The following is a 144,179-nucleotide window of genomic DNA, read 5'->3' as shown; positions in this document are numbered from 1 at the left end:
CTATTAAGTTATTGTTTGGAGGGAGGGAAATAGGTTTATTTTTTAAATGGGAATACTATTACCTTAATGTTGGGGTTGGTTGAAGCGAAATAGATCTATTTATCAAATGGGAGTACTATTTTTTTTTATGTTGGGGCTGTAGGGAGGCCTAATTATTAAATATGGGTGCTGTTTTGATTTAATGCCAGGGCTGGTTGGAGTTTTCTAAATTTCATGCACCCATTTTCTTTTCCAAATAGGACCCCTAACATTCCAGGATCCAAACAAGCAGCAACCAGTCTAAAGATACCAGCAGCTACAGGTGGTGAAAGTGACAAGAACAGGTAGGAGAGAGCAGGACAGTCTGCCAACTGTCCGGAATCTTGTGGGGCAGCCCTGAATTTGGTCGTCTGTCTTGCTTAGTCAGGATTTGGTCCAACAACAAGGACAGTTGGGAGGTATGTCCTGCTTCACACTGTACTGCTCGTGACGGCAGAGCTGTGTGTACCTAACAGTAGTGTACACAGTTTTGCCTGTGCATTTTTCTAAAATGTATCTAAAATAACCCACTGTCTTAAGTGCCCCAGGCCCCCAGAGCCTTATTCCAGCTCTGGTGATACTTTAGTGGTTCTTGCATTGAATCCATTACCTGCCTTCTACCATTGCACTGACTATATCATTAATCCTTCCTCCTTTGCACTTACTATATTACCAGCAAGGCCTTGGAATAGCTCTGCCCTTCACTTATACCATTGTCTGCCTTCCCTCCCTGCGCTATTATTAATTCAAACCACCACCAATCCCTGGGCACATTTAGGGTTCATACACAATTGTTAAAAAAAAAAGTGTTGCAGATGCTTGAAGCATTTCACCTTTCTGGTGATCACACTGGATAGCCATTTATTATAAGGTTTATTTTTAATGCACTTTTTAAAACACACAGTACACACATTATTATATATTAAAGAGAGAAGTTTGGCTGGTAGTTTGCCTCTCATGACATCAGGGGAAGATACAACAGTGCGGTGAGGTGCTCATATGCTGCTCTATATTTTGCAATAGTTAAACTTATTAAACAAAGTCAGATATGTTTCTATGAAGGGAATATTGGAAGGTTGTGTTAGTAGGCAACTAAACAAGTTTGAGCACAAACTGTCGCAGATAATGTAAAAGGATTCATGTATTTTTATAACACAGGACTAGCAGCATTTTCCCTGCATTGCTTTCGAAATGACCCACTGTGTCTTAAGTCATCACATCTAGGTTTTCCTGAATGTTACTACAACCAAATACTAGTAGTTCTAAACCCTGTCTACTTTTGTGCTGGCCCCACCTACGGTTGATTTGGTCCCGCCCACATGAGGCCACTTCAAGTATTTTTTCCAGGGCCACTTTAAGTTCCCAATCCGCCCCTGCCTGCCACCTTCACTTCTCCTCATCCTTTTATCTCTCCACAGTGATGGGATGAGCAGTAGAATCATCTCTCCTTTCTGAGGACAAGTAAAGGAGAGATGATTTTCCTGATCACTACTTCCTGCTAAATCAGTGAAGGAGAAAGAGAAGGGTTTTGCTGCATCTCTTCATTAATTTTCTGGGAAGTAGTGCTGCAGATTCCGAAGCTGCTGTTCTTGTACCCTCCTCCATGTGATATGATTGGAGTAGCAATAAGGACTTGTCAACAGTCGCCACTGCTCTGGGCATTTGTTTGCAGTTGCATGGGCTAGCAAGTAGAGCTCCCCTCCTCATTATAGTTTCTTATGGTGGAAGAGGAGGCAGCCACAGCTTTGCTTTCCAGGAGGTCTCAATAGTGTAGAGCAGAACAGTTTATATTTGCCTTCCATCCTATGGATCAAATGTTTTACATGGCTGTGCTAGGGGATAGTTTTATCTGGCCATACATGAGTGTTGTTGAGTGTTGTATTTCAAATAAAGAGCCTAAAAATAGGACTCATACATTTTGGGAGCCAAATGGCAAGAAAGCACACAGTTAAGAGAGTACAGCAGGTAGTCAAAGCTGCAAGAACCACTAAGAGAGAACTGTATAGTTTGTCACTTGTATTCTATTGATATTTTTGACGTTGTACAGTGCTGATACACTGTTGTCACTGTCTACCACTGTGTTGCATTTGCCTTGACTACCATCAATGTGGCTATGGACAATGGCGTGCCTACTTTTGTGCTGGCTCAACCCACAATTCATTTGGTCCTGCCCATGTGAGATCACTTCCCAAATTTTTCCAGGGCCACTTTTGCTTCCCACCCCTGGTCAAAAGTAACCCAAGAGTAATAAGACTAAATATCCTAATAACCTGAGAATGTCAACGTGTATAGGTCACTCATCCTAAACTAGGCCATGCATCAGAGAAACAAAACTAAATCAATAAATGTACTAAGTAGTCATGTAAATATCTTTGCATTGGTACTCTTTAAAAGAACACAATACCTAGTGAGCTATAAACTTTCCTTAGTGCCAGGGCTCACCAGGGCATAAATGTGCACCCTTACAAGCTGTGTGTCTACTTACCAGGGCTTCTTAAGTTCTGGTTTAACTAAAAGCTGCTGGTTTTCTCTGTGTAATGACCAGAAGTCATAACAGGTGGCTCCCAGCCATTAGACTGTCACAGCAGAGCATTAAATATATCCTCTACCTTTCCTGGAAGTCAATTAATCACTGGGGTTTCCAGTTTCCATAGGGTGAGAGTATTCTCTCTATATTTAGTATTTATTGCGGGCACGGGGGAAGATGGGGTGGGGGGAGCAGACTATTTTAAAAAAAAAACCTACATACTCACATGATCGTGGCGCCGGCATCCCTCCTCCTTCCTCTCTGCTCTGTTCACACTGAATGTCAGTCGTGATGTCATCACGTGATGAAGGAGAGGGGGGGAATAGCATGGCACAGTGATGAAGGAGAGGGGGGAGCTGCATGGCACAGTGATGAAGGAGGGGGGGAAGCATAATGACACAGTGATGAAGAGGGGGGAGCTGCATGGCACAGTGATGAAGGAGAGGGGGGAATAGCATGGCACAGTGATGAAGGAGAGGGGGGAGCTGCATGGCACGGTGATGAAGGAGGGGGGGAAGCATAATGACACAGTGATGAAGAGGGGGGAGCAGCAGGGCACAGTAATGGAGAGAGGGGCAGCATGGCACAGTGTGGGATGGCACAGGGGGCTTGTGGTAGTGTGTGTGTGTGATGACACAGGGGACTTGTGGTAGTGTGTATAAGGTAGGTGGTTGCTAATTAAGGGGTGCAATTTTGTTTGTGGGGTGATGGTGGAGCAATTTAATAGTGGGGACTATTATTTTAAGATGGGGTGGTTTGGGGGCTATTGAATGTGGGAGTGAGTTTGTCTCTTTATTAAATGTGACTATAAATTATTTAATGGCAGTGATGGTTGCGGGAAATAGGTATATTTATGAAATGTAAATACTATTAATTTATTGTTGGAGCAGTTTGCAGGGAGGGAAATAGGTTTATTTATTAAATGGGAATACTATTATTTTTTAATGTTGGGGATGGAGAAAGGCCTAATTATTACACGTGGGTGCTATTGATATAATGCTGGTTGAAATTTTCAAATTTAATTTTTTTTTGACAATAGAACCCCCAGCATTCCAGGATCCAGACAAGCCGCAACTAAAGAAACCAGCAGCCACAGGTAGTGAAAGTGACAAGAACAGGTAGAAGAGAGCAGGAGAGTCTGTGAAATGTTGTGTTTCTAGTGGGATAATCCCAATTTTTGGTAAGTGTGCTGCCCAGTGTAAGGGGTAGGCCAAGACTGTGAACTCTTTATGTACATACTGCGTTGTTTATATACTACACTATGGTGCTAGATGTCCTGAAAGTCTGGAGTGCACAACAATGCAGGGTTTTATTCTATAGGAGGGTGGCCAAGCGCTTTTCACCTGCAAGCCACGCCCCAATTATGCATAGCCACACCCCCAATCATATGAACACACACTTCCAGTTGTGCGTCACCGCTGCAAATTTTTTTACCATGCTCAACTATAAGGAGGCCCAATGAAGTTGTTGTAACGGGCCCTGAATTCCTCTTGGCAGCCCTGGTAAACACACAATGTTTGTGTTAAAAGTAAAGAAGAAAAGTCTTCTATGAGGGGGGTTAAAAAATAAATCATGTTAAAAAATGGAAAACAGTAAACACACACCTAATTTGATTTAAACACACAGGGATTCAGTTAGAGTTGGACGCATGTTTTTTTTTTCTTTTTTATAAGAATTAGTAAGAATTTGTTCACGTAACTGCGACTAAATAAAATGTGGATGCACACCAGTCTGGAAGCGGATCTCTTGCAGGGGCTGGAGAGCTTACACAATGATGATGACTGCACTATCTAGCCACTTCTGATTTCTGTCTGTGGGCTGACCTCCAGCGGACGCTTCATTTATTAGTATTGCGACAATATTAGATCAATTGACTAAATTAATTAATGGGAATCTATTTGCATTACTCATTGTCATTTTCATATTTTCATATGGACTGATGCACTTCTGATTCCTGTCTGCAGATTGACCTCTAGCTGATAGTGCTTCATTCATTAGTATCGCGAACATATTAGATCTATTGATTAAATTAATTAGTGACCATCTATTTGTGGTAATCAATTGTCATTTTCATATGCATTGCTGCAGGAAAGATAATTCCATTTTTTAAATGGTTAATCAACAGATGTGGTAGTGTCATATTTAACTATTTTTACTATTGTAAATATAACTTTGCTTTTAATATTAAAACATTATTCTCTCTTGTGTATCTGATTTCATTACACTATTTGTACACATCAAAATAATGCAATAAAATGTGTTTTTATTACAATATTAGGTTGTATATTGTTTTTATTACAATATTAGGTTGTATATAAACAGGCTAATGTCCTCCTGCATCTTAAGATAAGTACTACTCTACTTGCAGATTCAAGCATGCTATTATGCGTGCTTCGTTTCCTATGAGCACCAAAGGCATATATGCATCCACATCTTATAATATCTATATTAAACCAGCAGTCATCAGTAAGATTGTTGTTCAGATTTTTATTGTTTTTGAAGTTAGCAGATAATAGTAAAAATCACTATATAATAATAAACACATCTGTTGCCCTATTTTAAATTTTGGAGGTTAGCTTGGTGGCTGTTACTAAGTTATATCTTTATGCCATTTATAGGTGTTTAATTACTAATTGTTTTCATGTATTCACATATCGTCATGCATTTTACACTGTTAATTTTGGACAAATGTTCATTACATTTGGTAGGTTCAAAATCATCTTAGATTTCTAGTTAGTTAAAATGTGTGGATATTTAATATTTGCAAAAACATTTTAAATAAGACAGTAATTTAGAATTATTTCCTTATTTACAGAATCTTTGCTTGGCTGCACAAAACGTACAGGTAGACTGTGTGCACAAACATATACTGTCAAACAGACACTGTTAAGTTATTCCAACATTTGAATACAATATCCAGGAACACTTCATTTTTGGCCAGATGCATCTAAGCATAAAACTTCAAATACATAAGAGGTCCTCAGTAACTTAATTCAGATAGTGAGTATAACTCATAGCAATTATGTTTTTTTCCCTTAATTTTAAGTAATACATATACTCAGATATCAAGTGCATATTAAAGGACAACGTCTGACAACTGTGACCTATGTCGGTAAAGAGAACAGGGCAGTGGCTAATTGTGAATGCAGTAAAGTGTTATGGCCTAATTTAGAGCTGAATGTATGTCCATTTGTAGCATGAAAAATATGTTTTGCTGCACTCAAAATTCAAATGTGGTTATATTTAGAGTCTTACAATTCAAATGTGGTTATATTTAGAGTCTTACAATTCAAATGTGGTTATATTTAGAGTCTTACAATTCAAATGTGGTTATATTTAGAGTCTTACATACTTTATTATTAGGACCCTTTATTTATTTAGCACCTACATATTAAGCAGTGCTTAACAGAGAATGTTTCATCACTCCCTTCAATCCCTGCCCCAGTGATGCTTGCAGTCAAAATTCTCTAAAGTAGAAACACATACTATGGTCACTTCTGTACAAAGCCAATTAACTGACCAGTATAATTTTGGGCTGTGGGAGGAAAATGGAGCAGCTGGTGAAAACTAAGGCAAACACAAGGAGAACATGTAAACTCCACAAATATTTGCCCTGGGTGGAAATGAACACATGGCCCCAGTGCCGTGAGTCAGCAATGCTAACCACTGTGGTACGATGCCCATGTGTAAGTTCAGTGCAGTAAGTGTATGTACCCATAAGTGTGGCATGCTCCCTGGACATGCATCAAACTCTCTCCCTCTTTGCAGAAACTTAGAAACTATATTTGGCATATAACAGCTATGGAGAAAAAAACATACTGGGCCTAATTCATTACGCCACGCAAAACGAACAAATTGTGCATTTTTATGGAAACGCACATACATCCAGCATACACATGTACATTTTCAAGAGGGAGCGGATGTAAAGATACGTCTGTTGATGTCTAGGTCCGCTCTGATCTTACAGACGATACTCTGCAGGATATGTCCAATACATATGTGGAATATAAAGTCCGATGAAGAATGCACAGAAAAAAAAACACTTTTTGATTAATGCTACCTGTTAATAATATATACATTAATGACAAAATATTAAGAAAGAAAAAAAAGCATTTTTCTCCATAAAATACATTTAATAGGATGTTATGAAGGTCAACTGTACATAAAATGGGAATATGTTGTGTATCAATGTTTACATGTTTTAATGAATCAGGCCCACTATCTCCTAAAAGTATATTACATACATTAGAAATGTCTACTTTCTCCTGGCCTCTTTTGTTCTTTCCCGCAACCTATTTCTATTTTGTCTTGCTCTCCCATAGTTATAAAAACTAAGTCAGTTGGAATTGTCAATTGTCAAGTGATTTTTGATTGCTCTGCCAATGACTATTTAAAATAAGCTCTTTCTGGTTGTGTTATCAGGTTTGTCTAGTTATATGTTGTTTTGACCAATTAAAATAAAGAATTTTAAAAAAATTATACAATCTATATTTAAATCATCTCATAGTTTCTTTTTATGTACTTTATAAGAGTCACAAGTAAAATAAGTGCACCATATAAAAACATTACTGCATTATGATGGGTGTAACATTAAATATATTTGGAGTTAAATATAACATATTATAATATTATAAGTAGTTAATTCCATAATATCTGAAATTGTACATCAAATTATTTGGTTGTATTTTTTTTCTGCTGAACCCCTCTTAAGATATAAGAGCCAATGTAAATAAATAGGGCGCTTAAATCAAAATTGTGTAAATAATAGTTCAATGTTCATTCACACCAAAATACCTCCTTCAGGCAATGTGGCAGCCTCCCTTCAAAATTCGGGTGGTAGAGCCATACTTGCCTACTCTCCCGGAAATTCCGGGAGGCTCCTGAATTTTGGGGAGTCCTCCTGGACTCCCGGAAGAGTAGACACAACTCCCGGATCCTAAAAAAAAACGACATTGAATATCAGGGGCGGAGCTTAATAGTGTCACTAGTGTGAGCAGGGCCAAAATGACGCGTTTTTCAAGTCCCGCCCCCACACCCCCACCTCTTTCCCCCCCAGCTCCCGGAAGCCAGCTTCAAAAGGTTGGCATGTAAGGGTAAAACCGATATTAAAATCTACAAAACAAAACGGAGGGGAAAGGCACCTATGGTGTAGTATATTAAGGGAGTGTGGACCCAGAAACCAAGGTGTTCACATATGCGTACCAAATATATATTTCAAAGCGTGCTCATCAATACAAGAAGCCAGGGTTACTTAATTTCTACCATGTAAATCCACTCCAGTCTTATATGCTCATAGAAAGAAAAGAAAACCAACTAGTGCAGTATTGTCAAACAAGTAGATCCAGTAAGAACCCAGCCACCTATAATTGTGCGTACTAAAAGATAAGATAATGGACGCTTATCTGTATAGATGCTTTCATGCAGCCGGAGCTCTCCCTTGCTCGATTCACTCCATCAACAGGTTTAGGACAGGCAAACAAAAATAAAAGGTCCCATATAGTGTAGTATGTTCAAATACAGTCCAAATTTATTAAGAAAGTAAAACACAAACTCACAATAGAAATATAAAACATAACTTATCTGTAATCCAAGTGCAATCCTTATCAGGCATGATTTTAATAACACACTGTTAATTAAGATGAAGGTTCTGAAAGGGGACAGAATCATAATTTGATCTTAGATGGTTGAAATTAAGTTAACATTAAAAGAGAGTTATATAATGCCTGAAAGTGATAGTGTTACGAGCCGCGGCGATGCTCATAGCCGCCCCGCTCTCTGTGCTGCACAGCGTCCCGACCGTCTCCTTGACTACGGGCATGTCACTTTCGGGTCCGGCCCGACCATTGCTAAGGCAACGGTTGGACGCCAATCCTTACTGCGCCGCGACCCGGCAATGCAGTGAAACCGGGCGTGTGCGCAACATCTCCTCTAGCCTGTGGGCTAAATAATGTCCTTTTATTTATTAGGCAGAAGCTGTGGGTATTTGCAAAGCTAGGCTCTTATTGGTTGCATTTAGTACTTAAGGCTTAGCCTCCCTGCCGGTTATAGCGTTCCAGTTCTGTACTGTTGCTGACCTGCTCTGGATTCTTAGATTGCTGTATTACCTGTTGTGACCCTCTGCCTGTTACTTGGATTTTGCCTGCTCACCTGTGACCCTGATATTTTGGCCTGTACCTTGGATTCTGCTGTTCTGCCCGTGACCCTTACCTTTGGCATGTTTTCTGACTATGCAAGTGACCTCTGACCTCGGCTTTCGACTGACCATCCATTGCCTTCTCTGCTGTCTCCTGGCCTGCAGCTGCGGTTTAGTATAACGAACCTACACTACATTAGACTTAAGTCCAGTGGGCAGGGCCTGATTAAGGGTTCTGGCCGCCCTAGGCTAATACGGCCGCAGCGCCCCCCCCTCCTCCGAATATATAGGTGTATAGGAACACTCCTGAATATGAATGTTCAGGTGTATTCTCCAGCATTCAAATTTAGACAGATTGTGCCATTGTCTCTTACCTGTCCTTGCTCTTCTCTCTTGCAACTTTGTTATCCTCTCGCTGGCTTCTGGAAAGTTGGCGTCCTTTTTTTAAAATGCAAAAATGTATTATAATGCAAACCCTGAATGATTAGGCCCTTTAGTTAAAACAAAACACTCCATTATGGCCAGCTAAAAGTACCCCATTGGACAGGCATATATAAGCAATATCTGAATATTTGTTGTCAATCAAATACAAACCTCTACCAGCACCATCTCACTAATATTTAGTATTCTAGTGATTGCTGAGACCACCCATGTGACCACCACACAATCATGAGATTCTGCCCCCCAAAGCTGCTCTATTTTTTAAATACCCCCTGCAGCCATTTTCCTTAACCACAACCCCCCCCGCACAGCCATTTTCCTTAACCCCTGCTGCAGCCATTTTCTTTACCTCCCACCCTGCATCCATCCCCCTTGCAGCTATTTTCCTTACCTCCACTCTGCTAGCTAGCTATCCCCCCCGTCACATCAAAACTCCCCCAGTCACATATATCAGCCCCCCTCCTCTGCCCTCCTTCATACATATCAACCTCTCTACCTCCCTATATATTTTCATGGCAGCCCCCCTCTCCCACCCTATAGATTTGTATGACAGTCCCCCTCTCCCTCCCTATACATATGCATGACAGTCCCCCCTCTCCCTCCCTATAGATATGCAGGGTAGTCCCCCCCCCTCCCTATAGATATGCAGGGTAGTTCCCCCCCTCCCTATAGATATGCAGGGTAGTCCCCCCCCTTCCTATAGATATGCAGGGCAGTTCCCCCTCCCTATAGATATGCAGGGCAGTTCTCCCACTCCCTATAGATATGCAGGGCAGTTCCCCCCTCCTTATAGATATGCAGGGCAGTTCCCCCCCCTCCCTATAGATATTCAGGGCAGTTCCCCCCCCTCCCTATAGATATGCAGGGCAGTTCCCCCCCTCCCTATAGATATGCAGGGCAGTTCCCCCCCCCCTCCCTATAGATATGCAGGGTAGTCCCCCCCCTTCCTATAGATATTCAGGGCAGTTCCCCCTCCCTATAGATATGCAGGGCAGTTCTCCCCCTCCCTATAGATATGCAGGGCAGTTCCCCCCCCTCCCTATAGATATGCAGGGCAGTTCCCCCCCTCCCTATAGATATGCAGGGCAGTTCCCCCCCTCCCTTTAGATATTCAGGGCAGTTCCCCCCCCTCCCTATAGATATGCAGGGCAGTCCCCCCCTCCCTATAGATATGCAGGGCAGTTCCCCCCCTCCCTATATATATGCAGGGCAGTTCCCCCCCCCTCCCTATAGATATGCAGGGCAGTTCCCCCCCCTCCCTATAGATATGCAGGGCAGTTCCCCCCCCTCCCTATAGATATGCAGGGCAGTTCCCCCCCTCCCTATAGATATGCAGGGCAGTTCCCCCCCCTCCCTATAGATATGCAGGGCAGTTCCCCCCCTCCCTATAGATATGCAGGGCAGTTCCCCCCCCTCCCTATAGATATGCAGGGCAGTTCCCCCCCTCCCTATAGATATGCAGGGCAGTTCCCCCCCCTATAGATATGCAGGGCAGTTCCCCCCCCTCCCTATAGATATGCAGGACAGTTCCCCCCTCCCTATAGATATGCAGGGCAGTTCCCCTCCTCCCTATAGATATGCAGGGCAGTTCCCCCCCTCCCTATAGATGAGCAGGGCAGTTCCCCCCTTCACTTACCTGTAGTTGTGCCAGCGTCGCTCCTCTCCTCAGATCAGCAGATAGGAAGTGAAGACGTCCTGCTTCCTGTCTGCTGCACAGCAACAGGCAGCCTGGCGATTGGCTGTGTGTTGCTAACCACTGACCACCAATGCTTTTGATCGTCGAGCCCTCCACCCCCCCGCGGCGATCCCCAGCAGCGACCCCCCCTCCCACACCCCGAAAAAAAAAATGAATGAAGAAAAAAACAAACAATTTTTTAAAAATAAATAAATAATTTTTAAAAAAAAAAAAATTAAAAAAAAAAAAAAATACCCACAGTGCAGCGCCCCCCGGGACCCAGCGCCCCAGGCTGCAGCCTGGTCAGCCTAGTGGTTGATCAGGCCCTGCCAGTGGGCATCCGAGTACATGTGAGCGCATCTAACTCTACGGGAAAGGCGACTGCTACAGGTGAAGACCTCCGTCTATCAGTTCTGCAGGTTCGTTATCTGACCAGGCAGCCTAACAGATAGATACAAAAATGTAAAATATAGGTCTTTTATTTTAATAGGAAACATCATTATTAAAAAATGTGCACTAAAAGTTTTTAAATATAAATACAAGCATATTTAAATGTTGCAAACCTAGATAAGTGTACCCAAAAAAACTTTTATTATATTTTTAATTAAAGATTTAACAAAAATATATAAAATAATAAAAAAATGTTTCTCATCCATATTTAAAAATTCATCCATGTTAAAGAAATGGGGGGATATTGCAGCCCTCATTCCGATTTGTTAGAATAAAAGTGTCAAACATAAAAATTCAATAAGGCAACCTCCACCAAACTTATTATTTGTTACTTATACAATTGCTTTATTTGTTACATTAGAAGCTTGATATTTAGGAAAATGTCCCAGTGTACTATGTTTATTCACCTTATGTAAAATATGTGTGTCTGTACACTTAATTTATATGTTATTTTTTATGAAAAAAGTTTACCATCTTTTCATCAGCTTTTTAATTACCAAATTATTATTTCACATTCATTTATTAAGTGACTATATATTTTTTTTCTTAAATACATTTGGTGTAAAGTTAAGTTTGAGGGTGTTGAAGACATCTATCTTCCATAGTTCATAAAATATTCCTATATAACTCCCTTTCATTCCAGTGGCGGAGAACATTTAGATTTATAGTTTTAAATTAGAGGCAAATTTCTGTTGACATATTTCTTTTATAGAGAATATTACTATTAATTATTTATAAGGCACCACAGATTCTGCAACGCCGGATACAGAAGCAAGTAACAAATAGATGATGTAATACATGTCAGTAGCACAGATGAGTGTGAGTAATGCTATAGGGACTCACACAGAGTGCAGCAAAAGACGCGACAGGACATTTGAGGGACAGTAGACAGACGTGGGACAAAAGGTAGAGAGGACCCTTCCCATGAGGGCTTACATTCTAAAGGGAGGGGCGGTGAGAGACAGTAGGACCAACTGGGAGAAAAATTTAGATGGCAGACAAAGAAGAGAAGGTGAAGGATAAAAGGGTTAGGAGGTGGTAGGATAGGCGAGCTTAAAAAGAGTTTTGAGCGAGCATTTGAAGAACTGACGGTTGGGGGAGAGTCGAGTGAGACGGGGTAGGGAGTTCAAAGATTAGGGCCAACAGGGCAGAAGTGTAGGAGGCGAGCATCGGAGGAGGTAATGAGAGGTGAAGTGAATTGAAGCAGAGGTCCGAGGCGGAGCAGAGTGGCCGGGTAAGTATGTACCTCAAGACAAGATCATAGATGTAAGGGGAGAATTGTTGGTAAGGGCTTTGTAAGTGAGGGTAAGGTGTTTGAACTGAATTCTGAAACAGATAGGGAGCCAATTAAGGGATTTACGCAGAGGAGAAGGGGATGAGGTGCAGTTGGAGAGCATGATGAGCCTAGTCGCAGCATTCTGTATGGATTGAAGGTCAGAAATGCAATAACGAGGAAGGTCAATGAGAAAGAGGTTGCAATAGTTTACTGTATTCTATAACTATATATACTAAATGAAATACTTTTTTAAGAGTAATCAATTTTTACAATTACCTTTCCTATATTAATGTTCATATATTAAGTGTTCCACTATATAACTGTCTTCTTTCAGATACTTTCTTTTCTTCTTTACGCTTCCTCTAAACACCTTCTTTTTATTTACAATTGGGACGCTATCCTAATATTCTCTGCATGCTACTTTTTTGTGGAAATATAATGCCTAATTTTCCTGAAATCATAAAATTCTTAGAGGAAGTCCTTATTTTCGTAGTCCTTTGTAGCTTATTATTCTGTGTTCAGGTATGATTATGTATATAATTATTCTCACATCTGTGAAATTTACGTATTTTCATATCAATTACCTTTTCTTCAATTTTTTTCTAACATTTCTTCAAGATTTTTTACATGCTTCTTGATTTTTACTGAGCCTTAACCTTGAGTCTATAAAAGTAGGTTCTTTCTTTTAAAATAATTTTTTAAACTATGATGAGCCTTATGAATTCAAATGAACATTTATTCAAGATTCTATACCATTCTTTAAAATATTTTTGCTCCATGGCCCTAAAGTAAGAGAACTAATAATTCTAAGGTCGCGATGGATCCTAAAAGCCTTTAGGTAATTTTCAAGAATCACAAGTGGCTACCAAGATTTTGGATTATAGAATTAAGATTGAACAATTGCCTCTGTCTCTTGCCACCAGAAGATCAATAAGCACACATACTAGGACTGTTTCAGCACTATGTCGTCTCCTGACTGAAATGGAACTATAGGGGGATTATGCTGTTACTCACCTACTTAGTTCTCTCGAATATACTTATTAAATTAATACAAGTTATAAAAATAAATTTAATTTATGTGGAATTATCTTAGACTTTGATTTTTGGTCACCTATATTAAAATTAGCTATATTATTAGCTATAAGAATATATTTATCAATCAATGCGATTTTAACTTAAATAGGACAATATCAAGCGACAAACACAAACAAAAGTAATATTAGCTATAATATAATTAATAGTTTAACAGAACTATGTATGTTTAATTTTAATCTTAGTTTATATTAATAATAATTTCTTATGAATTGACATTTACCCCAACTTGTTAATACTTTGTGCACCTAATACTGTGAATACACTTCCTATCTGAGTAATGTATTGTGGTGCTGTCTCACATCTCCTTGGAACACTCAAACAGCACTCCGAGGAGTCTATGAAATAAGTTTAACCGCATGCATTTAAAAATGTATGAGGCAGGCTACTGTCTTCAGAAGTAAGAGCTGGGGGATACCAGAGAGAGGAGCATCAGGACAAGTGTCCCCTGTGCTCCTCCCCTTAATCCGGCTCTGGGTCTGTGTGCCCAATCATTTCATCTGTCAGTTATTTGTCTTTCTCTGAGCTCTGCTGTAACAATGTGGGTTTTCACCCTTTCTCTTCTATATTTCCTCATTGACACATTTCTGTGTCTTATTGCTTGTTTTGTCTCTCAGACTATTTCAGCAATTCCTTTTTCTCTATCTCTTTCTCTCTCAGTTTTTCTACTCTTACTAACTTAATGTCTCTGTGATAACTAGAGCAAAAGCAATGATTCAAACTAACAGAACTTTATCAATATATACTTTCTTTTAACTCGGGGGGGGGGGGGGGGGGGGCTGTGTGCATGATGTGGCTAGTGGGGCATGATGCTCTCTGTATTCACACAAGGATGTTCTCTCTATTGTGTGGCATTCACAAATATGCTGTACGTATTGTGTATTGGTGATTAGAATTCTCTCTTTATTATATAGGGGTCATTAGGATGCTGAAAACTTGTCAGATGAGTATATCTTGTACTCGTTTAAAGTTCATTGACATTTTTTAATATATTTTATTGGCTCTATATAACCACAACTAGATTTGAGAAACCGAATTTGCACAGATTTTTGTCACACGCATTTTTCTGTTGCGAAGCATTGGTAGAAGAGCCAGGGCCACTTTATTTTTTCCCCAGGCCTAAAGTTGCCAGCCCTACCCTGTCAGCAATCCAGCAACCACATATCATCACTGTGAGCTTATACAGACTGTGTGTAATATATGGTATATTAAGAATAGCATCAAAATAGTACAGTAAAAAACAAAATATACTGTACTGTATATTGTATACTTTATATTTTATATTTTGTTTTGTTTTTTATTAGTATGTCTTTTATATGTATGTATTGATTGTTGTGTATTTTATTCATCAATTTATGTACATCGAGTCACCCAATTCATTGTTTGTGACTACATATCCCACAATTCACAGTGCTGTTCATTTTTGATGCTACTCTTGTTTATAGGGTTTACAATAGACCCTGAATCAGCTGCAGTGGCAGGTGGGAAAAGAATTTCATAACATTATTTAGTGTCTTCAATAATTCCCATTTGTGTTAATTATATAGATGCCCCCTCTCTTTTTGTATTAATGTAGTAATTTTCCCTGTTGTGAGCACCGGGGTATATTTCCCTTTTGAGGGAAACAGGTTGTTATTTATATGTTATATTAAAATGTATTTGTGGATGTGTCCCCCTCACCCCCCACATGGTCATGATGACTGCTGCAGCATCAAATGGGTTAATACATGATATTACTGTGCCTAATTGGTTAAATTTCAGTACTAAGGGATTCAAATTGTATTAAAGAATATATTTATTAATTTAAATGTAACTATTTAATGTATGGACACAGTAACTCCGATTATCAAGTGGCGTGCAGCGCTAGAAAGGACTAAGTCCCGGCGCTGGAAGTGTAAATGTATTTATTTTCATACTGTTCATGTATTGATTCATGAGGTAATATGCCATGTTGGAGGAAGCTTGCTTTTGTAAGAAAAGAAAGAAGGAACTCCCATGCAAATTAAGTCTGTGAGTGACCAACATATCTTTTTAGTCTTCATGCACAGCAAGGGGTCGTTACCTTTGCATCCTGTGTAGTTTTTTATCCTGTGTCTTAGAACCTGTCTGAATGAAGGAACAGCAAGTGATTTTTAAAAACTCACAGATTGATGTAAATTTTGTTACATTTCCTGAGGGTAAACATCATATGTAACATCTTAGACGTTGTGGTGCCAGCTAGGTTTAACTGTATAAAAAGAGCCCTGTTTGACCATGTTATGTATCATTCCATCTGTACTTCTGGATGATCACTAGTACCTCAAACTAGTATGAAACGGTCCTGCTTTTGATGCCTACTTACCTGCTGTAATTCCTGTGACCTACAGATTAGACAACTCTAATCTGTTACCCAACTCTTCTGAGGTTGGGATCCAGCGTCTAATAACAACGTTCTTCCCCCTGCCCTGCAGCTCTGGCCAGTGTGTTAGGCCAGGGGGAACCATCCACAGCCAGGGCTGCCATCAGGAAGGTACGGGGGGTACTAATGTATGGGGCCCGGGCTCACCAGTGGAACGGCTGCACTGCAGACCACATTTTTTTTTTTGTTATAAATTACTCCTGGTGGTCTAGTGGGAATGCAATGCAGACAGCCTGCCCATGCACGGGCTGTCTCATCACATAATAACATAATACTCACTACAGCCACCTCATCAATTCATAGAATATTGTACTAATGGCTGTAGTACAATAATCTAGAATGAATTATGCCCCCGCAGTGAGTACAATGCAATGTGACAACCCCTGCTGGGACCGGCTGTCTACATCACATCTCCAGGTAGCGGTTAGATCCTGGTCAGAGTGTGACATCACAGGTCATGTGACTGCAGCAGTCACATGGTACACCGTGCTGAAGATTTTCATGTTCCTGTGTTTTTTTTGAGCGAAATATAAGAAACAGGGGGTAATATGGTGGGGAGGGTGGGTGTGTGTGTACCGAGGGGAGACCCTATAGGTGTGTATGTGGTGTGTCCAGAGGGGGAGCCTTATATGTGTGTATGTGGTGTGTCCAGAGGGGGAGCCTTATATGTGCGCAAAGCATGTGTGGGACATGAATGGCTATTTGTGTTCGTACAGTGCACATCATAGTAGCACAGGATAATTTTACACATGGTTTAAATCCAACACGGACATAACTGTTAAATGGACTCTTCATCTGAAATACATTTTAATTTAGATAAATACATATCTGTGCATATTATTAGTAGAAGTGTGTCAGGTGTGTACCAGACCAGAAGATATTTTGGATAGTTGTGATAGTAAGGGGGAATGCTTTTCATAGACAAATTTCCTATCAATAATCTGACTGAAGGACTCTGCAGTCATCCTATTTTTCTCTGAAATGGCTGATAACAGATAACAAAAGCTTGTACTGTGCTGCATAGAAAATGTAAATGCAAAATGTAAAAAATTTTGGGGGGTGAAAAATTGTGACAGGGAGAGGTATAAACTGAAATTTATTTTAAAGCCTAATATACGATCATGTATCCAGTAAAGTAAGAAGATGGTCAACTAATCTATAAAATAATCTTAAACCTCTTTCTCTTTTGTCCTATGAGGGACACTGGATATGCTATAGCGTGAGTTGACAGGAGTTTGGGTTCTTTTACATATTCCACCAAAAGCATACAGCTATCCATCGGGGTGGGGGTCGGCGGGGGAGTGGGTGGTGCCTGTTTCATTTGTACTGGGCCCCACAATTTATGATGGCAGCCCTGTCCACAGCAACCCTCTGATCTGAAGGAAGAGGTCAGAGATACCAGTCCAGGAGCCCAGCAAGGGGGTAGAGTAGCAGTGAGAGTTACACAGAAGGAGGCGGTTCTAGGTGCCAGTGAAGAAACCTAGTGGTGACAGCCAAGGCCCTCATACTGCATTTTGGGGGGCGCAATTGCGATAAAGAATGAGGACTGTGGCAAGGCAAGCTAAGTCTGTCCCCAGCAACACGACCTGGTGGCATAGGAGGTCCATCCTCTCACAGTATTATATACTGCATGATCTGTTTTATGTACCATGTTCACTTATTGCTTGACTTTTCATATTTAATGTACCTATATATTTTATATTCAAGACCCAACATTCCAGGATCCAGGCATGAAACCAGCAAGTTGTTAAAGGTACAGTATCAATCAGAAGAGAGAGCAACTGTTCTGTCCTCACTATAACTTCCCTTTGGCCTGAATATCATCAGACAGACAGCATAACCACTACTTTAATGTTTTTTATTCAAATAGTTAAGAACGTGATAATACAGGAATAATGGAATACATTTACAACATGAACAGATGCAATGTAATGCAAACATGAAAAACATATCAAAAGTACATAACTAGGGAGCAATTTTACCATTGATGCTGTGCTAAGGGGAGAGATATACTGCACCTCTTACTTCTTAGCATGTAATATCTAAAATGGCGACCTCCTGTAATTCCCATGATGAACAGAGAACTAAACTACAGAATCCCTAAGAGTTCAATTTTAAGCTAATACCAGACTGGTCACTAGGTGAAGTTTACAAAGAATACATGCATATGTAAATATAAAAATGCTGAAGGCCTCGTCCTTTAGCCATCTTTATTTTGTTTCCTTTCCTCTCTTGCTCTCTCTCTTTTCCTCTTTTTATCCCTGTACCCTTTGCTGGCCTTTGTCTATCACCTTTTTCAATGTTCAGTTGATTCCTTTGCTATGTTTCCACCTTCCATCATACTCACCTCCACCCTGCCACCTTCACTCCTCCTCATCCTCTTTAATATTACCCATTCTCACAGTGGATGGATGTTGAGTGCAGGAGAATCACCTCTCCTCTCTAGGGTGCTGCAAATTTCTAGTGCCTATACCCTCCTACAACATGTAATGTGATTGGAGGAGGAATTAGGCTTGCAGACAGTGGCCACTGCTGTTTGCAGCCACATGGGCTGACAAGTAGTGCTTCCTTTCTAATTTCATGTTGCACAATGGAAAATGGGGCACCCAAAATCCTACTCTTGGCTCACCTCTGGTGGATGGCTGTGCAAAGCAGCTGAGAGGAGGCAAACATGGAGGAAAAAGTGGAAATGTGCTACTCTTTCTTCCATATTTCCCTAATATTTAGACCCCAATAGTTTGGATAAGTTTAGGCTGTATTATTAAACTGTTTCTGCTATTGTGCAAAGATAACAAATTAAAGCATAAACATACCATAAGCACTATGTAAACATCACCTGGAGGAAGCTGGTGAGAGGAAATTTATTTAGCAGGAATTAAACTTACATTGTATTAAAAGGAACAGGAAATGTTCTGTCTGTAAAGTCATATTCAGAGTAATTTGGATACCTTTTAGTTGATATTTGTTGTGAAAACTAGATATTTCCGTGCCCTGGGCGAGAGAGAACACTTGGGTCCCAAGATTCTACTGGTGGGAGTAGATACTACTTTCAAGTAGCGGCGCCCCTTCAGAGGATGCATGGTCAGCATACTGGGCACTCCATACCTGTGCAGCTCTCTCTTACCTGTGCAGCTCTCTCTTACCTGTTCTTGCAAGTTTAAATACCCGGAGCTGGTGTCTTATGCTCAGTTGGTGCCTTACCAGTTCCTGTAATATTAGGGTCCCTCTTGAAAAACCGAGCAATGAGGCTTCTCTGCCCCTGACCAGCCCAACAGTAAATCAATAGTACCCACATTTAATAATTATACCTCATTCCCTTCCAACCAGCCCAACATTAAATGAATGGCATATTATTGTTTAATACTTAGGCCTCCTTCCCCCGAACCAGCCCCAAAATTAAATTAATAATATATGCATTTAATAAATATGCCAATTTCTCCTTAGCCAGCGTCAACATTAAAATAATACCACCCACATTTAATAAGAAGGCGTCTTCCCCATTTACTTTTTATTTTAGTGCCCTGGGTCGAGAGAACACTTGTGTCCCAAGATTCAATTGGTGGGAGTAGATAATACCTTCAAGTAGCAACAGCCTCTCCTTAGAATGGATGGTCAGCCTACTGCTCGAGACCTGTATAAGCGCTAGGTGGCACTCTATACCTCTGCAGTTCTCTCTTACCTGTTCTTGCAGCTTTAACTACTTGGTGCTGCTGTCTTATGTTCAGTTGGTGCTTGGCCAGAACCTAGAATGTAAGAGTCCCTTCTGGCTGAGCAATGAGAATTCTCTCCCCCTGAACAGACCAATATTAAAGCAATAGCGCCAACATTTAATAATTACACCTCATTCCCTCCCAACCAGCCCAACATTAAATTGATGGAATTTTATTATTTAATAATTAGGCCTCCTTCTCCCGAACCAGCTCCCCAAATTAAATTAATAACATACATATTTAGTAAATATGCCTATTTCTCCTCAACCAGCTCCAACTTTTAAACGCAAAATATGTTTTTCTGTACTGTGCATGAGCAGTAAAGTGCATCCAAACTTAGATATATCTGTCCATTGAGGTAAGGAAGGAGCGGGCTAGTGTATAGGTGGAAGCAGGTGCAAATACACCTCTTAAGAGGCATATCTGTTGTGCTTGCTTCCACCCTGGTGAAAATTAAGTGCTAAAGGTTATCATCAGCATGAACTTTGCAGCGACATGAAAAAAATGTAATATAAAAAAAATTTAAAAATGTGCCCCCTCCTCCAAAAGTATAACAACACTAATGCTGCTAGCCTAGGCTTGAAGTGACAAAATTGGGGACAAATAGCATGGGGTCACACGGAAATGCCAATATCAACACTAGGCTATGCCACCTAGGGCCAGTGGCACTAAAGCAGGGAAACCCATTATGTGTATGCTATGCTGGCGCTTGTAGTACATCAGGGACATACAGGGAACCTGTAGTGCATCTTGAAAAACATCTAAAAAAACAACACAGACACAGTGATAAATTGATTTTATTATTTTATTATAAATCACCACGCTCACACAATCCTATTTAACTATTTTATTGCTCACCTGAATTCTGGGATGCAGGTGATCCTCTTCCTGGGGTCTGCCAGGTGTTCCAAAACTTATTCATAATACAACAAATAAGTTACTCGCTCGCAAGCCATGCTGAAATGACCTCTAAAATGCACTTGATTCATATTTATAGACTATGAATTTTCACTGCTCTGAGATGAGGGCGCGGGAAAATCCCAGGCTAGGCTGGTTTTTCCTAAGGATGGGAGGTAAGTAAAAGAGAGATAGAGATAATATTGATAGGTAGATAGAAGATAGATTAATACAAGACAGATAAATACCAACAGTATATAGTTTTCCAGTATCTTATTTGGTAGTATAAATCTATATTATCAAAGCACAGAATAAGTGTACCGCCATTTAGTGTTTCCTGTATTCCAACAATGTGGGTGGTAGCACATACGGCTCCACCATAGTTATAGTGCTGAGAGGGTCTATAAAAAACAACAATGCCTATGCTAAGCTAGGCATGAAATGACTTGGTTTTCCAGGTCAACTATTTGAAATTACGTTAATAATGCCTACTGTACATAACATGCATTTTTAAAGTTGCTCTTAATAGCAAACACATGATCTGGCATGCATACGTGTTCTTCATCACTATCAATAGGCATTTGCACCTGCCCTGGAGCTGGTGCAAGTGAAAACAGCAAAAAAACGTACCTCAGAGATACCCAGAGCTTAAATCAGTCGAATGTCCGTGTGCTCATCCTTGGCACACCCCTACTATACATTGCCTATGTGCAATTGAACTTTCCCCTGTCCCGTAGGCAGTTGTAAGTGTCCTTTGCATTCAAAGATGAATTACATGCACTTGCGCTCACTTTCATATAGTCCGTTTCTGAGCAAGCGCAGAGCAATTTAATACCACATGCAATGGGACTTGTGTTCCTTAATGAACCAGGCCTGATTTTTCACAAATGAATACCTATAAATCAAATATATATTTATTTGGCTACATAGCACCTCACAGGGTAGACCTATATCACACTGAATTTTATATAGCTGATTGTGGATACTGGGGTCACTTATTGGAGCCCTTTTTGATAATATATGAAGTAAACTAAAGACCGGATCATAAGGGGAGAGTGAGCCTCCCGCTGGTCCCTCACAACAGCTACTCAGCTGACTCGAGCTGCAATTGATTATACCTCCCAAAATGTGAAAATTCAAACTCTGGCCATGCCCAAGCATCCTCCAAAAACAGCATGGGTGTGCCAATTTAGGGGTGTATCCTTATTACAGTGGGCATGGTAAATCCCCACGGGATGTGCCTAGCAATTATGAAGTGATAGATCACCCCTAACTCCCTGCTCTCCTATAAAAACAGTCTTGGTGAACAAGGTCATTCCTCTCAACTTTCCAATAGTCAGGTTAAATGCCGACGGCGCATCAGTTGGCAGCTATGACACACAAGAGAAAATAGGGAAGTCAGTGCTGGGATAATCTAATGGGGATATTATGAGATAAACACTTGGGCTAAAGGTGGCATAGAGATGTAGGAGAATTTAGATAGAGATAAAGCAGACTAGGTATATAATCAAAAAGAAGATTATTTCAGCTACCTAGCTAGAGGAAGATAGATACTTTTTAATTGTTACTTATGATGATTGGTAATTAATTGAATAATTATTTGACTATTTTTACTCACTGAAAGCACTACAGAAAAGCACTATATAAATAAAATTATTTTTACTACTGTTTTTAGGAGCAGTAGTAATAGTCCCATCTCCTTCACCATTACTTTGCCTTACCCTGTCTACCCAAAAAAAAATTCTGCTCCTTGGGGTTTATTGCTGCTGCGGAGCATCATCTATATCTGTGTTGGGGTTGGAAACACTTTCCTACTCTAACTCAGGAAATCAGAACTGGCTATCACATTGAGCATGGCAAGACTAACAAAACTATGGTACCAAAAGAAAGCTTTGAAAAATGCAACAAAATGTAGTTGTGTAAAGCAAAAAATATGAAGATCACACGCTCTTCTCGTGGTGAAAACGTTAAAAAAGTTCCAGTGGAAATCCAGGGTTAGGTTTTCATTTCTGCCTACAAGCAATGTTGTTTGACAAACACTTTATTTGATGGAATGTTTATCTCAATTGCTATGAACACATTTGATAAATGTGCCAATAATATCTCTCAAACTCACAATAAAAGTATAAAAAGCGTGATATATAAAGGAGGTAAATAAAATCCTTCTGTTTCATAGTTTTACCTCACCACATTATTTCAGCCCACTCACATATAAGTAGAGATGCTCAGGCTATGTTTCCCAAGGGAGTAGCACAGTTCTTGGCAGTCTCTAGTGCAGTTGGGCAGCATCATAGGTAGAATAGAAAGAGGAAGGGGTAGCAGTGTTCTTCAAAGCCTCCAGTGACATTCAGGAGAGCTCCATTGCTCCATTGCTAATTGTCATTGCTGAAATAGAAATAATAGGTCTGACAGGCTTGTTCTTCTAAATCTGCAGTCACATTGCACTGTGTTATATAGGTAACATACAAAGAGGAGAGCTCCATTGCTAAGTGTCATTGCTGAAATACAAATAATAGGTCTGACAGACTTAATATTCTAAATCTGCAGTCTTTCTTTGAAAGTGTATGAAAATAATATTGTGACCTGTGAGGTGGTCTAAAGTGACTGCAAATGACTTGAAATTAGTGTTGTTGAGGTTAATAATAATGCAGGGGGGAAAAAAAAAAAAAAAGAAAAAAGAAAAAATATGTTATTTTAGCAAAAAAAAAGAAGAAAAAAATCTGTATCCAAAACCAAAACATGCAAGGGCAGTTTTGCCAAAACCAAAACCAGAACACGGGGGTCAGTGAACATCTCTACATATAAGTATACTGTATGTGAATACAGCCCATGAAAAGCAGAGAGTTAGTGGTGCAGAAGAAAGGTTTAATTAAAAAAAATATGCATGCAGTGTCTCCAGAACTGTCGTGAAGACACCTTGTGCATATTTTTTAAGTGAAATATCCACAAATTTTTGCTCTCGCCTCATAGAGCTGCAAGCAAAAATCAGTGAGTGAGCTACTGTTAGTAGTTACTGCACTAACAGCAAAAATGCGCAGCCGCAATGTTCTCAGAAACATGACAGCTAATTGAATCTATCCGTAATGGTGGGGTATTTTTTTTTAACACTAATGCCAACAAAAGTTAGAGCATCATGACAATTCCGATTACTATGAAACCGACAAGAAATAAATATAGACTTACTATATAATAGACATACCACATTCTCCACAGGCTTTATGGGCTGCACATGTATATTCCGCCTGTGGAAAATATCTCCAATGGATATCACCCCCACGTTACAGCAACCAGCATCACCCTCCACATTACAGCATCCAGCATGACCCCCCACATTACAGCATCCAGCATCACCCCCACATTACAGCATCCGGCATCACCCCCACATTACAGCAACCAGCATCACCCCCACATTACAGCAACCAGCATCACCCCCACATTACAGCAACCAGCATCACCTCCCACATTACAGCATCCAGCATTATCCCCCACATTCCAGCAACCAGCATCAACCCCATATTACAGCAATACCCTCTCCTACTTATTAACAATACTAAGCCCCAAACACACTGCAACATTGCCACCAGCACGCCACCCCATACTACAGCAATACTACCAATTATACAGGCGCCACTGTAGGAAACCAATGTTTTGCTTTTTTCAAATCTCCCACAAAATAGCAACAACAGAGTGCTTACACACATATAGGTAACAGGTACCCTTTTCCCTCAATTAAATAGTAATGGCAGAATTTTCATGAATCATTCCACATGAAATAAAACTAACAAATATCTAAAAAAAAACATAACTATTGATTTATCATTTGAACCCATGCGGCCGTATTAAAAGTATTTCCATCTACAGCAAAATGTCGAAGAAATATTTTTTTTTTTACTACAGTAACTGGATATGCGTCTTTTCTATTCATTTTAAATAACACAATATATAAATTAAGGGGGATAGAGGAGGTGGGTGAGAGATAATTGGATGTGATCCATCAGTTTGATTAGATAGAAAATATTTAGATTAGTTACCTGGAGATGTCTACCACCTTGACTCACAGGCAGGGCCAACAAGAGGAATTTTGGGCCCCGATACAGCAACTTCTTTGGGCTCCCATCATATTCAACAATGAAAGACTTGCCTTTGGCAGAATTTCCTATGATGCCACATCGTAGTGCCCTCAATTCATATTATGCCACATCGTAATGCCCCAAGGTCATATTATGCCACATAGCATTACCCTCAATTCATATTTCGCCATGCAGTAGTGCCCACAAATCATATTATGGCATAGTAGTGCCCCCAAATAATATTATGTCACAATAGTGCCCCCAAATCATATTATACCACAATAGTGCCCCCAAATCATATTACACCACAATAGTGCCCCCAAATCATATACTACAATAGTGCTCCCAAATCATATTATACCACAATAGTGCCCCCAAATCATATTAATCCACGATAGTGCCTCCAAATCATATTATGCCACAATAGTGCCCCCAAATCATTAGTAGTGCCCAGACAAAAACTCATTCACAAATAAAAATTGGTACAGCATATCAGATACTGAGAGTGTGAGTCCCAGGAGCAGCTTAATACACCATTTACAATGCAAACAAAAATAGATATATTGACACAATCACAGATAAAATTTATGATAAGCAGCGTTTTTTCCTCTTAATTAAAAATCTCTGTACAGATAAATATGCAAGAAACATTACAGCGCAATAATGAGCAACCTCCTACCTCCCTGGCTCTCTCACCTCTCTCCCTGCACCCCCTTCCCCATGGCTCACTCACCCCCTCTCCCAGCGCCCTCTACCCCCTGGATATCTCACCCCTCTCCCAGCACCCCCTTCCCCCTGGCTCTCTCACCCTTCTCCCAGCACCCCGCTGGCTCTCTCACCTCTCTCCCAGTACCCCCTACCCCCCTGGGTCTCTCACCCCTATCTCTGCACCCCCTACCCTGCTGGCTCTTTCACCCCTCTCTCTGCACCCCCTACCCCGCTGGCTCTCTCACCCCTCTTCCTGCACCCCCTTCCTCCGCTGGCTCTCTCACCCCTCTTCCAGCACCCCCTTCCCCCTTTGGCTCCCTCACCCCCTCTCCCAGCACCCCCTGGCTCTCTCACCCCCTCTCCCAGCACCCCTTGCCTCTTTCACCCACTCTCCCAGCACCCCCTGGCTCTCTCACCTCTCTCCCAGCACCCGTACCCCACTTCTCTCTCACCTCTCTCCCAGCACCCCTTACCCCACTGGGTCTCTGCCCGCTCTCTCTGCACTCCCTACCCCGCTGGCTCTCTCACCTCTCTCCCAGAACCCCCTACCCTGCTGGCTCTCTCACCTCTCTCCCAGCACCCCCTACCCCATAGGTCTCTCACCTCTCTCCCAGCACCCCCTACCCCCCAGGGTCTCTCACCCCTCTCTCTGCACCCCCTTCCCCCGCTGGCTCTCTCACCCCTCTCCCAGCACCCCATTCCCCTTTGGCTCTCTCACCCTCTCTCCCAGCACCCCCTGGCTCTCTCAACCCCTCTCCCAGCACCCCCTGTCTCTCTCACCCCCTTTCCGCGCATCCCATTCCCCCTGGCTCTCTCACCTCTCTCCCAGCACCCCATACCCCGCTGGCTCTCTCACCTCTCTCCCAGCAACCCCTACACCCTTGGGGCTCTCACCCCTCTCTCTGCAGTACCCCGCTGGCTCTCTCACCTCTTTACCAGCACCCCCTACCCTGCTGGCTCTCTCACCTCTGTCCTAGCACCCTCTACCCCCCTGGGTCTCTCACCCCTCTCCCTGCTTCCTCTACATCCTGGCTCTCTCACACTAGTGAACTCCCCGCGAAAATCGACACCTCGCGACCCCCCCGTGTGAAAATCACGGCACCCCGCTAACCCCCCACCACCGTAAAAATCGTGGCACCCTGCGACTCCCACCCCCACCGCAAAAATCGCAGCAATCTGCACCCCCCCCATGAAAATCACCCCCTTTCCCCGCACCCCATTCCCCCATGCTTTCTCACCTCTCTCCCAGCACCCCGTACCCCGCTGGCTCTCTCACCTCTCTCTCTGCAGCCCCTACTCCGCTGGCTCTCTCACCTCTCTCCCAGCACCCCTTACCATGCTGGCTCTCTCACCACTCTCTCTGCACCCCCTGGCTCTCTTACTCCCTCTCCCAGCACCCCCTGGCTCTCTCACTCCCTCTCCCAGCACTCCCTGGCTCTCTCACCCCCTCTCCCCGCACCCCATTCCCCCTGGCTCTCTCACCCCTCTCTCTGCATCCCCTTCCCCCGCTGGCTTTCTCACCCCTCTCCCAGCACCCCCTTCCCTTTGGCTCTCTCCCCCCTCTCCCAGCACCCCCTGGCTCTCTTACCCCCTCTCCCCGCACCCCATTCCCCCTGGCTCTCTCACCTCTCTCCCAGCACCCCGTACCCCGCTGCTCTCTCACCTCTCTCCCAGCACCCCTTACCCCGCTGGGTCTCTCCCTGCTCTCTCTGCACTCCCTACCCCGGTGGCTCTCTCACCTCTCTCCCAGCACCCCCTACCCTGCTGGCTCTCTCACCTCTCTCCCAGCACCCCCTACCCCATAGGTCTCTCACCTCTCTCCCAGCACCCCCTACCCCCCAGGGTCTCTCACTCCTATCTCTGCACCCCCTACCCCGCTGGCTCTCTCACCCCTCTCTCTCTGCACCCCCTACCCTGCTGACTCTCTCACCCCTCTCTCTGCACCCCCTTCCCCCGCTGGCTCTCTCACCCCTCTCCCAGCACCCCATTCCCCTTTGGCTCTCTCACCCTCTCTCCCAGCACCCCCTGGCTCTCTCAACCCCTCTCCCAGCACCCCCTGTCTCTCTCACCCCCTTTCCCGGCATCCCATTCCCCCTGGCTCTCTCACCTCTCTCCCAGCACCCCGTACCCCGCCGGCTCTCTCACCTCTCTCCCAGCACCCGCTACACCCCTGGGTCTCTCACCCCTCTCTCTGCAGTACCCCGCTGGCTCTCTCACCTCTCTACCAGCACCCCCTACCCTGCTGGCTCTCTCACCTCTGTCCTAGCACCCTCTACCCCCCTGGGTCTCTCACCCCTCTCCCTGCTTCCTCTACATCCTAGCTCTCTCACACTAGTGTACTCCCCGCGAAAATCGACACCTCGCGACCCCCCATGTGAAAATCACGGCACCCCGCTAACCCCCCACCACCGTAAAAATCGTGGCACCCCGCGACTCCCACCCCCCACCGCAAAAATCGCAGCAATCTGCGCCCCCCCCATGAAAATCACCCCCTTTCCCTGCACCCCATTCCCCCTGGCTTTCTGACCTCTCTCCCAGCACCCTGTACCCCACTGACTCTCTCACCTCTCTCTCTGCAGCCCCTACCATGCTGGCTCTCTCACCACTCTCTCTGCACCCCCTGGCTCTCTTACTCCCTCTCCCAGCACCCCCTGGCTCTCTCACCCCCTCTCCCAGCACTCCCTGGCTCTCTCACCCCCTCTCCCTGCACCCCATTCCCCCTGGCTCTCTCACCCCTCTCTCTGCATCCCCTTCCCCCGCTGGCTTTCTCACCCCTCTCCCAGCACCCCCTTCCCTTTGGCTCCCTCACCCCCTCCCTCAGCACCCCCTGGCTCTCTCACTCCCTCTCCCAGCACCCCCTGGCTCTCTCACCCCCTCTCCCAGCACCCCCTGGCTCTCTGACCCCTTCTCCCCGCACCCCATTCCCCCTGGCTCTCTCACCTCTCTCCCAGCACCCTGTACCCTGCTGGCTCTCTCACCTATCCCCCAGCACCCCCTACTCCCCTGGGTCTCTCACCGCTCTCTCTGCACCCCCTACCCCACTGGCTCTCTCACCTCTCTCCCAGCACCCCCTACCCTGCTGGCTCTCTCACCTCTCTCCCAGCACCCCCTACCCCCTGGGTCTCTCATCTCTCTCCCAGCACCCCCTACCCCCCTGGGTCTCTCACTCCTATCATTGCACCCCCTACCCCGCTGGCTCTCTCACCCCTCTCTCTGCACCCCCTACCCCGCTGGCTCTCTCACCCCTCTCTCTGCACCCCCTTCCCCGCTGGCTCTCTCACCCCTCTCCCAGCAACCCATTCCCCTTTGGCTCTCTCACCCCCTCTCCCAGCACCCCCTGGATCTCTCACCCCCTCTCCCAGCACCCCCTAGCTATCTCACCCCCTTTCCCTGCACCCCATTCCCCCTGGCTCTCTCACCTCTCTTCCAGCACCCCCAACCCTGCTGGCTCTCTCACCTCTCTCACCCCCTCTCCCAGCACCCCCCGGCTCTCTCACCCCCTTTCCCTGCACCCCATTCCCCCTGGCTCTCTCACCTCTCTCCCAGCACCCCCTACCCCCTGGGTCTCTCACCTCTCTCCCAGCACCCCCTACCCCCCTGGGTCTCTCACTCCTATCACTGCACCCCCTACCCCGCTGGCTCTCTCATCCCTCTCTCTGCACCCCCTACTCCGCTGGCTCTCTCACCCCTCTCTCTGCACCCCCTTCCCCCGCTGGCTCTCTCACCCTTGTCCCAGCACCCCATTCCCCTTTGGCTCTCTCACCCCCTCTCCCAGCACCCCCTGGCTCTCTTACTCCCTTTCCCCGCACACCATTCCCCCTGGCTCTCTCACCTCTCTCCCAGCACCCCCTACCCCCCTGGGTCTCTCACCCCTCTCTCTGCAGCCCCTACCCCGCTGGCTCTCTCACCTCTCAACCAGCACCCCCTACCCTGCTAGCTCTCTCACCTCTCTCCCAGCACCCTCTACCCCCCTGGGTCTCTCACCTCTCTCCCTGCATCCTCTACATCTTGGCCCTCTCACACTAGTGAACCCCCCACGAAAATCACGGCACACCGCCACCCCTACCCCTCCCGCCCCGCACGAAAATCACAGCACCCCTCTAAGCCCTCACCACCGTGAGAATCGGGCACCCCGCAGCCCCCACCCTCCACCACAAAAGTCACGTCACCCCACGCCCCCCCCCCCATGAAAATTGCGGCACCCCGCATCAACCCCCCCCCCCCCGCCACCAGGAAGCAAAGTACAGTTGGGCCGGCCCATCTAGCCATCGGCCCTTCTGGAGCTTGCCAGAATTGCCAGATGGCCAGTCCGGCCCTGTCCGCAGCATACATCCTATACCAGGGGAGAAACAGGTGCAACAGATAGAGGTGTATCTGCTTCTGCTTCCACCACTACATACAATGTAAGGTGCATGGAGTGCCCTTAGTGTACACAAAGGACAGATACATCCAAGTCTGCATGCACAGTACAGAAAAGCGCCCAACTCTCCATGAGCCCACTATGCCATTTAAATGAAATCCCTTAAAAGGAAAGATTAACAGATCAAGGGAGCTTAAAATGTCCACTATGTTACATCTTAATTTGATTTATCATTGATATGGTCCTTATTCCGAAAAAGTGACTTTATATTCAAACATTCCAGTAATTGGTGTTTAGTGCACCAAGTAGTGTCACAGTTGGAGGCCACTAGATCCCAGTGCAAAATCTGATCAGTATAAATATGTCAAGATTATTATACAACTATTGTTATCCAGCAAGTATTACAGCTTAAATTCTACAGTATAAAGCAAAGCCATCCCCTCTGCTCAGTAGAACAGTTGGTAGTCACATTTCCGACGCTGATAATTCCAATGTTACAAATACAGATGCGATATTACTGAATACTATAATTGTGACTAGAAATAAATTTCTACAACCGAAAAGTAAAAAGAGTAGAACAGCCCTATGCCCACCACATACATGCTTGTGGTAACAGACCCAAAATATAACATTGTGCAAGTCTCTTTCCCTTGCACAGTGGGTATGTGGGAACTGCATTGTTCAGCATGTCAATGGCTAGAGGAAGGTGGCTAGTGGGCTGCCAGTTGGTCACCACTAATTATTATTACATTGCATTTACAATTTGCCAACATATTCTGATGTGATTTAAAATGAGGGGACAAAAAAATCATAAATCAATTATCCTGCTAGTTAACTAAATAATTATATAACTCATAAGTTAGAATTAGTAAATGTTTTGTCCAACTCATGCTAATAACTATTGACAATAAGTACTACATCCTTGTAATTAATTGTTGGTATGATGACAATGTCTTATTCCATGCCAATCAACAAATAAGGAAAATGACAAGATCACCCTCAAGCATTATCCTAGATGTATTTAAGGGGAAAACTGAATGCTTCATTTATCAGAAGACACTAACTTTTTGCTGTAGTTAAACAATTGGCAAATCTCACCATGAAGGTTGCAGTTATCTTCATCCTTTGTCTGGGCCTCACCAATTTCATCGGTAAGTTTGATTATTGATCAGGATTTCATTTGAAAATGTAATGTATTATAAAACCCATTTGTTTCCAAAAATGTTCTGCTTTACATAGAAAGTGGTCTTTCAAAATTACATTTCATTCAAAAAGAAAATTAGTGTACAACTATATACAGATGGAGTATGAAGTGTATTGTATTGAATTGTGGCTTAATGATTAAGTGGGACATTTGTGCTACTTTATGACACATTTCTGGGATAAAACATTATGGGGTATATTTACTACACTGCGGGTTTGAAAAAGTGGAGATGTTGCCTATAGCAACCAATCACATTCTAGCTGTCATTTTGTAAAATGTACTAAATAAATGATAACTTGAATCTGATGGTTGCTATAGGCAACATCTCCATATGTTGTAAAACCAAATGCTTTAGTTTTATAATATAAATGAAAGAAAGAGACATCTGACAATATTGTTTTGGTGTAGAATAGACAGTATTATTACAAGGCAGTAGCACAGTAGCCAACAATCCATAGTTTCCAAAGACAGACCAAAGTTTCAAGGACGTGCACTGTAAATGTACATGTTTAGCATACTGACCGATTGCAGAGTACAATCTCTTATTCTGCATACACAATGTAATTATCTATTCTTATTCTCTGGGGTTATGCAATAATATCTGTTATATATTAGTACATTAAATATAAAACAATACATCATACTATTTAGAGGACATGATAGTAATTGTAGTGTATTAGGTCCACCAAGACAGTACTGCATATGATGTGCTTAAATGCGCCAACCTTGAAATATTCCTATAAATCATTTTACAATATTGACAGTTATACAGTAGACTGACACACACCATTCCTGGAATTAGATGATTTGTTTTGCATATAGTAATATGTAAACACGGCTTCATAAGAGCAACTAAGCTATTAGAGATGAACAGGCACTAAATTGTTAAATGCACCATCCATACTTATCTAACTCTATAACACCTGTATGGTTTAGATGGGTAAATGACACAGACTATCCAGCTAAGAAAATAAATAATAAGCTTGAAAAACAAAGAAAATGAACATTAAGCCATTTACTTTTCTCCCATATACAGTGTTATCCTATGCATGTGCAGCGCAGATTTTAAACCCTTGTCCACCTATGGTCTAGTAACTGTATTTTTTATACAGTTACTTGACCATAGGTGGACAATAATCATTAAATAACATATTTTTAGTTGAGATGGTGCTACAGTGCAGTGTTCATAGCAGATATCTTTGCAAGTATTTTTTTTTAATTGCAATGGCTATCATTATTTTTCATGACAATCCATTGCAGTGAACTACTGTGTTTAAACTCTAGCATGAGTATATACTGCATTAGGACATATTCAGTGTAAGTCTTTCAAATCTGTGAATCCAGAATAAATGAGTCAGATAACCAAATGTTCCAGTTTTGCACTCCCATAGCTATACAGTAGAATGGGCTGGTCTAGTGTAGTGGGAGCCAGCATATCGGAAACATATGTAAGCATCAGATCATGTTATTTATGTAAAATAAATTTGCTCCATCTGTAAGCAGAATGAAAATAGCTTAAATAATACTTAAAACTACTTTTTAAATACATTATGTTGTTAATTATGTTATTTACCTTTTTTTGCAGAAACCAGCACAGGACAGCAACTACCCCTATCACTTTTGAGTGTAAGAAATAGCCATTTTTTTCTGTTTAGTACCATATTTCAAATCATTACTACTTCCATACTTTTTGCAGTATATTTGAATTACTTATATATAATTACATAATTGATTGAATGACTTACATAGTTATATATACAATGTGATTCTCAAAAAAAATCTCAATCCTTACTATGAGTAATTTAGTTAAAAATAAAATTCCAGGTACAGGTTGTGTTGAAAAAAGACTGTCCCGTTTCCCACATTCCTGGATGTGGCGTGAGGAAAAATAAAATGCCTATATGCCTTATGAATTGACTGCATAAGAACAAATAGCTAAACAAAATCGGTTAGTGTGAGGTCCTAGAATATGTTAGTATACTGTAAGGTAGTAAATAAAATACACCCAGGTTTAGTAACATGAGACCTGTAGAAGGCAAATTTAGAATGCCAGGAGGGGCTTACAAGCATTAATAGGCATTTGAATGTGAATCCATGTATAGACACACGTGAAAAAGCATGTACAAGATAGTATGATTAGTAGTGAGGCTATTCATGTAACACACAGTATATGCACAATGCGTATCTAAGAATAGAAGCAATACAAAGCATTTCTAAGAATAAAAGCAATAAAGGGTGTTTCTAAGAAGATATCACAAAAGTAAAGACCTGATAACCTGGGGCCCGATTCATTAAGGATCTTAAATGAAGAGGTATCTTATTCCAGTCTCCTGGACAAAACCATGTTACATTGCAAGGGGTGCAAACTAGTGTTCTGTTTTGCACATAAGTTAAATACTGACTGTTTTTTCATATAGCACACAAATATCAACTTTAAATTTCAGTGTACAAATAAGCTATCAAGTATTTGTGTGCTACATGAAAAAACAGTCAGTATTTAACTTATGTACAAAACAGAACATAGTTTGCACCCCTTGCAATGTAACATGGTTTTGTCCAGGAGACTGAAATAAGATACCTCTTCATTTAAGATCCTTAATGAATCAGGCCCCTGGATTGTAATAATGTTTTATAAAGAAGAATTTAGTTACTTTATCCATTGTTTTATTATGCATAAACAATGCAAACTGTTAAACTTAGTACATTTTATGGATAATGCTATTTCAGGGCTACTATTTGAACATGGGGATTTTATGCCCTCTTCTACCACATAATTAACAATTTTATGTTAAAGAAAGATGTGACCAAGACACTTTCCAGTAATGTACTTTTGAAGTGAACTTAAAACTCACACATCACAAATCGAGACCTGGTAGTTACTGTAGTAATTTCAAAATGAAAATATTAATAAATCACAATGTGCTCCACTGATTTAATCAAAACCAAATGAACCATCAAAATTTGCATAAAATCTGAATCCACTTAATTTATCTATATCAATAATGCCCATAAATGCACTTTCACATAATTATTTAGTCCTAATAACAAAATGATACTCAGAATTTTTTTGAATCTTGAAACGTGTTCAAATTTCCTAACAGTACTTTTGGTTGGCAGGGAATATGATTAGTCCCTATTGTCCCTTTTCATTGCATGAAGCAGACAGTTTGGACTTGAAACTAAGATTGTTAACTATTTTAAACATAGGATCCAAGATTAAAAGTTTGCACCGTATTTACAGTGGCCAATGAGAGAGGTTTTTAATGGGGAGCATTCAGAAACTATTTGAATGTCCACCCCTCATTCAAATTTCTTCATTAATCAAGGTTTTAGAACAACCCATTTTAGCATTGGTGCAATTATATTACAATAGATTTGGTAGAAATTGCATGTACAGTAGGAAATTGATCCTATTAGATGATGTATTGATTAAATATTTAGATTTATGTTTTTATTGTCCATTTGGTACCTTGGATGCTTTGACTATATAATATATGATTCTATTATTTTACTTTGTTTCAGAAAGACAAAGCTGACTATCATGTCCGCTGCATACAGAGTATCGCAGAAAAATTGGAAATTTTGAAGGTAATTATCAACATAATACATAATATTACGAAGTGTTCAGATATCTAGTAGGATATAAAACATCTTAAATACAGATGATAATATGCTTCGATGTTATTATTATAAATTATTACTAGTACTGTAATTATTATAAAATGTACCTAATAAATTATTTTATACATCATGGGCTCACAACTGACATTAATTAGTTTTTGTTACTATTGCATAAAGGTACAAAATAAATACAATATCTCTATCCATCAAGAGCTTAACGTATACATTTGAAAAATCCAAACGCTAATTTAAAGAAAAAATCTTGGTCAATTTTTGATTCTACTTCGGAGAAATCTGCTTTCAAGGGAAAGTGACTATAATTAATAGCTTTAGTGAGCAACAAGGAACCCAGAAGCAACTCATTGTTCTTTTAGACACAGGATCACTTCTGGAAAATACAAGCACAACAGTTTCTAGTAGATCACACTGTAGAGGGGATTTCTAAGGTTATGTAAACCCAGGTAATGGCCATGACATCATCACTGGGTTTTCTATGCTTAAGGGAACGATTGTGTTATCATGCTCTAATGTAGGCTACAACATGTGCTCTCCAACAGCATCTCTATTAATAAAGCCTTTCTTTTAAATTTTATGCACAAAAATGAAAAGATATTAGGAGGTCACTGACATTCAAGCCTAAGTGAGGATATGCCATCAAACACATGTTATAACTAAAAATAAATATATTGTTCCCCACTTACCAAAAAAAAAATTGTTCACGAATTTACACACACACTCACATATAACTAACCTCTACTAACGTATACATATCTAGTATTCCTATTATCATTACAAGTTACAGAATAAAATTTAGGGTATATTTTGCTGGTTAAGGTTTTTTTACACCTATATGTAAGTATACCTCATAACATAAATTACAGACTTGACTGTGGTACCAAAAAAGCCTTATCTGAATAAAACAATATAAATCTACTTAGGTAGAGTTAATAAAGAAAAGGCATATTCCCAACAAAACAATTTCAGTACAGAAATGTGAAAAAATCATCTGGTCAGCTAACTATCATGTAGCTGCGGGAAAGGAACAAAGTAGTTCTCGTTTTGAAAACACATCAAAACTTTTACACATCCTTTGTCCCTGGAGCGCAATTAAATTCATATACCCCAGTCCAATGAAATAGTCTTTCTACTGAGATGTTCTAGCATTCTCATTGCACCTTGTTCTCTTCTCTTCCAATGCAATGAATGCCAAGGCAAAAACATTAATTTGAAGTATAGTATATGTAGTATAATTGGAAAATCATTTGTTATGTATGGTAAAATAGGTAACACATATTTTGTGTCAAATCAAGACTTTTTGACAGGTGTCACTATGCAAAGCAGAAAATGTCTTCAACATTGCACATTTGTCACAAACTGTACTTCTATGAATAATCTCACATACTTAAGAACAAGATATCATTTCTCCCTTTTCAATAGGCAAATAATTGAGAGTAGATTGATATGCATATGGAATTATTTTACCCTGCCAAGCAAACAGTTGCCCCTTTGCAAAAAACTCCAAGCCATATACAGTGACATAATATGAGGCTTAGTAGGTGAAAACAGTTGCAATATATCAAAATTGGTTAAGCTCTGAAAAGAGCTTAAGTATCCTGATGTAAATGATCCCTGTAGTCTTTAGTTGTATTGTTTATACCTAAGCGCTATAGTGGATTTAGAGATGACCTAAAAATATGAAACTTTTAGAAGTAGCACTTTGTAACCTTTAAGTAGAATGTAGTGATAACATACTTCCATGTTTAATTTTGCCTTCACAGGGGAATGTAATTGTTACACATATTTTCATGTTATCCATTGGTGCAGCCTATTAGTAAACTTTAAAGTTTGTGCCCGTCTCCTTCATACAATATGAGATAGAAGGACGTATATATTTCATATATTTTAAATCTTCCCATACCTCAATTAAGTCATACATCTTTCCCTATGATGTTACACATAGCCCATATCACTATAGGATTGTACATTATTAAGATTGGACAAGAGAGCTCTGGAAGAGATAATGAGGAAGAGAAACAATGTGAATTGTGGGTTCTGTAAGTAGACTTACTTGTACTATCATAGAAACAAGCACAGTCACATTACTCACATACCAACATACAAAGAGGGTAGAGGGATATCATAGACCCAATGGCTTATAAATACAGGTGGAGTCAAGTGGGAGCAAAGAGAAAGGGGAGAGCTTGGATTGCCATAGAATCAAAAGAATAGATCTACTCTCCCATCCTTTTCCCCCTACAAAAGGGGGGAAAATTGCACAGGAGGAAAGAGTTTCATAAAAGGCAGGGGCAGGCTAAACTGGGTTACAATTGGAATGCTATGTACAAGGAACAACAGAGGAGGGGGAAATAGGATGGCTAACTTTATAGCTGGATTTTAGAATTCACACTCAACCACGCCCAATTTGTAGGATAGTTTAGAAATGTTATGACTTGTTAACATGTGTTTTGCTGCAGACGGATCAGAGTTGAGGTGGAAACCACTGCAGCCAGCAGCCATGATTTTCACAAATGGTGGCCAAAGGGACACTCTCCATCACAAGGCAGCTGACGTTCACAAGACCACCCTTGTGGGCTGTCTATTTGAAACCAGGGAAAGAGTGTATGGAATCCCCAGGGGCACACGGGGCAGAAGGGCACTCCCAATGTTTCTGAATATGGCTGGGGCTGGCATCCGGCAGTGCTGTTCCTTGCCACCATTTCAAAATTCTAATACAAATTTAAGAAGAGCTTTTCCTGCTACGTATAAGTCTATCTTTATTTATTACTGCTTAATTCTGTGTTATTTCTGGTGGAAGTGGTTATAACATGAATGTAGAGGGCATCACACAGGTGGTTTATGAAAACATTGGGGTTAGAGTCAATTTAATGTGGTTTATATGTGTATGGTGTTTGACAGATACAAAATAAGAAGGCCGATATTACTGTTTAAAATTCAATAAGTAGATATTTACCAAAAACAAATATGGTATACAATACAAAAAAATAATTTTTTTATTACTTTTACAGAAATGCCCTGAAAGTGAAAAAAGGACAAGAAAGATATGTCTACTTGAGGATCTGATCCATCAAATGGTATTTGTATACTTTATGTTTCTGCAATAGGAAAGAAAAATACAGAATACAGACATTTAATGATATTAACTTAAAACATTACATACATTTATAACAGTTTTGTAGAAAATGCCATTGGAAAGTTAATAGTAAATGTAAATTTGAAGAAAATAGAACAACATTTCATAGACAGTATAATCTGTATTGTATTATAACCTTTGTGTTGCCTTTCTTTTCAGAAATTTTTATCCATTGACTTGAAGTGTACCTTTAAAGAACTTGGACCATTGCTGGTAAGGATATTTCTGCTAATATTATGTTAAAATAATTGTACTGACAGATTTTAACCTGCATTGTTTCTGTCTTTTATATTTTATATTCGTCTTAATATACTTAGTTATTTTTCTTGCAGTTAGCCTTTATTTGGCACAAACATATTATGAAGTGTTGTACAATCACAGAATGTTCATTCATTCACATAATTTAATAACCTTTACACACATTGTCTAATTTACATAATATACACATTAAGTTCAACAATTGATTGATAAAATAGTTTCCACAGGATGCAGTATTAGAATTTCTATCTCAGTAAGAAATGTAGTGGTCCTATCATCTCAATATAACCGTTTCTATTATCATTCATATTACCCGTGAAATAGATTGTGAGTCTTCACACAAATGGCTAACATGGCCTGTAAAGAAGGAAGATCTACTTCGATTATAAGTATTGTAACTTTCCTAGTCTAGCAGTACAAGTCCCATCATGTCCTTAGGTGTTCGTAGTTTAGTTTAGCTGAGTTTAAGACTTCCAGGGACCAATGCAAATAAGCTTATACAGCTATCAATTTACATGAAGAAATTTCTCTTACCTATTGAGTTATAGAGAACATCAGGCGCGGGCTGGCAGATATCAGCCCCTCATAATGACGCGGCCTATGCGCTGACGCGGCCGCATCGCGTGATACGCGATGCGGCCGCTGGCAATATTCATTTTTTTTTCTGCATCCACAAGGCAGGGGAGGCGGTCGGCCCGAACAGCCATTAGACTGAGTGTCCCGGGTGCTCGCTGCCCCCCTGCCCCCCAGTCCAGCCCGCCCCTGGAGAACATATTAAAGTTTCAAGAGGAAGATTTTAATTAAATAAATCCTTCTCACCACGAATACTTCCCCTTATGTGAAATTTATTTTAAACAATGGTTAGTCGTAAACCATTAGGGCAGGTTTGGCCAACTAGACAGAGACAAAGAGCCAAAAAATATCTATAGTGTCACGGGCACTAGGAGTCTTTACCCAGGGATCACCAGGTGATAGGCTTACCAGAGCAGTATAGGTGGTAATATGGTACTCTGGTAGCAGGGTGATCACGGAACAGGAAATAGCAGATGATGAGATGCTCAGGAAAGTCTATGACTAGCAGCACTGGTAATATGGAAGTAGTAATACAGAGGAACTGTATGGACAAAGTACACGTGAAGGTAGTCAGTGGTCTGCGGTAGCAAGTTGTACCACTGCTATAGTGAGGAGGAATGTCCAACAGAAACGAGGAGGTGATGAGAGTCAGCGGTCTGCGGATAGCAAGTTGTACCGCTGTCTGAGTGAAGGAATGGAATCCAAGTGGAGGTATCCGGGGAGTCAGTGGTCTGCGTTAGCAAGTTGTACCACTGCTATGTGAGAGGATACTGGAACAGGTGAAACTGTAAACAGGAGTCAGTGGTCTGCCACTAGCAAGTTGTACCACTGAATATATATGTGAGGAGGTGCACGGGGAGAGACTGCAACACAATATATACACGGGCACCGTGACTTTGATCCACAGTAATATGCACAATATATACACGGGCACCTTGACTTTGATCCACAGTAATATGCACAATATAAATGTATAAATGACTGAACAACACTGCCAATATAGAAAGTCTCTTGAAGTAATCCAGCATGAGATAACACAGTCAATGATGGCAATAGAGTCAGCAGATAGTACACTCCAGAGGAGAACCAACACAGTCAATGATGGCAATAGACTCAGCGGATAGTACACTCCAGAGGAGAACCAACACAGTCCAGCAAGGTATGCAATACACAGCACAGTCAATGGGAAGTATGCATACCGTGGTTCAGGAGAAGGCAGTCAGACAGGAGTGCAGAGATACCTGAAGGGCAGGAGGCCGGCAGGATCCAAAGTCCCTGGATGGGTGAAGCGGTGGTCTAGCAGGTGCAGCGCACCGGTAGGTAGACCAGCAGGGAACACAGGAAGGCGTGGAGAGCGGATCAGCAGTAGATGGATGAGTAGCGCTGAGAAGTAACAGCAGCGGGTCTCTGCGGGAACACGGAGGTAGCCAATAGCAACCAGCAGGTGCAGTAACGATGGGACACCGGAGCAGAGTTGAACTGGAACAGTTGGTCACGGAGAGCAGCGGGTAGCAATAGTGGCAGCAGACTCAAGGAAACACGGGAGAGTTGACAAGGGCTGAAGACTGAAGCGCACAGAGGCAGCGGATAGGAATCAGCTAAACAGTCACGATGAAACACAGACGGGTTGCAGGTTGAAGACTGTAGTGCACGGAGGCAGCGGATAGGAATCAGCTAGCAGTCACGATGATGAAACACAGACGAGTTGCAGGTTGAAGACTGTAGTGCACGGAGGCAGCGGATAGGAATCAGCCAAACAGTCACGATGATGAAACACAGACGAGTTGCAGGTTGAAGCCTGTAGTGCACGGAGGCAGCGGATAGGAATCAGCTGGCAGTCACAATCATGAACAGGTGAGTGGATGTGAATGAAAGACTGTAGTGCACGGAGGCAGCGGATAGGCATCAGCTAACAGTCCCAATGATACATGGTAGAGTTGAAGTGATTAGAAGACTGTAGTGCACGGAGGCAGCGGATAGGAATCAGCTCACAGTCACGATGATACGGTAGATGGTAGAAGTGGTATGGGAACCACAGTAGTAGAAGTGGTTTGGAAACCACAGAGGTAGAAGTGGTTTGGAAACCACAGGAATCAGCTGGGCTGAATAAACGAGGAAACACAGGAACACCTTCAGAGACTCATGGGGAATGAGACTCCAAGATCAGGCAACGTGGTGTTGACCACAGGTGCTTAATATAGGGAGGTTGCCTGATCTGCCAATTTAGTTAAAGGAACATACACAGGAGGTATGGAAAGGGCTGCGCATGCGCAGTCCCTCAGGATGGAGGACGGCCACGGTTCCTAAATGTCCGGGAAGAAGCACTCACAGTCCGGTGAGTGACATATAGGTTCTGCAAAGAGTCAACTTTACCTTTTTTTATGTGTGTGTGTGTATACATATACCCAGTATAAACATGTGCATACATACCATACAAACATACATTGAAAATATAACATAATTTACAAAAACTTGCTAAGCAAAAAAATTAAATATCTAACACAATGCCAAAATGTTCAGAATAATCATAAAATCCTTCCCACGTGCCCCTAGATCTCACCACATGCCCCTTAAATACCATCAGACTCCACCACGTGCCATCAGATCTACCCAAATTCCTCATACATGCCATCAGACGTCCACACATGTCCCTTAAATACTCATCAATCTCCCCAGTTGCCATCAGATCTACCCAAATTCTCCATGCATGTCTTCAGACCTCCCCACATGCCCATTAATTTCCCCACATGCCATCAGATATACCCAAATTCCTCATATATGCCATCAGACCTTCCCATATGCTCCATTCATGTCAATCAACCCCCCCCCCCACATGCCTACAGACCTACGTACATTCCATCATATCTCCCCCAAATGCCTTCACATCTCCTTACATGTCCATCAGCCTCTTCACATGCCATCAGATCTCACATGCACTTTACTTGCCTGCAAAGACGAAGGAGGAAGAGTACACTACACTTATCCTTCCTCCTTCCCTAATTGGATTGTCTGTGACACTGTGGCCTCTCTGCATTGTTCAGAGGAAGTCACAAGACGAGGCTGCTCTCGGTCAGTCTAGCAGCTGTATATATTCCAATCTACCCCTGTCGGCACCTGGACAACTATACTTCACTGATGCTCCTGGCCAGGAGCCACATTTCATAGCTTAAAGGGCACATGTGGCTCCAGAGCCACAGGTTGGCCAACGCTGCATTAGGGCATCCTTAGCTAAACGTGAGAAGAGCTATCCATAATGCTAATATTGCAGCAGACAATAAAATTGGATATTACTGTATATAGATTGCAAATGTTGATACTGCAATACCTTTGATGTGTAGCAGCCAAGGCATCAATAGACAATACAAGCAAGATGGGTGACAATGAGCACTAATTCAAAATAGTAGAAAAGTATTCAATTAGCCATATATTGAAACACAGAAGCTTAAACCACCAAGTAAAAGCAAGCCAAATGTAAACTTACATTTCCAGTTTCACAGAGTGGAATCAAACATCTTAATAGCATCAAGTCAAATGAACAACCTTTCTCCCGCAATGTTATTCTGATATCAGGTCAAACTCAATCTTTAAAAAAACTGAGCTAATTATATTCCCATCAGTCAAGAGAAGTACCTACCTGACATCTTTATATCTGTTAACAAAATGAATATAAACCCCATACCTCAAAATCAATAACTATTTGTAATCCTTGACTCAGCACTGTTCTTTACTCCCACACCCAATCTATATTCAAATTCTGTCACATAGCTAAGAAACATTTCCAGTATACACTCCTATTTCCCAAACTCATTATCTCCCACATTGATTATTCCTGATTATTGCAACTCCCTCCTCACTGGTCTTACCCTAACCAAAATGTTGCCCCCTCCCCTAATCCATTTTTAATCCAGTGGCTAGACTAACTTTCCTTGCCAAATGTTCTTCTCCTGCTGCTCCACTCAATCAGTCCCTACATTGGTTGCCTTTGTTGTACTAAAGCCTATATAAAATAAATCTACTAACATACACAGCCATAAACAAAACTGCACTAAAATACATCTCCTCACTTGTTACATAATATCTCCCAATTCAACCCCTCCACTCTTCTAAGATCTGCGTCTCTCATCCACACTCATTACCTATATTCAACCACAGTTACAGGACTTTTCGGGCTGAAACCACTCTGTGGAATTTCCTCCTCGACACGACAAGACTTTCCTCTAACCTCTAGAACTTCAAGAGTTCCCTGATAGTTCTTTTAAAAGCTTTGAAAGAAACAAAATGTGTGAGCACTTTAAGAAGTTAGCTATGACTGTCTATGTATGAATTAAAATGGAGAAGCATAACCCTAAGAAAGGTCAAATGGCCACTGAAGGGTAAACTTAACTGGTTATTTAAATAACATTACTCATGGTCTTGTGGATATACCATTACTGATCTGCTGTTATGTTGTGTTGATATATGAGACTCACATAATATGGGAACTATTACAAAACTGAGAGATACAAAGGATCTAATAATAGTTGAGTTCCTGAAAGGTTTTACACAGCGCTGCTGTTGTTGTATTATATGGATCATTGCAAGCAGATATTTTGCTTATTAAATTCATTATACACAAAGAAAGAAAATAAACAATATCTTTCTAGAGCGGCACTCTGGGAGATATAATGTTGATAAAAATTTATTTTTTTAATTGATAACTTGTTAAACTTATTCACTTCTCCCAATTACTAGGACAGTGACAAAATAGTAAAAATATCTAAAACCAGTTCAAATGTGTAATGGTGCAATAAAGTGCAAAGGTCGGTAAAAATTGCAGTAAAAACTGCAGACCTCTATTATCTGTATTAATCTTGTTCTCAAATGAAAATTCACTATAGCTTTCAATAATAAGGCTCCGTATATTCCATCATGTGTTGATTGAATTAGATTTTCAAAAAGATAAAATTTGCCTCTCCAGTCTAGAGTCAGATTAAGAGATATTTCTGTTTGATTACCTTGAGAGGGTAGTAATTATAATAGAATATGCTTTTTTATCACTGGGATCATTTACCCAATAGAACCAATGTTATAAGTCATATGTATAAGGTGTGCCTTCCATAGATAGTATATTTTCTCTTCTCTGTTCATACTAGATTATTGTACTACTGGAAGTAGCACCCTTATCTGGCAATAATAATTATTGATACTGTATTTTGGGTTAAAAAAAAAATATACTGGAAAAATGGGTAAAATTATAATTTAAATTTAAAATATAAGTTATATCAGAAATTTTCTATTGTGGAGGGCAAAACAATTTCTTATAGTCATCACTGGGATATAATAAGGAGTATTGAGTATTTTGTGGTTCAATGACTGTTTCCTGCAGACCACAAATGTGTTTTGGAATTCGCTTAGTAATTAAATATTATAATTCCATTCATACTGTGGTACTTACAATAGTCTCAAGCTAGTTCTCCAGCCTGTGTGTGGCAAATTATATTTTCAACCTAGGATGTCATTCATTCAATCTTTAGTATTATATAATTGTGAGTCAACAGACAGAAGAGCAAAACGATGAGGCGTGTTTGGCTACAATAACTTTGTTAAAGCAAACAGAGAGAGACTAGGTGACAGAGAGAGCGAGAGACAGTGCAAGTCAAACCACAGAGGGTCAAGGTGAGTGAGTGTCACTTCTGTTGTACACCTCTGTATCACTGCCAATGTCACTTATCCTGTGCAACTAAGTGACTTGCTGGAGGAAAAAAAAAGAGTGTGCTTTTATTGTGAGATGGTCTGAAGCCCATTCTTCTAACACTTGTGTTTGCACTGCACCACTAAACTTGTATCCCCTCAAGTAATAAACTAGTTACTAAATTTGAATGTACAAGGGCTCATTTATTCTTAAATCCCAAAGAGTCGTAATTGGTAGAGAGAACTGAACCTGCTGAAGAAACCACAGGGCCAGAGGTACGTGTCTGTTTAAAAAAAGCACCCATGTCATTCCACACCTCTGTAGAAGGGGCTACATGTACATATTTTATCCTCTCATATAAGGATTTTTTATATTAAAGTACTATACTAAAGTAATATACTATGTATGATAATTTGATAACTCTTTTTTTTTTGCTTTATTTAGAATTTACCAAATACTGTTTTAGCATTAATATTGGTAAGTATTTTATATTCAATTTATAACAGTCATTTTAATCATTTAAAGCTTATGAACATCAAAAAGCAACTCAGCCTCACAAATAAAGAAAAACATTGACACAGGAAAAAAAATGTACCTGGGGGTCTATAAAATTCTCCTAGGCCTGGCTATAATTCCCAAATAATTTTAGGGTTTCTACACAGTGGTGTAGTTGTTAAAAAATGAATTTAAACAGTGCTATACAGGTAACAAACATGAGGAGTCATGAAATATAGTGAACCTGATTATGCTAAATAGTGAGTGTGGTTTACCAGAGTCTAGTGTCATACTTAATATGCAGAATATATATATCATTTAAAGAACAAATAATAAATGGGAATTGTGTGTGTTGTTACATACTACTGCATAGAGAATAGAAGAAACGCTATGCAATTATCAATACATAAAAAAACGACTAATTTTGCTCAGCAAAATGCTGGTCTGCCTTTATCTATGCTTATTAAAACTTTCATGTGCAGTTGTTGTCAAAACGAACAGTTAAGTCCACGTAGGTGTCCAACTCCTTTAAGCCCAGGTTAAGCTTAGGTTCACCATTTCCTCATTAAGCCCCCTAAGGGGCCTTATGGCTCTGGGGGTCAGGAACATAATGTCCCCCCCAGCTTTGGTGAAAGGGGGAGTCAGAAGACCCTTATCTCCCTAAGGGGCCTTTTGGCTCTGTGGGATGGGAAGTAACTGGGCCCTTTACCTTTAGAAAAGTGTCCAAATGCCCAAGCTTCCAGCACTGTTTTTTCAAGACACTGGGTGTTATAAAGCACCACACTTCGGGCTTCAATAAAAAAAAAAGTTTCTCATTAAACATATGGTCAATTGCAGGCCCACTAGCAAAATTTGGCTAGGAACCTGGCAATGCCATTCTCACCATCCAGGGCAGCACGGTGGCGTAGTGGTTAGCACATCTGCCTTGCAGCACTGGGGTCATGAGTTCAATTCCCGACCATGGCCTTATCTGTGAGGAGTTTGTATGTTCTCCCCGTGCTTGCGTGGGTTTCCTCCGGGTGCTCCGGTTTCCTCCCACACTCCAAAAAACATACTGGTAGATTAATTGGCTGCTAACAAATTGACCCTAGTCTGTGTCTGTCTGTGTGTGTGTGTGTGTGTGTGTCTTAGGGATTTTAGACTGTAAGCTCCAATGGGGCAGGGACTGATGTGAATGAGTTCTCTGTACAGCGCTGCGGAATTAGTGGCGCTATATAAATAAATTGTGGTGATGATGATGATGATGATAATACATTGCTTACAAAAGGCCTCATCTGAGCATGCACGTTCCAGTGAAAGCACCGCTCAGAAGAGGTTTCAGCTCTGCATCAAAGCATTGACTGCCCACTGCCCCTCAACTCTGGAAACCATTACCAACGGACTCCTTATGGTTACACTGTATTACACCTTCTATCCATTAAATTATTGTAGTTTGTTTCTTTATGCATTGCACTCCTTGGATGTGATTTAGCTGAAATCAAATGTGCTTGTGATTTGCAAATAACTTTCACAAGGTATTCACTAATACTAGATTATTTTTGTTATGTATGGCTACATCATTATAATATTAAGAGTTTACTGCAAAAAGTGGTTCATAAAGTAAATACTAATAAACTTTTTGTTTCCAGGATAATAATATTGGTGAACTAATAGAAATAATAGATATTGAAATAATTCTGAACAGCTGCCTTTCATTAGTGGTAAGTTAACATTATAATGTTTTCACTTGATAAATAAATCAAAAGGATTATAACTTTTACAATATCACATACAAAAGAGTAAAGTAATGATTCCATGCTTACTGTTTGTCAAATTTGTTATCTATTTATTTTTAAAACACCAAAAAAGAAACCTAAATTCTGTACACCATAATTAAGATGTAAAATTAAATATTAAAGTGGAGAATCAGTGTAAAATATACATGCCTTTTTCTAAAAATAATATAATAAGCTTTATTTTAAAGACCTATGCAGAAATAAATGACATAAGTACACAGGGCTTTATGTAAAGTGCTTCCAAAAAAGACAGATTTTACATAGTATGCTACATCGGATGCATCTTTGCGGATTGTCATCATTATGAGTTTGTATCTTACACCAGGCGTAGAGCACCCAGACACACGCTTAGAGGGTTTACAGTTGCCCAGAAACTTCCCCTCTGTCCAGGACTCATTGGTAGGTTGGTGCTTCCGGTGATGGTCATGTTCTCGAACATGACTACCACGACAACACTTATTCCGACATATTGAGTGTGAAGCTGAGGACCCCGACATGCTGTGAATTTCGACTGTTGAAAAAAATGACTTTGAATCACTGCAGCTGTGTAAGAAGCCGGCCGCGCACATTCACGTGAGTTTTAATGCCTCCCTCCTTACGGAAGGAGGCTGTGCCTGTATATTATAGAAGTCATCTTAACTACATTCTACAGGCGCAGCCTCCTTCTGTTGAACCCTTAAGAGGCACAATAATACTGTCGGCGTTAAAACTCACGTGATTGTGCGCGGCCGGCTTCTTACACAGCCGCAGTGATTCAAAGTCATTTTTTTCAACAATCGAAATTCACAGCATGTCGGGGTCCTCAGCTTCACACTCAATATGTCGGAATAAGTGTTGTCGCTGGAATCAGCAGTGCACTTACGTACCCCACCTGGTGTTTCCCTACTGAACAGCTGCTTTACTGCCCCAGATCTGTTCCGCCCATACCTTCTACACTGTACATCCCGTACCCCTCTTTTGCATACACTCTGGTGGCAAAGCATGGAAACCACCCTCTAGAAATCCTGCATTTGCCCCTGGTGTCCGCAACAGATGCATTTCCTGACAATCAAATATGCATCTGTGTCCAGGTCTACATTGATCAAATTCACATGAAAACACCATTAGTGTACTTTTCCCATTATTACATGTCCCCTCTCCTGATCCTATTGGCAGAAACCTATTATCAGGGCACATGTGCTGTTATATGTAAAAGGTGTCAGCGGCATTGGTGGTAGATGTTAAACTACAAGAAACTTTAGACTGAATAAATTGTTGGTTTTATTTTCAAAACTTGTTATAACAGATGATGTTAACAGATGACGTTAAGAACATTAACTGCATAAATTTGTCATACTACCTGTCTGTTGCAGTGAATTGATACTGACTGCATTAGACAGGTAGTATGACAAATTTCTGCAGTTAATGTACTTAACAATATTATTGCACATTTATATATGCATGTGGTAAGCTTGTATTGTGGGCAATGTCAGAGAACAGGTTGCTCATATATATATATTGTGCCTCTGTCTTTGCATGCTCAGTAGAGTGATGCAGACGGCAGGAAGCTGCTATACTTTCTGTCCTTACCAGATCACAGGGGACACCACTACCAAGATGGGAGACAGATCGTAGCGCTCCATATTAACAGATCCACCTCTATAAGCGTAAGGAGTTATACACAATTATACGCAAGATGCAACAGACATACAAACACAAGAGTAAATCTTTTTTGTGGTTGTGTGCAGTAGTGAATTTGGATTTTACATAATTCAAATGGCTTGCATCCAACTCTACATGAGGACCATAATTTGAAAGCCATCATTATGGCCCTAACACTCTGTACAGTGCAATTTGTTTGTAAACATGCTGACTGGCTAAATAAATAAAAAAAACATTCTGCTATATAATGAATAGAATATTATCAATACACATGAGGCAGTACAAATACAATTATATTGTGAAAGGCCATGCTGCTTTTTGGTCTCGAGAGTAAATAATAACTGTCACAGTACTGCTAGATACAGATATTAATGATAAAATATATATATATGGTATACCGTGTGGTATGTGAGATTCCACTTTTTCAAATGATTTTATATATATACATATATTTATATATATATATATATATTTAAATAAAACAAATGTTGTTGAAAGCCCCATTAAGATAATAATGCAGGAATGAAAGAAAACCTCCATGAGCACTAACCTACAAATTTGCCCTATTATCATAATCACTGGTGATATCACTGATGACATCACATAGAACTTTTCAAATACCATCAATTAATTTTTCTGTTTATTATTTATTGCTGTTATACATTCTTATGACATTAACTATTACATTAGTGCTTACCACTGGTACTAATTGTTATTGTGAATACCAGCGACAGTGAAGAGTTAAAAGCAATAAATGTAACATACATATATTATATTTGGATGATATCACCCATTTTGTTTGCTGTGCCAAGTTTGCAAGTTACTCTATAAGTTGAGCTGTTGGTTCCAAAATAAAGATCCTTTTGTTCCCATTGTAACTATTAAAACCTAAAATACTTATGCAAATGCAAGGTTTCTGCAAACTGGTATCCTTCACCACTGTCATGTGAGTACTGTCAACTCTTCTCGTAGATATCAATGCTATGACACATGTCATTATAAGTAGAGAAACAGTCATAAAAAAACACTTTAATTTTATTGAAGCTTACTATAAATTAAACATGGTTTTTCCAAAGGATCATGGTGCATTTTTATCATTAAAATCCTGAAAGTTTAATGCATTCATCACATTTTTTGTGAATTTTTTTTTTGCTTTTGAAATGCGGGAAGGATAAATAACCTTGTCAGCATCAAATTAAATTTCAAATTTCAAGCAGATCATTTATTTAATTCTAGAGTTATTAACTGTTGAAAATATTGACTAATAATGGAACGCCAGGTCAAATTTTAAAATGACAGAATGGCTGTACCATGGATATATATTGTCCTGGCCTGCGCACATGTAAATAGGTACAGCAAAGATTTCTATGTTATATTATAAACAGCAATTAATTTCTCTCCAAAAAACATACTTAAAAAGAAAAAAAAACATCCAACATCAAAGCACTAGTATACAGATAGTATAGCGCTGCGGAATTAGTAAACCTCTATAAATAGCTGATGATGATAATTGACCATAGCACAGCAAAGGGAATGAAGTATGGATAGTCTGAATGGCAGTATAAAATAATTTATCCTACAACCTTCTACATTATCTGCCTCCTAGGAAGGTGCTATGCTAGTGAAGGCTCCTAGTGACCCTCTTTTGCACCTATGATGTTTGAATTCTGTATAAAGAAAACTTCCCAGAAGTGGCATCACATATATCTCAATGAAGTTTATTTGTCAATTTATCCTTGAACATTCTGTAACATGATTGGTTTAGATGTTTCTTTTTAATTAATTTATATGCAACTTTGAGAGGAAAAAATAATCCTGTCAAGGAAATATGGAGAAGTAACATTTGAACTATAATAAGGCTCTGCTGAGCCGGAGGTCTTGGTCTCGTGCAGGAGAGTTTGAGCTGTTGCTTTGGAGAAAAGCAATGCATTGTGGCAATTTTATGGAGGAAGTAGTAGGTTTAGAAAATTAACTTATATGAAAGCAAAGGGATAAAGTGGAAACAAATGTAACCCTTAGTCACTGGTATGGGAATCTTATCCTCAGATTTAGATGGATTTTGCTAGCCTGTGTTTGCTAATCCAATACATAGGAAAACAACCATCCTATTAATGAACATTTGTAATATATATAGTCAACAGTGTTTACATTTAGCAAAATGAAGGATGTCAGACACTTTAGTGATGGTAGTCACTGTCAAGAGAAATACTTGAAAATCAGATTGCAGAAAGGTCATTGCTGTTGAAATAGAAAATTGAGTGTATGCAAGATTTTGTATAGGTTAGATTAGGCCCTAATTGGAAGCTGGACAAGCAGGATAGGTCTAGGTCTGTCTTTTAAGGATCGGTGTAACCTGCACATAAAGGAAAAGAGAATCAATGGAGAGAAGAAAAGAAGTTCTTCTAACTGGATCTTGAAAGAGAAAAATTGAATGTTTTAGCAGCGTGAAGTTATTGTAAGGGGAATGGCTAGAAATCTTTTATTTGAAAATCACCTTGCTTGAAATCGGCAAGGGTTTGAGGAAAGAAATGGATAAAACCTAATATTATTTCTTGTTTTACTCTCATTTGATTCATCAATTAGCACTAGTTAAATAGATTATTACACTTTTCCACTGAACTGTGACATATGTATCTTGGTGTACTACAGAAACATATTTACTACTGGTTATGTTTTTTTTTTTACTTGCAGGAGGGAGTATTGGCACGTGTTAATATTCTTCTTAAGGACCAGCTAACAATAATAAACAATCTTCTGGTAAAAAACAAAAAACAAAGAAGTGTTTATGCGTGCGTGTGTTGAGTGCATGTTTTTAGTAACATAAGTGTCTATAACTTGCTTTCCAAATGCATTCTGTTATCAAGTCCGTACATCAAAATGTCTTTTCCTGCAACCCTTTTATAAAATTTAAAGCAAGTGAGAGAAAAGACACATTTTGATGTAACAACCTATTTCGCTTCACTCTACTGTAGAAGCACGAATACATGCTTTTCATATCCTGTGTGTCATGTGAGGATTTGCATATGGAGCTCCTAGGCCGTTTCAAGATTTTTGTCTAGTGTGATTCTTAAAACTCTTGTGGGTATATTTACTAAACTGCGAGTTTGAAAAAGTGCAGATGTTGCCTATAGCTACCAATCAGATTCTAGCTGTCATTTTGTACAATGTACCAAACAAATGATAACTTGAATATGATTGGTCGCTCTAGGCAACATCTCCAATTTTTCAAACCCGCAGTTTAGTAAATATTCCCTTGGGCTTATTTGTTTTTGACCCATTATCACTGTGACTGAACAGAATATGGAGAAGGTTTTACAAACCCTGTGGAGCTTAATATTATAATTGTGTTAAGATAGACATCATTGGATTTTGTGTATTGATTTTTGTTTGTAACTATTACATGTAAAATCTTTGCTCATGTGAGAAAGCGGTGGATGTACCGGATGTACACCATACACTCTGAAATTCTCACTAGCCTTGGCAGCAGGCTACCATTTTACTTACCCCCAAACAGTCATAATATTTGAGAAATAAATCTGGAATATGTAAGACTCGTATACACTGCCAGAGCCAGGAAATAGGGCAGATACTTGGGTCATTCACTTAGAGCAGGGGTTATATGATTGGTACCATTCCATCTGGAGTGTTAAACAGTGGTGGGTGTATTGTGGCTGGAGGGAATGTCAAAAGGTGTATTTTATATATTTAGAGGTAATGAACAAGTAAATGCAGAACAGTAAGAGCGTGCAGCCGCAAGTGAAGCATGCTCCTTTGAGATGTAACTTATTATGAGTTACCCTGATCTTGAGATGCGTTATCTACATAGATTGGATGCAAGTTTTGGAGTTGATGATAATGACTGATGCATATTTGTGCCACTCAAATGACAGACATGGAAACACTAGTGTGTATTTATATGTCTTTTCATGTGAAATTGTAATGTATTAATTCTTCAACATATTTTTTTTTCAGGGCTCTACTCTTAATTTGGCTACTGTCGGTTTAAATCTACATGAAAGTATAACAGCTGTTATTGCATCCCTCACTGGTACTCTTCTCGGATCTGTTCTTGGATTGGTACAAGGCCTGTTGGGTGGTGGTCTGTTGGGTGGTGGCCTGGGCTGAGGTGTAATACCTATAAAAATAAAAATACAGGTAAGAAAAGCACCAGTCATCTGTAATATTTTCTATGAGCAAATATTTAACAATTTTTACCCTTTCTTAAAATGCCTGTGTACTGAGGAATACAAGTTAGTGAATTTTAAGATTGTTTAGTTGACATAAATATTTCTTTGATCCCTTTTGAAGGGAAAAAAACAATTAAAGTCTTCCATTGGATAGGACACAAAATTGATTTTGTAGACACCAGTACAGCTAAGCAATGTCATAACACAAATGCCACAAAAATTAAAGACTCTACCTAGATGTTCTAAACATGTAACTTGAAAAAAACAAGTGGAAGCCAGAAAAATAAATTAATGTATTTAGTAAAAGTTGCTGGAGGGCATGTAAAAATCAATGCATTACAATATCCTTGAAAGTCCAATACAAATTGATTGCATTGATTTCAAAAGAACAAAATGTTTGATTTAATTTTGTTCAAGTCCTTGAGATAGAATCCTAAAAATGATTTAATAAAGCACATTCCAGCATTTGAATGCATTATAGGTCAATGGTGAGAAAAGAAAACTTCGATTAGCACAATAACATTTATTTTCATTGCAATCCTATGTAAACTGTACATGCATGTGTATAATATATTTACAAACAGAGTGCATTTGTTTTGCTTTGGACCCACCACAACCTGTTTACACCATTGCTACAAAAAACACACACTTCACCTCTTTAGCTATATGTCTGTAATAATTGTAAGATTCAACCACTAATTTTTACATTTCTTGCAGGTATTGTGTATCAGTGAATCCCATGGCAGCAAAATGATTTAGTCCTACAACGGAATCTCTATATCTATCATAAACATCTGCATAATTCCTTTACTTAATCAATTATTTGATGTAGATGAAATATATCTTCTTGATTGTGGCTTACTGTTTTTCAATAAATTACATTCTAAGCATTACTTTTTAAGTGTCCCTCAATTTATTGTAAAAGGTTTTTAAAGGTAAAAAGATGGGTAAATTATAAAAAAAAAAAAAAGTAGTGGTATATGTAACAAACCATACAATAGGATATTATAAAATCAATAGTCTAAAATTAACAGTTCTAGAGTCCTTCCCGTCAAGTTAGATAAGGCAAGATTCCCTCAGTGCAAAATGCAAAGAAGGGGAAGAGAGAGATAACATAGTGTGTAATGTTCTAATTAGTTAATTGTGAAAGATTAAAAGTGCATGCTCACCTACCTAAAGTAAGTAATAATGCTTCTCAAAGTAATTACTGATGAACTAATTTGCATTTGGTTTCCCAGTCTTCATATTCTTCTGATTTAACTCTATTCCAAATTCACAAACATGGGACACGACAAATAAAATAAAATAAAGCACACCGTTGACAGGATTGAATAACATAAAATAAGATTTTTATTGTTCTCCAGGGCCATCTTAACAACATTATGGGCCCCCAGGCAAAGCAGTGCACCGTGAGCCCATATATATATATATATATATATATATATATATATATATATATATATATGGGCTCACGGTGCACTGCTTTGCATATATATATATATATATATATATATATATATATATATATATATATATGTGTGTGTGTAAAAAAAAAAAAGTGATTCTATATATATATATCATCATCATCATTTATATATATATATATATATATATATATATATGTATATGTTACAAAAAGGTGATTATGTATATATATATATATATATATATATAATCACTCTTTTTTTTTTACATATATATACATATAACTTACCTTCAGTCCGATCCCCTTCTCATTTTTTTTTCTCGCTGAGTCTCTCTGTTCTGCGCTCCTCCGTGCTATACTCGCAGTGAATGTCGGTGTGACATCATGCCCGACATTCACTGTGAGCACAGCACGGAAGAGGGGACCAGGGAGGGAGCCGGCTCACCACCTGACCGCTTGATCTGAATGGTCAGGTGACCGCAAACGGTAAGCTTTTTTTTTTGCTTGCTTTTTTTTTTTTACAGCAGTCCTGCCTTGGGCCCCCTTTCCCCCCTGGGCTCCCGGGCACCTGCCCAATGTGTCCAGTCGGAAAGACGGTCTATTGTTCTCACCTGGAGCTCGATAGTGTGTCTTTACTGAAGACTACTATTTGGTGCTAATCAAGTCCAAAGCTAAAGAAAGAGTCCATTAAAGTGTCAACCTTAGAATCAACATTGACCCGTAGATACTGTAATCTATGACACCAACAAATTCTCTGCTTTAGTGTACACACCATCAGGGAAAACCACAAAAAATGACATTTTTATAGATAAAACCTTAGTATGCTGTACTTGCCATTGTATGTGATTAGAAAAGGGGTGTGGCCTACAACCAATCTGCGTACAAAAAATTGTGCTGCGACAATACACCACCATTAATTGTCATTTAGCAAAACAGTGCAACGAGCAATGGTATAGCAATAGTATAGGAATGATTAACAATGATGGTATAAGAATGGATTTATTTTCACTGTATTAAAGATTAATGACCAATGATTTTGTACACATGTACAAAACACAGTTTAAATCCATATAATATATTAAATATTAAATTAAAACAAAAATATAGATAACAGAAAGCTAACATTGGATATACAAGTCTGTAATACTATAAGTAAGGATTATCAATATGTGGCACAGAGTTTTTTCACTACAACCTAACAAGGCAAATAGCTATTACAGGTAGCCATGGGCCCCAATCTGGCCTATATGTAGCCATGGGTTCCAATCTGACCCACATACACACAGGTTGTCAGCAATTCACCCAGCTGCAAAAGTGCATGGACATCCCATAAAATACTGAGAAGCCACCAAAGAGCTGAGGATGGCCACTTGAATGGTTGTGGTCAGCAAACTGGATAACATTTGCTTTCTTTTGGTACCTATTCTCTCTTCTGATGACTATATAAGTGGTGCAGGGAGATCAGCTTAGAGTCTGGTAGGTGAGAATAGTGGCAGGTGTGGTGTAGCAGCAGGAAATGTTTGGCAGAAGGGAGGGAAAATATGTTGGTATATATAAAGTACTCATATATATATTTATATATTTATCTATCTGTATCATGGATTCTTACCAGATACCTTATGGTTGTTAGCCATGGCTATATATATATATATATATATATATATATATATATATAGTTTTGAAATCTATAAATACCGCCATGCACGGTGATCTAGCGCCAATTGAAAGCGGGACACAGAAGTGGTAGCACAATGTGTAGATCAGTTGGGCAGCAACATAGATAGAATTGAAAGTGGAGGGGGTTCAACAAAGTCTACAGTGACATTCAACAGAGCTCCATTGTTCCACTGCTAATTCTCATTGCAGAAAAATACAAATACTAGTGTTGGCAGGCTTGGTGTAATACTGCAGTCACATTCTACTGTGTTATACAGGTAAAACACAAAGAGGAGAGCTCCATTGCAAATTCTCATTGCAGAAAATTACAAATACTAGTGCTGGCAGGCTTGGTGTAATCCTGCAGTCACATTCTACTGTGTTATATAGGTAACACACAAAGAGGAGCGCTCCATTGCTAATGCTCATTGCAGAAATATACAAATACTAGTGCTGGCAGGCTTGGTGTAATTCTGAAGTCACATTCTACTGTGCTATGAAGGTTACATACAAAGAGGAGCACTCCATTGATTATGCTCATTGCAGAAAAATACAAATACTAGTGCTGGCAGGCTTGGTGTAATACTGCAGTCACATTCTACTGTGTTATATAGGTAACACATAAAGAGGAGAGCTCCATTACTAATTCTCATTGCAGTAAAATACAAATACTAGGGCTGGCAGGCTTGGTGTAATTCTGCAGTCACATTCTACTGTGTTATATAGGTAACACACAAAGAAAAACGCTCCATTGCTCCATTACTAATTTGCATTGCTGAAATTCAAATACTAGGCCTGGCAGGCTTTTCTTCTGATTTTTTGTCAAATTGTACGGTGTTATATAGGTTACACACAAAGAGAAGTGCTCCATTGCTAATCGTCATTGCTGAAATACAAATACTAGGCCTGGCAGGCTTTTCTTCTGCATTTGCAGTCAAAGTATACAGTGTTATCTAAATGGATTCAGAGCAGTACACAGAAGAACAGGAGCACCAAGCAGCTGCTGCCAACAGTCATGATGATAGTATCCCTGTACATCATCTGGTAAAGCCTATGTAAAAGTACATAGTGTTTTTAAGTCAGGGAAACAAAAATGTAAAAAAACACCTTTTACCTTGGTTAAGAAAAAAAGAGCTGTAATCCAGGCAAAGTTATCAGCAGAAAAAAATAAAATTGCCAACATACCATTCAACACACAAAGAAAGAATGAGGCCTTTGCCTTTCTCTATGAGTGCGAGTTCTGCAACTGTTACTGAGGCATCTTCTTGTAAGGTCAGTCTAGACCAAGCAAGACCTTGTCATTTGGACTCCAAAAGTGGTGCCCAAATATTTTAACTTTTACGTGTAAAAGCCGAGCTGAAGAAAACAGTAAGGCATTAGATGAAAATGTATGTTCAGATTCAGAAATGACACTAATCCCTAAGTCCATCCACGAGTGCTATGTGTAATCGTGACCATTCTGATAGTGTACCCATAAAGAAGGCCCTTTTCAGCATTTCTGCAGATACGTGCCTGAACAGCCCAAGTGTAGCTGGTGATACACCAATTGAGGATGCCACTTTTGAATTGCAACAGGATGAGGGGGATATTTGGGTAACCCAGGAGGGCGTTACTCAGGATGTTGATGAGGATGATGTTGTTTGTGTAAGTCCTGCACCGGTGGAAGCAGTTCTTGCACATGATAAGAAGAAGGCCATTGTCATGCCTGGACATAAGACCAAAAAATCCACTTATTATGTGTGGAATTATTTTTACCCAAATCCTGACAACAGTTGTCTAGCCATTTGTAGTGTGTGTAAAGCCACAGTCAGTCGAGGTAGGGCCTTTAAAAATCTAGGAACCTCGTCCATGTTACGCCATTTGATGCAAGCTCATGGCAAGGTGTTGGGAAAATCAGAAAGTTATGCTAAAAAAATAACAACAAGCAGTCCATCATCAGCTTGGACCCTTCTCTCACCTACCTCCCGATGCCTGCAATCTATACGCACAACACCGTCCTCGTCAATATCCTCAGTAGCAAGTGCTGCATCCAAGTTGCTAAGGCTAGATGACTCCTCCACTATCCTGATTGCTCAGAAGAATTATTGAGTGTTAGTCCCACTGCTGCTGCTGCTGCTGGGGGTGAATCTTCATCCCAGAAGCAGACCAAGAAGAAGATTACTAGTAGTTTATAACAATTGACTGTTAAACAATCTTTTGCAAGAGGAAGCAAGTATGAAAGCTGTCACCTAGCCGCAAAGCGGATCACAGACGCCATGGAGACTATGCTAGTATTAGATCTGTGTCCAATATCCAGTAATAATGCATCTAGTTTTAGACAGTTGCTTGAGGTCTTGTGTCCCAATTACCAAATTCCATCACGACACCATTTCAGTAGAAAAGCTATTCCTCACCTCTATCAGAAGGTTTGTAAAAATGTTAGTATTGGGCTGCAAAATGCCATTCTACCCACTGTACACTTAACTACAGATATGTGGACAAGCAGAACTGGGCAAACTAAAGATTATATGACTGTGACAGCCCACTAAGTTGGAGATTCGCTTTCACCAGCAGGAACAGCAGCAGCATGTACTCATGAATGTCACATTTGTCAGAAGCAGGCTACTCTGTGTATCACCGGCTTCACTAAGAGGTATACAGCTGGCAATCTGTTACAAAAACTAAGGGATGTCATTGCAACATGGCTAATCCCGCTTGGATTCTCTTCAGGATATGTCATTTATGATTTCTGAATGCCACCATTATTGTGAGAGCTTTACAACTGGGTGAATTCCTTCACAGTCCCTGTTTTGCTCACACAATAAACTTGGTGGTGCAAAGCTGTTCAAAAAATGACAGGGACGTGCAGGAGATGCTGTCTGCGGCCCGTAAAATATCTGGACATTTCCGGCATTCGGCAGCAGCGTGTAGGAGATTGCAGCAGCTGCAAAAGCAATTTAATTTGCCCTGCCACCAACTGAAGCAAGAGGTGGTGACAAGGTGGAATTCCACCCTGTATATGCTTCTGCGGATGGAGGAATAGCGAAAAAGCCATCCACGCTTACTCCTCAAGCCATGACACTGGGAAAGGAGGGGGGATGTATTTTAGTCAAGCGCAGTAGAGAATACTTTCCGTGCTGTGCAAGGTGCTGAAACCTTTCAAAGTAGTCACCTGTGAAGTGAGTTCAGTCACTGCTAGCTTGAGTCAAGTGATTCTCTTAATTGGACTTTTGGAAAAGCAGCTTGAGAAACTGAAGGAGATTAAATAAAGCAATTACGCTAAGTATGTCTGATTTGTAGATCAAGTACTTTATTCGCTTCACCAGGATCCAAGAGTTTTCACAATCTTGAAATCGGATCACTACATTTTGGCGACTGTGCTTGATCCTCGGTTTAAGAGCTATGTCTTCTCTTTGTTTCCAACTGACCCAGATCTGAAGAGATGCAAGTAATTCTTGGTGAGCAATATTACAGCTCAAGTGTTAAGTGACAAGACTGCTTCTCCTCCTATAGTTTCTCACTCAACCTTAGAAAAAACTTAGCTTTCCCAAGAGACCCACAGATGATGCAGATGACTCAGCACCCAATTTTGACATCTGGGGGTAAATGTATCAAAGCCCATTTTTTTCATCTCCCGCGCGATGTTAAAAATCAAACTTTGATACATTTACCCCATGGTCTGGTCTAAAAGATTTGGCCAAAAACTGTGAAACCTCTGCCATAACTCTACTTGATCCTACCATAAACATCGAATGGATGGTGGAGGATTATTTTCACGACAGCATAGAAATAGACACATAAGACAGACCCTTTACATACTGGGAGGAAAAAAAGGGAATTTGGAGACGCATGTACCAACTTGCTTTGCACTGCCTAAGCTGCCCACCAACCAGTGTGTACTCGGAATGAGTTTTTAGAACAGCCGGGAACCTTGTCAGCGATCGGCGTAGGAGGCTAATTTATCAAAATGTAGAAAAGATGATGTTCATAAAAATGAACTTCAAGTTCCACGAGGAAGGCCTATCCCGCCAATTACTTCAAAATATTGAGACTTCTGTAACGGTGGACTCCAGCGGTGATGAATTAATAATGTGTGAGGATGATGTACACACTGATGAGGGTGAGTATGAGGCTGAGGATGATGACAACAACATCTTGCCACAGTAGAGTTAATTAACAGCACTGTTATCTTAGGTGGCTTAAGGCCATTGTTACCTTGTTTAGCGGGGGCCCAAACAAACCAAGCACTTCAGCCACAAAGAGTGGCGCTTTTGTGGCTGAAGTGCTTGGTTTGTTAAAGTGTGCATGTAATTTTTAAGATCCAACATAAGAGTGAGTGGGAGGGCCCAAGGACAATTAAATCTTGCACAACTTTTCTTTTCTGCCACTGCTGTGTGCCATTGTGTCCTAGATGTGGTAGGAACTGCCGTGTATTTGAGTCATTTCTCTGTGGCTTAGCATCCAGCCAAGTCGCTGCAGTATTTGTCTGAAAGTGTATAATAATAATGTGACCTGTGAGGTGGTCAAAATTGACTGCAAATTACTTGAAATTAGTTTTATTGAGGTTAAGAATAATGTAGGATCAAAAAAAGAGCAAAATTATGTGATTTTAGCATATTTTAGCAATTTTTCTAAAAAAAAAACAGATCCAAAACCAAAACACATGAGGGCAGTTTTGCCAAAACCAAAACTAAAGCCAAAACGCAAAGCTAATCCAGATCCCAAAAAAACCCACTTCATGAGGCCAGTGAGCATCTCATATATATATATATATATATAATTTTAAGTTGCCACAGTGCCCCGAAGCACCGTACATCAGGTTAAACGGTACATACATACAACAGGGACATAAAAGGCACACAAAATAAATGCAGACATGAAAACAAAGACTATGAAAGATCCTGCTCATTGGAGAGCTTACATTCTAAGTGGAAGAGAGCACAGCTGAAACAAGAGGAGCAAATGTGGTTCAGAGTGGAGATTGGGACAGTTGTGAAGGTGCAATAGTGTGCATAGTGTTATTGGGGATAAGGTCACCTCTAAAAAAAGAGGTGGGTTTTCAAAGAGCGTCCAAAGATTTGAATGCTGTGGGAAAGTCTGATTGAGCGTGGCATGGAATTCCATAAGTGGGGAGTAGCACGGAAGAAATCTTGAAGGTGGGAATGAGAGGTGTTTACCAAAGACGAGACATGGCGCAGGTCAGAGGTAGGGCTAAGAGGGTGGGAAGGAGAACATTTTGATATGAGATTTGAGATGTATGCAGGGGTAGTGTTGTTGAGGGCTTTGTAGGTAAGGGTGAGTAATTTGAATTTTATTCTGGAGGACACAGGGAGCCAGTGTAGAGATTTGCAAAATGGTGCAGCAGATGTGGAGCGGTGAGAGAGGAAGATCAACTTTGGAGAGGATGGATCAAGAGATGGTTTCTTTAGGCTTGGTGAGATTAGTGCAAGTTTAAGGGAGGATGTAAATGTGCCAGTGGAGAGAGTCAAGATGAAGAAGTGAGACAGAGGTGGGCATGCAGTAGAGAAGAGGGAGTGGAGAAGATGGGAGCAGGGAATAGGGTTGAGGGGACAGGGTGTAAGGTGCGATGAAGTGTGCAGAGATATGGTATATATATATATATATATATATATATATATATATATATATATATATATATATATATATATACATATATATATTGCAACTAATCCTAATCCATACATTTTAATATCAGGAGACTGCATTTAAATTGGTATTAATAAATTAGCGAGGAGTAAGTTATGTCAATATAGAGAGGATAATGCACATTGCATTATCCATGGGAATAACTGGGATATTTTAAAAGTAAAACAAAACACACCTACATTTATGCATAATAATTGCCCAGTAATAGTGATAGATATATAATACATAGAGCATCCTAGTAACATACATTACAGAGAGCATCCTAGTGACTGATATACAATACAGAAAACATCCTATTCAACAATATAAAAGACAGTGAGAATCCAAGTTACCACCATTCAATATGGAGAGAAGTCTAGGGACTTATATACAATGCAGAGAGCATTCTAGTGAACATAATACAATAATGAGAGCTTCCAAATTACCACAATACAATGCAAAAGAGCATCCAAGTGACCGCCATATAATACAGATACTAATGCACAGTCACACATGCAGACTTTGCTCTGTAGCTTCTGCACTTTACACAAGTTACTCCACCCCCTCCACTATGGGTGGGACACACAGAATACACACCTGACTTTTTTATCTGTTTCAACCATATGTCATCACCCCCCTCTTCTCTACAATTGATCAGTTCGTAGGCTCCACTATTCACACCATAAAGACACACACCTTCTTCTTCTTCCTCCTTCTCCCTCCTCCTTCATGCTTCTATTCTTTCATCCTATCTTCTCCTTCCTTCTTCCTCCTCTTTTCTCATCTTCATCCTCCTTCATCCACCTCCTCCTTCCTATTCTCTCCATCTTCCTTACTCCTTCTCTTCCTTCATCATCCTCCTCCGCCATATTTTTCTACTTCCTCTTACTCCTATTTTATCCTCTTCCGTTTTCCTCCTCCATACTCCTCCTCCTTCTCCAATCATGGTGAAGCTGGGGCTGGACATGTACTGCATCGTTCGGTAACTCCATTGACACTCAGCTTCACTGAGACATGTACCTCCCCAGCTATACTGTAATTGTAGTGTCAGTGACAGAGTTGGTGGGGATGTGGGAGTGATGGGTAGTGGTCCCACCTTCCTCCAGTAAGGGATGGAATATCCAGGTAATGGGACCTACTGGTAATTTCCCCAATACCCTGTCAGCCATCAAAAACCATAAGGAGTCTTCTAGAGCTACCTACACATAGCTTCATGTATAGCAGTCCCCTCTCCCCACGAGACCAAAAAACAAGAGGCACTATAGCAAAACAGGCAAATAGAACATATTTCACCTACATATTCAGTATAACAAACTTTAGCAATAGACATCCAGCTCCTCCAGGTGGCAGAGTCAGGAAGCAAAAGTAATACCAGTTAGCATCGAGGTGTTTTGTCTTTATTAGACTTCCTCAGGAGGGTAAATATAGCAATTAGCCTCGATGCGTTTACTCTATATTAGATTTCCTTAGGAGGGTAAATGTAGCAATTTATGTAATATGTAAGGATCATCAATATGTGGCACAGAGCTTATTCACTACAACCTAACAAAGCATTCAGCTCCAACAGAATTACAGGTAGCCATGGGCCCTAATCTAGGCTATATGTAGTCATGTGTTCCAATCTGACCCACATACAAACAGCAGGTTGTCATCAATTCACACAGCTGAAAAAGTGTATGGACATCCCGGAGGTACTCAAAGATAACATACCGATAGAAAATATTAATGGAGAAGCTATACACTGTGCGCTCAAAGTGCGATAAATAGTGAGTATAAGTATGTAAACAGATGCTAAGCTCTGTAATGTCCCTTGTGTTGTGCAAATACAATGTACTACAGCAACTGTAGTGTGCTATTGTCACACGGCGGTCATTCGGCTTCCACAACCGAAGACCGACACGCTCACCTGTTTCTCACTGATTCATACTTCAGCTGCTGTCATCCTGGCTTTGGTTCTGCGCATGCGCAGACTCTACCCATTGTGTTCTCTGCATGTTTTCCATTGGCTATCAGTTTGGCTCCAAACTTGAAGAGGCACTTCCCCCTTCTCCTCAGTGCCTGTTGATCAAGTTACCTGGCTGATTAGACTTACTGTCTTGTCTTCTGAGCATTTTACCTTGGATCCTCAGCGTCTCCATGTCCTCCTTACCCTGCTTGCTGAACCGTTCACGCTGCATTTGCCTCCGCTGTGCTGCTATACTACGGGCTGAACTGCTCAAGCTGCACCTGTCTCCGTTACTCGGCTGGCTGGACTGTTCACGCTGCACCTGTATCCGCTGTGCCGCTATACTACGGGCTGACCTGCTCAAGCGGCACCTGTCTCCATTACCCTGCTGGCTGAACTCTTCACGCTGCACCTGTGTCCGCTGTGCCACTATACTACGGGCTGAATCGCTCAAGCTGCACCTGTTTCTGCTATACTGCTGGCTGAACTGTTCACGCGCCATCTTTCTCCGTTATACTGTTGGCTGAATTGCTTAAGCCACACCTGTCTGTGATCTACTGCTGGCTGAACTGTTCATGTTACATCTGACTCCGCTATACTACTGGCTGACCTGTTCACCCTGCATCTGTCTTCACTGTGCCACAGGGCTGAAGATCTTACACTCCACCTGTCTCCATCATGCCGCTGGCCAAAGAGCTTACGCTCCATCAGTCTCCACTGTGCCGTTGTCCAAAGAGCTTATGCTCCATCTGCCTCCACTGCCTTTCTATACAATATCTTATCCTATTTACTCCCCTAGGGTCTCGCCTGACACTTCCAGTAAGGACTGCAACCTGCGGGCGGACGCTGATAAGCCCTAAATCACCTTGCGATGGTCACTGGTGAAAACCAATCTGTCCATTAGACTCTGCGCCTTGCTGGGAGTAGCGCCAAGTTGTGGATACCTAAGAATCCAGCTTACCAAACCTTGACAGCTATGATAGCGGCATGTACTAGTATTGTACAGATTGGAACATAAGCAGAGTACAGTAAAGTATAGTAACGATATGAATGGTGTGGGTTAAACAAGTCAGGTGGGAAGCACAGTGAGTCCACAATGGATAGATGCAGATTTTCAAATGATAGGTACTCAGGAAAATGCAGGTGTCCACAGAACGTGGATAGGTAATCTGTGTATCAGATGCGGTGGTGAGGGCTTCCTCAAGTGTGTAGGACTCAAAGTGCGTGATGGAAGGACGAGATTGTCTCCTTGTGTGCGGGGAGTGAAATTACCTGAGGCACTGATGATTGCGCTTTTCAAATTGCCAATAGTAAAGATGAACCTCAGATGTGGAGAGCCGTACTCCGGTTCGCGTCTTGGAACTGTTGGATGGACCGATTTCCTCACGGGCATCCGCTCACGGACGCCCATGTTGCGTGTGTTGCGGCTAGCATTGGTAACCACGCATGTGTGATTCAATGTCTCGGAGGAACAATAAAGCTTGACATGATGGTGACATTATCGTTTCCTTTCACATGCAATCGACCGCCAGATTACGATCAATATCCTGGCCAATTCTTTACAGTAATTTCTGAAAACATATTGTTTTCTTTAAACAATGTCTAAGGCAATATCCTACTGCCTCAATCACCATTTACACACTCCTCTATGCCCTTCATATGTTTGTAACACATTGAGTATAATTATGATTATCACACCGATCACCTACAATGGTGATTGGTCAAAGCACATCCCATCCAGTCAACCTGTATGAATTCGATACAGTCAAACATCCACCTATCACCATCCATCAGTATCCTTAAAAGGGACCACCCATACCGCAATCAGTCATTCCTTGAGAAAGTCCGAGTCCGGACAAAACGCGTCGAATAATATACTGAGATTATACACATGCAAGAATCTGACATTAGGATTCAGCTTCAGACACTTAGTTTGATGGGCTTTTAAAGATCCGATTGAATGTAAGTGTAAACTTGTAATTAAGGGATAAAGTTTGTTTGAACTTACTTCACCATGTCAAGCTTTATTGTTCCTCCGAGACATTGAATCACACATGTGCTGTTACCATTGCTAGCCAGGAGATACGCTCCAAGGGTGTCCGCACAACACGGAGGAACCCAGTCCGCCCAACAGTTCCAAGCTGCGAACTGGAGTACGGCTCTCCACATCTGAGGTTCATCTTTACTATCGGCAATTTGAGAAGCGAGATTATCACTGCCTCAGGTAAGTACACACTCCACACACAAGAAGACAATCTTGTCCTTCATTCACGCACTGTGAGTCCTTCACACTTGAGAATGCCCTCACCATCGCATCTGATACACAGATTACCTATAAACAGTCTGTGGACACCTACATTTACCTGAGTACCTATCATTTGAGACTATTCATCTATCCATTGTGGACTCACTGTGTTACCCGCCATTCATATTGTTACTATACTTTACTATACTCTGCTTATGTTCCAATCTGTACAATGCTAGTATGTGCCATCATCATAGCTGTTAAGAGCGTTTTGTCGCTATCCAATAACGATTGTCGAATCTCGATTTGTGTTTCCAACGCACAAATATTTATTCTCAAAAAATAGCAGAATAATTCAAGCGAAATGATAATAAGTACAGCCGTTACTTATCGCAGGCTCTCTGGATCCAGTGAACAGTCATTCAGTCCTGGTCTGTAGTCTAGGTGACTGAACACTAGATGAGGAGCTGCTGCTTATATACACACAAAAATACAAACATCAATACATGCAAACTGTAATATAGTAAAACAATGCAACGGGTGTGGCTTGCTTCTATTGGTCCAGGTTTCACTAGGGCCCAGGGGTTGTAGATCATAGGCTAGTTTAAGCTCAGGAATCCAAAGGAGGGGGTCATCTCTCTAGGGGATGTGCTCCGATCTTCCCGCCAAGATTACTAATCCTAATAGTCCATAATTCCTTAACATTAATAACTTGCTTATGCACTCTGCGATCCCGTCGCAGAGTGAACCGGACAGTCGCAAATGTGAAGGGGTGTCACAAATCGGGATTTTAGCCGCACTTACCTCATCTGCCGCTGTCATATCACGGCTACCTGGGTCCCTTTTGGTCATCTGCAGCATTCCCGTTCTCCACACCTCCGTTTGTAAACAAACACATACTGTTTGTTCTGCTGCATGGGCGCGGCCAATACGCTTTGTGCCACGTGTTGCGGCTGCGTACGCCCCTTCACGCCATAGCGTGACATACGCATATTTTCAGACAAAGACAACCAAGTTTGCTCGAATTTAATTGAAATGACTTTATCCAATTTGCTGACTTCGACATAGCACACTACAGTTGCTGTAGTACATTGTATTTGCAAAACACAAGGGACATTACAGAGTTTAGCATCTGTTTATACATCTCTACTCAATATTTATTGCACTTTGAGCTTAGTGTATAATTTCTCAATTAATCCTGTTTAGGAGTATGGTTTACTCCTACACACATAATAGCAGCTCGTACGATACCGACCCTATGCTGTCAGTTTGCTTCCACTACACTATGTTCTTATATAGAAAATATTAATGGTCCAATATATCCAGACCAGGGTCAATTCAATGGTTAGTAAGTGGGAAGAGTCACATGTATATGTATGTTATGAAGCTTGGGTAAAAATATCCTGGTCACCAACATCCAGTGTCAGATTGGGGCATTAAGCATACCTAAATGTAGCAATTTACCATCCATAGGAAAATTAAATATAGAAGAAACGATTTGAGGCTAATTGGTTACCTGGTAATTTGTATTCATTTTAAACTATACCTTTTTTTAATATATTTGGGTCCAAGTGTTGATATAATCAACAGCAGCATATATTCCTGTCTCCTGACCAAATAAAATAGTATCTGCGCACAGTGACAACTGGTTGCATTACACCTTGATAACAGATAAACTTTTGCTTTATTATTTGATGGGAGTGCACATTTATTACCTGTTCAATAAAGTTTGGTTTTATAAAATACTGCACTATCACTTACCAGTTCACAATATTACACTATTTTTTGTTATCTCTCTCACACCTCTATGGGCACGAATAACTGGAGGTTCGAGTTGAATTATTCATGTGTTGATGAGTCTGTATTTAACTCATATCTGGTACGCATTTTATTGGCAACGGTTGGTTTTGGGAGTACCTGAAAAACACTACACTATTAGACACCTATTTTTCCTTCTGTTTTCTCATCTCTCAGATTTTTGCTTGCTCTTACCACCTGAAGTTTTGAAGGAAGGCAACCACCTTGTATGGAGGAAGTGTCAGTGTGTGAATATTTATCTTATGGACAGTTTCTAAAGTTCTGGACTGAGCGACAATATTCTTATTTGTTACAAGTGTATAGTTTACTTGAAATTACATAAAAAAAACATTAAAGTATTTTGTATTGCAGGTCGTACCTACAACAAGGTGGGGAAAGGTGTTCCCCCTTTTCATAAAAAAGCAATATTTATATTAATTACGCCTTCAGTTCACATTCTTTCTTGAATTTTCAGTTGAGATGCTACTGCCTGCTTTAACCAATTAGACTCTGAAATGTCTTCTTTTGTTCTAATAAAATAGTGGTGGAAATGAAAAATGACATTCAATATGGTGTCATGTTCAAATACCAATGCACAATTCTTTATTGATGCATGTTGGAATTTTGTGCAAAGTATCTCATATTTGTGAAACAGGAAAATTTGCTGAACCTTATTTATTTTTACCATCATCATCATCATTTATTTATATAGCGCCAACAAATTCTGTAGCGCTTTACAATTGGGAACAAACAATTATGAGACAATACTGGGTAATACATACAGACAGAGACATAAGATGGCCCTGCTTGCAAGCTTACAATCTATGGAACAGAGGGGGTTTGAAACACAGGGGCATGTGTTATATCATATTGCACATTGGACCAGCTAGAATGCAAAGGTAAAAAGTATTCAGTGGGCTGTGTGATCAGTCACACAACAATTTTGTTCAGAGGGTTATTGTCTTGTGTTAGCTGTGGTGATAGGGTAACCTAGGGAGATTAAGATGCTGGTTGAGGAATATTATAAGCTTGATTAAGAACATTTCATTTATTAATAGCTTCAGGCATTGAAGTGTACTGTACCTGTTTCTTACTAACAGGGGATGTAACGATTATGTGGACTGAATTAATGTTCATGAGAATTCAGCCTAACAATCCACCAGCAGCTAGTGACATTACTTGTGTAATCCCTAGCTCAGTGACTGATATTATCAATACTATGGTAGCAGTGCTAAGCAAAAGAAGGCAGGGACCAGCTGATGACAACAAGCAGTTGGAGAGGAGAGGCAGATAAAAACAAAATCAAAGGAGAGAAATAGTAGACCGAGTGGTTTGTGATCATCATGGTTCAGATGAAACCACTGTCTAAGTATCATTAGCAACTGGGCCCCAATCTGTAGGGAAATCAGAAGAGAGCTAAGAAACAATAGAATGAGTTACAGCTAGAGACTGCATGTTAAAGGTGATTATTGACCTTAAGAGAGAATTTCATTAGTATATAAGTGGTTTGCTGGAACAGACAAAATAGACTGAACAGAGATCTATGGGACTAGGTATCCAAGCAGAAAATAAGTGACATTGAGACAAATAAAGAGAGAAAACAAACAGACATCAATGGGATATACAATTTTAATATTTCAAGTGAAAGATATATACATAAAAGAAACAAAGAAATATATTTAACAAGGACCGAGGAAAGAGACCATATTCTACTAAGTGAAAATTTCCATTACCCAACACAATTTGGATCAATTGTTCTTTTCCACTTTCTCATTACATACCCTAGCTAATACACATTCATTCACATCTCTCCCTCATGCAACTACTCAATTTACAGCCCTATTTACAGTCACCACACTTCTCTCTTTCATCCTTACTCATCCTTCTCTGATTATGATTTCCACTTCACTACTTCCTTGCTCGCTAGTCTGTACACATAAACTGTTTTGTCTCCTGCACTCACCACACTCATCAGCCTATATAAACAGAAATAAACCTCACATCCACAAAGGTTCATCACATGCCCTCCTTCTCGCCCCATTCCTTCATGGCTGCTGGTGATATCTCACCTAACCCTGGGCCCCATACAATCCCCAATATCTGCTCACGTTCCTCAGTCCATCCCAAACCTTTCCATCCATCCTGTACTTGCAATCTTGCCAATCCTATCCACATATCTCCACTACCCTCTCTTCCCTTGTCCTGTGCACTATGGAACAACAGATCTGTTTGCAACAAACTTACATCCATCCATGATCTATTCATCTCTAAATCCCTCAACCCCCTTGCCATTACAGAAACTTGACTCACCTCTTCTGACACTACATCCCCTGCAGCTCTCTCCTATGGGGGACTCTCCCTCAGCCACACTCCCAGACCCAGAAACAGACAAGGTGGTAGAGTAGGCATTCTGCTTTCTCCAAGCTGTATCTTCCAAGTCATACTCTCTGAACCCTCCCTGTCATCGTCTTCCTTTGAAGTCCTCACTATCTGTCTATTTTATCCTCTCCACCTTTATGTCATTTATTGCCTCCCAGGACCAGTTTCCTAATTCCTTGACAACTTTGTGTCCTGGCTTACTTATATCCTATCCTTTGAGCTGCCTACTCTCATACTAGGCGATTTCAACATTCCCATTTATAATCCCACTGTCTCTTCTGCCACTAAAGTTATTTCACTTACTTCCTCCTTTGGTCTCTCCCAATGGATCTCATCTCCCACCCACTGTGATGGGCACTCCCTTGACTTTGTCTTCTCCTGCTACTGATCTATCTCTATTTTATCCAAATTAGCCTTCCCATTCTCCAACCACAACCTCCTTTCCTTCAGCCTCAACTTACCTCATGCTCTCCCCCTGCACTCAAAGTACTCTTAACCCAATCTACTTTAATTTTCACTAAAACAACTATTTTCTCCAATGACTGCATTGTCCAGTCCTAATCAGGCTGCCTCTTTCTATAACAAAACATTCACTTCAGGTCTAGACAATGCAGCTCCAGCTATACCATATATAGTCTCCGACGATTCAAATCCCAACCATGGCAAATCAAACAATCCCGCTACCTGCAAAAGTGCTCCCGCACTGCAGAGCGCCAGTGGAGGAAATCTCTTTCTTATCCCGTTTTCCACTCTAAATTCATCCCTTTATCTTACAGCACTGCCCTTTCAATTGCCAAGCAAACAATTCAAATATCTAATACCACTCAGTCTTCTAACCCACGTCGCCTCTTTGCCATCTTAAACTTACTTCTCTGCCCACCCGCACCTCGACCTTCCACCCTCGCAGTTCATGATTTTGCCACCTATTTCAAAGGCAAAATAGACATTCAACAAGATATTTCCTCATGCCAAAATCCACTCACTCCATCCAATCTACCCACCTATACCTACACTCCCCAATCCACCCTTAATTCATTCTCTCCAGAAGTCTCTGCATTCATCTCACCCTACAACCTGTCCACTCGACCCTATTCCCTCCCAACTTCTCTGCTCTCTCTCCTCCACTGTCTGCCCACCTCTTTCTCACCTCTTTAACCTATCTCTCTCCACTGACACATTTCCATCTTCCTTTAAACATGCGCTCATCACACCAATTCTAAATAAACCATCTCTGAATCCAGCCTATACCTCCAACTAACGCCCTATTTCTCTCCTCCCCTTTGCCTCCAAACTTCTTAAACGATTAGTGTACAAATGCCTGTCCCACTTTCTCTCCTCTCCTCTCATTCCATTCTCATCTCTCTGCAATCTGGTTTCCACCCCCAACATTCCAGTGTAACTGGTCTCACAAAAGTGATCAATGATCTACTTATTGCAAAGTCCCAAGGGTCATTTCTCCATAATTATTTTCCTGGACCTCTCTGCTGCTTTTGACACTCCTACACAGTTCTTTCCTGGTTCACTTCTTATCTTTTGAACAGCTCCTTTAGTGTTTCTACCTCTGGCACATCCTCCCCTTGTGCTCCCACTATCTTTTGAGATCACACAAGGCTCTGTTCTTGGCCCTTTGCTTTTTTCATTGTACACCTCTCCTCTTGGGACATTAATTTGCTCATTCAGCCTCCAATACCACCTCTACGCTAACGATACACAAATCTGTATCTTTTCCCCTGACCTCTCTACTTCTGCACTTCTTGTGTAACCAACTCTTTCTGCTATCTCCACATGGATGTCCCAACACTACCTAAAGCTCAGCATGTCCAAAACAGAAATTATTATCTTCCCTCCTTCTAGAGTCACCACCTACCCTCAAATCTCCCTCACTGTCAATAGCACCACAATTTCCTCAGTATTCCAAGCCTGCTGCCTTGGTGTCACACTTGATTGCACCCTCTGCATTATTCCTCACATCCAGACTCTCTCCAAATCCTGTTGACTCCACCATAAAAACATTCCCAGAATACCCCATTTTCTTATTCATCATGCTACCAAAACTCTTATCCATTCTCTCATCATCTCCTGTCTTGACTAATGCAACCTCCTGCTACCTTGCACTCCTGACACCCATATATTCACACTTCAACTCCATCCTAAATGCTGCTGCAAGACTGATCATCCTCTCTCACCGCTCCACATTTGCTGAACCCCTTTGTAAATCTCTACACTGGCTTATTTTGTCCTCCAGAATCAAATTCAAATTACTCACCCTTACCTACAAAGCCCTCAACAACATTACCCCTGTATGCATCTCAAATCTCAAATCAAAATACTCTTCCTCCCACCCTCTTTGATCTATCTTTGACCTGTGCCATGTGTCATATTAACTATTTCTCACTCTGCCTACAAGACTTCTTCCGTGCTGCTCCGCACTTACAGAATTCCCTACCATGCTCAATCAGACTTTCTCACAGCTTTCAAAAATTTAGACGCTCTTTGAAAACCCATCTCTTTTTTAGAGGTGACTTTATCCCTGATAACACTATTCACACTAATGCACCTTCACAACTGTTCCAAACTCCACTCTGAGCCACATTTGCTTCTCTTGTTTCAGCTGTGCCCTGTTACTCTTAGAATGTAAACTTTCAAATGAGCAGGGTCCTTCATACCCTTTGTTTTCATGTCTGCATTTATTTTGTCTATCTTGTATGTCCCTGTTTAATATATTTACTGTTTTCCCTACTGTACGGCGCTGTGGAGCACTGTGACACCTTACAAATCTATGATAATAATAAAAAAAATAACAAGTGACCCTTGGCAAAAGAGACAGTAAAGGACAGTGTTGTATATATATATATATATATATATATATATATATATATATATATATATATATATATATATATATATATATATATATATATATATCATGCAGCAGAAGTATAGAAAAGATAAAGTGCCCGCTGATGGAGATTGCTTAATATAATATGGATTGATGAGACTGTGGCTGCATTTTATACTCATCCTGCTGCATGTTACACCAAGTGACAGAGCGAGAGGTGCTTTGATTTGCACAAGGGTTTTAAATAGGTCACCTACTGTTCACCTCATGGAAAGGAAATATCTTGATATCTTTCTTGAATTTGGGGCCCACAATGAGTTACAAGAATTATATCATAACCTGGGGCTAACAATATTCTCATATCAACCAGTGCACCCTAAAAGACTCAGGATAGATTATTACGTATTTAACTAGTGAATATTATTGACAATTTAATCTATTTACTAACATAGTATTTATTACTGTAATTTTAGTTTCCAATTTTTAACTCTGTCCTTTTATGGTGTTTTATAGAATAGTTACCATTGTTGTACACTACCTCAAGTTCATTAGCTTTGTCATTGGTTTTGATTAGAGATGGGCAGGCTCGGTTCCCGGAGATCTGAATTCAACCGAATTTAGGGTATCTGAGTACCGAGCCGAGTACGCTCGGTACTCTCCCGCCCATTCGGTTTCAAAATAGAGGCAAAACGTCATCGTGACGTATTCGTTTTTCTGAGCTCGGACCTCGCGAGATTTAAAAAGCATAAATACCAGCCTCCACAGCAATCAATCACCATTTGACAGGGAGAGAGCAGGGTTAGGTCACACTGGCTATATCAGCACAGGGACAGTGATTGATTGTATTAAACAGCATTGAAAGCTTAATACCAGATTGTTACAGCAGTAAGAGGAGAAGAGAGGAGGGTTTTTTGTTCAGTTTCTGGCACTCCAAGTGCTATTAGGGTGTCCCTGTCACGATTTGCATTCTGCAGCTACTGTCTGCAGTGACTTTATTGTATTTGTTATGTATTCTACTTGTAGTACCACTGCCCACCAAAGGGGCCACTGTGCTACTTTGATTACTTTCCTTGATCACTGGGAGTGGTTTCAGCTGCATGAGGCCTATACAAACCTGCCTGCTTCAAACAGTCTGGGCCAGATCATCAGGTCACTCCTGTGAACATTTCCATGTGCTTTGTTCCTGTGAGCATTTCCATGTGCTCAGCTCCAGTCTGCATTTCCATGTGCTCAGTTCCAGTCTGCATTACCAAGTTGTCAGCTGCAGTCTGAATTACCAAGTTGTCAGCTCCAGTCTGCATTACCAAGTTGTCAGCTACTGTCTGTATTACCAAGTTGTCAGCTACTGTCTGCATTACCAAGTTGTCAGCTACTGTCTGCATTACCAAGTTGTCAGCTACTGTCTGCATTACCAAGTTGTCAGCTACTGTCTGCATTACCAAGTTGTCAGCTACTGTCTGCATTACCAAGTTGTCAGCTCCAGTCTGCAATATCATCTACGGATCTGTTAAGTCTTCTATATTGTTGTTCCCATTGAACTGTTGCTCGGTCTTTTCATTTCTGTATATCTGTGCCACAATCCGTGGTGGACTGTTATTTGTGTTTCTTAATAAAGCCACTTTAACCACTTACGCTCTCTCCGTGGTCATACCTGTGAAATCCTGACAGTCCCCCATTATTTTGCAGAAATTTATCTGGCTGTGAAAAAAGTAGTATATTGCAGCACTTTAATAATAAATATATTTATATATTTAGCAGTTCCATTTGCTTTTGGGGTGTCCCTCATTCTTTTGCAGAAATTTATCTGGCTGTGAAAAAAGTACTATATTGCAGCAGTGTCAAAAACAATTTGTAGCACTACAAGTGCTCTGGGCTCAGAATGGATTCAAAGCAGTCCACATATGAGCAAAATGAGCAACCAGGTTCTGTCACCAGTCCTGATGGTAGTGTTCCCAGTTCGTCATCTGGGAAAGGCGATGTCAAACTACACCGTCTTTTGAAATCAGCCAAAAAAACACACACAAATTTTTTTTTTACGGTGTTGAAGTGACAACGAAGTCTAACTGAGGAAAAGTTAACTGCCAATAAAAAAAATTGCCAACATGCCATTCTACACACGCAGTGGCAAAGAGAGAATGAGGCCTTCGCCTTTCTCTATTCGTGGCAGATCCAAAAATGTTACCGAGCCTACAAGTGGTGCACAATTACTGTTACTCGTCAAAGCCGAGCTGCAAGATAACAGTAAGGCATTAGAGGATAATGTTTGCTCTGAATCAGAAATGACACCAATCCCTGTGGAGAGTCCATCCAACAGTGGGATGTCTAATCGTGAGCATTCTGTTAGTGTACCCATAAAGAAGGGTCCTTTAAGCAGTTATGCTGATGTGTGCCTGAACAGCCCGAGTGTAGCCGTGATACACCAAGTGAGGATGACACTTTGTCTTTAGAAGAGGATGAGGGGGAGATTTGGGTATCCAACGATGAGGATGCGGTTGATTGTGTAAGTCCTGCAGCAGTATGGCACCAGTGGCAGCAGTTCTGGCATGTGAGGTTCTGGCACCAATATGCACTTTCCAAACACAAGCAGGGTTGATGCAGGGGGCAGAGTAAAACAGTTTAACATCTGGGCTGGTTTGAAAGATTTTTTTAAAAAATGTGTGACCTTGACCATAACTCCAAACAATCCTACTATTAACATGCAAAGGATGGTGGAGGGCCTATCAGGGATTAAACTGTATTTTTACTAATTTGCACTCTTAAGGCTATAGAGACAGAAACCAAACTGCCTTTGTCCATTTCTTTAGATATTTAACTATAAGTGTAGGGTGTAATATACACCCAAAGATGATGGCTGCATTGCCAATATGCATAGATGGAGAGGAAGACAATCTGGTTTGTGTGTAGAATTAATGAAGGCCTACAAACCAGGAATTAAACTGTTTTTTTGGATAATTTATTAGCTTTACAATTACCGTATTTCCCCATGTATAAGGCGCTCCCATGTATAAGACGCACCTTACTTTTGGACCCGAAATTTGGAAAAAAAATATTGCGGTAGCTGTCAAAAAAGGCAGAGAGAGTGTAATGGCCGGCTGCTCTGATAGTGATCAGAGCAGCCGGGCAGCACACTCTTCCTGCAATCGCTGCCACTGTGCCTCTGTCCCCCTCCTCCTGATCCCCGCTGACAATCTCTGCCTGTCCTCGCCTGCTGGATCCCTGCTGACACTCTGCCTGCTGGCTACTGCATCCCCGCTGACACGCTGCCTGTCTCCACCTGCTGGATCCCCGCTGACACTCTGCCTGCTGGCTACTGCATCCCCGCTGACACGCTGCCTGTCTCCGCCTGCTGGATCCTCGCTGACACTCTGCCTGCTGGCTACTGCATCCCCGCTGACACGCTGCCTGTCCCCGCCTGCTGGATCCCCGCTGACACTCTGCCTGCTGGCTACTGCATCCCCGCTGACACGCTGCCTGTCTCTGCCTGCTGGATCCCCGCTGACACTCTGCCTGCTGGCTACTGCATCCCTGCTGACACGCTGCCTGTCTCCGCCTGCTGGATCCCCGCTGACACTCTGCCTGCTGGCTACTGCATCCCCGCTGACACGCTGCCTGTCTCTGCCTGCTGGATCCCCGCTGACACTCTGCCTGCTGGCTACTGCATCCCCGCTGACACGCTGCCTGTCCCCGCCTGCTGGATCCCCGCTGACACTCTGCCTGCTGGCTACTGCATCCCCGCTGACACGCTGCCTGTCCCCGCCTGCTGGATTCCCACTGACACTCTGCCTGCTGGCTACTGCATCCCCGCTGACACTCTGCCTGCTGCATCCCCGCTGACACGCTGCCTGTCCCCCTCCTCCTGGATCACCCCCCACTGCCCCTGTAATACTACCCCTGTATAAGACGCACCCAGGTTTTGGACCCAAAATTTTTGGGTAAAAGGTGCGTCTTATACATGGGGAAATACGGCACATTACTTATCCAAGAAACAGGTGGAGCACTAAATTTGGTTATTTTATGCCCAAAAACATTGATTTGCCAATAAAATAGCAAAACAAAACCAAAACACGCAATGGCAGTTTTGCAAAACCAAAACCAAAACAAGAAGGTAATCCAGATCCAAAACCAAAAACAAAACCAAAACACGGGGGTCAGTGACCATCTCTAGTTTTGATCTTGTTTAACTATAGTAAAAATATTTGAAGATCTCTGGAGCCACTTAGAACTGTGTTGAGGGATAACATATAGTATAACTTGGTGTCAGGTTCAAGGAGTATCTCGAGTCAACCCCTGGTGGTGGGAAACTCATTCACGGCCCATGAGCTAATACGAATATTTGGGTGGAGGCACTGAGCAAATAGAAAAGTGAGAAGAGCTTATTACCCACTGAACGTTTTCATCAACAGGGCCTGATTATCCATTTGGATTTGGAGGGGTGCAAAACTGTGACAGGAAAAGGGATAAACTGAAATTAATTTTAAAATATACGAGATCTGACTATTAAATAACAAGCCAGATTAAATAACTCTCCTTTATTTATTGGTATTACAAATTTAATGTTTGCCCCCTTCAATATACTCCCCATTTGCAGTAATACATCGCTGTAATCTTGTTTTCCACTGATTAAAGACATGGAGCAAGTCAATTTCTGTCAGTTGTTTCAACATATCTGCCGATTTTTTTCTTTACAGCATCAACTGACACAAAATGTGTCCCTTTAAGCACTGATTTAACTTTTGGGAAAATATAAAAATCGAAGGGTGCTAAATTGGGCGAATATGGGGGATGTTTAAGTGTAGTAATGTGTTTGTCGATCAAAAACTGCTTCACATAAAGTGCTGTGTGAGCAGGCGCATCTTCCTGGTGAAGAAAAAAAACATTTTTCCACAATTGCGGCAGTTTCTTTCTGACTCTCTCTCTCTCAGCTTTTGCAAAACTTCCTTATAATAATGCTGATTTACTGTTGTGCCTTCTGAAACCCATTCTTCCAAAATTACACCCTTGGTATAAAAAAACCCAATGAGCATTGCTTTGAATTTTGACTTGCTTTGAAAAGCTTTTTTCATTCTTGGTGATGACGGTGTTTTCCAGTGCATTCCCTGTCTTTTGGTTTCAGGATCGTACTGGAAGATCCAGGTCTCATCACAAGTGATTACTTTATGAAACAGATTTGGATCTGTGTCAAATTGCTGCAGAATGTCAACACACCATTCCTTGCGACATTCTTTTTGTTCTGGTGTGAGAACCCTTGGGATCATCTTTGCACAAACTTTCATCATTTTAAGATCCTCAAGCAAAATTTTCCATATTGTGACTTTGTCAATGTTCACAGATTCAGCTATCATTTGAACACGAGTCGGCGGACTTTTCGAACAATCTGACTGATTTTTTTCTACATTTTCTTCAGTTCTTGAAGTGCAAGGTCGTCCAGGGTGTTCATCATCTTTGACATTCTCATGTCCCTCGCTAAATCTTTTGTGCCACTCAAACACACGGGCACGAGACAGACAGTCATTCCCATAGGCCGTAGTAAGCATTTGAAAACATTCTGTTGATGTTTTGTGCAACTTATTTAAAAATTTCAAATTGACACGTTGTTCAACTTTTAAAATTAGCATTTTTTTGGCACTCTGCAGAAAACACAACCAAACTAAATGGGGACTCACAATCAACTGAATGTCATAGAGTGTTGCAGGTTCAGACTGGTTCAAGGTTACTACATATACAGGTATAACCGGTTCTGACTGCTTTGTATACTAGGTGGAATCACAGTCTCATTATTTAATAGACATACCTCGTATGACAATAGTTGTTGTCTAAAGTAAAAAGAAAGCATGAAAGAAAAATGTAGTAAGATTTTAATCTTGACATATTCCAATGGTAAAGGCTGAAGATAATAAGTCATCCTTGATCAGGCCAATATAGGAGAAATAAAGACAGACGCAGGCGTGACAGCCCCCTCCCCCTTTAAAACCTCAGAAATGCTCATTCATGCCTCCATTCTGCTATACAGTTCTAATTTTAATGACAAGGAAACGAGTGACAAAGATTGTTGTGACCCTTTTAGAAACTCAAGTTAAAAAAACAGTCATATAAAAATTGGGGGAGGGGGGTGAAGGATGTCAGATTTTAAATTAAAGACAAGTTTTTACCTACCGTGTATTAGCCTGGCGTAGAAGGCTAGGGGGCGTTGCAAGCATATTAACCTAGGGTGGCCTGAACCCTTAATCAGTCCCTCTTCATCAACCTGAGAGCTACACTAGTTTTAGTGATTTCACTAGTTACTAGTGAATTACTAGGTTCACTATTTGTTCAATTGACAAAATTGTTGCCTATAACTTGTGTAGGCAGCTGGTACATATCAAGGAACATAATTACTATAATAAGTTCTTTTAGAAGCAGCCAGTTCCCTGAATTACACAGTCTAATTTTCTACAACTTTTATGCATGGCTAAATCAGTTAAAGTTATTCACAGGCAATGAAGCAGTTGACATTTATAAATTTGATATATTGTAAATAAAAATTAAAAAGGATTTACAGTCACTCAGCAACAAGTAGACAACGGATAATAATTAAGTGTATAACAAACCTTTTAAAGTAAACAAAAAGTTAAAGCAGTAGTTTAAACTGCTTTAGTTTATGTTCCAGGATGTGTGTTCATTTTCTACTGACAATTATGCTGTTTACATATAGAAAAATCTGTAAAATAAATAAAGACTGAATGTTAAACAAGCGAACTGACTGGTTATGCCAGGTATTCTTATACATTGTCAAGACAGTGCCTAATTCCAAGTGGCATCATTGCATTAGGGAAATTTCAAAGCAGTTATTCAAATAAAATGTTATTATCACTGTTTTAATTTGTTTAGTGAAATTAAATATAATTGAACTTTTAAAGTAGCTAAAAATATAAATTTTCAAATGAATAAGAACATAAGAATAATAAGCACATAGAGAAGAAACAAATGCAAATTTATGTACAAATATGTTGCGACCATTTAGTACCAAGTTCATACAATTAGACTGGTCACAGCATTCAAATGTCATTTGTCTAATGTTTAACACCTTAGTAACTATCTTAGCACAAGTGCCAGTCTCCCTTTCATGCTAATCTTATAGCTTAAAATAAAATAAAATAGTAAAAATAAATAGAAAACACTATTTATTTTTATGGGTTAAGTATACAATTATGAGGAATATAGTGGACATTTTAAATGTCAAATTTGAAAAACTACATACAATATATATTCATAGCCTAGTCACATGAACATATGCAGCCTGCCCGCGAGCCACATTTCACTCCTGGATATCTTAAACAAAAAAGCATATGGAGCATGAATGAAATATGAATGATTGCTAGTATATGGGTTGTTACTATGATTATGCCTTTTATCTTATAACGGTTTTGCTTTATGGTACAATTATATTGTTATTATTATTATTATCATCAATAAATTACAATAATCATATATTAACTATTAAAACAACCGCTATAGATGTACCTGTATATAAGCTGTAAGATAAAGGAACAGGGAGCGTGTGAAATAACAAATGTTAGATAATAGGAAAAGACTCAGCAACAGAGAAAATAAGAAGGTAATATGGGTGTGAAGAAATGAATAATGAAACATAGTGCTGGTATTGGGGTAGATTTATCAAAGCTTCTAAAAAGGAAGTTGGAGGTGTTGCAGATAGCAACCAATCAAATTCTAGTTAGAATTTATCTAGTACATTCTAGAAAATGATAGTTTGAACCTGGTTGGTAGCTATGGGCGACACCTCCACTTTTCCTTTTTAAAAGCTGAGATAAATTTGCCCTATAGATAGGTTCATTGAGAAGTCCAAGGAGTACATTTACTAAACTGTGGGTTTGAAAAAATGGAGATGTTGCCTAGAGCAACCAATCAGATTCTAGTTATCATTTATGATGTAAGCTCTCATGAGCAGGGCCCTCTTTCCTTGTGTGTTCCTTCTACTGTTCCTTCACCCTCTGTACCTTATAGCCTGCTTCACTAGCCCTGTTTTCCCAGTTTTCTTAAGCTTTGGCCTTCTTCTCGCTGATTTCTACCATCCCCTTCACTATCTGTCCCATATATAATCTGATTTAGATTTACCTTGTTACCTGTGTTTGTATATATTTGTGTATCATGTTGTGTCTTGGTTCTGTTTTCTGTATATGTAATGTACGGCGCTGCGGACCCTTTGTGGCGCCTTATAAGTCAAAGATAATAATAATAATAATAATAATTTATTTAGTACATTCTACAAAATAACAGCTATAAAGCTAATTGGTTGCTATAGGCAACATTTCCACTTTTTCAAATCCGCAGTTTAGTAAATATACCCCCAAATGTTGGTCCAGAAGTCCAGATGACAATATTAAAAAACAATCCTCTTTTGGACGCTGCATAATTAGATGTCACACAATCTCTCTAACAATTCCCTGACCAATACCGTCAGAACTTGAGTCTAAATGATATGTTCAGGTTCATAGGAGAATCAAGAAAATTAACAAAAGGAGACCAATGAAAACAGCCACTTCTCGCAGTAGCAGAATGCAAAAACAATGATATAAAGCCAGAACTATAATGACCTTGTGGAATGTGTTGGGAAATAACTCTAAAAGAAGAGGTGATAAGGGAAATAACAAATTATGTAAACCTGCTAAAACCGGAAAAGAGTCAGAAATTATTTATGTAACTGTTAGGCCTAACAGCTGTTTAGATAAGCATCTAGAACTTAGCTGGTAGAGATCTTCACCCATAGCAGCCGCCTTTCCCGTATAACTGGTTTGTTCAGAGGTACTCGGATGCCCCCAGGACTTAGCTCTATAGTAGCTGAAGCTTATCACAAACAAACCGTAGTGCAAGTTGGAGGAAACCGGAATACTGGAGGCAGGTACCGGGGGCAGGGGAAAGATTGCGGGTTCGTAGCGAGTAGGGATACCGAAAAGCAGGCCAAAAGGTCAGGGCAGGATGTAAACGTGTAAATCCAAGATACAGCCCGAGGTCAAGGCACACAAGTGTACTAGAGAGGTGCAAGGAAAAGCCAAGGGTCACAACAGCAATCAGATCAGGAATGGCAGGATATTCACAGGAACAGGGAAGTTGGTCAGCAAGTTCTGCAACACAGGAACGCTATAACCGACAGGGAGGTTAAGCCCTCCCTGCCTTAACTACACAAGGCAACCAAACATAAGGGCAAAAAGGGCCTGCATCCTAATAAGCCCCAGAGGCTGCTTAACTAATTGCTGCAGCACTTCTTAGCTACCCTACGAGGCTGTGGGCTGAGGAGGTCAAATGTGCATGTGCCCAGCTGTCAGACTTGCCTGGCACAGCCGGGATCTACAGAGCATCCCGGCAGTTGCTGCGGAGACAGCCGGGATGAGGGAGCAGAAGTGACATCCCGGCTATCAGTGGAACAGCTGGGAAGCACTGACAGGGAAGAAGATGAGTTTCCGCCAGGGAAGCTTGTAACAGTACCCTTCCCTTGAGGAGGGGTTAAGTAACCCAGACACCCTAGTTTTTTGGGAAACTGAAGAATTGTCTGACGAGTTTATTACCATGTAGGCACCTCCGTGGAACCCAAGATCATTCCTCCGGAGTGTAGTCCTTCCAATGTACAAAGAAATGAATTTACCCTTGGATTCTCTTGGAGTCAAGAATCTTCTCCACGATAAACTCCTTACAACCATTAATGTTCACAGGGAGAGGTCTCTGTGATTGATAGAATCTAAATTTGCTTGAGGAGACCGCTAGCTTCAGGAGGGAGCAATGAAATGTAATTGGGATTCTTAAAGAACAAGGAAGCCTTAACCTGAAGGCGATGGGCTTGACCTTTTTAATAATAGTCCAATACCTAGGCCTGAGTTTCTTACAGGGCTACCTGAGCTTGATGCTCCGGGTGGAGAGCTAAACTTCATCACCCACTTTAAAGGAACAGACTCTGCGGTGACGATCTGAAAAGAACTTGGACCGGAAGGAGGCCTGGAGCAAAGCCGGAATGGACCTTCTTTCAGATGACACTAAGATGAGAGGCAGTAGAATGAATTCCAGGATGACCAGAAGGAATAATGGAGAAGAGAGAGTTAGCCCTGGGATGGAACCCGAGGTTGCAGAAGAAAGGAGACATATGGGTAGAGGAATGACAAGAATTATTATACACAAACTCGGGCCATGAGAGTAGAGATGACCAATAATCATAAAATTTGGAGTACAAGCGGAGGAATTGTTCCAAGGACTGGTTTACCCTTTCTGTCTGCCTGTTGGACTATGGGTGGTACGCAGATGATAAGATGATCTTCATCTCCAGAAGACTGCAGAAAGATTTCCAAAACTGAGCAAGGAATTGGGAACCAGGGTCAGAGATGATGTCTTCATGAAGGCCTTGGAGATGAAAAACATGTTGAATGAACAATGAGGCCAGATTTTGGGCATTAGGCAGCTCAGTAAATGGAAAGAAGAGGGCCATTTTACTGAAACGATCCACAACCTACCAGATGGTGTTGGGGCCAGGTCTACAATGAAGTCCATCTAGAGATGTGTCCAAGGTCTAACTTTAGTAGGCAAAGGCATCAACTAGCCCAAAGGGCGGTTCCTGGAGGACTTGCCTCTGGCACATTATTCACAAGCAAGCACATCCTGCTCCGGATCCAGCTCTATAATTGAGACCATGGTCTCAGCCTAGTCCTGATTCTTTGCCAACTGTCACGAGCCGCGGCGGTACACCGCATCCTGACATGATCAAGCAGCTGGGCGCGTGGTCTAGTTTCTATGCTCTGTTATTATTCTTTGGGATTATCCTTGTGGAATATATGTAGGAGGGTGTAGTGACATCCTCCATCTCCAAGGGGAGCTCTCATATGATTTAAACTGGTTCATTTATATTTTTATACTTGCTTCCTGGTTATGTTATTACCTATGCTAGTTCTAGCTAGTAATTAGCTGCCTCCTGAGGCTGATTGTCAGCCCTGTCCTCCTCTGTCCTGATTGTCTCTTAGTACTATTTAAGGCAGTGAGGTATGAGCCTCACTGCCGGTTATAGCGTTCTGTTCCAATACTGTTGCCTGCTCCCGTTCTTGTCTTGTGTTGAAACCTGTGATTGATTACCCGCATATGACCTTTGCCTGTTCCTGGATTCCGAACCTGTGCCTCTGACCCTGATCTATTGCCTGTACCCAGATTCTGAACCTTTGCTAGTGACCCTGACCTATTGCCTGTCCCTGGATCCTGAACCTGTGCCTGTGACCTTGACCCTTCTGCATGTACCTGACATTCTCTCTGGTGCTCTGTCCAGTCCACTGATCTCTGGCCTGCAGCTACTCTGTGTGCTACCTCCTGTACCTGTATGCTGCCGTGTTAGCATAAACTCATACTACTCTGAGCATAAGACCTGGGGGCTTCCGAGTACCTGTGAGCATAACCAGTCTCTACGGGAAAGGTGGCTGCTAAAGGTGAAGACCTCTTCTACCTGTTCTATGAGTTTATGCCGCACTGGTGGCCAACCCGGTGGCCACTGTGGGCTCCAAGCCGCCCTGCTGCCTCTCTTCACTTCTGGACACTGCTTCTCTCCCATCCCAACTATGGTTGCCTCTCATCGTTGACCTCCTTTATTCCACCACCTGACTCTCCCCTCCACTGGACCCCCATGATTCTACTCTCTTCACTTGCTTTCCTCATCGACTCTCCATCACATCCCATTTTCACTTGACGCCCTAGATCCACCTCCATTACCTCCAGACCTGCTGCCCATTTCCTGCTCACCTGCTAATTTTGCAACACTCCTAGATCTCCCAATACATACAGGTGGACTTTCAATGTCCCCTCAGGTTCATCCCTCCCTCCATTTCTTGGGCATGGATCTCCACCATTCCATCTCCGCTTGGACTACTTTTATATTCTGATAATTGTAGTGTAATGTCTGAGACTAACTTGACTATTGTAATCCACAACCAATTCAGAATAATATATAGGTGTTTATTTTGCAAATTATTCAAACTATTGTTTAAACCTATAAAACCATATAAATTGTTCAAAATTCAGAGCTTAATAAACCTATATGCACAATTTGTATGCACCAGCATAACAAGATGCCTGTAGTCAATGAGGTATATGTGAAGAATCCATCTCAAACACAATCAAATTTGGTAAAACACAATTATTTATCAAATAATTGTACATGTAATATAATAAAACTACAAAGCATCTAAACGTTTAAATGTAAAACATTTTACTCACATGTAACACTCTGGAGGCAAAATTCATAAAATCATAACAAGCCAACACAGACCTTAGCTATCTGGTCGTCATCTCTAACTACAAGTTGAGTGTGTTTCAGGGAGCACAGTGCCGCTCACTTCTACAACAATAAGGGACCTAAGACTCAGGAGTTAGTGCAGTGCTATCTACCCTAACTGAAGATGTGTTCCACTTCTGTGTATGGAAGCCTGTAGAGGACATAAAATGTGGCCAAATAGGTTTCACCTCACAGCCTTTATTAATGGTTAGTGGAGATAATACCCGTATTCGGGTTTATATACAGGGAATGAAGTAAGTGGGATATACCTTCTAACAAGGAAACCACCATCTGATTTCCTTGTTAGGGTGGAATGTTTTTAGTATATTAAAAACTGAATGTAATGTTTTTAACTGTTTCTGCAGTGTTTTCAATCATATTTATATTTTGTTTGTATCTATCACTGATAGATTACTTATTATTCTTCGTGAATAAGCATATTAAAATGCAAATACATGTGAGTATTGTTATTTTTTGGTGCTAAAAAGAAATTGAGGGGACCTTAATATTGGTATTAGGATAACTATATAAAAAATATCTATATGTATGTACATATTCTCATGTATTGAAATGAATCAATTTTGAATCTCATATATTGATCCAAGAAATTGATGATTATATATATAAATTCTATAATGTCTTAGAACTACATTTTCTGAACATATATAACATAGGTCTAAGTGAGTTGTTATGTACAAACCCCTGACTAAAGTTTTTATTATCTGAAAACGATTTGAAAAATTATTATCCATAAGCTATCAATCCACAATTGTGCACAAGGGGTATTAATTCCTAGATCAATCTTTGAGTGTAATATGATTACAGAGAATTTAACAAAAGTTTTAAAAAATTGAGTAGAACCAACACATATATCCAAGGTGTATGGCTATTCTCAGGGGCATATTGGGAACTTAAAGTGGCCCTGGAAAAAAATTTGGAAGTGGCCTCACATGGGCGGGACCAAACAAAAGGTGGGCTGGACCAACATAAAAGTAGACGGGATTAAGCTATCACGTATTTGTTTGTTACATGAAAAAAAAGCCAGTATTTTCCTTTTGTGCAAAATAATAAACAAATTTGCACCCTTGCATTGTAACATGGTTGGTTCAGGAGCAAACTTACTTCTTATTTTGCTTTGCTCTCCTTATTGACTCAGGCCCATATAATTTAACATATTAGACGTAAATTCAAAACGAAAAAAATAAAATCATTCTAAAATAAATAACTAATCCGACACATAGCATACACTAAAAGACTAAATCAGCACGAATACTGCACAACCAACAATGTGTTAAACAAGTTGCATACCCAACAATAGTGAAGCAATTGAAACAAATATGTTACTGAATACTCCTAAATATGAATATTCATAAGTATTCTCCAGCATTCACATATAGACAGATTGCGCCGTTGTCTCTTACCTGTTCTGGCTCTTCTCTCTTGCAGCTTTGTTGTCCTCTCGCTGGCTTGTGAAAGTTGGTGTCCTGTATTGAAAATGCAAAATGTTAACAAACCCTAAATTATTAGGCTTTTTAGTTCAAGCAAAATACTCCATTATGGCCAGATAAAACTACCCCATTGTACAGGCATATAAAAGAAATATCTGAACATTTGTGGTCAATCAAATATTAACCTCTACCAGCCCCATCTCACTAGTATTTAATATTCTAGTGTTCGCTGAGATCACAGAGAGCAGCCATGTAACCGCCACACAATAAAGATATCATGGCCTCCAAAGCTGCTCTATTTTTTAAACCCCCCTAAGACATCTCATTACCCCTGCAGGTATTTTCATTACCCACAATAAAAACTTCAAACAGGGAATAAATTCATATATACACAAAAATAAATAGTGTACTTCCAAAATATTGATTACTTCCTACTGCAGCTGTTAAAATGGACTATTGCGCTCCCTCTAACTAAACCATGCATCTAAACACAAAAAAACAGCACTGTGGGGAGTAAACTGTATAAAGATGTATATAATTGATAATATATATTTACATATCTATAAAACAATCTATAACTATATATATATATATATATATATATATATATATATATATAAATTCTTAATTAATAATAGCAAAATTCATTTAGCTGCCCACCTTCAGCTGTTTTCATTTCCCCCTCCTACAGACATTGCCCCCCCTTGCAATCATTTTTCCTTATAGTCCCCCTATAGTTATTTTCCTTATACCCCCGCCCCCCCGAAATGAATGTTGTTGCTTAAAAATAAGGATAAACAAATTACCTCAGAGGGCTGCCGGCATTCACTGTGCGCACCCAGAAGCAAAACTGAGCATTCAGAGGGTCCTACGCGGCTGCGCATGACATCACAACGTCTGCGTCATGATGTCACATTGCGCAGCCGCACGAAAGTGAGACAATACAGTTTTAAAGCAGAACATCGGAAGCCGGATCGGGGGGAGCCGGGAGCCATATCAGGGGTGAGCCAGGAGCCAGACCTGGGGGGAGCCAGGAGCCGGACCGGCCCATCTTGCCAGCGGCCTTTCTGGCAAATGCCAGAAGTGCCAGATGGCCAGTCCGGCCCTGCCGTCAAGCATTGAATTCTGACTAAATTGCTCCTCACGTGTGCGAGTATGTGGTAGGTAAATAATATTGTAACCTACTATTAAAGTAATTCTATTCTAATTTTCAAATAAGCATTGCCCATTGTATTGTGTTTCCAATGCACAAAGTGATTTATTTTAACAGATGTAAAAAGTTAAGAGTTCAATACATGAATATAGTATAATACAGTACAGTACAGCCAATACCAAAAGATACATACCGCTGCGCTTCGCTGCGCTCCCACGGGTACCAGTGGACATTAGTTCACCCTTGAATACTGTGGTCAGAGAAGACTGAAGCTAGTGGGAGCGCAGCTATGATATATATATACATTCAGTGTTACAGAGTGAACAATGCAGATGACGTGGCTTGCTTCTATAGGTCCAGACTTCGGGTGGGTCCAGGGTAAACAGGTCACAGGCTAGTTCAAACTAAAGAATCCAAAGGTGGGGGTCATCTCTCCAGGGGATGAGCTCCTTTCTTCCCGCCAAGTCTCCAGTTACAACTAGTCTACTAGCATTTTATAGTCAGCATCATATTAAAGGTTTATTCCCTAAGATCAATAACTAGAGTATGCAATGTGCGATCTCTTCGCCGAATGCACCGGACAGCTGCTGATGTATAGGGGATTAGAATGATATCAGACATGACACATTTCCTATAACCTGAACCTTAAACAACACTGAGGTGTACATATAATCATAATATATAAACTAATTATAAACTAAATACTATCTGCTCATAAATCACTGTAGAATAGATTCAATATGAATATGAATTATATAAATAACTAAATGTTGTAATGCGAGTGTGTACGTGCGTATTTTACCGTGCAATCGCAGTATGCCACGCTACACGTGGCATACTGAGTGCAATCGACCAATAAAACAATATTAACCAATATACTTTCGTTCATCCAATTATACGACTTCGACACTACACAGGGACTGATATGCATGAATAAAATGCTGGTGTTCCATACAGATGTACAACATGTTCTTAATATTTAAACCATAGATTGCAAGCTTGCGAGCAGGGCCTTCCATATATTGTAAGCTTCCGAGCAGGGCCTTCTCACCTCTTTGTCTGTTTTACCCAGTTTGTTTATTACTGTGTTTGCCCCCAATTGTAAAGCGCTACGGAATATGTTGGTGCTATATAGATAAATAAATGATGATGATGATAGTTATAATAATAAGTAAACACACTGCAGAAGAGGGACTGTGAGTTTCCAAATTTGCAGGATAATCCATTTAATTCCTAATGAATTTACTTACAGCATCTGCTTAAAAGTGACCAGTTAGAGAAATAAAAGAAAGATACCAGTGCTGGAATATTGCAAGGACAGCAGCACTGTCAGATGTGAGAGTACCACTGTTCTGCATTGGACTCAGATCATAAATGTGTAACATGGTCTCATAACAAGAATAAAATCCTTAAATACTACCAAATAATGAGGATGAAATACAATTTTGGATTTTATAAGACATAGAAAGATGACGCAGTAGTCTGGCAAGCAGAATTACTCCACAAGGAAATTCTGTTGCCAATGATGATCTGATATTAGCTCAGTACTCTCTCAGAGTGTTCAGTTCAGGTCACTTACCCATAGGAGTGCGCAGAACACTTCATTAGGGTGTGCACCCAGGGACACCGAGCGAGGGATACTCTGTGCCGCAGCTCGCTGTCGGAAGGGCGTGTACAGAGGGGGAGGGTGCCCAATAGTGCCTCCAGTTCATATAACACCAAACAATCGTACCTTCAGTTCATATAACACCAAACAATAGTGCCCCAAAATCAATCACATTACACCAAACAAGTGCCCCTGAAACATATTATGCCACACAATACTGCCCCCAGATGATACTATGCCACACAGTAGTGCCCCCCAGATGATAAAATGCTACACAGTAGTGCCCCAGATGATAAAATGCTACACAGTAGTGCCCCCAAATATTATGCCACACAGTAGTCCCCCAATTCAAATTTTGACACACACTACAAACACTAAAAACTGCTCTGTAGTCCTATATGTGAGTCAACTCACCTCTCACACTGATGTTGTCTGTTCCTCATTAGGTAATAGAAGAGCTGTGAGCACGCTTATCTGAGCTCCAGGACGATGAGCTACATGGGATCTCTCTCCCTCCTGCTTGTGCTGACCCTGCAGCCCACCCTCAGTGAAAGGCAGCGTGGCGTTTTACTTCCAGGACTGCTTTGCTGTCGGCCGATGGGGCGCCCCTTGTGGTCAGAGTAAATGCAACATGCAAAAAAAAACAAAAAAAAACGAATGAATGAAAATGAAAAGATAATTTTTCTAAAATGTGTCATTAACATTGAAAATGTAAATTTAAATGAACTTATTTTGTGGTATAGTCTTTAGAATTCAAACTGTTTGATTTAGAATATTTAAATCTAGTGTAGTGCTCCCTGTGGGCCTGCTTCATTAAGGAACATAAATGCCATTTTTTTTGTGCAGAATCTGCAAATTTAATCTGCACATGCCCAGAACCGGACCATACGCAATTAAACGCAGCAACATTCAACTCATCAGTGTATGCAATGGACACTTACTAAAGCTTACGATTTCTGGGAGAGAACGGGGCAGAGGAGGTGCGTTCGCCCATAGTCAATGTAAAGCATGGGCGTGCCAAACTCGAGCCATGCAGCCACATCTGATTCAAACTTTGGGCATCTCAAAAGGTACTTGTTTTTCTGCTGTATCTCTTGTTCCAGGGCTAGTGTAAGTCCTGAGTACTAGTGATGACAGTCACGTATGCATGCTATAATATGTGTTTACAATCAGGAGCAACTGTAAAAATGCATTTTATGTTAAGTAGACATTAAGAACATACTAATAAATGTATTTGTTGAATTCAGGCGTGCATCTGCCCGAATTCTGTGCATTTTAAAACAAACACACGTTGCGCTCAGTTTGCGTGACTTGATGAATCAAACCCTGTACAGTCATGGCCAAAAGTTTTGAGATTCACACAAATATTATGTTTCTAATGTCGGCTGTCTCAGTTTTTATTATGGCAATTTGCATATACCCCAGATTGTCAGAAAGAATGATCAGATGAATTCCAATTAATTTCAAATTCCCTCTTTGCCATGACAATGAACTTTGTTCCCAAAACAACATTTCCACTGCATTTCAGCCCTTGCCCAAAAGGACCAGCTGACATCAGGTCAGTGATTCTCTCTTTAACACAGGTGACCGTATTGATGTGGACAAGGCTGGAGATCACTCTGTCATGCTGATTGAGTTAGAAATAACAGACTGGAAGCTTTAAAAGGAGGGTGGTGCTTGAAATCATTGTTCTTCCTCTGTTAACCACGGTTATCTGCAAAGAAACAAATGCAGTCATCATTGCTTTGCACAAAAAGGGCTTCACAGGTTAGTAAGATTGCACCTAAATCCACCATTTATTGGATCATCAAGAACTTCAAGGAGAGAGGTTCAAAACTTGTGAAGAAGGCTTTGGGCCGCCCAAGAATGTCCAGCAAGTCCCAGGACCGTCTCCTAAAGTTGATTCAGCTGCAGGATCGGGGCACCACTAGTGCAGAGCTTGCTCAGGAATAGCAGCAGGCAGGTGTTAGTGCATCTGTGCACAGTGAGACAAAGATTTTTGGAGGATTGCCTGGTGTCAAAAAGGCCAGCAAAGAAGCCACTTCTCTCCAGTAAAAGCATCAGGGACAGACTCATATTCTGCAAACAGTACAGGGATTGGACTGCTGAGGACTGGGGTAAAGTCATTTTCTTTGATGAATCCCCTTTCAGATTGTTTGGGGCATCTGGAAAAGCACTTGTCCGGAAAAGGAAAGGTGAGTGCTACCATCAGTCATGTGTCATGCCAACAGTAAAGCATCCTGAGACCATTCATGTGTGGGGTTGCTTCTCAGCCAAGGGAGTGGACTCACAATTTTGCATAAGAACACAGCCATGAATAAAGAATGGTATCAAAACATCTTCCAAGAGCAACTTCTCCCAACCATCCAAGAACAGTTTGGTGACGAATAATACCTTTTGCAAAATGATGGAGCACCTTGCCCTAAGGCAAAAGTGATACCTAAGTGGCTCGGGGCTCAAAACTTGGAAATTTTGGATCCAGACCCTAATCCCATTGAGAACTTGTGGTCAATCCTCAAGAGGCAATGGACAAACAAAAACTCATAAATTCTGACAAACTCCAAGCATTTATTAGGCAAGAATGGGCGGCCATCAGTCAGCATGTGGCCCAGAAGTTGATTGACAGCATGCCAGGGGCGAATTGCAGAGGTCTTCAAAAGGAGGGGTCAACACTGCAAATATTGACTCTTTGCACAAACTTAATGGAATTGTCAATTAAAGCCATTGACACTTACGCTTGTAATTTTACTACAGTATACAATAGCAACATCTGACAAAAAGTTCTAAAAATACTGAAGCTGCAAACTTTGTGAAAACCAATACTTGTGTCTTTCTCAAAACTTGTGTATATTTAAGGTACAACAACTGTTATATAACCTTCAGCTTTAACCACATAGGACGGAATTCCAAGTTCTTGTACAGTATGTAACTGACCCGTGATAAATGCAGGAAACAGACCTTTAATGAATGATGACAGATGTATCTGCAGTGACACGTTTAGAAGCAAATAATAAGATCCTATAATGACAATTTTCTAATTTATGCCAAACAGTTACCACTCAAAACAGGAGGAGCCATCACTCCATAGAGACATTGTCAGAGTATAAATTTCTGTTGTGAATATATTCATCTTCAGATATTTGGTTAGGTATTTATCTTAAAAATCCTATAACCAATAATCTCAGTCATGAAGATCGCAATAGCCTTCCTGCTCCTGGGCGTCTGCCTTGGTAAGATTCATTATTGCCTATAAAATAATCTTGTGTCAAGTTACAATTCAAAAAATGTCATATACTTATTGCATGACCTTTTATAGAACATAAGGCATAAAGTAATTTATTGCAACTAAAATAACAGTTTAAAAATGTAAATATATTGTGAATATGTGTAAAACAATGTATAAAATATATAAAATAAATATTTATCATAAATAATATCTAATAATATTAGTGACTTACTTTAGCCAGCAGAATTGAAAAAAAAATCAAATAGTAAATATAGGTACTGCCCAGTCATAAAATTGATCATTGTTGTTATGACCTTACAGAAATCATAGCTGAACTTCCATCATGTACTGACATATATATATGTTTCTGGAGCAGATTATCCTACATACTACAGTATTTTAGTATTTTGTAGTACTAGAGTGACAGAATAAAATTAGCTATTTTTTTGGAAGGTCATTACAGTATATAACTGTATTTTATATCCCATATGGCATTCACTATGTTTACATAGGACACTACATATACATGAGTGCTGACTGCAAGCATGCAAGAACATTGACCAGTGATGTGTAATATGCATCACTCAGTCCACATCAGTGATGTATCCCATGTTTTTATCAGTCCGGTGAAGTACAACCATCTGTTGTACATGTACAGGAAAGAGGAAAATTGATACAAATTAATTTTTATTGTAGCAATATATTGCAAGCCTTGTGGTTTATAAATACCATATTTGGGTCATCACCATTATGTATAGTTTATATTTAAATACATGTTTACGAAAGAATACAGTTGCTTAAAGTTTTTTTTAAATGAAATATTTACACAAAACTATTTTTTTAAAGATTTATTGTTGCTATGAATGTCTTTACATTGTGCTGCAAGTGATACGAATAATACGGAAAACTTTATTTTCTTTTGTAACATTTATTACTGCACAATGTCCTATATTTAAAACTTTAGATTGTATGGGAACATTTTCAGGAACTGTGTCCCTATTATGTTATTGTTGGACACTTACCCAGTCAGTTTTTACAGATGAAAAACGTAAACTACTTGGCACAATGTCAGTGGGTTTTCATATTGCAAGAATTAAAGTACTTTTAATATATAAGGTACAGTAGGGGGCAAAAGTTTTAAGATTTCAAAGGAGTTAATTGGTTTCAGTTTCAACAAATTAACTGACACTTATCTGATCAATAAATCAGTTACTGACACCACTTGGCACTTGGAAATGTCATTGGTAGATTATTCTTCAGTTGGATGGAATAAATGCAGTATATAGCAATTGTCTGCAGCTCTCTGCACCATCCCTCCTTCAATCAGCATTTTATTTTAAGATTAATGTATGAAGTACATATGATGTGTTTAATGCCACAATCTTCCAGCATCAGTTTTACAGGAACAGCACACAATTACTCAATGAGGACTCTGCTTCTATTACTATCCAACTTTCAGTCTGTGGCTTCTACCTTGTCTTCATTTCCTTCCTCATACTGGGCCTGATTCATTAAGGATCTTAACTTAAGAAACTTCTTATTTAAGTCTCCTGGACAAAACCATGTAACAATGCAAGGGGTGCAAATTAGTATTCTGTTTTGCACATAAGTTAAATACTGACTGTTTTTTCATGTAGCACACAAATACTTGATAGCTTATTTGTACATTGAAATTTAAAGTTGATATTTGTGTGCTACATGAAAAAACAGTCAGTATTTAACTTATGTGCAAAACAGAATACTAATTTGCACCCCTTGCATTGTATCATGGTTTTGTCCAGGAGACTTAAATAAGAAGTTTCTTAAGTTAAGATTCTTAATGAATCAGGCCCACTGTCCTGATCACATGCAGCCCCCTGCTGAATTACATTATCACACAAATGGACCAGTCACTGCCTCTCACAAGATCCACACAATTATGTCCTGAGACACTATAGGGCATATATGCATCATCTGGATGCATATATGCGCTCAGAAGTAACCCACGGAAAAAAATGCATGTAAAAAAAGAAACATGCATGTGTTCAGCTGGATGTATCTCAACAACAGTAAAATGTGTCAGGTATAACAAGTGTGTATTCTTATGCCCCACGATCACATAGGGATAGCGTAGAGATGTGGCTTCACAGTGTTAGTAGTAAATGAGAAAGTTGCATTACCCTAATTGTACACAATATAAAAATGTAATCAAGTATCATATGCTCAAGAGAGAATATTGTCTTGACAATTATTAATGAATGCAAAAGTCATATTTTCTATATAAAATATAATTGTATCCAAACAAAATGAAACAAAATTTAATGTATCTGTTTTTTAATTAAATATCAAGCGTCTAAGCTAATCAAAAAAGGATAGATAGTGTTTTTGTTAGTCATCATCATTGCATTTTGTTTTGTCACAATTAAAGCAAAATGAGCCACAAGTAGAAAATTGGCAAATAAAAATATATGGACCTAGGAGAATGCATTTTTAGAGCATATGAACTGTATAGAAATACATATCTTACATAAAAAGTATCAGATGTAGATCCATTGTAAACAAGCCCCTATGTTCTGCCGTGAGTATTCTGATGTGCCGATTTACTAGATTGTTCTGTAGCAGTTTAACTATCATTTCCCTGTTCAAATCAGTGGATATAACAGGGACAGAGATTTAGAAGACTGCATTCAAAATGTTCTCAGAACCTTGTCAAATGCACATTGGAAGGACTAGCAGTTTAACTATCATTTCCCTGTTCTTGCAGTTCTCACAAATGCAAATGCTATCGGAAAAAGAAAAATGTCGGTAAGCATAATTTTTATATCCAGATTTCCTAGCTTGTACTTTTGTTAGCTAAAAAATTAACATGAATTAGTGTAAATGGTTGCCAAATGTGTTTTGCATAAATTAGAAATGGAACATCTGTTTATACGCCATATTAAATCCCAAATAGAAGTTTAGTACAAAACTGGAATAATTTTCTTCATTTGCTCTATCTGCTCTTCTGCAGCAAAATGAAGCATATTCTCATGGTCGTATGGTGGCTTTGGTACTGAAAAGATGGAATGATTGGAAGGTAAAGAATAGCAATGAAAATTACATTTTGTATACATAGACAACAGCCTGTTTTATAAGTAGGACCAACTTTTATATTGACAGAGAGTCTGTATTGAACTACAGGAAGTTGCAGCCCAATGCAAATAATGAACATTTAAAAATGTTAAATGAGGATAGGACCAGTGGTGGTAGTGGGGGTGTATACAGTGGTATGCCACACTGCTACTTCTCCTACTGCCTTCATTGTGAAATTATTAAATTCCAATCACTTACATTCCCACTACATTTTTCATACTGTTGCTTCTAAATTTACATACTGCAACTTCTAATTTTCTACCTCGACCACTGGTTAGGGACTGTAGTTTGTGTTGGTTGAGATGGTGTCACTACATAGCTGCCACCATTTTCTAAGCTGGAAAATAAAATATGACTGTCAGTTCTAGCTTGCTCAGTCTTAATTTTTTGTCCACTATCCTTTAAATTATGTGCATTAGTACAGACCAGCCAGCAAAAGGAAAGAACAAATTCTGTAACAAAGCACATTTCTATATAATCATATTTAAACATCTAGGGCCTGATTCATTAAGGATCTTAACTTAAGAAACTTCTTATTTCAGTCTCCTGGACAAAACCATGTTACAATGCACGGGGTGCAAATTAATATTCTGTTTTACACATAAGTTAAATACTGACTTCTTTTTCATGTAGCACACAAATATCAACTTTAAATTTCAGTGTACAAATAAGCTATCAAGTATTTGTGTGCTACATGAAAAAACAGTCAGTATTTAACTTATGTGCAAAACAGAAGAAGTTTCTTAAGTTATGATCCTTAATGAATCAGGCCCCTAAACATTCACTTGAACAAAAGCATATTTTGCATAATGCACAAGTATCAGTTAATGCATTGGTTCCCCATAGAATTCATAGAACTGGTTGACATACAGTATTTGTAATATTTAAATTACAGTATGGAGAGCTTACCAGTGACTTTATGAGATAAATGTCATAGTCTATTTGCCTAAAACCCCCATATACTGCATGTGCTTAGCTATATGTGAAATGATGATAGCCAATGGCAGATGGAAAGTAGAATTGAGAGACACACAGCTAACCGTAACACTGGGCAAAAATAAGCGCTAGTCTAGAAAGTAGTGGGGGATAGTAATTTTTTGCAATAATAGTTGAGTCACAATTATTAAGGAAGAAGAGTAAAGTGAATGATCTTAAGAAAAATTGCAACATGGTTTGTCCAGCTATAATTTTCACCCTTATCTGATTTCCTCCTAACTCTCGATGGGACCCAATATGAGCAATAGGAATGAATGGGTTTAGCTTACAATATATTATAAAGGCTGATCTCTGAGATAAGGTGATAAAAGCCATTAGCTATATTGGGGGACACTTCTGAAAAAACCAATACTAAAGTGATGATATCAGAGCTCCCTATTTATACACATATATTATTTACAGTAGTTTATACATATCATAGCATAATTTGTGTATTATGTCTCCATTAATGCTTCTTTACTTAGAACTGCCACAGGTGTAATGATGTTGAAAGATACTGTATGGAAAAAGCCATGGTGGAAGATCTCTGCTTCATTTTGGTAAACCCATTTCCCTTTTATATTAATTCATAGAAATATTTTAAAGACGTTAGAATACATGTAATAATTCTTTTGTGTTTCTGATATATTTTATAACCTAGCATCTTAACACATAAAATCAATTATTAACTCAAATAGTTTAAATAAAAAATTAAATTGCTTGCATCTAATAAATTGTGAAGTTAAGAATGTTTAAATGTCATACTAAAAAAAATGATAGCACTTCCATTATTTATTAATATAAATATATATATAATATGTACTTTTTAGAAACTGATGGCTAATGACATGGGATGCTCTCCACGAGAACTTCTGGTGACCATGGTAAGATTTTTGTTTAGCTTATTATTTTACATATTAAAACTTGAAATAATTCTCTTTAGTTCTATTATATTCTGTAACTGACAAAAACTGTTTGCTCAGGAAAACATTTATAGAAACAAAACAATATAACAATAGTACAATATAGTACAGCTATCTTGATATTTCCATGTGGGTCTTAAGCTCATAAGATCTTAACGGAAATATAAGTACTTCTGAAATTAAAATGCAGATCATGTGTTCACTGTTAACATAATGGGATAGTACTGCAAAAGTCCTGAGTCGATCTCTGGAAAGTCCCACTAAGACTGAAGCTGCTCAACAATAAGAAGCGGATTCAAGGGGTCTGAAAGAGTTTGCAGGTCAACAATTAAACTCACACTGAAATTGTATAAAATCCAACATAAAATTAGGGAAAATAATAAACTGCATATTGTTTATGCCCTCTTTCCCCTTCAAAATTCCCTGCCACAATTAGAAATTAGCACTGTAAATATGAAATAACGACTTGGACACATAAATTTTGGCAAAAATTGGTCACAGTTTATTTAAAGAAATATTTTTTGGTGATGGAGAAAGCAACTACAGCACAGCTCTAACTGAATACCTGAACAAAACAAGTGGATGGCCAACTGGCCCTGAATCCACTAAACAAGGATGACCTCCCTTACTGAATGGCTGGCTCTAAACCTTGCATCAGAGTGACTACACCCCCTCTAGACTCACAATGAAGTGCCCACAAAAAGCAGGTCAAGGAGTCCTCTAAACCAAAGGACCAAGATTCACCTTTACCTCAGAGGGCAGTTACCTGCGGCCAATCACCTATAGCGCCATGCGTCTCAGTCATTGATTGCAGTGCTTTCCATTGAACTGTGCCTGCTCTGTATCGAGGGAAAAAAACAAGGTTAGTGACAAACAAATGCCATGAAAACTAATACCTAAAATACAGGGTGGGAAGGAGGTATTTTGTGAAGAAAAAGTCTATGTGAGCCCACACATATTCGTTTAAGTGCGTTTGGCTCAAGTGACTCTCTTGCCATTAACCATATTCCTGATCTTCCCAACCACACCTGATCTACCCAGTCATATCTCCAATTGGCCTGAACATGTCCACATTTTGCCAAGACCATACCCCAGACCACACCCCAAATCTGTAAGACCTCCCCATTTTGATCACCGAAAATAGAGTGTTGGGAGTTATTATGTTGCATTGTAATCATCTATGAAACACGTTAAGCATATCATTGTTTTTAGCATCATTTTTATTTTATTATACAGTAATAAGAAAAGAAAAGTGTGAAAAAAATGTAAAACGTTATAAAAGCTAGAAAAACTGAGTATATACATAGACTGTTCTAAGCTGGCTTCCCAGTCTTCACAATTTACTCAATGTGTTGCATATGATTAATGATTGATCATAGCATAGCCTGCAGGTGAATTTGTGGGAAAAGGCTCTGATTATAAATTACATCTCTAACTGGATTTTCAGATGTTTAAACATTTATCCTTGAGAAGAAAAAAATGTTTTTAATATGATGTAATTTCTCTGGTCTTTCTCCCCCCTTCCCTATTCCCATTAGAGTAAAAACAATGTGTAAATTAATTGAACAGTTACATTATTTGAATTACATTAAACCTGACAAAAATCTGTTTCAAACCTTTTTGCAGACATTTGATTTTCATATTTCCTTTGTCCATAATGCATTGGAGGTAAGATGTTTTGTTCGGTCATTAGTTACTGTTAATAGTTACTTAAACAACAGTTAATCATGTGTACTGTGATATTAAAAGTCAATTATAGTTAATGACACATAAATTAAACATACAATGGATGGGATTATACATAGGAATGCATATCAATTGCTATATTAAGAATACAGAGAGGGACATATACAATGCCACTGTTGAGATGTACTGGGCATACTTGTATTGTTAATTGCATATATTTCTCAGGTATTATGTCTGTTGCAGTAGAAACTGAGTTGGATCTGTAGGCTAAGGAATTGTGCAAAATAAACTCAAACAGTTCCTATCCTTTTTCACCCTTTGAGACACAAAGTCTGTATGTGCATCATTTATTTAAACAACCAATGGTCACTGTTTGTGAGTAACCCCTCTGTCACCTTCAGTGATGACAATACAGTCACAAGTGCAGAGTTTGGGTAGTTTTATGTAAAAGATCAGGTAGTTGATGGATTGTCAGCATGTCACAACCAGCAGGGAGATGACTCGGGGGCACCAGAAAAAGCATCTAGCTGGTGTCTTCATTTTCACATTTCCCAGCAGGTACAATTTTCTGGGTACAGTAATACAAATGTCCCACACTACCTTTCCCTTGTATTTGACAACCCACTTCTATCTCTTTCTATCATGCCCGAGTTAGCGATCGCAGAGTTCCTTAAGTTACCATCTTCACTTTTTGATTTAAAATATGCTTGGTTCAATGGTACTGATTAGAATAATATCTATGGGAATTTTCAACTTCAGCTGTTTTATACACACATTACACAAAAAAGTATATTATACATGTACACAGAATATTTTCTAATTACATGTTGTTCCTTTATTGTTTAATTCTTAAGTGAACATAACATACAAAAAGTTCAACTAAACTTACAAAAAGATTGTATAGAGCAGTGATGGCCAAATAAAAAAGAAAAACTTTAGGCGGGCCAATATAATTTATTAAAAAACTCAAATATCGAAATATATAATACAAATTTTTTGAATGGGACAGGAGTGTGTTATATAGCAGTGTTACCTCTATAAGTGCAGCGATCGTACACACACAGCACTTATTTCAGCAGGTTGTTGCAGATCCGTCTTTCTGGTGAGCCACTAACTGACAACACTGCAGCCAATCGAAATCCGCCTTAGTATATGGCCCATCCCATCTCTTCTCACATGACTTTCAGCCATTAGGGGGCGGGCAGGTGTTTGAGTGATTGACATACGAAGTGTCCTTTTAGGAAGGAGGATGAAGTGTAATGGAGGAAATAGCTGGGAAGGCATAAAAATGAAGGTTCTGACACACAGGGTCGGCCCTAATAGTTTTATGCATATTTTAATGATATTTTTTAAAATATTGGCAGGCCGGATAGAACCTCTAAGTGGGCCGGATCTGGCCTGCGGGCCGTAGTTTGCCCATCACCGGTGTAGAGCAACATAAACTCTGTAAAGCACTGACTTAGAATTCATACATAGCTATGTTAGGAACAATGAAGTATATTTTGCTGTAATTTACTTTGTTCTGCCATCATCTCTTTACATACCAAATTTTTCACCAATAATTAATGACAGAGTTATTATGTAATTATTTCTGTGCTATCAGTGCATACATAAGTGAGAGAAATCATTTTGGTAGCTGCCAATCAGATTAGTCTAATATTACTTATCACTTCACTTATCAGAATAATGTCTCGCACAGTAAGTTTTAGAAAACTGCTTCCATTTAATGACCTTTCCAGTAACATACAAACCAGTACTTGACATAAATAAAATTCTTAAACATAACTGTGATATATGCGGAGGAACACAGTTTTATGAGACACTGTTTTACACATCCGGAGCAACATTAAACTGCTGTACAAATTCAAAAGTTCATCTGTTTACAAATGTATGTCCATATTTATTTAGTTTTCCATTTAAATATTAGGAGAAGTTATGCATTTAAAATGTTTTTTGTTTTCAGCACGACAATACTGATTCATTAACTCAGGAACTGAGACGTTATGGAAAGATGGACCACTTTGTGCAATCTATATGTGGTATGATGGTAAGTCAAGATACTGAATGTCTGTAGTCTGTATAATGCCTGGCTAGTGGATAGCTAAATAGGTAGCATATTATTGTTATTATTGTAATTATTATTATTAGCAGTAGTAGTGATATAAATTTTTAATTTATATATAGACATTGATCCTCTGCACTTACCAAGTACATTACTATTGCAATTCTAGCTACTTTAACCTGTACTCATTATTAAAATCAGGGCATGTTAGTTCCACATATTGCAATACATGTTAAGCTGACCATCTCATGCCAGCGTTTTCCCATTCTGGCCAGCACTACACAAAATATATACATGAATTCAATCTGAATGTTAAGATAATCATTACTATGCGTTTCAACAGGATTGAGTCTTACCTGCACACAGCTTTTAAAGACAAGTACTCCCCAAGCAATAGGCACCTAGGGATCCACCTCGAACAAGTTGAATAGGGAGTGGAGCTTAAACAAAAGTTTGTTCACAAAATCCATTTTCAAGAACAACAAAGAAAGACTAGAAATGATTGTGCTCTACCACAAGGATTGAATGAATGTAAATTAATGACATGAAAATTACTTTATGTAAATAAATAGACATTGATCATCTGCACCCCGCAAAGATATTAATACCATTCTAGCTATTTAAAGCAGTACTGTATTAAATAAATTATTAGGGAATGCTAGTTGAACATATTTTTAATATGTATGTATTTTTTCCAGAATACACCATTAAAGGAGTCCAATGTGGATATGGGAAATATGCTTGGTGATCTGAATGGCATTCTGGTAAGAAAAACAAAATTTTAGAACAACATCTGTGTTTTATTATACACTCCTCTATAATACAGTATAGGTTTTCCATGTTATTTGAAATAGTTTTTTTAAACACAATTTAAAGGCTAACTCCACTGTTGTAAAAAAAAATTAAGTGTTGTATACACAAAGAGTGTTTGTTTTTCAAATATAACTCTTACCCTAATGCTAACTGTTTTCATATACACTTTCCAATACAGTGTAGATAACAGCTAATTGTCCTGAAGCCTTGGAGATGTAGCCTATTGGTGTTTAGACAAAGGCTCCATTTTTATGAAACCAAAAACATTCATTTGACTCAAAGGGACTCATGTTGATTAAGACATGGGGCCTGATTCATTAAGGATCTTAACTTGAGAAACTTCTTATTTCAGTTTCCTGGACAAAACCATGTTACAATGCAAGGGGTGCAAATTAGTATTTTGTATTGCACATAAGTTAAATACTGTCTGTTTTTTCATGTAGCACACACTTGATAGCTTAATTGTACACTGAAATTTAAAGTTGATATTTGTGTGCTACTTGAAAAAACACACAGTATTTAACTTATGTGCAAAACAAAATACTAATTTGCACCCCTTGCATTGTAACATGGTTTTGTCCAGGATACTGAAATAAGAAGTTTCTCAAGTTAAGATCCTTAATGAATCAGGCCCATAAACCCTTTTTTGATGTAAAATTGTATGCAAATGTTAGTATGCAAATTTGGCTTCATCTTATGCTTACTACTTCTTACACTTAGAGGGATGGAACAGGGGAGGAAAGGAGCAGGCAAACATAGACCAAGTACAGTGAGGGCCTGATTCAAAGGGGAAGCCAAGCATATGCGCATGATGTAATGACATTCATTGAGAACCCAGGTGGGGTCTAGACACAACTTATTTCTTCATGAATACTTTAATTCAGACCTATTTTTTCTTATCACTCTTCATCTCCTACTCCTATAATGTTTCAGAAAAACAAATAGCCTCCTTTTTCTGTGTATTTCTTAAAAATGTTTCCTCTCTAAATTACTTTTTTTCATAACTCATTGCAAAATACACTACAAATAGAAATACTAAAATAAAAGGCATTGCTGATTTGGAGCTGCTTGCAATATTTATTTGGCCCAGCAGTACACAGTTGTGTGCATTGCACATTATGACATTGGATAATACATGAGTTGATACACATTTGATTTTCACTTTCACAATCCCGAGTCATGGTTGAAATCAATTAACATTTGCACACAAGTTGCAGTTTAAAAAGAGCACGGAACTTGAGCGAAGTTCCAACTGTATTCTAAACCAAGCAAACGTCAAGATGCGTTTCGATTTGAATCTGGATGTAAGTACACTCTCCCTAAATGGTATTTGCCGTATGTTAACAGACAAAACAGAATCACATGACATACAGAAATAATTCAGCATAAGACATGACAGGGACAAACAAGAAAGATTGGATAGACGTGAGACATAAGGTAGAGGACCCTGCACATGAGAGCTTACATTCTACAGGGATAGGGTAGTGAGAAACAATATGAACTAAAGGGACATGAAGTTAGCAGTCCAGGCGGGTAGCAGAGGAGGTGAAAGCTAAATAGTTGAACTGGCAGGAAGGTGGGCTGAAGTGGGAATAGAGTAGGTTGAAGTAGGTAAGTACGATGGACAGGATGGTAAGAGGGGAACAAGGGAGAAGAGGTAGGCTGGGAAGTGAGGAGAGGAAGATGGAGCAGTGTGGGGGGACATGGAAAGCAGTTACAGTATTGTGGGTAGAGCAACATGGTAATAAAGATGAACAGATTGAACATACTGATTAATGAGATACAAGATTTGCAAGTGGTTCATTAAATCAGAAGTGATCTTATCATCCATGCTAGCAGGTTAGTAGGGAGTGTCCAAAGCAGATGCTTAAAGTGGAAAGTAACAGGACTCACTGGGGTATTTGGATTCCTTCTGTAATAGTTATATCAGACACAGTTTCTCCTGCTCTTTACCACCTGTTTAACTCTGGTATAATCCTGAATTATGCTATATCACTCTTAATACACTTGTAACTAACACATTTTGAACTAAACACACTAGCTAAGCAGTTAAAATTGGCTTACAGCCATTACATCATCATCATCATCATCATCATTTATTTATATAGCGCCACTAATTCCGCAGCGCTGTACAGAGAACTCATTCACATCAGTCCCTGCCCCATTGGAGCTTACAGTCTAAATTCCCTAATATATACACACACTCACACAAAGACAGACAGAGAGGGAGACAGACAGAGACTAGGGTCAATTTTTGATTGCAGCCAATTAACCTACCAGTATGTTTTTGGAGTGTGGGAGGAAACCGGAGCACCCGGAGGAAACCCACGCAAACACAGGGAGAACATACAAACTCCACACAGATAAGGCCATGGTCGGGAATTGAACTCATGACCCCAGTGCTGTGAGGCAGACGTGCTAACCACTAGGCCACTGTGCTGCCCATTACACACTGATTACGTATAGTTAACAGACTTCAATCAACCCCCAATAACCACCTACAACAAATGCTATCAATAAAAGTCTTAAACAAACAGTGAAAGGACAGCATGCCAAGTATTAAGAAATAATATTGCATTTTCTTAATTCAATACAGATACTGGTGCAGACAAGGAATGGTTAATTATTAATAAATAAAATTGCATGCATACGTGTACTTTTCCAAACAAAGACTATGCTATGCCAGTCATCACTATCAGTCTGCACTAACATGTGCCCTGTAGCTGGTGCAAATGATACAGCTGAAACAAGCATACGTAAGAGAAACCCAGGCTGCAAATCACAGCCATACATAACTCTTACATGTTTTTAATGTAGAGTAAAATGATAGGTTCTAAATTATGATTTTTTTTTCTCCTTCATAGGGTGGAGGCTTGGAGCTAGTACAAGGTCTTCTTGGTACTGCTCTTGGTGTAGTTGGTGGTGTTGCCAAAGCTGCCACTGATGTAGTTGGTGGTGTTGTTAAAACTGCCACTGATCTACTTGGTGGTCTTACTGGTGGTATTCTCGGAGGTTTAACGAAAAAAGGAGGCTTGCTTGGATAATCACAGGTAATATATTATTATGCTTAAAAGACATACATTTAAAATAAAAAGTATAGACTAAATCATTGGGTAAATGTTCATTAGCTGCACAAATAAAAATAATTCAATATTTTGTAATAGGGACTGCTTGTAAAATCTCCCAACTGTCTACTTCCTGACTCACTGTATAGCCATATGGGAGCAGGGCAGCAAGCCATATATATATATATATATATATATATATATATATATATATATATATACATATACACACACATTATATTATATTATTTATGCTATATTGTATATATATATATAAATTATTCTTTTCTGCTGACCCTGGCATGTGAACATTTCACAGTCCCTGATTCCAGTATGGGAATGCACATAAGACTGTTTATTATGAGCTAGAGAATTGTAGACCGCACTGGGTAAACCCATTCAGAAGTATTTAATAAAGTCAACACAAATTTGACCTATATAAGTAATGCATTTCTGAGTGTGGTGCACCCTCACATACTATAACATGTATGTCCAAAAAAGAAGAGATCAAGAGAAAATATGTATAGAGGGGCACTCAATGGGTTAAATTATTAAGTATAAGCAATCAATTTGAAAGAAATTTCTATATATATATAAAAACATTGCTTTATTGGTATTCATTAAAATGTTGGAATTCCCCAATATAGTATCTGGGGTTAGTGACAAATCACAAAATTAGCGAAAATATAAAAGATGTAAATGAGTTATAGTGACCAAAAATAAAAATACTGTTAAGAAGCAGTGTTACCTGCTATTCTGTGTTGCTGTCTATCATATCCAGTATGGGTAAAATACCCTATATAATATAATTAAAAATACCTGTAATCTATACCTATCAGTGAAATTAGTCCTTTCAAAAACAAAGTCTTAGAGTGATGGGAATTTAATCCTTTAGGTAATTTGTATCAGTATAAAAAACACATTTATAAACCTAGTCACTCTAAATTGAGTTGAAAGGACAGTTCAAAATATACAGCTTCCTGTGATCAGCTGTACCGTTGTACTTGAGGATTATGCTAATAGGATAATCTATTTCTGAATAACTCCTATACAGAACTATTGTTTTATTCGTTGTGTGTCTATAATTATAGGGCCTTTGATAAAGCCAATTAGCGAAACGCGCATTAGGCGTTTCTGTGTTATGCTGTCCTGCTAACCGGCAATATTACTCTAACCTACAGTGTTTTCGTTCATACAGTACTGGGCACATGTTAGGGGGCTACTAATAACATCATCTACAATCCGTAATAGGATAGACATGTTAATGTAATTAGTCGCGGATATCAGCGGCTGTTACACAGGGTCCTCCACAGGGAACCTTTTGCAATACAAGCAGCCTTTATCCTACCATGTAGAGCCATTCACCGTGGGCTTGTGAATCTATTGTTGTTGGATAATGAAACTAGACTAATTTAAGTCCCTATAATTATAGACACACAAAGAATAAAACAATAGTTCTGTATAGGAGTTATTCAGAAATAGATTATCCTATTAGCATAATCCTCAAGTACAACGGTACAGCTGATCCCAGGAAGCTGTATATTTTGAACTGTCCTTTCAACTCAATTTAGAGTGACTAGGTTTATAAATGTGTTTTTTATACTGATACACATTACCTAAAGGATTAAATTCCCATCACTCTAAGACTTTGTTTTTGAAAGGACTAATTTCACTGATAGGTATAGATTACAGGTATTTTTACTTATATTATATAGGGTATTTTACCCATACTGGATATGATAGACAGCAACACAGAATAGCAGGTAACACTGCTTCTTAACAGTATTTTTATTTTTGGTCACTCTAACTTATTTACATCTTTTATATTTTCGCTAATTTTGTGATTTGTCACTAACCCCAGATACTATATTGGGGAATTCCAACATTTTAATGAATACCAATAAAGCAATGTTTTTATATATATACAAATTTCTTTCAAATTGATTGTTTATACTCAATAATTTAACCCATTGAGTGTCCCTTTATTCATATTTTCTCTTGCTCTCTTCTCTTTTGGACATACATGTTTATGATGAGCTCCAGATGTGCCCTGTAAATAACTTTGTTTTTGCCTTACTGCACCAATCAGAATCCCCCAGCGAACTTCATCATTCAAACTTACTTTTCTGCATTTGAAAACACCACCTTAACTTAATTTATGCCTATGTGTACCGGCAGATGGAAAAGATGCTTGTTGTGTAAAAGTGTAAATATTGCATCAAACTCCAACCTCCTAACACTTCTGAACCATCTTTTTCATTAAAGAAGTGTATAGGGCTAGATTCGATCTCTGCCAATGCAGAGATGGTCCAACATTCAAGTTCTTTTGCAGAGTGGAAATGGCTGTATGCTCTTCCACAAAGCAAGCCCTCTGTACCCCTTTATCTCATATCAGCAGTCTGCTCTGTAAAACTAAGTCCAACTACTCTGTACTAAGCAAGGAACATACTCACTCTCCAACTCCTGCCACCAGTCACATTTCTGTTCTTCTGTTCCTTATTCGCTATCTTGATCTGCAAGTCCATGCACTTTTCCTGGAATCTAGGAAAATGCGCACGAAAAAAAAGGAAATTTCTTCACCAAAAGAGGATTCAGCACTCCACCTCGGTCATGCTGTGTGTCTTAATTTAGTCAATCTGAGAATTCAGGTGACTGAAGTGTACACAGCACTCAGGTCAACTAAGAGGAATGAAGAAGTAATAGAGCCACAGCTGTTGCCATATGATCAATAGGAAAACAATGTAGGCAAAATATCTAAAGGAAGAAATTACTAAATGGAAAAAGAAACCTAACTGGAGAGAGTGTTAGCCCCCAAACTGTATATCAGGCAAGTTTCTTCCCTGGGGCGAGAGACTCAGCTCTATAGCATATTAGGAACATTTTCATGGAAAAAATGCAGATAGCACAATGACCCACCCCAAGGTAGCCCACTATGGGACCAGCCCAACTCCTGATTATATATACACACACACACCCGTATAATATATATATATTCCAGTCAGTGTTCCATGACTTGTAAAAGTTAAACTGTCATTATAATATATGCATACACTGATATGTAATAATCAGCATGATTTTCTTCATTATTTTACAGCCACCTCATTGCCCCATGTTCGCAGGAGAAGAAAGAGATACATCTTCATATACCTTTTTCTCTCAATTATTCTGTAAAAGACAGTTGTCTCATTTTGTTTAAATTCTACATTTAAATTCTTCTGTATCACTTCATTGATAATAAATAACAAGCATGACCTTTATAAAAATTGTGTGTATTTAATTTTTTTAGGGAAAAAACTCTACTTGCATAATTTGTTTTAGACATTAAGGGCCTTATTCAATTCCAGATGCAATTTGACTGTAATTTACTTATTTGAAAAGAGTATGCAACTTTGTGTAGTTCTGCAGATATTAAAATCGAAGCATTTCTAAGATACGTTATGATTTGAATAGGGGTGAAAATACGCTCTGCATAAACAGTACTTTTCTTAAGCGTAGACAGACATAACAGACTGGAGTATTTACAATGATTTCACATTAGAACACACATAACTTTTATTTGATCACAAATTAACATAACTTCTAGCAATATAATAAAAGTAAACACAATTAAATTATAATCAAAATATTACTCTTTTTTCATAAATCATTTAAAAAAACAAACCAAATACATAACTATTCAATGTGCACAGTGCATACAATGTGTTTTGATAGTAAATCTTCAATGCATACAGTTGCTCTGTAATAACTACTTTAAAATTTTTTAAACAAAGACTATGTTACTAATCCTTATTATATGGGATTTACACCTTCCCTGTAGCAGGTGTAAAAGATAGAGCTGAAAAGAAGTGCACTCACGACAAACAGAGGATTTGTATTAGCTGCATCTGGGCGAACATGCCCTTACTATACATGGCCTACATCAATCTGCCAATTCCCTCCCCCTGTTCCAACTCTCAAGTCATAAGAAGCTGTAAGTGTCAGGTGTATGCGGATATGAATTTTGCATTCAAATATGTAAATTTGATTTCTGTGTGTTCTATCCTCACTATAAACTTCCCTTGGGTCTGGATATAATCAGACAGACAGCATAACCACTCATACTTTAATTTTCCAATCTAGTCGTGAAAATCTGAAGAATGGTGGTTATTTTAGGAGTAAAGAACATGTGAATTCAAGTAGTAAAACTGGAGCAACAACTGGTAGAACACATTTACATATACACATTTTGTAATGCAATTCAAACATGAAGACATGACATAACTACATAACTTGACATAAGATCATTGAAGCTGTGCTGAGAAGGGAAACGGTATATCTGTCTGTGAGATCTAAAGATGCAGCCCTCCTTTTATTTACCCAAGGTACATTGAGAACTAACTACGGAGGCCTGAGTTGTTCAGTTAAGCTGATTCTAGACTGGCCACTATGTGGAGTTTGCACAGTAATAAATGCATGTATAAAAAAAACAATGCTGATTGCATGACCCTGGGCATGTGCAGTGTGAAATCACGCAAGATATGCTACATAGAATGATAGTGCCATCAACCCTGGCTGGTTTGCCTAGTGCTGGTTCCGTGAAAATCGAGGGCACCCGACGCCAAATTTTTCCCTGATTTTCACGGAACCAGCAGTAGTCTGGCAGCACTAGGGTTAATAGTAAACAGAGGGGGGACCCCACGCTTTTTTTTTTAAAAAAAACTATCTTCTATTTTTAACAGTTTTGATAGCTGGCGGGACTTCCGGCTCTATAGCAGAACAGTGTAACAGTGATGTGTTTACAGAACACGCTACTAGCAAGCAGCAGGTTCAATCTGGCATGTTTTAAAGCAAACTCAGGAGAGTTTGCTAAATCTCAGCTTCATACATTTTAGACTTGTATAGCCAGAGTGGCAAACAGTCGGGAATTTGATCCCTATCAATTTTGTAAATAGCGATTTTGAAAGAAGCACAACTCTAGCAATTTTACATGAAATCTCAGCTTCATACATCTGCGAGTTTCAACTCTCCCGAGAAAATCGCTGGATTTCCAAAATCGGACTTTGATTCATCTACCCCCAAATCTTCCCAATCATAGCCACATTTCTCTGAGGCCACACCCATTTATCCTGACTGAAATTTTATACTTCCATAGTGGCACCTGAGATCGTTCAACAGACATTAGAGAAAACACATTTATATGCATTCAAAAACTATATATTAAAAATAGAAAAACGCACAAATGACATGAAATAAACACAATACAGATGTATCCTTATTACTATGACATGTTTAAAACATGAGTGAGACTCCAACAAGACTATTTTAGAATAAAAGGTAGTGCTTTGAAATTACATTTTTTATTGTCCACAAGAGAAGTGCTATGATTAACTGTAGTCAAAGAAGCTTATGCACTGGGTCATTACTAAACAATGGAATGGGGTCACCTTCCTTGGTACGCACACAATGATCACTTTGTTGCATGACCATAAAAAATGCAGGACATATCCATATTTTTTGCAGTTCATAGATAACCATTTATTAGTCATCTTCGAATAGGATGAAGTACTACGACTTGCTTCACATTGCATTCCAATGTTATATGTGAACTGTTCTAGAACCGGATATACTTAGTAATAACCTCCAAAAGTTGTTTACTAATGCAGTAAATATATATAGTAGGTGTCAATATTTATTTATATATATAAATATTGTTGTGCAAAAGTCACTATTGGATTTTCTGGGCAATTGTCCAACCTTAAATTCCAAAAATCTTCATTCACCATACCTACTCAATAGCTGTCCAGCATTGGCAAAGCAAGTTCTACACACAGAATATTCTAATACTGATGTAGAGTATATGATAGAACCCAATTATCATGTGAAAAGCCCAGTGTTTGCCCTAATATAAAACCATGGAATATAATATTATCTCTCTTACTTCTGTCCAACAATGCATATAACTATTAACAGGACCAGATCATATATTCAGTAAATTGCTCAATGGTGGCACATTGACATAAAAAGCATAAGCAGGATTTAGAGTATTGCTTCTTGACGGGTGAACCTCTTGTGAACTCTAGTCACATCCTTGCTTATAATTACTGTAGAATAGAATAAGAAGCTCAATATGTTGCTATATAACATTGATCATCCTAAAAATGCTTGTGATATCAGCCTTGAAAGCAATGGTAGAAAACCATGTTTTTACCTGTCAGATGAGTGCGTCTTTGCAGGAATACCACTGGTATAAAAACTTAAGTAATTAACAGTAAATAACAGTATCAATTCTGTTAATGCTGCATGATCTACAAGAGTAGTGAAAACTCAAATTCCATTGTACACTTTTTGATAATCGCTTAAATAAATAAACCCATTCAAACCAATTTACAATCTTTCTTCAAGAAAAAAACTAAAAGTGAGGTAATATGCTATAATAATTTGCATTAATTTTAGACAATCGTTTCCTGTCATTTCTTGTTGGCAATAAAGGCATCTGTGAACTCATATCTTCTCCTGTTTTAATAATTAGCATTAAATGACACTGTAGTTTTCACAGTACATGATGTTAGGCATAAGGGTGCGTAAATTGAGTAGATAATGTCTGGTTCACGAGTAGCATGTCAAAAGCAAGTGGAAGAACCATTTCAAACTTCCAATAAAGCAGCCAAAAGCTACATAAACACTTGTTAAAATAAATATTAATTTATTCACATTTGGTGAGTATCTCTGTCTCCATCAAAATATATATATTAATCTGAACACAAACCCACATATTCACTGTATGACAAACAGAAGAAAAGCAGCAAGACTCACCATAAAGGACTCAACAATTAGTGTTAAAATGCTGTATGCCAAGTACCGGTTTTAGACAAGATGGGGCCTAGTACAGAAACAAAGCTAGAGGACTGCACACCTATATATGCAGAACAAAAACAAACAATGAGGGATAAAGCACGGTGGCTATGTGGTTAGCACTTCTGCCTCACAGCGCTGGGGTCATGAGTTCAATTCCCAACCATGGCCTTATCTGTGTGGAGTTTGTATGTTCTCCATGTGTTTGCGTGGGTTTCCTTCGGGTGCTCCGGTTTCCTCCCACACTCCAAAAAAAACATACTAGTTAATTGGCTGCTATCAAAAATTGACCCTAGTCTGTCTCTCCCCCTCTCTGTGTCTGTCCGTGTGTGTATGTTAGGGAATTTAGACTGTAAGCTCCAATGGGGCAGGGACTGATGTGAATGAGTTCTCTGTACAGCACTGCGGAATTAGTGGCGCTATATAAATAAATGGTGATGATGATGATGATAAAGTTAATTTATCCAGTATGCATTCACTAAAATGAAGGTGAAAGCAGAAGCCCCATTTATCCACCATATACAGCTCTGAGCTCAGCATAGCAGGCTAATGTCCACTAAAAACTGCTCCATGTCGCCCATATATATTTCTCTGAGTTGCATAACTATATCCTTACCCTTTAAAGGGGACCATGGGTATTGTATTGCAGGTAGGAATGAACACCTTTTGCATGTAGTCAAGATACCATGTTAATTCACCAGTAATAAAATGGTATAACCATACTGTGGGTATAAATAGGGGGTGATTTAGAGCTGCACACAAGTGCCTTTGCATGTCATATTTTACATTTAATGGTTAATTTGCATTAGGGATGTGTTTAACGGGGACAGATTGGCTGTTAGTGGTTAAGTACACCTATGTGAGATGTGTCTTAATTGGGCTACATATATCTTTGAAATGTGTTGATTACTAAACATACATTCTAAGCCTAGAAGGGCTGGATGCAGTTTCAAAGTGGATGATGATGATTGCCGCATATTTGATCTGAACGCATTTACATGCTAGATTTAAAGTTCCATGTATCTTAAGATGCGGATAACTCAGAATACAGATGTTGAAACATAAGTGTGCACATGCATGTTTGTGCATATGTAAATGGCCATCTTCTGGCTACTGACCCCCACCAGTGGTATTCCAGAATCCTGCACTTTACTGTGCAGCATGATGGGTATTAAGGATCATGGGGTACATTCCTCACAACATATAAAAGGGGGACCAGGGCAGGCTAATCTAAACAGTGAATGGTACCCAATTTTTATCACATCTGCCACTGTCAAAAAAACACACTATGCATGTCCACCTTATCATCTACATACCAAATGCAGTCCACTGCCTAACGTATAAAATACTATGCTCAGCCAATCAGCCCCCCACACCCACAACAAAATGCCACATGCACAACATATGTCTCATGCCAACCCCATGTAGCTATGTTTATTGTGATCAGTTCCCTTAAAATCTGTTCCCCACATTTATTTAAATCCCACCTCCACACACTTTTCTCATTACCTTTACATCCTCACTTTAATAAATAATGATAATAATAATAATAATAATAATTTTATTAATATAGCACTTTTCTCCCAGTTAGGACTCAAAGTGCTTTACACTTGACATATAAGGAATGCATGTTTAGGAATGCATGATAAAGTAACATAAGAGAACATATGATATGAATAAGGTAGAGAACAATCATATGGAAGGCAGCCATCTTTGGAGCATTCAGGTTATGCCTGAAGGAGGATATGGGGCAAATTACTTAATTGAACAAGAAAGACATGAGGCAAGGGTTGTGGGGTGGGTAGCCAGCATGGGCGCACTCAAGGAATGCATTTAGTGCGTACAGGACAGGAATACTTACAATTCTTGCAAAGCACAGACATGGGACAAAGGACAAAAATGATTCTGCTTTTGCAAACTTGCAATTTAGAGGGGGAGGGGTCACACATGAGGATTTTGAGGACTGGGGAGGAGAATATGGCTGAGATCTGGTAAAGGTAGTTCCAGTAGTGTAGAGGCTTAGACGGTATAGAGGTCTAAGTATATGGTGCTTAGATAGTCTGGGTGTGGATGGTGCCTTAAAGCCTTGTAGACGAAGAAATGGATATGGAGAAATAAATGGAGTTGAAGTGCATGGTCTATATGGTGCAGAGGACTAGTTGGTTCAGGCTTGGCTTGTGTAGGGGTCCAGTGCATGCCTACATGGTGCAGAGGATGGAGGATGCCTGGATGGAGGCCTGGATGGCGTAGTGGCTAAGTTCAGACCTTGATGGTGCATAGGCTTAGTTGGAGGAGGCATGGATGGAGCCGGGCCTAGATGGTGCAGAGGCCTAACTGGTGGAGGCCTGGATGGTGCATGGGTCGAGTGCATGCCTAGATGGTTCAGGGACTTGTGGGGGTTATTGTTCTTTCCACAATAGTCTGAGACATCCTGTAGATACTAATTCTATAAATGAATGGGCTGTAGTATAAGAAAATTTATTGTGATAGGTTAATGGTCATAAAATATACGAATAAAATTTGCAACATGAATTATGACGATATAATATATACAGCTTGCTTTAGAGTATCTATGTTTTCATATCCACAGCTTTCATTTCACAGGTGTGTATTATAAAGTATGACAGTGAATGTGGTCTGTCCTCACTATAAACTTCCCTTTGGTCTGAATATAATCAGACAGACAGCATAGCCACGCCTACTTTAATAATCTAATCTAGATGTGAAAATTTTAAGAATGGTGTTTATTTTAGCAGTAAAGAACATGTGAATTGTGATTTCACTGCTGTCTGATTTCAAGTGCTGTGTGTTTAAAGTGTGGAGTTAGATCTAGTAACGAGTTGAATCCAGGAAGGGGTTTAATCTGGTAAGTGGCTAGCAAAGGTTAGTACTCTCAAGTTTACTGTAGGCTATAAGAAGTTAAATTAGCCATAATAAGATGAGTAGTAGCAGGCTTGATGATCTCACTTAATGCAAATCTTGTCATATCTATGCACACTTGGAGCAAGTGTTCCAAGGTTTATACCTCTGTGAGAAATGTGAGCAACTGGTCTTTTTGAAAGCCCAGGTAACTGATCTAAAGCAGACCATTGCAACATTGAGAGACATTGCCAACCTGGAGCAGAGTTTACAGCTCACCGTGGATGCATTAGCTGAGCAGGGTGGAGCAGAGACAGAGGAGGATGCACAGGTAGGTAGCTGGGTAACAGTTACTAGGGGTAGCAGAGGGAGGAAGAGGCAGGCCAGCTCTGAGCTAAGCAATCCCAGCAGATTTGCCAGATTGGATGAAGATACTGTGGAAGGCAGTTCAGAATTGGTGTAGTTGGATGAGACTGCTTCCTCTAGCAACCAGGGGAATGGTCTCTCCAGCATAGAGGGGACCAAAGTTACTCAGGGACCCAGGCAGATTGTGGTGGAAGGGGATTCAATTATTAGGAAGGTAGATAGGGCAATCTGTTACCGGGACCGTGCATGCCAAACAGTGTGTTGTCTCCCGGGTGCTCGTGCTCGGCATATTGCGGATCGGTGGACAGATTGTTGGGAGGGGCTGGGAATGACCCAGCGGTTTTGGTGCATGTTGGCACCAATGACCGAGTTAGAGGAAGAAGGGGTGTCCTAAAGAATGATTTCAGGGACATAGGTCGCAAACTTAAGGCAAGGACATCCAAGGTAGTATTTTCAGAAATACTACCTGTGCCACGCGCTAGTCCAGGGAGGCAGCGGGAGATTAGGGAGGTTAATGCGTGGCTAAAAGATTGGTGTAGGAAGGAGGGTTTTGGATTCTTAGAGCGCTGGGCTGATTTCTCGGTCAGTTGCCATCTTTATTGTCGTGATGAATTGCACCTGAATGAGGAGGGGGCTGCAGTGCTAGGGGAGATGATGGTTAGAAGGTTGGAGGAGATTTTAAACTAGGCTCTGGGGGGGGGGAGGGGCATGCAAGTATTTATGGGATAGACATTGAGAGTAGTAAGGAGGAATTTAACAAGAGTCAAGGGGGTGGAGAGGGGGGAAAGGGAAGCATAGCCGATAAGGAGAATCCCTTTTTAAAGCAAAAAGAAATACCTAAGGGAGGCAATAGACTTAAGTGTATGCTTGCAAATGCAAGAAGCCTGACAGGTAAAATGGGGGAGGAAGAAGTTCAGAGAAGTTGCTGATAGGGATATGCTATAAACCGCCAGATATTAGTACGATTGAGGAAGCCCAACTTCTACAGCAAATTGAAAAGGCTACACAACTAGGTCAAATTTTAATTATGTGGGATTTTAATTATCCGGACATTGATTGGAGTACTGAGACCTGCGGTACAGCTAGGGGAAATAGGTTTCTGAGCACGCTAAAAGACCATTACATGTCCCAATTAGTAGAGGAACCAACTAGGAACCGGACTATACTGGACCTAGTAATAACAAACAATGTAGACGTAATATCAAATATTCAAGTAAGGGAGCACTTGGGAAACAGTGATCATAATATGGTCTCTTTTGAAATTAGTTTCCAGAAGCAACGGTATAAGGGATCAACTAGGACTTTAAACTTTAGAAAGGCAAATTTTAATATGCTAAAGGAGTCTATAAAGAGCATAGACTGGGACAAAGCCTTTGAAGGTAAAAATACGGAAGAAAAGTGGGCTGTCTTTAAAATGTTGTTGGAAACATACACGTATAAGTTCATTCCTATGGGAAATAAATTTAAAAGAATTAAGCCTAAACCAATGTGGCTAAATAAAAAGGTAAGGGAAGAAATGCAAAGGAAGAAGCGTGCATTTAAATTGCTTAAGTCTGAAGGGTCAGAGGAGTCCTTCCATAGGTACAAGGAATTGGGATTGGCTAAATTAGAAAATGAAAGGCACGTTGCAAAAGAAAGTAAGACAAACCCCAAAAAGTTTTTTAAGTATATAAATGGCAAAAGGATTAAAAAAGATAATATAGGACCCCTAAGAAGTGAGGTGGGTGAATTGATAAATGATACTAAGGAAAAAGCAGAGGTATTAAACACTTTCTTTTCTTCAGTATTTACTAGAGAGGAACAAATGGTAGAAGTAATACATAAAAATGGAAATGAAACCATGCCATTAATTAATACTTGGTTGTCAGAGGAAGAAGTCCAAAGGCGACTGAAGAATATTAAGATAAATAAAGCTCCAGGTCCAGATGGCATACACCCAAGGGTCCTTATGGAGTTAAATAGCTAGACCGCTATTCTTAATTTTCAAAGATTCAATCTCATCAGGCTCAGTACCAAGGGATTGGCGAATAGCAGATGCGGTGCCGTTGTTTAAAAAGGGGACGAGATCACAACCAGGGAATTATAGACCTGCAAGCCTGACATCAATAGTAGGGGAAACTACTGGAAGGTATTTTAAGGGATAGTATTCAGGATTACTTGGTACGCCATAAAATTATTACTGGGATTCAACATGGATTTGTGAGGGATAGATCATGTCAAACTAATCTAATTAGTTTCTACGAGGAAGTTAGTGGAAACTTAGACCAGGGTAGCACAGTAGATGTGGTCTACTTAGATTTTGCAAAGGCCTTTGATACAGTGCCACACAAAAGAGGTTGGTTTACAAAATTAGGAATCAACATTTGTACTTGGATCGAAAACTGGTTAGAGAATAGGGAACAGAGAGTTGTGATAAATGGAACATTTTCTAATTGGTCAAAAGTCTTAAGTGGAGTACCTCAAGGTTCCGTGCTGGGGCCACTCCTTTTTAATATATTCATTAATAACCTTGGTGATGGTTTAGAGAATAAAGTTTCTATTTTTGCAGATGACACTAAACTCTGTAAGGTAATAAAATCAGAGCAAGATGTAGCTTCTCTACAGAGGGACTTAAATAAACTGGAAGATTGGGCGGCCAAATGGAATATGAGGTTCAACACAGATAAATGTAAGGTTATGCATTCAGGGATCAAAAACAAGAACGCAATCTATAAATTAAATGGAATTAATTTAGGAGAATCTATAATGGAAAAGGATTTGGGAGTGCTCGTAGACAGTAGACTTAGCAATAGTGCTCAATGTCAAGCAGCAGCTGCAAGGGCAAACAAAGTATTGGCATGCATAAAAAGGGGCATAGATGCAAGGGAAGACAGTGTAATTTTGCCACTGTATAAATCGTTGGTAAGACCTAATCTTGAATATGCAGTACAGTTCTGGGCACCACTCTATAAAAAAGATAATTTGGAACTCGAAAGGGTTCAGAAAAGGGCGTCAAAATTGATAAAGGGTATGGAGTCATTAAGTTATGAGGAAAGGTTAGCCAGTTTAGGCATGTTTACTTTAGAAAAGAGATGTCTAAGGGGAAATATGATTACTATGTACAAATACAGTAGGGGTCAATACAGAGAACTTTCATGGGAACTTTTTACCCCAAGGACTATACAAAGGACACGTGGTCATCCTCTAAGGTTAGAGGAGAGGACATTTCACAACCAGCAAAGGAAGGGGTTATTTACAGTAAGGGCAGTCAAGATATGGAATTCATTGCCAGGGAAGGTTGTGATGGCAGATTCAATAGATATGTTTAAGAAAGGGTTAGACAAATTTTTAGCGGAAAGGTGTATCCAGGGATACAACCATTAATTAAAATGTAGGATAGTAGTGGAAATAGGGTAAAAATAGGACTGCAATATTGAGTCTGGGGGGATTTTCACAATTGAAACAGATTGGCGGTTGCTTACTCTGGATCAATTTCAAATATAAGTGCAGGATCGCAGGAGATCCAAAATAGGTTGAACTTGATGGACTGGTGTCTTTTTTCAACCTCATCAACTATGTTACTATGTTACTATGTTACTATGAATTAGAGTAGTAAAAAAATCGAAGCTCTGCTGAAGGAAGAAATATAATGCATGATTTTACTGAACATAAGAGATCTAAGATGGAGCCCTCCGGTCATTTCCCCAAGGTGCATTGATAACTAACTACGGAGGCCTGAGTTGTAGAGCTAAGGTGATACTAGGCTGGCCAGTTGGTGGAGTTTACACAGAAATAAATGCATATGTAAAACAACAATGCTGAAGGCATAACAGAGTGTGTCATAACATGAGAACCCTTGAGAATAGTTGGTTTAGTGCACCATATCTCTTGTACAATAATTGTGCATTCGTAGTAATGATGGAGGTCTACTTGGCTACTAAATGACTGCTACCCCTTTGATGAAAAGATACCACTATATTGTATTTAATAATCTGTTGTTTTACAATTAATTTTGTACAATGCATATATTTTTAATCAAGTAATTTGTATTGAAAATTTTCAAATTAAAGTGCAAAAAAAACCAAACAAAAAGAAATCCCACAAACTTAAATATCTAAATATCCCCAGCTTACAAAAGCAGCAGGCATCCAGGAAAAATGGCATAAAATACTACAAGTAGCTGTTGCAGTAATAATATTAATAAATAACAGACAAAAGTGCTACGTAAGCTGTTCAGCACTCTCCAGAAGGAAGAGAGGAAAGGGAGAGGTGAGCAGAAATCACTCCTTAAGTTCTATCATTATCGTCCTGGTAGGGATGCATTATACCCCAAGATTTATACCAGCGAGAACAATGCATAAATTTAAGGACAACTGATGCTGCAAATGTGGGAAAAAAATAAAATTTAGTCAAGTGCTCAAAAGCAAGCAATATATAATTTACTAAGTGTCAACATATACATAAATATGTGAGAATTTTGTGCCCAATATAGCTATATTGGGATAAGCTCATCTGCCAATGTCAAAGCATCTCCTGTAGGGAAGTCAAAATTCTCCTATTTATGTATATATTGACAAATAGTAATTTATATATTGTTTGTTTGTTTTAGAGTGCCGGACTATATTTTCTTTTGTTCTCACATACACAGTGGTTGTAATTGTACTGGCTGCACTTTCTCAAAATGAATTATCAATTCTTCAATGAAGACCAGCAGTGGCCTCCAGAGACTACAGAGGGACCTGTGATTGTGGAGTCCAGCGGGGTCGAATTGATAATGTGTGAGGATGAGGAAGGGGGCCCGGAATCAGAGGATGAGGATGAGGACGTTATCTTGCCTCAGTAGAGCCAGTTTAGTTTGTACAGGGAGAGATGAATTGCTTTTTTTGTGTGGGGGCCCAAACAAACCAATCATTTCAGCCACAGTAGTTTGGCAGGCCCTGTCGCTGAAATGATTGGTTTGTTAAAGTGCGCATGTCCTATTTCCCCAACATAAGGGTGGGTGGGAGGGCCCAAGGACAATTCCATCTTGCACCTCTTTTTTTGGCATTATGTGCTCTTTGGGGCCTAGTTTTTCAAACTGCCATCCTGTCTGCCACTGCAGTGCCACTTCTAGATGGGCCACGTGTTTGTGCCGCCCACTTGTGTCGCTTAGCTTAGTCATCCAGCTACCTCGGTGCAACCTTTTGGCTTAAAAACAATATTGTAAGGTGTTCAGAATAGACTGCAAATGAGTGGAAATCAATGTTAGTGAGGTTAATAATAGCGTAGGAGTGAAAAAAAACCAACAAACTGGATTTTAGCAGTTTTTATGCTTTTTAAAAAAAAAATCAGAACCCAAAACCCAAAACATTGAGGGGGGTGTTTTGGCAAAACCCATTAGAACCCAAAACCTTAAGGTAATCAGAACCCAAAACGCGAAAAGTGCCCGGTGCACATCCCTACTTTGATTCACTTCCCATTTGTTGACCAGGGCTTAAAGGGACATTGAGTCTGGACCAATATTGCATCTAGATTAGAAAGATATTTTATGTTAAATAAATCAAATCCCATGTACTCCTGGCTTAGATCAATTTTTTTCAGTCCCTTTTAGAGATGTTCGGGCTTCTGAAAACCGAACCAACCCAAACTTAGGGGATCCGAGTAGGCTCGCAAGTCGGCTTGGTACTTTTGCACGTCCTCCGATCTGAATCAAGGCAAAACATCATTGTTGTGTTGTTGGATCTCGCAGGTTTTGGATTTCATAAGTACCTCCCTCCTCAGGAGATTCAGCACCATTGCTCACACAGAAACAGGAGGGGTAGCAGTGTTCTTGTCACTTGAGAAAAATTGACTGGAAATTAATGGAAATTAATGTTATTGAGGTTAATATTAATGTAGGAACAAAAAAAAGAGCCAAATTATGTTATTTTAGCAAAAAAAAAAATAGGGATTTTAGATAAAAATAGGGAACCAAAACCAAAACACACAAGGGCGGTTTTGCCAAAACCAAAACCCGAAGTTAATCCAGATCCAAAACCAAAACATGAGGATCAGTGAACATCTCTAGTGCATTGTAGTGTGCGAATAGGTAATTTTTTTGCCTGTTGAACTATGACAGCTGGAGAAAACTAGATTTTATTTCTCATGTGCACTATGGTCGATCAAGAGTAGAACATTTTATTTTAGATTTAATAATGCTATATATGAAAGTTTTTATTTCATTAAAGTTTATTTGAAAATTGTTTATATGTTTTTTATTAATATTCTTTTGGTACAATGGGAAGGAGTCTTAAGGAGACTGTTATAGCATTATACTGGGACCTGTGGAGTGGCCACTTCAAGTATACTAATCTTAATTGCCCCAGTCACCACAGCCCAGGAAGGTCATGATGGATCTCCAGTGCTTTTTAGCTCAGGACTGGTAGCCTTTGTGAGGGGGAATACTATCTTTTGTGCTCCTCACCCTTTGAATGTACCATACCTGTTCTGAATAGCATGGGGCTGGTTTTCAGTATAGCAAGTGGGACCTACTCTCATAGTCTACCAGTTAGGATCAAACTAGCCCAGACTATGTTAAACTGGAGGTCCCTGAGGATGAGGAGACAGGGGCAGGCTGCGTGTTTTACTTTAATTATTTAAAGCATTGTACATGCAGAATGGCAAAGCAAAATCAAGACTCATATCACTGGATCTTTGTGCCTCTGTGAAATGAGCTATATAAGTAAAAGACGTCTATAGTTAGTCCCCTCAGATACCATTTTCAAATGCGTATAATTTCTTGTTTTTCCTTTATCATAACATAACAATAATGCAGTAATAGATTAATTAGACATTAACAGTGAGAACAAGACTTAGTTCTATCTTTCTTCAGCAAATAATGGAGTGCAACTGATAACATTTTATGTCATTAAATGACTTGACATTGTTTGCTGAGTAAGGCATTGTGTGTTGAGCCATGTTTAATCTGAACCATTATGACATCTGTACAATGAACATCCAAGATCATTTGCCCTTTACAACTAGAGGCTGTCAGATGTCTGCCTGATGCTCCTGCTTCCAATTTCAATGTAGGAGATCTGTCATCATGGTAGTTTTCTCTGACACACGATAAACTTAATCCCTTAGTAACCTTTGTAATATTCCATTCATTTATGTATTTTCTACATAATCTTTTTTCTCTGTTTGCTCCTGGGTGATAGAAATACGACTGCTGCTTGAGTTGCAGTCTCTCACTTTCAAGTGACCAGACCACATTTAAAATTTTGCAATGCCTTGATTTATTTCTTAGCCCATACAGGTGACTTTTTTTTTTGTTTCAGGACAGATATGGCTTTCTTTTGAAAGCATATTAGAATAAATATATTTGTATTTGTTGCGCTTTATATATAAAAATAATCAGTGCTTTTTTTGTAAGATAAAAGGTGCCTCTTTCTGACCCCTCATTTTTCTGTAGCTCTCTTTCTGCCCCCCTCATTTTTCTGTAGCCCACTCTTTCTGCCCCCTCATTTTTCTGTAGCCCTGTCTTTCTGCCTCCCCTTCCCGCTTTCTGTAGTCTGTCCTTACCTTCTATGCTTCTTTTCTCGATTCTCTGCTTGATCGCGGCTCTTCTCACTGGCAGTGTCGTGATGACACAACCCCGCCGGAGCCAAAAGCAGGACACACACTAAGATGCAGTGATGCACTGCAGCAGCACAGCAGAGAAAAAAAAAATGTTAAAAAGTTAATTAAACTTTTAAAACCCATGAAAAAAAAAGGTGCTGGAACGCCGTTCTGAGCGTTCTATGACAAAAAAGCCCTGAAAATAATCCTCCCATAGTTAGTTTAACATATTTTAAACCCCAGATACTAACCTCAAAATATAATTGACTTATTTTCTCTGACTTAGGTACTCCAAATATCCAAATATTTGTACTTTACACAAGGTCTGACGCTTTAATAGGACTCAAGGACTAAGGTGTTCATTATATGTTAACATTCAATTTTTAATTTATCCACTGCACATTTGCATAAATTATTACTTTGGGAGAAAGGGTGAGGTGGGTACAGAAATAGGAAAGCAAATATTGGGCACTGATGTAATTTACAACCTGTTCCAACTGTGCCACCTGATAAATTCAAATCCATTTTCCTATCATTCATCTCCTTTAATAAATGTATCAAGTTGGTTTTTATTTATATGCTGTGCTGTGTTATTCCTGAGAAGCCTGTGTGTATTCAAAGGGGGTCTTTCAAGCTGTCCCATGGTAAGACAAACTACCTACATTCCCATAGTGTGCAGAAGACTTGGGTGGAGGCTCTCCATCAAGAGTGAAAGTGATTAACATGAATAGAACATATCTGCAGCAGGAGTGGAGTGAGATGGTGTTAAATTTATTTTTAACGATTTGGGGAAGTGGAGGCTCTGATGAATATCTCCTAAACCAGTGCTTCTCAAACTACTTTAGCACATGGAACCCTAAAAAACCTAGTTAACTTACTGAGGAACTCCTAACTGTTCATATACTATCCATCACCAAAGCTGAGTTACACAATTCGATTTCTCCACCTTTCTGTGTAAACGTGAAAAAATGGAAACCTAGTGAAGTGTGGAATAGAACTTTCTACTTAACGAAGTGAGGCATAGAAAGTTTGTTGATGAGGCCTGAGGGCTGATGCTAAGAATCATCTAGAGTGAAGCAGAGGTGGATTGTCGCACTATGGGCCTGATTAATCAAGGCACGTATTTGCCAATTTTGAGCGTAACGTACGCATGCACAGATCCGGAACCCGCGGATCAAGAAGACAAACAATTTTCCCGCAGCCCAGTCCCTGTTTCCAGGCTCCCTCACCCTGTTTTCAGCCCACATCACCCAGTTTCCAGCTACCCTCACCCAGTATTAAAAGCCCCAAAAAATAAATAAAAGTTTTAATGTTACTGAATTATTTTCAAACATTTGCTATATAAAATAAAAATATTCCCACAAATTGGTGTCTGTTTTTTTCTTGATAAAGGAAAATGTGTAGTCATGTACATTTGTACCGACTTGAAATGGTATCTTCTCCCTCGACAAGCTATCAGCCACAACACCCTCTGACTTCCTTTTTTCATTTGATCCCACAAATTAAGTGGAATTATCAACTCTATTCCTATCTTCTCACTCTACCTCCTGTCCTCTAGATCCTATACTCACACAAATTGGTAGATCCCTGTCTCCTGTGCTCATTCCACCTCGAATATCTGTATTCTCTCTCTCTCTCTGACTACTGGTATTTTTCCATCACTGTTAAAGCATGCAGTAATTACTCCTATTCTGAAAAAAATAAATTCTGACCCAAACTCTCTTTCAAATTACCTCCCCATCTCTCAGCTCCTATGCCCTTCCAAGCTTCTTGAAAGAATTGCCTACATTTGCCTCACACACTTTCTTACCGCAAACAACCTATTGGATTCTCTTCAGACAGGCTTTTGTTCACAACACTCCGCAGAGACTGCATTCACCAAGGTTGTTAATTATTTAATCACAGCTAAACTAAAGGCCATTACTCTTCTCTAATTCTCTTGGATCTCTCTGCTGCATTTAACACTGTTAATCACTCTCTCCTCATACAAACACTGCAATCCCTATGCTCTCAATACACTGTCCTATCCTGGTTCTCATCCTACCTATCTAATTGCTCTTTTAGTGTTAATTTCTCTGGATCCACCTCCACTCTGCTTTATTACATCTCTAGGAAACTAATAAGCTCCTTTGGATTTCAGTATCATCTCTAAGTGGATGATACATAAATCTATCTATCCTCTCCTGATCTCTCACCATGTCATGGGCACTAGGAGTCTTTGCCCAGGATATCACCAGATGTAGTCTTACCAGAGTAGTGTATGCACACAGTGGTCTTCTGGTAGCAGGGTGACTAGCAGAACAGGAGAATCAGCAGATGGTGAGAGGATGCTAGAGGAAAGTCTATGACTAGCAGCAACAGGTTATGGGTTAAACAATATGAACACAAGGATCTTGATGGACGTGAAGACGTGAGGAAAGTCAGTGGTCTGCGTACAGCAAGTTGTACCACTGCTATAGTGAGAGGAATGTCCAGGGATAGATAGGAGGTAGTGAAGTCAGTGGTCTGCATACAGCAAGTTGTACAACTGCTTATAGTGAGGAAACTTGTAACTGGTGCCAATAGGAAACAGGGAGTCAGTGGTCTGCGTTCAGCAAGTTGTACCACTGCATATATACGTGAGGATAGGCACTAGGGTAGATGAGTGGAGCATCAAAGGTAACACGGAGAGCACAAGGAACTTGATTCCAATGGTATATATAATACAATAGCAAATGACTAGCGCTGCTTGAAGATACAAAGTCACTACTGAGATCCAGGTCATATGAGACAAAGTCAATAGCATCTATAACTTTGTGAGATAGAGGACTCCGTAGATGAGCAGAACACAGTCCAAGCGGATATGTAATAAACTGGTAAAGTCAATAAAAGATAAGCATACCGCGATTCAGTTGAGCAGGCTGTCACGAGAGAAACACAGGGATAGCTGAGCGGCTGAACGCCAACACGAGTAGAGGCCACAGGAGAGTGGTAGCGGTAATCCGTGTCTGTGAAGCACACAGACAGAGAACATAACACGAGTGGAGCAATGATGATTCTTGCGGAGGTCAGCAGGAATAGTACACACGATGAAACACAGGAGAGTTGAAGCGGTCTGGCAACCTGCAATGCAGTAGTCAGGAATCAGCTGGGACTGAAGACACGATGATCACAGGAGAGTTGAAGTGGTCTGGAAACCGGCAGTGCAGTAGCGAGGAATCAGCTGGGACTGAAGACACAATGAAACACAGGAGAGTTGAAGCGGTCTGGAAACCGGCAGTGCAGTAGCGAGGAATCAGCTGGGACTGAAGACACGATGAAACACAGGAGAGTTGAAGCGGTCTGGAAACCGGCAGTGCAGTAGCGAGGAATCAGCTGGAGCCGAAGACACGATGAAACACAGGAACACCTTCAGAGACTCACAGGGAATGAGACTCCAAGATCAGGCAACGAGGTAATGACCACAGGTGCTTTAAATAGGGAATGTTGCCTGATCAGCCAATTAACTAAAAGCAACAGGTCTGAAGGGTTCATAGAGGCTGCGCATGCGCAGACCATCAGGATGGCGGGCGGCCATGGTTCCTAACAACGGGAGAAGAGGCAATCACAGTCCGGTGAGTGACAGTACCCCCCCTTTTAAAGGTGGGCACAGAACACATGGAACCGGGTTTGCCCGGAAATTTGGAATAGAACTTTTTTAGAAGAGCTGGGGCGTTGAGATCCTCAGCCCTAATCCATGAACGCTCTTCAGGGCCAAAGCCCTTCCAATGAACGAGGAAACGAAGAACACCTCGCAAAATTTTTGCATCCAATATATGTGTGATTTCAAAGTCCTCCTCTTGAAGAGCTTGAACTGGCCGAGGTGCTGAAGGAGGAGCAGAGAAACGGTTGATGATGAGAGGTTTGAGCAATGACACATGAAAGGCATTGGAAATACGAAGGTTCTTAGGAAGTAGAAGTTTGAAACAAACTGGGTTTATCACTTGAATGATCCTATATGGACCAATAAAACGAGGAGCGAACTTCATAGATGGGACCTTCAAATGAATATTTTTGGTTGATAACCATACACGATCTCCAATTTTAAGTGGTGCAATAGCCCGTCTCTTTTTATCTGCAAAGGACTTATATCTGGCAGATGTCTTCTTTATTATAGGAGAAGAAAAAGAAAGTTATATTGTAGGTGCACTAATGTTTTCAGATGATTATATTTAATTTTAAGATATAACTTTTATTCAGTGTTAATTAAAATTTAGCGAAATATAGGTTAAAAAGAATAAAAATACTCGCTATCTGTTTGATTATTCTCTATTGGTATTAGGACTTATGCTAATAAGGGCTTGCCTTGGACAAAGCAGACTCTAGCGAAACGCGCGTCGGCGTCCTCGCTGTCTGTAAAGCTGATATCTCTTATATTGGCAGCTAAGCATACCCCGATATACCCAGAGTTAGTTCGGGGGTATTTGTAGGTAGCTAGCAATTCACTCCCTCTAACATATACCTCCATAAAGACTAGTAGATCTTACTTACTTAGTTATTAATTTGACATTGACTAAGCAATGTTATAGCTTCACTGTGTATCAGAAGTATGTTAGCAAAAACGGATATAAACAATTAATACATTGATTAAAATTATTACCGTTACGCTACCACTATCACTACTACTGCTTAGCATATAACATGTCATTGATTAGCAACACCACAGTCTAATCTTATATCAGGAAAATGTTAGCAAGGAGTGGTTATAAATAAATAAGCACATTTGCTATAATAAATATTGCTATGATCACTACCCTGCACCCCTCTATCTGAAACGATCTCTGAAGGACATCCATGAATACGGAAAATTTCTTTAATGAAATGATCAGCCAGGGTAGATGAAGAAGGTAAAAAGGTCAAAGGAACAAAATGTGCCATCTTTGAAAATCTATCTACCACTACTCAAATTGTATTACACTTTTTACTAGGAGGAAGATCAGTAACAAAGTCCATACTAATATGGGTCCAAGGCTTGGAAGGAATGGGTAGTGGTTGAAGTAGACCCGCCGGTGTTCTGCTGGAGGTCTTGAACTGGGAACACAATTTACAGGCAGCCACAAAATCTTTGACACCTTTCCCCATGGAAGGCCACCAGTAACTGCGAGAAAGAATTTCGAAAGTCTTGCGATCACCAGCATGTCCAGAAAAATGTGAAGAATGAAACCACGACAGGATTTTCTTCCTAAGGGATGGAAGCACGAGAGTTCTCCCAAACGGTAGCACCTTAGTGGATGAAGCGGCCAGAGAAACACATTTGGGATCTAATATTGAGTGGTTAGGACCATCTTCAACGTCTGAGGACGTCACGAATGCCCGAGATAGGGCGTCTGCTTTTTTTTTTTAGCAGCTGGTTTGAAGGTTATAATAAGTTCAAAACGAGAAAAGAAAAGAGACCATCTTGCTTGACAAGGATTCAAACATTGAGCAGACTGTAAATATGACAATTTTTTATGATCTGTAAAAATTGTCACAGGATGGCGAGCTCCCTCCAGCAAATATCTCCACTCCTCTAATGCTGCTTTTATAGCCAGCAACTCCTTGTCCCCGATGGTATAATTTTTCTCTGCGGGTAGAAGACCCCGAGAATAAAAGGCACAAGGATGGAATTTTTGTTGCTCCGATCTTTGGGATAGAATGGCTCCTAAGCCAACATTAGAGGCGTCTACCTCTAGGAAGAAGGGAAGCGTCACATCAGGCTGTCGAAGAACAGGAGCAGAGGAGAAGGACTCTTTGAGAAACTGGAAAGCTTGAAGGGCCTCGGAGGACCATTGTTTTGTATTAGCCCCTTTACGGGTTAGGGCCACAATAGGAGATGCAATCGAGGAAAAATCTTGGATGAAGCGTCTGTAATAATTAGCAAAACCTAAAAAACGCTGAATTGCACGAAGAGTAGTTGGCTGAGGCCAATGTAATACAGCATTCACCTTGTCTGGATCCATCTGAAGGCCGACTCCGGAGACAATATATCCCAGAAATGGAATCTGGGGCAACTCAAATGAACATTTTTTTAACTTACAGAATAACGAATTTTTTCGGAGTCTGGAAGGGACTTCTTCCACGTGTTGATGATGAGAAGGCAGGTCCTGGGAAAAGATTAATATGTTGTCCATATAGACGACGACACAAACATATAACAAGTCCCGAAAGATCTCATTAACGAAACCCTTGAAAACAGCGGGGGCGTTACACAACCCGAAGGGCATAACTAAATACTCATAGTGCCCATCTCTGGTGTTGAAAGCGGTCTTCCATTCGTCACCAGACCTGATTCAAATTAAATTATAAGCACCACGGAGATCCAACTTGGTAAAGATCCGGGCTCCCTTGATGCAATCAAAAAGCTCAGTAATCAATGGAATGGGATACCGATTTTTGATGGTAATGGCGTTGAGTCCACGATAATCTATACAAGGACGTAATGACCCATCCTTCTTTTTCACAAAGAAGAATCCTGCTCCAGCGGGAGAGGAAGAAGGTCGAATAAATCCTCGCTGGAGATTCTCTTTGATATACTCAGATGTAGCTTTAGTCTCCGGTAAAGAAAGTGGATACACACGACCCCTAGGAGGAGTCTTGCCAGGTTGAAGATCAATCGGACAGTCCCAAGAACGGTGAGGAGGAAGACGTTCAGACTGAAGCTTATCAAATACATCGGCAAAGGAAGCATACTGAGGAGGAAGACCCGGTGGACACGGTGAAATGGAGGATTGCTGCATCTTGAGTGGAACAACTTGAGTAAGGCAACGATGATGACATTCAGGCCCCCAAGACGTAACTTGAGGAGTGTTCCAGTCAATCTGAGGAGAATGCAGTTGAAGCCATGGAAGGCCTAGAACAATAGGACTTGTAGTAACAGGAAGAATTAGAAATGAAATTTTTTCCTGATGTAAGGCTCCAATTTGAAGAGTTACTGGAGACGTACTCTAAGTAATGAGACCATTAATAATACATGATCCATCGATTGCAATAACGGTAATAGGTACCTTTAAAGAAACCACTGGTAGGGACCATTGATTCACGAGGGATTTAGATATAAAGTTTCTGTTACGAGCCGCGGCGGTGCCCAGCCGCCGCGACTCACTCACCTGCGTCCCGACCGTCGCTATGGCGACCGGGACGTCACTTCCGGCCCTGACCCGGCCGTTGCCGGGGCAACGAGAAGACGCTTCAGCGCTGCGTCCCGGCAATGAGAGGAAGCCGGGCGCAGCGCTCACCATATTTTCTAGTCTGTGGGCTAATTAATGCAACCTATTAATTATGCTGGGGGCTGTGTCTAATTCAGAGCTAGGCTCTGATTGGTGGCCACTGGTATTTAAGGCAATGAGGTCTGCTGCCTCATTGCCGGTTATAGCTCCTGTGTTCCAGTCTGCTGACCTGCTAGTTCCTGTCCTGTATCCTGATATCTCTATTTGACTCCCCGTGTATGGCCCTTGGCTTTGAGTTGGACCTCGCTCGTGTTTCCTGTGACCCTGATCTTTGGCCTGTTTGCCCGTTCTGCTGTTTGCCTGTGACCCCTGACCTCGGCTTGTTCGTCGATGCTGTTGTCTGCTGCCGGCCCTTGACCTCTGCGTGGACCTGGCTCTTCTTGCCTGGGTTCTCCCCGGCTGGTGCGCGCTTCGCAGCCCTCTGCCGGTCTGCGGCCCAGTCTGTCCCCGCCATCGGGGGCTCCGGTGGGCGCCTGGCTGGCGGAGTAGATTCCGGGTTGTGTTGTGCCGGCTGGAGGGGTTCCTAACATTATAACCGGCCCACTCACGGAGACGAGGTTGGAATGGATGCAAGTGGATCCTCACCGTCTCCGGCACAAGCCCTAGCAGCCCATGTTGAGTCCTTATATCAGATGATCCAGGGATTGGCTGAGCGTCTGTCTGTTCAAGAAGAAGCCGCAAAAGTGTCACAACCCACTCAAAGTTCCGTCTGTGAACCCAAGATGAACTTGCCGGATCGCTTCTCTGGAAATAGGTCCCTGTTTCGGAATTTCAGGGAGAGCTGCAAGCTCTATTTCCGATTGAGACCCCGCTCCTCCGGGTCAGAGCATCAAAGAGTTGGAATTATCATTTCCCTTCTACAGGGTGACCCCCAGTCCTGGGCGTTTTCCTTGCCGCAGACCAGTCCTGCCATGCAGTCAGTAGACGCTTTCTTCGAGGCGTTAGGTCTACTATATGACGACCCGGACCGTATTGCCTCCGCTGAAGCTCATCTACGGGCCTTGAAACAAGGCCGGCGCTCGGCAGAGGAATACTGCGCTGAATTCCGTAGATGGTCACCTGATAGTGGATGGAATGATCCTGCCTTGCGGAGTCAGTTCCGTCTTGGCCTGTCGGTGCAGTACCCATCTCCTACCTCTCTGGAGGATCTGATGCACCTCTCCATTAAAATCGACAGGAGATTTAAAGAGCGGAAAATCGAAAAGGAGACATCATCACCTCTATCCGGCTTCATTCCTGTTCCCACGGATGGTGAGGAACCCATGCAATTGGGAGCGTATCGTCTCTCCCCTGAGGAAAGAGACAAGAGAAGATCACAGGGCTTATGTCTCTATTGCGGCACAAAAGGCCACTTCTCCCGTTCCTGCCCAAATAAGCTAAGAAAAAAGCATGCCTAGGGAACGAGGGGAAAGTTCACCTAGGTCTGCAGATTGTCTCCCCGAAAAACGCCGTATTGATCCCTGCACAGCTCATGTTTAGTGCTCGTTCAATGGACCTGTCCGCCTTCGTTGATAGTGGAGCTGCAGGCAACTTCCTGGACATCGGGTTCGCCTGCGCTGCTAAAATTCCGATGGTAAAACTCAAGTCCGCTATTACTGTCTGTGGCTTAGATGGAGGTCCGTTGCCTGGTGGCAAGATTTCCTGGGAGACCTCGCCACTACAATTAAAAATCGGAGCTCTCCATTCAGAGTCAATATCCTTCCTTCTTATCGATTGTTCATCAGTTCCCTTGATCTTGGGCCACCCATGGCTTTCCCGTCATAACCCTGTCATGGACTGGGTAAAAGGAGAAATTGTCCAGTGGAGCTCTTACTGTACACAGTCCTGCTTGTCACTGCCCCTGCGGATGATTCAGTCTATTCCGGAGCAGCTTCCCTCACAATATCATGAGTTCTGGGATGTGTTCTCCAAGAAAGCTGCTGACACCTTACCACCTCACCGTGACTTTGACTGTGCCATCGAGCTTATTCCTGGTTCCAAGTTGCCTAAGGGTCGCCTGTACTCTCTCTCTGGTCCGGAGACCAAGTCCATGCAGGAATACATTGAAGAAAATCTGGAGAAGGGCTTCATCAGGCCTCTAAATCTCCCGTAGGAGTAGGATGCTTCTTTGTATCCAAAAAGGACGGAGGACTAAGACCCTGTATTGATTACCGGGGATTGAATCTTATTACAATCAAGAATACCTATCCCCTTCCGCTCATCTTCGTATTATTTGATCAGCTGAGAGGTGCTACTGTCTTCTCAAAAATCGATCTTCGTGGAGCGTATAACCTCATCCGTATCAAGGAGGGAGACGAGAGGAGGACGGCATTCAATACGCACTCTGGCCATTATGAATATTTGGTTATGCCGTTCGGTCTTAGCAATGCACCTGCAGTATTCCAGGACTTAATCAATGAGGTTCTTCGGGACTTTCTTGGTAGTTTCGTGGTCGTCTATTTGGATGATATCCTCATCTATTCCAGATCTCTGTCTGTACATCAGAATCACGTCAAACAAATTCTACGAAGACTGCGAGAGAACCACCTTTACGCCAAACTAGAAAAGTGTGAGTTCGAGGTGCAGAAAGTATCCTTTTTAGGTTACATAATCTCTTCTGAGGGATTCTCCATGCATTCAACTAAGGTTCAGGCTATTCTAGATTGGGTGCAACCAAACAACCTTAAGGCGGTGCAGAGGTTTCTGGGCTTCTCCAATTATTATAGAAGGTTCATTCCAGGTTTTCCGGACATCGTGGCTCCCATTGTCGCCCTAACCCGTAAAGGAATGGATCCAACTAATTGGTCGCCTCAAGCAGTAGCCTCATTCGAAAGCCTGAAAAAAGCCTTTGTCTCCGCTCAGGTCCTTAGACACCCGGATCCAGCTAAATCATTTGTTCTTGAGGTCGACGCCTCTGACGTCGGTGCTGGGGCTATACTATCACAGCAGGACCCTCATACTAATCGTCTACACCCGTGTGCCTATTTCTCCCGTCAGTTCTCTTCAGCAGAAGCCAACTATGATGTCGGGAATAGAGAACTGTTGGCAATCAAATGGGCCTTCAAGGAGTGGCGACATTGGCTTGAGGGTGCTCCACATCAGATCTCTGTCATTACCGACCACAAGAACTTGCAATATATACAATCGGCCAAACGTCTAAATCCCAGACAGGCCCGTTGGTCGTTATTCTTTACCCGGTTCAATTTCCTGATCACCTATCGACCAGGTTCCAAAAATGTCTGGGCAGATGCTCTGTCCAGAAGTTTCTTGGCACACCACGTTCCAGTTTCGAACCCAGAGCCTATTATTCCTCCTTCCATAATCCATGTTGGATTAACCCAAGATCTGAGCATCACACTTCAGAGATTCCAGAAATTAGCCCCTGATACTACTCCGGAGCAACGTCTTTTTGTTCCAGTCCATCTAAGGAAGGCGGTTCTTGCAGAGGCGCATAATAGTAGGTCTGCTGGACACCCTGGAGTTTATAAGACGCTGGAGATCCTTTCCCGTACGGTCTGGTGGCCATCCTTGTCCGCTGACGTCAAAAGTCATGTCCTCTCATGTGAAATTTGTGCCAGGAACAAAGTCCCCAGGACTCGCCCGGTGGGTCAATTGCTTCCATTGCCCATTCCTGCAAAACCTTGGACACATTTGTCCATGGATTTTATTGTTGATTTGCCACCTTCTGCAGGACATAATACTATTTGGGTTGTGGTAGACCGTTTCAGTAAAATGGCACATTTCATTCCATTAATCAGGCTTCCTACAGCTCGAGATCTGGCCATTCTCTTCATACAACATGTTTTCCGGCTCCATGGACTTCCTTCCGATATGGTTTCTGATCGTGGTTCACAATTCATAGCACAATTCTGGAAATCCTTCTGCACCCTTCTCGGAATCCGGATCAGTCTGTCATCTGCATACCACCCTCAGTCTAACGGGCAAACTGAAAGGGTTAACCAAGCACTTGAACAGTTCCTCCGATGTTATTCCTCAGAATTCCATGACAACTGGTCCTCTTTGCTGCCTTGGGCAGAGTTTGCCTACAATAACTCATCTCACTCATCTACTCAAACTTCCCCGTTCTACTGTAACTTCGGTTTCCATCCCAGGTCTAATTCTCTGTACTCTCTCAAATCTGCTGGTATTCCGGAGATTCATTCCACAGCTGCTGATCTGAAAGTAATTTGGGGGAAAGTTCAGTCCTCCTTGAAAAAGTCCTCATTGTCGGCCAAAAAATTTTCGGATCGCCACCGTACCACCTGCTCATTCAAAGTGGGCCAGAAAGTATGGCTATCAACTAGAAATCTTAGGCTCAGGCAGCCTTGTAAAAAACTAGGGCCTAAATTTATTGGGCCGTTCATGATTACCAAACAGATCAATCCGGTAGCTTTTAGATTGAAGATTCCTAGCTCACTAAAAATTCCGAACACATTTCATTGTTCATTGTTGAAGCCGGTATTGTATCCTAGCCAATCCTCAACTGTGCCTGGGGGAAGTTCGAGTAAGCCACTAAGATATGTGGTTCAAAGGATTTTAGATTCCAAAAAAGTGCAAGGACAGGTGCACTTCCTGGTACAGTGGAGGAACCGCGGGTTAGAAGAGCGATCTTGGGTTCCGCGGAGACAACTCCATGCCCCTAAACAATTGAAGGAATTCTTCAGGAGGTTCCCAAGAAAACCTGGATGTCGGGGTCCCTCGACCCCTCCTCAAGGTGGGGGGTACTGTTACGAGCCGCGGCGCCCAGCCGCCGCGACTCACTCACCTGCGTCCCGGCCGTCGCTATGGCGACCGGGACGTCACTTCCGGCCCTGACCCGGCCGTTGCCGGGGCAACGAGAAGACGCTTCAGCGCTGCGTCCCGGCAATGAGAGGAAGCCGGGCGCAGCGCTCACCATATTTTCTAGTCTGTGGGCTAATTAATGCAACCTATTAATTATGCTGGGGGCTGTGTCTAATTCAGAGCTAGGCTCTGATTGGTGGCCACTGGTATTTAAGGCAATGAGGTCTGCTGCCTCATTGCCGGTTATAGCTCCTGTGTTCCAGTCTGCTGACCTGCTAGTTCCTGTCCTGTATCCTGATATCTCTATTTGACTCCCCGTGTATGGCCCTTGGCTTTGAGTTGGACCTCGCTCATGTTTCCTGTGACCCTGATCTTTGGCCTGTTTGCCCGTTCTGCTGTTTCACTGTGACCCCTGACCTCGGCTTGTTCGTCGATGCTGTTGTCTGCTGCCGGCCCTTGACCTCTGCGTGGACCTGGCTCTTCTTGCCTGGGTTCTCCCCGGCTGGTGCGCGCTTCGCGGCCCTCTGCCGGTCTGCGGCCCAGTCTGTCCCCGCCATCGGGGGCTCCGGTGGGCGCCTGGCTGGCGGAGTAGATTCCGGGTTGTGTTGTGCCGGCTGGAGGGGTTCCTAAGAGTTTCCTGCAGCTCCAGAATCAATAAGTGCTTGGGACACATAGGATTTGGTAACAAAGGAAATGGTAACATCAAAAGCACAAACTTTTAATTTCGTGGAACTTGGAGAGGACTCCAGAGACCCTAACTTCACCTCTCCAGAACTGGTTAGGGTCTGGCATTCCCGACTTTTTAGCACATGAGTTGAGCATGTGAGTAGAATCAGCACAATAGATACAGAGTCTATTTTTTACACTTCGGTCTCTTTCCTCTGAAGTTAATTTGGAGCGACCTATCTCCATAGGTATTACTGGAGATGGAGCTTGACGAACTTGAGGTCCTGAGAGAAGAGGTGCTTTATGGGAAGTTGTTTTTTTCTGAATCTCTCTCACGAAATCTCATGTCCACACGATGGCAAAGAGAAATCAAATCCTAAAGGAAGAGGGTAATTCTTGTGAGGTCAGTGCATCTTTAATTTTATCAGAAAGCCCCTGCCAGAAGGCGGCAATCAAAGCTTCAGTGTTCCACTGAAGTTCAGAGGCTAGTATCCGAAATTGGATGATGTACTGAGCTACAGTGCGAGATCCTTGGCGTAGACGGAGGATGCTGGATGCAGCAGAGATAACACGACCAGGTTCATCAAATACACTTCGAAATGTGGAAATAAATTTGGCACTATCTTGTAGCAATGGATCATTTCTTTCCCATAGAGGGGAAGCCCATGCAAGAGCCTGTCCGGAAAACAAGGAGATGAGATAGGCCACTCTGGAACGATGAGTAGGGAAATTGTGAGGTTGAAGCTCAAAATGGACAGAGCATTGATTCAAAAAACCCCTACATGTTTTGGGGTCTCCATTATATTTTGAAGGAGTAGGCAGGTGTATCGTGGAAGCAGTAGACACCTGGGATGGCACTGGGGAAACAGGTGATGACACAGGAGTATCAACAGTGGCTGCGGTATTTTGCACAGAAGTTCCTTGGGAGACTAAAGTCTGATAACATTGCAGCAACTGTTGTTGGCGAACATCCTGTTGTTCAATACGGGTAACCAGATACTGCAGCATCTCTTTAGCTGAGGGTTCCGATCCTGGGTCTGTCATGGCCTGATCTTACTGTCACGGGCACTAGGAGTCTTTGCCCAGGATATCACCAGATGTAGTCTTACCAGAGTAGTGTATGCACACAGTGGTCTTCTGGTAGCAGGGTGACTAGCGGAACAGGAGAATCAGCAGATGGTGAGAGGATGCTAGAGGAAAGTCTATGACTAGCAGCAACAGGTTATGGGTTAAACAATATGAACACAAGGATCTTGATGGACGTGAAGACGTGAGGAAAGTCAGTGGTCTGCGTACAGCAAGTTGTACCACTGCTATAGTGAGAGGAATGTCCAGGGATAGATAGGAGGTAGTGAAGTCAGTGGTCTGCGTACAGCAAGTTGTACCACTGCTTATAGTGAGGAAACTTGTAACTGGTGCCAATAGGAAACAGGGAGTCAGTGGTCTGCGTTCAGCAAGTTGTACCACTGCATATATAGGTGAGGATAGGCACTAGGGTAGATGAGTGGAGCATCAAAGGTAACACGGAGAGCACAAGGAACTTGATTCCAATGGTATATATAATACAATAGCAAATGACTAGCGCTGCTTGAAGATACAAAGTCACTACTGAGATTCAGGTCATATGAGACAAAGTCAATAGCATCTATAACTTCGTGAGATAGAGGACTCCGTAGATGAGCAGAACACAGTCCAAGCGGATATGCAATAAACTGGTAAAGTCAATAAGAGATAAGCATACCGCGATTCAGTTGAGCAGGCTGTCACGAGAGAAACACAGGGATAGCTGATCGGCTGAACGCCGACACAAATAGAGGCCATAGGAGAGTGGTAGCGGTAATCCGTGTCTGTGAAGCACACAGACAGAGAACATAACACGAGTGGAGCAATGATGATTCTTGCGGAGGTCAGCAGGAATAGTAGACACGATGAAACACAGGAGAGTTGAAGCGGTCTGGCAACCGACAATGCAGTAGTCAGGAATCAGCTGGGACTGAAGACACGATGAACACAGAAGAGTTGAAGCGGTCTGGAAACCGGCAGTGCAGTAGCGAGGAATCAGCTGGAACTGAAGACGCGATGAAACACAGGAGAGTTGAAGCGGTCTGGAAACCGGCAGTGCAGTAGCGAGGAATCAGCTGGAGCTGAAGACACGATGAAACACAGGAACACCTTCAGACTCACAGGAAATGAGACTCCAAGATCAGGCAACGAGGTAATGACCACAGGTGCTTTAAATAGGGAGTGTTGCCTGATCAGCTAATTAACTAAAAGCAACAGGTCTGAAGGGTTCATAGAGGCTGCGCATGCGCAGACCATCAGGATGGCGGGCGGCCACGGTTCCTAACAACGGGAGAAGAGGCACTCACAGTCCGGTGAGTGACACACCATCTGTGTTGCCTCGCATTACTGACTGTCAATGTGCCATTTCATGTAGGACGTACTCTCGCCATTTCATACTCTTTCAAAAAACAAAATTAAAAATATTTCCACCCACCAACAGAAGCTTCCAGCCTGATATTTTTATTTCTGTTGACAACATGATCATAAATCCCAACCTGCAAGCTCACTGCCTAGGTGTAATCCTTGACTGACATCAATCCTTTGTTACTCACATCAACTTTATATTTATATAATTTTACATACATCTAAAAAACATTTCCAAAATACTTACATATCTCACACAAGACACTGCAAAAACTTTAAATCTATGCACTCATCATCTCCCGCATTGACTGCTGCAATTTCCTCCTTGTAATTCTTCCCCAAATCAGACTCTTACCCCAACAATCTATTTTGCACACAGCAACTAGACTGATTTTCCTTGCAAATTGTTCTTCCTCTGGTGAGCCACTTTGTCAGTCTCTACATTGGTTGCCTGTTTTTCAACGAATCCAGTATAAAATTCTTCTACCAACATGAAGGGCAACAACAAAATTGCACCAACATGCATTTCCTCACTTGTCTCAAAATACCTCCCAACTTGTCACCTCCATTCTGCACAAGATCTGCGTCTCTTACACTCTCATCACATGCTCCCATTCCCAGTTGCAGGACTTTTTCGTGCTGCACCGACTTTATAGAATTCCCTACCTCGCTCAATAAGACTATCCAGTAGTCTTCAAACATTCAAGTTCTCTGAAAACCCACCTCTTCAATCAAGCTTATGATATTCCTCAACCACCCTCTTAATCTCCCTAGGTTATCCTATTACCACCCTTTACACAGTTAACACAAGACAACAACATTGTGACCAACATTACTGTATGACTGATCATATAGCGCACCAAATACTTTTACCTATGCATTCTAGCTGGACCAATATGCAGCACATACATTCGTGTATCAAACTCCCATTGACCCATAGATGGTAAACTTGCGAGCAGGGCTCTCTTACTTTCTGTCTGTATGTATGTATTACCTAGTATTGTTTTATGACTGTTTGCTCCCAATTGTAAATGTGATGATGATGAGGACGATGATGATGATGGGACATTTTGAACATAACTGAATATCCGATATACATTTGTCACGTTTAACTGGATATTAACTACAACAGTGACACAGTACTGAAAGTATAGCTCACAAGCTCAATCATTCAATTAACATTTTCAGTCAGATGTTAACATACTGTATAATGTACTTATACTATTTGAATTTATCAGAGGAAAATATTGTACTTAAACATCAACAGTAAGGTAATTTGTATACAATTATGTGTACAATTATGTGATAAAAATATAATTTATCCACTGTGATTACCAATCTTTTATTACATTTGCTATATTGTCTGTCCGCCATTCATAACCGTGTATAATAATTGTGTTTGGTATGCACAAGTTGTCACGGTCCGGAGATACTGGATAGAAGCCCAGTGGCAGGGAGGAAGGCTGGCTAACAGGAGATGAGAGGGAAGAAAGGCCAAACAAGCCGGGTTTGGTACACAGAAAGGTGTAGAAGTCCAAAGGTTGAGGCAGAAGCGTAGTGGAGGGAAAGCTGAGGTCGGTACACGTGTAGTAGGTGCGGGTAGACAGGAACAGCAACAGGAGCAGGAGCTAGATCACAGGCACAGAGCACAATAATCAGGCACTGGAAACAGGAACTGGCCAGGCTTTTATAGGAAGTCAAGGGGTGGAGCTAAGGCATGCTGAAAGATCAGGAAATCACTGGAACTGATCTAGAACACCGAATAAAGACAAGAAACTGTCCAGCAGCCAGAATAACTCAGTCAGCAGAGCAGCAGTCCACGGAGGTAGAAGCCCTGGGTTCGAACCCTGACACAAGTGTTCCTCAGGATTTACCTCTGCTTTGGGAAGCATTTACTACTGTATCTGCTGTAAGTCATTTGAGAAGAACCAGGTGAATGCTCTACAGTGCCAGTGGTGAGGGACATTCCACATTATATTTCACACCATGAAGCAAGACTTTTCAGAAGTTACATAAAGGAAAATGCTTATTATATTATCAAGCTTTATTTATATGACGCCAAAAGGTATCCGCAGCGCCACACATATTACAAACAATAGACCTCACAGGAAAAACAGCACAGAACAATAAACAAGTACTACTTAGACCCCAAAGGTCCAAGCAAGACCAGAATCAGAGTTGTAGAACTGTCAAAGGAACAGATCAGCAAAGCCGCTTAATTCTGGAATATCCTGTTGCAGCACATGCACGTTAGCACTTAAAGTTATTAACCCCAGTGTTATACTGTCCGGCAGACCTAGCAAAGGTTTGACATTACTATCCACAATATGAAACTGCAGTGGGACACTTGTGGACTGAAACGTAGCCTTACCCACAGTCTTGATTATCTGGCCACCGTAAGCATTTAGATTTACTGTGTGAGAACAGTCAATAGGTGTCTTGGGGTTTGTGTGCTGGAGGAGTTCACGTGACATAACATTGCATTTTGTGCCAGTGTCAATTTTAATTTTGATGGCGTTATTTGTTTCCTTATCAACTATGGTATTAAATATTTGACCCTTTTCAGCCCTAAGGTCGGCGCTCACAGTGAAGACCGGTGTCAGGATTGTTTTCTGGCGGTGTATCTACCGCATGGACTCGGCGTGGCGGGCTGATGGACCGTGTACTGTATTGTTGTCTGTCATCAGCTTTGGGCTTAGACCTGCACCAGCAGACAAAGTGATTTCGTTTACCACAGGCATTGCAGAGTTTATTGAAAGCAGAATATTTGTGTCGTTCATAGGAATGGCGACCGACACAATTCCAACAGCGTGTTTGTGGCTGCTCGTGTTGCCGGAGGTCACATATCAGACTCTTTTTTCAACTCTATTGCACTTTTGCGGGACTACTCATGTAACATGCATATGTGTATAGCAGTGTCCAGTGTAGGTGTCTTCTCCTGCAGGAGATGCGTATGAGTGACATCATCATAAGTCCGACACACACAATTCTGACCCTGGTAAGCTCACTCACTTGACCATATTCACCTTTCTTTGCTAATAGTTTCAATCTGGCACCATATGACTAGATGCTTTCAGAGGGGCTGTGCACAGCAGTGTTTAATGCATGTCTGTCCATTATGACATTTTTCACTAATAAGCATATCTAATTAAGTTTTTTTATTAGTGTGTTTGGATCCTCATGATCCTCCTCCTCTGAATAGAAAAACGTGTCAGTTTTATCTATAGCTTCAACACCAGCTAAATTGAGCAGGGTGTATGCCTGTACCTTTATTGATTTTGTCTGGGAGTCCAGGACAGCAGTGTACACGTAATTCCTTCCTAAAATTTAGCCATACATCCGCAATGGCGTCATCAAAAACAAATGGATCTATGCATCAGAGACCTTGTGTCATCACAGCCAACCTTCTGACATCATGAAGAACTGTCTTAGTTCAAATCAAGAGCAGAGGCTGGAGAACTGTGAGAACATGTCTTTACTGTGCGGTATATATTGAGAACTGAAAATGGATGCCAGGTATTTCCTGTCAGCCAGCACTTCTTGAATAGCAAGTGGATGGCAGTGATGTCACTTCCACCAAACACACATAGCATACATCTACAAGTGTGGCTGGAGCCGAAGTAATAAGTATTGAGACAGTAGGGAAGTGGGCCCTTCTCTTGAGAGCTAACATACTAAATGGAGGGCAAACAGACAGCAGGCACACAAGGAAGTCAGTGGAGGGGATCAGGCGCAAAAGGAACGTACAGAGACAGGGGAGGAACTTACTCAGAGATATACTAAGGGTGTCACGACTCGCGGCGGTACGCCACATGCTGGCGTGATCTTGCAGCCGGGCGCGTGCATTGGTTACAGTGCACTCTTATATTTCCTTGGGCTTATCTTTGTGGCATAGAGTAGGAGAGAGTAGGGACATCCTCCAACACCAGGGAGAGCTCTCCTATGATTTAAATTGGGGCATTTATATATTTATACATGTTCCTGGTTTATGTTATTATCTATGCCAGTTCTAGCTAGTAAATTAATTAGCAGCCTCCTGAGGCTGATTGTCAGCCCTGTTCTCCTCTTTTCTGATTGGCCCATCAAAGTATTTAAAGCAGGGAGGGCTTAGTCTCACTGCCGGTTATAGCGTACAGTTTCTTGTTAGCTAACCTGCTCCTGTGCTGTGTTTAGTGAAATCCTTTTGGATTGATTTCTGTGTATGACCTCTGCCTGTTTCCTGTATTTTGATACTTGCTTGTTGTCCTGATCTTCTGCCTGTACCCGAACTCTGAACCATTGCCTGTGACCCTGACCTTCTGCCTGTACCCGGACGCTGAACCTGTGCTTGTGACCTTGACCCTGCTGGTATCGGAATTCTCCACCGGTGCTCTGTCCAATCCGCAGACCCCCTGGCCTGTCCTAGTCTGTGCATTACGTCCTGTATCTGTGCACCGCTGTGCAGGCATAAACTTGTACTACTCTGAGCATAAGTTCTGGGGGCATCCGAGTACCTTTGAGCATAACCAGTCTCTATCTCTGAATCCTTGGGGAGATGCACCGTGGCTGTGACAAGAAGCGTTCCCGCTAACTATATACATAAACTGTATACAGTGTAAAGGGAAAGACTCAATAAAATGAACGTTGTACTGCCCTAAATGTACAATGATTGTTTTGTGCTGCTATTTGAAATATTTAGATTGTATATTACATAATTTATCTATAGCCAAACCTTTATAAAAATCAAATTACTATAAACTGAAGATAAATATTTAAATAGAAAATCTTTCAAATTTAGAAAACGAAATTATCATCATGATACCCACTACCTATGGGTATACACATTAGAATAAAAAGAACACTGTAATGGAAGCTCAACTTTAGAAAAAAAAAGCATCAATGCATCAAAGTTTAAATGTTAATTGTTTCACAATAAACTATAGCAAAAATGTCTGCCACCTTTTCATATTTAAACTGCTGCTTTCAGCATGATGCTGTGTTACCCCGTCATTCAACTGGTGAGTCCTGGGGCTGGAAAAAACACTAAACATTGTATTAAAAGCACATGTGATAGCAGCAGAACTAATGTACTATTGCTTTGTCAATATCAGCATATGGTTCAAATAACTTACAATATTCAAACTAGTGCACTGGAAAATTTGCTGTACCCTATAATTTCCCTTGTACAGTTAAGAATAAATAATAAATGTGTGATCGGTTGCTATGCGTTACAACATCCTTTGTGCACCCACTTTCTGTTTTTTTTTTGTTATTGTTAAATGACCAGAAACTTACAACACCTAAGACATGATGAAAGACATTACGTTTACCTACTGCCATGGAGGCGTGGGTACTCCCCTGCTAAGGCACAATGTAAAGTCATATGTAAACTAGAGATGACCAAAGTTGCAGCCATTTATGCGGAGGTGGCGATGATTATTATTATTATTATCATTAATGCAATTATTAGCAAAAGCAAATTCAAATCTGAGAAGCTGATTTCAAGGCTTTTCAAGTCTTTTATTACAAAAGGCACACGATGGAAGTTTACTGTTAGAGAAGAGGTAGAATATGATAACATGATAACAGCATGACAATATGTTTATATAATATTTATGATTTCATTATCTTGTTTAATTATTTTATTTATTATTAAATTAGATTAAGCAACCACAGGGAACGTAAAACCAATTTTTAAGGGAAATAAATATTACTATGGTGCTGGAAATAAAACAAATATTTTATTGTCTGCTGCCACCTAATGGCAATTTATATTTAATCATTAGTATTGTTAACATTTGTATAATATTAATTTGAATTGTGACTTTTCATTTCATATTAGAAGTAATTTGGACTATAAATTATTATTGACAGTTCAGAAATGTTATATTTATTTAAAATTAGCAAGATCATTTTTGACAGTGTTATATATTCAAAACTCAGAAGGACAGCTATAATTACAATTAGTTTGATAAAAGTGCCCTGTATATCTCTCTGATTGCAACATTGAAGAGATGTTATCAATGCAAGAAATGCCAAAAATAACAAACTTAAATAGTTAATAGGAAAAACTTACTTTTACGGTAATTCTACATGAACATTAATTTTGAATAATTGTTTGTTTCCTGTTCTCTATGTAACACAAATATGTAAGCTCTGTGTATTAGAGAAGCAAGCAGTGCATTAAATGCTTAATAATACAATTTATAATTTTACAAATCTTTTCATGCCCTGAATAATAGTGAGGGATTTTTCAAATAACGTGACATGAAAAGTCTGGAAATTATTTTTAAATAGATTTTATAAGTAAGATCTGTACTCACAATAAGTTCCACCCAAATCTTTCCAAATATATTCTATATATATTGGACCTGTTGCTAATTTGGACGCATATTAGTTGGAAAATAAAAGGTACGAAAAAATAGGATATTTACAGTTATATGCTCTGTACTAGTATCTTATGCACCAGATTTATTTCAGGTGTACAACAGATACACTTACACTCAACCAGGTCATAAGCACCAAAGAGTTTCTTTTTTTTATATGATAGTGAATAACTCATTCACTATTAGGTATAAGTTTAAAAAATAAAGCTCTATATTACAAGTATAATATTTCTTCTCACGTAAAAATGAAAGCAGCAAAAAAATGACTTCTAACATACAAAAGGAAAATTATTATTATTATTAATTTTTATTTATAAGGCACCACTCAGTGTCCATAGCGCTGTACAGGGACAAACAAGTACAATACAAGGTGGGATGGCACGGTACAGTAAACATTAAGCACAGTAAACACGGCACGGCACAGTAAACAATAAGCACAGTAACTCAGTAAGCTCAAAGCACAGCTAGAGAGAGGGGGAGGGAAGACCGTCAGGCGCCGGAGCCCAAGAGGAAGGGCGCGG

At 40.3% G+C, this 144,179-nt stretch overlaps 1 protein-coding gene across 2 annotated transcripts; it reads left to right on the top strand.

Annotated features, from left to right (window-relative positions):
* Positions 1 to 30,796: 30,796 nt before the first annotated feature.
* On the top strand, positions 30,797 to 81,535 carry LOC142152506 (uncharacterized). 2 transcript variants are annotated; one of them, XM_075209213.1, is made up of 10 exons: positions 30,797 to 30,906; positions 32,545 to 32,585; positions 34,482 to 34,547; positions 37,607 to 37,672; positions 37,891 to 37,944; positions 44,678 to 44,710; positions 46,357 to 46,428; positions 50,836 to 50,901; positions 52,117 to 52,272; positions 81,520 to 81,535. In XM_075209213.1, the coding sequence occupies exons 1-9, from the start codon at positions 30,855 to 30,857 to the stop codon at positions 52,267 to 52,269; spliced, it is 603 nt and encodes a 200-aa protein (XP_075065314.1). In that variant the 5' UTR covers positions 30,797 to 30,854; the 3' UTR covers positions 52,270 to 52,272; positions 81,520 to 81,535. The 2 variants fall into 2 exon arrangements, with proteins under 2 accessions (XP_075065314.1, XP_075065313.1); XM_075209212.1 differs by lacking the exon at positions 81,520 to 81,535 and adding an exon at positions 53,049 to 53,224 and having other exon boundaries at positions 52,117 to 52,299.
* The last annotated feature ends 62,644 nt before the right edge of the window (positions 81,536 to 144,179 follow it).

The sequence above is a fragment of the Mixophyes fleayi genome, chromosome 4 (assembly GCF_038048845.1).
Source record: "Mixophyes fleayi isolate aMixFle1 chromosome 4, aMixFle1.hap1, whole genome shotgun sequence".
NCBI lineage: Eukaryota > Metazoa > Chordata > Amphibia > Anura > Limnodynastidae > Mixophyes > Mixophyes fleayi.
The sequence above is the reverse complement of the archived record's forward strand: the minus strand, read 5'-3'. Positions and strand labels throughout refer to the sequence as shown.

Bases quoted from the DNA above. Each gene is read 5' to 3' on its own strand.
- LOC142152506 (XM_075209213.1), top strand. From the start codon at position 30,855: ATGAAGGTTGCAGTTATCTTCATCCTTTGTCTGGGCCTCACCAATTTC. The intron at 30,907-32,544 runs GTAAGTTTGATT...CTTTTTTTGCAG, and splicing joins GGGCCTCACCAATTTCATCG to AAACCAGCACAGGACAGCAA. The intron at 44,711-46,356 runs GTAAGTATTTTA...TTTTGTTTCCAG, and splicing joins CTGTTTTAGCATTAATATTG to GATAATAATATTGGTGAACT.